This window comes from Phaeoacremonium minimum (genome assembly GCF_000392275.1).
Source record: "Phaeoacremonium minimum UCRPA7 unplaced genomic scaffold PA7_03_scaffold_20, whole genome shotgun sequence".
Lineage (NCBI taxonomy): Eukaryota > Fungi > Ascomycota > Sordariomycetes > Togniniales > Togniniaceae > Phaeoacremonium > Phaeoacremonium minimum.
In genome coordinates this window covers 152,906-292,657 of record NW_006920927.1, presented here as the reverse complement: position 1 = coordinate 292,657, position 139,752 = coordinate 152,906, and the positions used below count along the sequence as shown (strand labels likewise).

Below are 139,752 nucleotides of genomic sequence, written 5' to 3'. Positions count from 1 at the left end.
CTCTCCCAAAGACCTCTTCAAAATGCTATGGACGAAGAGCCGGCTACTGCTTCCAGCCAACACATTCTCGGGCGAGTCGATCCGGCAGAAGTGGGAAGAGCCCACTGACTAACAGAACCGACTTGCCGCAAGATCCCGCTAGAACTCCAAATTTGGCAGAGCTGCCCCTCTTTTGACAGCGTGCGGGCGTTATCGATAAACATGATAGTGAGCTACCTAGGGGATGGTAGAAAGTCGCGATAAGCGGCACTCCGTTTGCTATAAGATTCCCCAATCAAGTGGATGTGAGATGGTCAGAGAACTGATCCCATGATATGATATGACTGAACCCCCCCTCCCGTGATTTTGTCTTACATGAATCCGTTCCCTGCATCTGGTCCTGGGTTGCTGCTGCGGGGTCGGACGCTTTAGTGACATCTTTCTTATACCTGAGCCTGACACACGCAAACCTAAATGCCCCCCTCCTGTCCCGCGATCATCACTCATCACGCACCCAATACAAGCCTCTCTCTATTCCGATCTCTCCGAGGTAGAAGAAAAAAACCCTTCCTGGAATATTCGATGACCTGAAGCCCGCAAGGGCATGTTTACTTTGTGCTTCGGCATCTCCTCCGGAACTTGTCCTGTCGTATTAGACAATTTGATACTGCCCTCTCTGTGGTACCATTCCGACTCCAAAGCTCCATTGCTCCGATCAGGATCACCGATCACCATGTTTGGCGACTCGGGCTCAAGGGCCGTTTCCACCCCTCAGTTCCCGCTGTTCCTCCTCCCCAGTCTCAAGATTCCATTCAGACGACGCCAGCCTTCGACATCTGCGGTGTCTACGGCATCTACAACCTCCAGACACTCCTCGGTCGTCTCTGCGTCCAGTCCGCCGTCTCTGAGCAGCTCTCCAGGGTCGTCTATTAACGACAGTACGCTTGGATCCTCTCCGATTTCGTCAACTAGTCCAGCCTCGTTCACGTTCTCATCTGCTGCCACCTTCACTCCCTCCTCCTTTGAACGTGACCGCCTCGCCCGCACAGCCCCAGACACCCTCCGGTGCAACACCTGCTCCACCGACGTTGCCTTCGGCGCACAGATCGTCTCCAAGGGCTTCACGGGGCGCCACGGCCGCGCATACCTCGTCTCGGCGCCCCTGGCCACCGCCACGCCGTCGTGCCCGTCGTCGCCGACCGCCGCAGCGTCGCCCCTCGCCTCCAAGGAGAAGGAGAGGGAGAGGGAGAGGGACAGCGGCAACCTGATCAACGTCAGGGTCGGCCGGCCGGAGAACCGCCAGCTGGTGACGGGCGCGCACGTCGTCGCCGACATCCACTGCGTCGTGTGCGGCGCCAAGCTGGGCTGGAAGTACGTCGACGCCCGCGAGCAGGCGCAGAAGTACAAGGTCGGCAAGTTCATCCTCGAGACGCAGCGCGTCGTCGCCCACCGCAGCTGGGAGGACGTGCCGGCCGCCGCCGGGGACGGCGACGAGCTCACCTCTGCGCATTTCTATGACGCCGAGACGGGAGGTGCGGCGGCGCAGAGGAGGCGAGCTGCTGGTGAGCGGAGGGTGAGCGCTGGCAGCATCGAGGAGGTGCTGGAGGAGGACGAGGACGCGGACGAGCCGGTTGTGTTCGACTCGGAGGACGAGGATGAGTGCGAGGACATCTTTGCCGGCACTTGGGATGCCGAGGTGGTGGCCAAGAGGCGGAGCCGCAAGGTTGGATCGCGGAAGAAGGTGGCCGTCTAAGCATACATCACGGATGGGGTGTTCATTTGCATTTGTTTTGACGTTCAGGGGCGTTTTTGGCTTGCTTTCCTACAGACTCGGCCTCTCCTTTTGTCTAATACCCTACTGATTAGAATGGCGGGTGTGGATGCACACATATCGACATTGGACACACTGCATACATACATGATACCACGGGTGGAAGAATGGGAACTTACCGAGAATAATACCCCTATAGTCTCACTCAGGATGGATTACATGAGGCAAACTGCTATGCATGACTGGGACGGACTTGCTTTACACTATGGATAGATACCACAATGATACCACTCTCTTATAATGACTTAGCTTTCTTTAAGACGACTCTTCATTCGGCCGCGCGTACTTCATCTACCAAAGTTTCCTCGGAATACAAATATGAGGCTGCTGACGTCTTAACATGTGGATGGCTTGAGCCACGCAACCGGCATCACATTACCGGGCATGTCCCAGGTATTAAACAGGATGGCATGACAGTTTTACCATACTCCTAATTCCCAGATTAAAGGTTTGATGTGTGTTATCTATGAAGTTGGCTCAACAGCCACGTAGTGCAGATACGCACCGAGGAGCTTGATGCCCTCGATGTAATTCTTCTTGTCAAGCTTTTCATTAATGGAGTGTGCGCCGTCGGTCGAGCTTCCCATCGGTAGCAAGAGCACGTTCTTGCCAGTTGCCTGCTCGAAGGTGAGAGTGACGGGGATACTAGGAGTAGGATTAGTTACGTTCATGTCCACTAGGATTTCAACAAGTGGTAGATCAGCTTACCTTCCGCCCTCTCTTGTGAAGTCAGGCTGGACACCCCATACCCGCTCCACGGCTTTTGCGGCGGCCGTGAAGTTCCAGTGGTTGGGGCTGGCAACCCACCACTTACCGGCATGCTGGCAGTACACATTCAGGGTGTTCTTGCTGCCCAGCTTGGCGAACTGCTCCTTGATGTACTTATACACGGCCTCGTTGGTCTGCTCGATGTCCATATCCGGCACCGTCCGGATGCTGAACTTGCCAATGACCTTGGCGGGGATGACGGTCTTGGCACCTGGCGCGGAGAAGGCGCCCTCGACGCCGTGGACGGAGAGGGACGGGTACCGCCAGCGGGCCATCAGCGTCGGCTTCTTGTCCTCGAAGATGGTGGTCTTGCTGCCCAGAGACTCGTGCAGGGTCTCCATAGTGAAGGAGATGCCGTCGTACAGAGACTCCTCGTCCTTTGTGACGGCGGCCACCTGCTCGTTGATGCCGGGAATGAGGATCTTGCCGTGCGTGTCGACCAGCGTAGCCAGCACCCGCACCAGATCGGTCATGGGCTCCTGAGCGGTGCCGCCGAACACACCGCTGTGCAGATCCGCACCCGGTCCTGAAATCTCTACGGAGTAATAGTTGCACCCACGCAGGCCGTAGGTCAGGCACGGCTTCTCGGTGCCCAGCCAGTAGTTGTCAGAGATACAGACAGCCTCCGCATCCTTGAAGAACTTCTTGGCCTCCGCCTCGATCAGATCGTCGAGACCCTCACTGCCATATTCCTCCATACCCTCAAAGCACATCAGCAGGTTGACGGGAAAGTCAACACCAGCCTTCTGGTGAGCCTCGATAGCGTTCAACCAACCCAGCACGGGTCCCTTGTCATCTGTGCTACCACGACCCAGCATCCGGCCGTCCTCCGCGACTGTGAGAGTGAAGGGCTCCGTAGCCCAGCCGTCGGTCTTCTCCGCAGGCTGAACATCGTAGTGACCATACACCAGGATCGTCCTCTTGTTCTTGTCGTTGCCGTATCTGGCGAGGACCACGGGCGGCAGCTCCAGGTGCTCGTGGCCGGGCTGCTTGCCGAGGGGCCGCAGCTCGACCTCCGCGCCGAGACTCTTCAGCTCGGCCTCGAGGAAGTGCGCCATGCGTACGACGTCTGGGCGGCGGGCCTCATCGGCGGAGATGGAGGGGATGGCGACGGCCTTGGCGAGGCGGTCGATGAAGTGCGACGACAGGGTGTCGACCTGCGAGAAGAAGCCGTCGAGTTGCGGGGCCATTTTGCGGGCTTGGTGTGCTCGAATCGACTCGTTGAGGTACGTTCGGCGGTGTGCTGGAGGCAGTTGAGTGGGAGAAGCTCTAGGTCTTCCGTCTCTGACTCTAGGGCTAGCTCTGGTGCTGAAGGAGGCTTTATAGGAGATTGGCAGCAGATGATCGTGTGAGCGTGAGACGGATCGCACAATCAATCGGGCAGGTCGCAAGAGGAGCGAGGATGGTGAAGTGCGGGGCATTGGAGACTCTGGAGCTTGCTGCAGCTTGTGGCTTGTGGATGGTAGAAAGGCAGCCGCCCGCCAGTTGTGTGTCTTTCTTTTGGCAACCTGAAATTCTTGCACTCTCACCTGCCGCCCAGCTAATAAGCTAGGGACTGGCAGGCAACTCCCTAACACTTGTGTCTACAGAAGGCAGATACAACTCCAGTGGGTCCGTCAGCCACTAGGGGCTCGCCCGAAGCTGATGACGGACGCCTGGCCGTCGTCTTCAGAGACCATGCGAGAAACTACCTTAACATTGGCCTCTGCTATGCTATGGGAGCCGCTGCTAGCCGGCTGGCGAAATTCGTCTCCAATTGGTTGTAAACAGCCCATTGGCACTTACAAGTCCACCAGGGTAGTAAAATCAGTTCGACAAGGTCACCACAGGTTCTTCAACCAGAGATCATTATCTTACATGGTAAGAGATGTCGGTGGGGCCATAGTTATAAACAGATTCTTTGAGCCTCATTCCTAGGTACTCCCGTCGTCAAGTACTGTGGCTATTGGGGAAGTAACGTTTATTACCCTGGCGGAGGAGTTACCTTCGCAGCGTAGACTATCTAGGATAAACACATGCAAGTCTCAGGGGCTCCAAATCTCTGAAATCATTCAAATTCATAAGCCTCACTTATAGATGATGATTCGATTTCTTATCATCAACTACCTAACCATGATGGATCAATACACCCATATGTTACATTGTGATACAAAAGCGCGATCAGGTACCTCAGAACATGACAGAACATGTGATTTCTGCTATATATTTCAACTAAGATCAGATAATAGTTTCATTTCCATGATTCCTACAGGGCAGTGTAAAACTCATGTAGTGAATCGTTCTGGCTGCACATGGACAACACGATTAATAGCATGTAATATTCACGCCAAAAGGAAGCATTGACGCTGCAGCAAATCTATTGCGTGGAAAAGCAGTGCTGCGATGTAGCTCAAGAAGAAGGAAGGATAATACCTGCTGGGTTTAAATGCTCTTTGCAAAAGCGTGATTGCTATACGTATAGATATATCAGACAGGTTGGAAACTGAATGGAGAATGCGAGGATTACTTCTATCGATAGCACATTTAACCTGTGCACTTTGATTGCAACATCACGGATGATGATTGAGGCCATCGACTAGACCTTTTGTTACGTACTGTTAATCGCTCTCCTCAATCTGGGGCGGCAGATATGTAAGAGGCCATATCCTGGACGTTTCGTTTGCTTCTCGCTTGTCAACACACAACAAACGGCCGGTCTCAATTAACTGGCCACAACCAAAAAGGCCATGTGCTCATTTTCAGTATTCTCGAAAGTTTATCGTTGTTTGTTTTGTCATTTGGAAAAAGCGAAGAACTTGGCTGCCTAGGTTTTTCTCCTTCAAATTCGAGCAGCACCATACTTCTTTCTCACCGACGATCCTTCTACCAAACCTTCTCCGGACAGACATTGCAATATGTCTTCATCTACTGAAGATCCAGTTAGACGCCTCTTCGATGCCCTACCGGAGCCGGAGAACTACCATAAAGTTATACGGCCCGGCATCACAGGCGGATGCCGGCCTGAGACCTTCGAGTCTCAGTTGAGCGAGTTCGTTCAAGAATTTACCTCGCTCAGGTTATTCGCGGATCCTGGTGGCGAATCCATCTACGAGCTTGCAAAAGAGGCTTTGGACAAGTCGCTCATGGGCAGTTGCTCCGGCTGCGACAACATCTTCCTCCTCGGCCTTGGAGTCTTGGCTTACCAAGAGGGACGCCCACCCCCTAACTCCCTCAATCGTAGCAAGAAGAACCGATACTTGCGATACGCTGCGTGGATCCTTCACGGAAGACGCGATCACGAATATCCATTTGGTCCAACTCTACTGACGGTGCCGCTGCCGGATCAATATGCGATCCTTCCAAAACATGTTACCTCCTTACAATGAATCTGTCCCCACTGCGGACAGTGTGACGCAAAGCTGCGGTGTGAGGAGTGCTTCGTGGAAGAATGTGGCTTCCTGGCTGTCTATTACTGTGGCCTCACCTGCCAGAAGGTCCACAGAGAACAGCATACCATGGTATGTATCTCGAGAAGAGATATTGGTCGAGCGATGTCGGTCCTCAAGTCCTTGAGCGACTTGTTCTGGAAGACGCTGTACTACACCAGGGTGGAGAGGTTCCGTGCTAACAACGACATCATCACAATCAAGGAATATGATCTCGAAGGTGATAAAACCGATCTTGATCCGAGCATCTTTAGAAGCAATTTCCTCCTCTCTCGGCCTCCGTATGACCTCCTTCGAAGAGGAGCCGACGAGTCTGCTGCCGTCAAGGATCTATTCATGGCTATAGTCTATCATGAGCAATCTGTTGAGGTCTACGGCTTTGAGTGGCCGTTTATCCGGCTTTTTCTCAAGCGTAAGTTATATCTGATCTCCTCGATACAGTTAAGCAGAGAACCTCCTGTGGAACGATGCGATCCTGCCAAAGATGGAATTATGAAACGTGGTCTAATCTAATCGCATCTGTCTGCAAACTGATCGAGGAAATTACGATCACGCCCAAAAACGCCGCATTGACAATGGCCAGAACGTGGGGTGGTATGTATGATAGTAGTATCTTCTGCAACCTCGCAGTGCTTCGTGTCGGTGATGAATGCTGCAAATCATTTGCTCTTGAGGAGTGGATTGACATTCATGTGCATTAAAATGTTGGATGTCTCCTTGAGGTAAATTGGAGAATGAGAAACTCCTCACAGGTGTACGAGAAATTCCAGGTTGACACACAACCATACACCGAAACCATAACTGGACCGCTGGAGCGATAGGTATGCATCAGGAGGAGTCATGTACCTAATGTGTAGCCAAGAGTCTACATGATCTTAGCAATGCTGACTGCTCACTATTGCACATAGGTTGTGTCATGTCATAGCCTAGCCTAACCTCATGAGTGAAGTAAGGTGTTTGACGTCTGACTTCATTTCGCTACTAGCTTGCCGCCAAGTGCGAGAGTTGTTACAATGCCACCAGGTAGATAAGAATGATAATGACGATGACAGCCCGTCAAATTAGACACACATATTTTCAATCATTGCAATGAAAGGTGCAAGCAGGTTCGATTTACTGGCTCTTGAAGCCATTGATTGACTCTGTCGGTCGGTGTGAGAGTATTCTCCTCGACCAGGGTAAGCAGCATTGGTACATGTTCAGAACTTGGTAGGCATAGTAATAAACAGAATCTACTAGATCCCAATGAGTATAAAGACTCTGAACATCTATCACCTCTACCTTTAAGGAAATAATGTTTATCATCCTGACGGAGGAGTAGTTGAAAGAAACTCAAGCCTCGGGACGGATGTTAGTTGAAGGACGTGCAGATCCTACCTACCTAGGTAGGTAACCTAGTGGGTGCTCAGCGCCACAGCGATTGGCCCAGTGGTGCTGACGGATTCAAGCGGACGAGGGTCGTCAGCTGCAAGCGTCCACCCTTGGCAGGTAACATCTTCAGACTTAATTCGGAGGATTCGCTGAAGTGAGGTAGTCCGCGCTCGGCGTCGAGGCCCTATCGAGTCTCAAGTAATTCTCTCACTCGACATGATTACAGTCAGCGGGGCACCGTGATAAGCCTACATGCCTTCCTTCAAAGCATTAATTCCTTAGATAGCGCGGCACGGTCTCATCTGGCGTTCCTCTCAACTAATTTCTTCGACGGGGCAGAGTGCGGCTTGTCCGGAAGGTAGACTCGAGATCGCGACAACAGTCTCAAACCTCCGATAACTCTATAGAGATCTCTGCTTTGGGACCCATCGGATTCTTCATTAGATTTTCTACCAGCATGGCTTCAGCGGGTGCTGTTGGCGGGGCGGCGCTCATCCTCCCCGTCTTCGTCCCTCTCGGTGTCGTTGGCGTTGGATACGCGGGCCACTCGATGCTTCACATCAATTGGACGTCCGTGATGACGAATTTCTTCACCGGACCCGGGAGGCTCAGCCGGATCCTGCTGTTGTTCTTTGTGTTGATAAACTACAAGACGATGCCCTTAGCATGGACGGTAAGCCGCTTCGATGCTCGTGATATTCCACTGCAGTGCTGACCATATTATTCCTTTCTAGGCCCGTGTCTTCGGCGCTGTGATACGACACGTCGCCATCCGACCCAAGCGCCTGACGCCGCGCTCCTTGTTCCACTACTCGATCACCAAGTCGCACACCAACCTGCTCGAGACCGACTACAACTTCCACAAGTCCAACTCGACATATTTTGCCGACCTGGACGTGTCCCGTTCGCACCTGGTCATGCACCTCATGCGCCCCGGAATCAAGGCGATCAGCGAGAACGCCAAGACGAAGCTCGTGCATGACAAGCAGGGCAATCTGATCAAAGGTGGCTTCGGCATGGGGTTGGGCGCCGTGTTCTGCAGCTTCAAGAAAGAGCTCGGCTCATACCAGGGGTTCGAGATGTGGACACGCGTGCTGGCCTGGGATCGCAAGTGGCTGTATCTCGTCACGCACTTCGTGATCAAGGGCAAGGTCAAGCCGACGCAGTGGGACGACAAGAGCTATGGGAGGCTCCGCCCGAAGGACCAGGAGGCCGACTTCCAGAAGTACGTGATCGCCACCGCGGTCAGCAAGTACGTCTTCAAGCTCGGCCGCTTCACCGTCCATCCCGCCATCGTCCTCGATGCTAGCGGTCTTTTGCCCCCGCGACCCGGCGCCGGCTGGAGAGGCGGCGAGGCCGAGGTTGGCATGCCGGATGAGCTGGGCGAGATCACGGCGGAGAGTGAGTGGGATTGGAAGAAAGTAGAGTCGGAGCGCCGCAAGGGCATGGAGTTTGCGGAGCATTTCGCCGCGTTGGACAGCACCAACGGCCTCTTTGAGGGCGGCGAGGACGGAGCCTTGGGCCGATTTAGCCCTGGCTAATAAAGGAATTCCGACAATACATAGATCTAGAAGTAGAAGTGGGACATTCTACAAAGACAACTGTCTCACGGCGAGTGTTGGTATATGAACTTTTAGACGCATAGATAAGGCTTGGGTATCGCTCATATTGGCTTGCCACTTCTGGCAATCTGCTATCTGTTACAGTTTTAAAGCAATTGATACATTTACAGTCTGACGTCGCCAGAATCAAACTCGTCTGGGGCCATGCCCCCATGACACTGTGTATCGCGCTCTGCTCATAGTGCGAAAGCACCAAGCAGGGCCGCCGTACCCATCCAGGGGAGAGCGCCAATCTTTCCAGCAGCGTTGGGGCTCACGGTCGCGGCAGAAGCAGTGCCGGTGCTTGAGGTCGAGCTGCCTGAAGAGCCGGTGGTAGAGGTGGGAGCGGTGGTGAGGACGCCAGTCGAGCCCGTAGCGCTGGTAGAAGCCCCAAGAGCCTGGCAGATCTGGGCAGATATGCTCTGAACCTCTGTAGTTGATTCTTGATTAGCTTTCTGATTCGGTATCCATTCAATGTTGCCTGTCACTCACTTGTGACCTCATCGGCATCGCAGTTCGTCTTGAGGCAAGGGTCGACGGCAGAGGTTATCACAGCCGTGTTGGCACATTGGCACTCATAATCCGTGATCCCGCAAGAAGTCGCGGATACTGCAGTAAGGAGGCACTGCATACCGCAGCTGGGCAGCTGGGCTACCAAACCCGGGATCTCAGTCTCGTCCGCGGCGACGAGGCCGAAGCCGAGGAAAGCAGAGAGGATAATGGACTTGAATTGCATTGTGACGGAAGGTGTACAGTATCAGGAAACGACGTAGTAGTCAAAGAGTGTACCGAATTGGAGGTTTAAAGAGAAAACAGAGCTTGAAAGGAACAGTGCAAGAGAGAGTATATGGAAGAAACAAGATGATCACTATGAGGGAAGAGAGCGACTGATAACTAACTAGTCTATACCTTTCTGTATTGGGATCTCACGTCCCTGATTCCTGTCAGGATGGTTCTCGGCAGGGGAGCTTTCTAGGGTCCTGGCAGTTGCACAGTCCAATGCGGGTATCTCGAGCAAGCCATGTCACGCTGGCAACACGAGGCGGAACATCCAGCTTCCCAATCGGCCTGGAGCGTGCGGTTTTTGTCATCCTTACCAAGGTGTATGTCCTGTAAAACGACAGCTGAGCTCGAAACGTGAGGTTCTGTCAGGCCTCTTGATTCCTCACCTAAGTCTCGGAACACATTGGCTCTCATATCTCAGCTTTCAACTTGTGGAAACGGCTCGGCCACATCATGGGCGGTCTCAAATTCCGCCCTTATCTGCACGCTTGCTTAGATGAAGCCAGGTGCTGCTGTGGAAAGAATCAAGCTTATCATCGCCCGTACAAGGAAAAGAGAAATTAGGGTTCACGTTAGAGAATCCCGGCACGGTTGTTGATCGAAGTTGCGCCACCATTCCCGAAATGCACAGTTCCAGGGGCAAGTGAAGGGTCTGAGCAAATAGGAACAGGGAGCGATGATCCCCTGCACTGGTCCCTGGCCTCATGGCGGGAGACTAATTTTAACGTTAAAGGCGCAGGCCGCTTTAGTGGCTGGGCTGAAACACGCCGTAGTGGGATTTTCAAGGAGGAGATTCTCGAATCCAGAAGAGGATGATGATGGTCGCTAAATTGGTAGGGTTTTCAATCCATTGTGTGCAGCCATACAGGTGTGTTCCATTGGGAGTTTACTTCTCGTTCCGACACAGCGTGGCTTGAAGACTTGTTATAAGACGCCCGTATGAGGATTCAAATTCTCCAACTCGCCAGCCAGGTCGGCCACTTCCTCCAATCACAGTGTACCTTCCAGGACCCGAGTCGATTCCATGTTCTCCTCAGCCAAGGTAATAAACGATACTTCTTGAAGGGTGAAGATACCAAATGTTTGAGAGCCATAATGCTCATCAATATCTCAAAGGCTCTGTTTATTACTATAGGCCTATCAACCTCTATAAAAGGTAGTAATCCCTGGGTGAGGAGAGAATAATATTTCCGTCGAACTAACATTGATTATGCTGGTGGAGGAGTTGACAAAGCCTTAACTATGATACTACACTTTGATTCTTAGTGTTGACGTCAACTTCTTGGCAAATATCTCATGCCTAGATCGCTTGATGTATATATGTCCTCTCACTTCTGTTTTCCCATTCACTGCTCTTCAATGCCGCCATCTTTATTCCAACTAATAGTAGGACCTTGGAGTTACAACCGAAGGTACTCACAAACTCAAGATAGGATGCCCTTACCGACTTCCATACCCTCTAGGTAACTACTTTTTGAATAAGGAGTTGAGAATTTGCGTCTTGACCACGTAATTTCTTGAATTTAGTGAAGATTGTCCAAAAATGATCGGAATCTCCCCTTCACTGTTCGAACTCCTTTGGACAAGGGAGAGGGCAGAAGCCTTTGGAACGTCGCCATCACTAAATGGCTGCCTAGTTCAATGTCGTCAGCTTTTGTGATATGTGTCATAACGAGTATAGGCTTGGAATCATGTTGCAAAGGCTGTAGCTGGCCGTAATGCCTGATTATGCTGAACGCCGTGTCACCAAGCTAAGAAGTTCTGTACAACTGACAGAGCGAGCGTAGAACAACATTAAGGATTTGAGGAAATATTATGTTGGAAGGTAATAAGCCTAGGACCAGAGTCTATACTGTGATTGATGCAAATACTGCCAATGGCAGGCTTCAGGGCCTCGATTTCATAATGGTCTTTGTACTATATTTTGCCTCAGGGACCGTTCCAATCAAGCTTGAGTAACTCTACTCGGGCCCAACCTGTTTGCTGGCAGTGTCTTAATCTAACAGGCTCTTGAAGGAATATCTATGATCCATAAATCTCACATTCGCTCCTTCAACCTCGGATACAGCTGGTACACAAGCGAACTTGTGTATCGTTCAAGTGCTTGAGTGAGACAAGCAATAATAGTAAAAACCTTCATTCTATATCCAAGTCCGAGGTGAATCCGAAGAACTATCATAGAAAACTCTGTTTATTAGCTTCACACGTCTTCGAGTACGGTAGTTGAGAGCTGGCGTGAAGTTATATAAAGGGGCGCTCTCATCGCTTCATGGGCGAGTGCTTCTCCTTCAGACACAGAAATACCTTTTCTTAGACCATTTTGCAAATTCATCATCACCAAACATAACCCGTCTTCCTTTTTAAGAACCAAGTCAATTCGCAAAATGTACTTCACTTCGATCATTGCCGCTGCCACCCTCTCTCTTGCCGCCGTTTCTTATGCCTGGACGCGAGATGGCAACGGAGTTTGGGTTGCGAACAACAACTACTACGTCATCAGAGGAGGTGAGTATTCCTCTCTATACAAAACACACTGAGGGTTTGAACTCAATATCTTGTGCTTTCCAGTCACTGTGCATGAAGCCTGCACTGTAATGAACACGGAGACTATTCTTACTAGCGGCGACTGCGCTTATTGGATTGATGGAGCCGGTAACATTTACCACGGACGTATGTATCTACAAGAGCAAGACGTATGGCTTATTGATATACTTACAAGATATTCAGAATGCACCTCAGAACCGGGATCAGTTCTCTGCGTTTGAAGCCGGGATAGAGAACATGAAGATGACCTGATAGTTTTGGTTGTAGCCAGCGTTGGGGACTGTGCTGGCTTGTCACTCTTTAGACGATGGATTGTGCCTGCTCCTTCTTGTCACTCTTTTAGAAAATGCAATGGCTTCTACGTACTTCTCTGTATGTGTTTGTGATTTTTTCTTCTACTAGGCTGTTGTGAAGAGCTGCCTAGCCGTCGAGTGCCAAAGGAGTCACCAAATCAGATTGCTTCCGATTGTTGCTTCTGCTCAGTTACCTAAGATAGCGGTATTATCATTTGGTCTGCTAAAATGTATCTCGGTAACACTCCTAAAGATTGCTTTGCGTATTTGAATAAGACTCACATGGATACTAATGGTATAGGCTTCTTCTATTTTCAATAAAATTAAGTAATTTGTATCTGTATTTATAAAGGCCAAATTAATCAAAACAAGATAACTGAGTATCGTTATATACCAATATACAACTATACTCGCCCGCTAGTGTTAAGTGCTGGTTCAGCAACGGTATCATAACTTCCCCGACGATAGATTACTACCTTTACAGAAGTCGGTGATGCTACAGGAGTGAACATAGTCTTTGGTGATTAACGTTTACTATCCTGGAGGAGGATTACAGAGACAGTGTCCATCATTCGGGTTACACGTGATAGATCGGCGATAAGAAGGAGCGGTACCCCCACCACGATAGCAAGAACCATCGCGGGGCAGGCCAGGTCAAGCGCTCAAGTTGAGCTCTCGCAATACCACCAACGAACAGCAACCCGGAGCCTCAGACGCACCATTGCGGGAGAATTTGTCTCTGCCCGAGATTCAAGAATTCTCAGACCCTCAGAAACTACGTCCTGGAAGCTGGTTCAAGGAGCTCTTCACAAAAGGGCAATTCTAGCCAAAGAAATCGCTCCGCGCGGAATACTTGTCTCACAATGCCGGAATCGGTCTCTGTCCTGTTCGTCTGCTTGGGGAACGTCTGCCGCTCGACAATGGCGGAGGGCGTTTTCCAGTCCATGACAAAGAAAGCGCCATACAAGGGGTTGGTTTCCAAGATCGACTCTTGCGGAACAGGTACGGTTCCGGACTGCGCAAATACAAGCAGCACGTGTCCTGACAGTGAAAATTAGGAGCATATCATGTCGGCGAAGAACCAGATGATCGAACCATGGGCACACTAGAGGACCATGGGATAACAGATTATGTCCATCATGCTCGAAAGGTAAGCAGAGAAGGCGCGTTGTCAGTCGCAATGAGCAGCACGTGCTAACGTTATGGGTGTCGGTAGGTGCACCTGTCCGACTTTGACAACTTCGACTATATCTTCGCCATGGACCGATCAAACCTGTCTGATTTGCAAAGACTACAAAGAAATAAACCAAACGGAAAGGCGCAGGTGAAGCTGTTTGGAGAGTACTCCGGGACGGGCAAGACGGAGATCGTTCAAGACCCCTACTACGGCGCGTTGGACGGCTTCGAGAAAGCGTACCAGCAATGTACGCGCTTCTCCAAGAACTTTTTGAAGGAGATCTTTCCAGATGTCAAGTCAGAATAAAGGTTGCCATTTCCCGGGAGTTCAGGCGGCATGACCTCTAGCCCTCCGTTTCCTGCAGTAGAGATACCACAATTGCCTAAGCACATCGAAATGGAGCTGTCACATGCAATCAACCACCCGAACACTATGAGCACGAAGCTGGCGTGAGAAAAATTGTTCAACAAATGCTGGAACAACGGCGAGCTTCTGTCAGCTTCCAGTGTGCCGCTCGGGTTTCCATTCGGCCATGGCGATGCGGCGGGTGGATGCACGTCAGCCCTATGTCGACGCTATGCTGCTTGGCCCGTACTGGAGGAGCAAAGGCCTTTGACTGGCCGTGACGACGGCGGCCGATCTAGGCTATTACCTACATTGGGTAGCTAGTGTCTAGTTCGAGACACATACGGCAGCTTAGTCCTCACAGCCCTCGAACGCACAAAGAAGCAGGCGCCAAAACAAAGGACCAGAGCTTACTGCGCAGTGCTCGAGTAATCGGCCATCACCAACACCATCACACCCGGGCACTTTGCCGAGTGAGTGCTTCGCTTCGAGAAGGGGATCGCACTTCAGCTCAGCCACATTGTAAGCATTGTGAAGTGTTGGATATAGTGGACTACCGGTAGCAGCTAAGAGAGCGGAGGATCCAGAGAGACGGCGCATTGATCCAACGGCCCGCCTCGTGTTTGTCGGCAGGTCGGTCAGCGTCCAGAGTCCTGCATGGTAGAACTGCGTAGCAAAGTGGCTGAGGCTCGGTAGTGGGAGGAGAGCAGCTAAGGGGGGTTGCGGTGAAGTGGAGACAACAGCGGCGCTTTGCTGCCACTCGAGGCCCTGACCTGGCAGCCTGGGAGCGGGATGACTGCGGAATGGAATGGGCATCTCTTTCAGCTCGGGCTCCCCATGGTACCGGTATCCGTCTTTGTCTGCCATGCTCCTGTTTGTCTGGCTTTTGATGAGATGGGCCGCGAAGCTGCCCTGTCCGCGGCTGTTGGCTCCTCTCGAGCTCCTTCAGGTCCTCGTCGAGCTCCAGAGCTTGCCCGGAAGCAGACAAGAGAGATTGCAGCTGCAAGGTCCTGGCGGCTTGAGGATCCTGCTGGGAAGCATCAGAAGTTATCGCGCGGCTACAGAGGAGTTCCGCAAATCATATCACGACGCAATAGCACCATGCATGTATCTCCCGCCCTTGGATCGGGCCAACAGTGACTTGCACATGTAGTGGGCCGTTCCCAGCGGTCTTCAGCCAACTACAGGCGTCTGCGGGGTGGCATTCAGTGTCTTCGATCAGAGCTCTTGGCCCCCCCCTTGTCAGCGGGCTTCCCCCCCATAAGGCGATTCCCCCAGCCAGTCCCGCCGTCCGCCGTCGCACAATGCCCACGCCAATGCGCTGCTATGCTATGCTAGCAATGCCCATCCACCAGCCTGAGTGAGGTTAAGCTGTCCAATCCAATCCGATGGGCGCGCTGGCCGTCGCTGGGGCGGCACAGAAGATCCATGGAAGAGGGCAACGCACCATGCACCACCATGCACCACCATGCACCACCATTACCTCCAACGCCTCAGCCCCTCGCCCATTGTCATCTTGCCTCCTCTCCTTCTGTTTAAATACCTATCCACAGCCCGGCTCTTCTCCCCTCCCAGCGAGCTTGTCTTTCGATTGATCCTGAATCCTGACTGATTGATCATCTCCCTTCTCGCACTTCACACTTCAGAATCCGGAACCTCTCGCTTCTGATCTGGGCTGCCTGCATCTGTCCTTGTCTTGGGCTTCGCTGCGCTAGACAGACTACTAACGTTAAGCGCTTTGTCCAACTCTTCTCAGATTAGACCCGACCTCGACACCCACGACCCCTCACATCACATCGATCTCCCGAGCTCTTCACCCATCGGATCTCACCATGGCGGACCTGCAGGGCCGAAAGGTTTTCAAGGTCTTCAACCAAGACTTCATCGTCGATGAGAGGTACACCGTTACCAAGGAGCTCGGCCAAGGAGCTTACGGCATTGTCTGGTAAGACACCTCACCTCCAAAATATTGGCGGGGTCAATCTCTCGCTTCAGCCGCGTCCCTGCTGACAGCTTCTCCCTCCGCGCGCAGCGCTGCCGTCAACAACCAGACCAACGAAGGCGTCGCCATCAAGAAGGTTACCAATGTCTTCAGCAAGAAGATTCTCGCCAAGCGCGCCCTGCGCGAAATCAAGCTCCTGCAGCACTTCCGAGGCCATCGCAACGTGAGACGCTCCCCCCCACATACCCCGCCACCTCTCTACATCGACTATCGCACGCATGATACCACATTGAAAGAGCTTTGCTGACAACTCTGATGGATGTTAGATTACCTGCCTGTACGACATGGACATTCCTCGGCCCGATAACTTCAACGAGACATATTTGTACGAGGGTAGGTTACGGTCTTACGTCACGAGACAGCATGCAGAGCCCAGAACTAAACTATGTGTTTCTTTGTAGAGCTCATGGAGTGCGATCTCGCCGCCATCATCCGCTCTGGACAGCCCTTGACGGATGCCCACTTCCAGTCCTTCATATATCAGATACTTTGCGGTCTCAAGTACATCCACTCGGCGAACGTCCTGCATCGTGATCTGAAGCCCGGTAACTTGTTGGTGAACGCGGACTGTGAGCTGAAGATTTGCGATTTCGGCCTGGCTCGTGGTTTCTCTGTTGACCCAGAGGAGAATGCCGGCTACATGACTGAGTATGTTGCCACAAGATGGTATCGTGCTCCGGAGATTATGCTCAGTTTCCAGAGCTACACCAAAGCAAGTAAGTAATGCTACCCTTCAGCATGCGTGACAATGGCCACCGGACTCACACTATACTTTAACAGTCGATGTCTGGTCGGTAGGCTGTATCTTGGCTGAACTTCTCGGCGGCCGACCTTTCTTCAAGGGTCGTGACTATGTCGACCAACTGAACCAGATCCTGCACATCCTCGGCACTCCCAACGAGGAGACCTTGTCCCGCATTGGATCCCCACGTGCCCAAGAGTATGTCCGCAACCTGCCGTTCATGGCCAAGAAGCCCTTCCCCAGCTTGTTCCCCAACGCGAACCCCGACGCTCTTGACCTGCTCGACCGCATGCTGGCTTTCGACCCGTCGAGCCGCATCAGCGTCGACCAGGCACTTGAGCACCCATATTTGCACATTTGGCACGACGCGAGTGACGAGCCTGATTGCCCAACCACTTTCAACTTCGACTTCGAGGTTGTCGACGATGTTGGTGAGATGCGCAAGATGATCCTCGAGGAGGTCTACCGGTTCCGCCAGATTGTGCGAACCGTCCCGGGCTCCAACCAGCACGGCGGTGCTGGTCAACAGGGTGGCGCACAGGTGCCAATGCCTACCGGTGGCCAGCAGTGGGCAAAGGAAGACCCCAGACCAGAGGAGTATATGGGCCACATCCCACAAGGCCTGGAAGGTGAACTGGCTCTCGGTGCTGATCGTCCGAGGTAGAGTCTCGGCGGAAAGGCATGCGGTACTGGGGTAGAGGGGAAGTGTGAGATGGCTTCATCACGGAAAGCGTCTGGTTATGATGTTTGGCTTGCCATCGGAGAGGAGATAGAAAGGCTCAGACTCTGATATCGCTTGACTTTGAGCATCAATGTTGTTATTCTGGATGGATTTCTCTTGAAAGCAAAGCTGTCGCATCAAGTCAGCTCCCCCTTAATGAGCTGCAGCTGTAGAATGTGGTTCCAATACCGCTGTGGGAAGAGTTGGATGAGGAAAAAGCCTATGTTTCGTTACAGGAGGATGGTATACGCTGCCGATCGATGATAGCGATACGATATAATGATCTCGTTTCTTAGTTGAAAATTGCAGCCATTTCTCAGACGTGCTGCTCAAGTCATGCCACTGGTAACATTTTTGAGGAATAAAAATCCCCTTCTCATGGAGTCATGCTTCAAACCACAAGAACACACATTACACAACACCAAAGACAACAAGTAATTGAAGATCGTGATCTTTATATCTCCCATATAAATTACAGACTAAAGTCCCATGCCCAGAGTTATTTTTCGGTCATATGTCCCTTCCTTGAGTAGCCAACTCTATCTACCATGCATTTTGATTCACCCCCTTTTCCACCCCTCCCCTCTTCATTCAAACATAAACATCTGGCTCAGTCACCGGGTCCATGACCTCGAGTGAAAGGGGGTATATCCGAACACATTGCCAGCCTGGGTAAACTGTACAGAAAGCGAAGCGAATTTTTTTGGGGTTGTGTGATTTTCTTTCTCTTCAAGCCAATTCAGCCTCCCGTTGTAGACCAGATCCCGATCCCTCCCATCCCACCTAACACACCCCTTGTCGCGCCGTGATCCCAAGTTTTTACTCCAGAGAGAGAAAAGTCGCCAAAAGGGAATTTACTCCGAGGGACCAAAGAACCAGTACTGGGCAGTGTAGGGAACGCTGCCCGCGCCGGCTCCGCTGACGTCGCAGGTCTGGGCAACACCGCCGGCCGTGACGACGCGGTAGACGTAGCTGACGCCGGAGCTGAGGCCCTTGCCGCTGTCGCCGAGCTGCAGCCAGTCGACGGCGCCGGTGGACAGGATGCCCTTGTCGGCGTCGGCGGGGGCCTTGACGCCGCCGGCCTTGGCGCCGCTGAAGAAGAGGCCGGAGGCGGACAGGTCAAAGGTGGGCGTGCCGGCGGCGTCGAAGTAGTGGCGGCCCAGGAAGGCGATGGGGTCCATGCCGGAGATGACGAGGTCGGCGGGCGCAGGGAACGGGTCGGCCGTCGCGCCGTACGAGGCCTCGGGCAGCGCGGGCGTCGCCGGGTCTGCGGCGCTGGGGTCCGCCAGGTTCAGGGGGATGGTCTGCGAGAAGAGCACGGTCGACGAGAGGCCGGCGAAGCCCTCCTCGGTCAGGCCAGTGCCTGCGGTGCCGGGGTACAGAGACGTGATGTCGTACAGAACGGCTAGGGCGCCGGTGGCGGCGGCCGTGGACGAGGTGTTGGCGCACGTGTAGTTCTGCAGTCCGTGGCCGACAGCAATGTGCTTCAGCACAACCCCCTCAGGAGGGTTGGGCAGATCGGTGGCTATATTGCGTCTGTCAGTCTTTCTTCTGCTCGTATTTTGAGCCGAGATAGGCTTCATAACTCACCACCAGTGCTGGGAAGAGTAGGAGTGGCGACTGGGTCTGCAACGGTGGTAGGAGTAGCGACAGCAGATGTACCGGCCGAGGTGGCAGCGGAGGTGCTTGCCGGAGCCAGAGCAGAAGACGAGCTCTGCGATGGCTTGCACGGCTTAGAGGGTCTGGCACCGGCGAACGGAGGGGCAGCCAACGCCGCTCCCATGAGGGAGGCAACAAGGAGAAGAGTCTTGGGAACCATCTTGACGCCTAGCTGCGATGCTGTAGAAAAGAGGATTTCTGGAAAAGGTTGGGAGTGTCCCGTGTAGATATCTAAAAAATGCTGGAGAGAGGTGTAACTGCTGACGAAACCCAAAACGGGAATATTGGCGGGCGGCGCTTAAGTGAAATTGGTTGGTAAAGCTTCCTGAGCGGTTGGAGAAATGAAGGCCACGATGAAGGTCGATGGCACTGGAAAGTGAAAATAGAAAATGGGAAATCTAAGAAAAACACGAGTCTTGTGAATGACGAGCTTATTGATGAAGGAGATGAGGAGACGAGACGAGGCCAGAAGAGGAGGTTCTTCTGGAGTTTATATCCTGCCTTTGCGAGCACCCACGGGGAGGAGACGACAAGGCCAGTCAACGAAGAGGGGAACAGACGTTCTCAACCTGAGCATGAGAACCGTTGAAGTGGAGACACGAACAGACAGGACAAGCTCTTTGTCCAAGGGTCGTGACAGGGCTAGAGAGGAGTTTTGTAGTCCGAGAGCAAGGATGGCTTGGACACTTGGGAGAAGGGGGATCGAGAGTCGAGATGCCAGACTACTTGTACACACGAAATACGTATCCACTCACGGAGGAGGCACATGGGAGGAGAGGGTACTAATAAAGAAGAACTCGCAGTAGCTAGTCTAGTAGGCAGACTAGACTAGGGAAGAGTACCTTGTGCTGTCCGCAGGGTGCCTTGACCCTGGTTTAGACTGAAGAGACCGAAAGACCACGCCGCCTCCCCGATCCATCCATGGCGTGGGAGACGGAGACGCAGGATTGGGACTGTCGCAGTAGCATCAGCAGAAGCAGCAGCACGCAGGGACTGGAACTCGGACTGGAACATTGAGCATGGATGATGGGTGGCCGCGGCCGAGGAGGCCAGGCGAAATTGTCGACCGTAGGCCCAAAACGGGAGCTGGCTTTGCTCTCTGCCTTCGGCGCGCGAGAGAGGAGGAGGATGAAAGTAAGAGAGAAAGAGGCACGACGCGAGGCAGTGCAATACTGCGTACACACGCCGCAACTAACCTTAGGTACCCTAGCCATCCTGAACTGAACATGAACATGGATGGGAGCAAGGGCCCTGGCGCAGGGAGCGGTTGTCGGAAAGCAAGCAGGGCTAAGACATGGCTGCGTCTAAATGATAAGGGGGTCGGGGATGCAAAATGGATGGCGGGCAATCCGGGGGGTGGGAAAGTGAAGTGTCTCTCAGTGAGCGTACCGGCGGTCGCCTCTTCAGATCACCCACCGTAACCCGTCCGTTCCGTGCTTCTGCTCAGGTAGGTGTGCATGCGTCCTGCGTGTAAGTGACTGATTGATCGATCATTTACACGCATGCACCTGCAGATGGGATGTCGTCTCCATCCCACCAAACATTAACGGCGGACAGACATGTCCGTTGGCTGCATATGCCATACGTGGTACCCCAGATGCGGTGCACAGCAGCATATTCCATCTTGTCAGATCCCACTTTTATTAGACCGTTGACTGCTTGCTTAATCGATCGAGCGTACCGACTTGCGCGGCGAAGTGTTCTATAATCATCTCGGGTCTTTTCTTTCCTCTGCAAATATCCCGTTCGGGCAGTCTCGATCCCGAGTCATTGGGAGTTATCTTCGAAGAAGCGACAGCCTTGCTAGGTTCAACCACAAATGTTACCTGGTCCTGGCGAGGGTTGCATGGTGGAAACCGTCCCCATAGAATCCCCCTGATGAAGGTAGGTTTTAGAACGCTCAGGCCTCACGCTGGCCTTGAGTTTACACTACTCACGGATGGTCGGGCAGATCGCCATGACTTTTCGTGCTCCATATTCAAGGCTGGGGATGCTCACAAGGATTACGATGATGGCAACGAAATTGAACATTGGTGTCCAGCACAGGACTCCTGTTTCGTCTGCCTGCACTTGCATCTGCACCGTCAAAATGGTGGTGTTTCCTAGAATGTGGCAAGCTGAGCTACCTTCTCTTCCTGGTGGAAGGAGAAGAAGAAGCAAGAAGAGGTCTAAGCTTCCACACAACTTTTGACGGCAAAGTCTAGTTTCGTCGGGAATACTATCAATGTAAGGAGAGCCAGATTCACTTGCTTTCCCCTGTCTGCAACACACGAATGCATGGCACTAGAAACAGGAGGTTGAACGGTAGGGGGCGGCACGGGATCTCAGTTGCACTGCTCGAAATACAACACTACCAGAAGAACACACCACGCGTGCTCACTCCACGATGGTGCACCTGCGAGAGGCTGAGGAAAACGGAGGCTGGGGAACAAACGCACCGCCTGTGCTAATCGATGAAGAAATGCAACCCATGACTTGAATCATACTGGTTGCCGATAGATTGATGGGTTCTCTTCCTCAATGTCAGGACAGAACCTAAATCTATGTGGATTGCCCTGCTTTCCGTCCTTCACCAGATCGTTCCCAATGCCCGTGGAGTCGGACGGGACGGGCAGTTCGTTTCCGTTTTCTCTCCACAGGGACGCCAATTTTCTGGAAAAGTCGCGTCTAAGTCAGCAAGCTAATTGCGCCTCCTATTAGTCCACCGGCAGAGAATACTGGCCTCCTAAGCCCCTTCAGGGTAGAATAACTGTTGGGCCGCTTAGCACCCTGTCCTTAAAACGCACATTAAGACGGTCTGAGTACGGGCGGAGATGGACTGGACAGGGATCACGGGCGTCTTCCCTATGAATGGCTGGTTAGCCGGTCCCTCCCCCCCTCCTCTTTAATCTAAATTTGGCGGCACGGTGGGTGGTCTGTTTCCTTGCTTCTTTCCGGTCACTAGGTCTGAGAGGTTGCATTTTCCCTCTGCGAGTCCAACTAGTGATCAATGGTGTCTTTGCAATTCCTCCGTATTGAAGCAAAGACAGAAACTCATTTCACGATGCATCCTTTCGGTGCAGCACTCCATAGGGGTTTGGGGGGTTTTGGTAAGAGTACCCGGCTAAGCTTGCATACGGAGTTGTTGGCTTCGTCTGAAGTCTGTTTCGTTTGCTCGCTTCACCCTGCCTGTCGCACTGACTTTCGAGACGTTGCCTGATCTGGTACAGCTTGAGCCCCTGGATAAAGCCAAGTCTGGGGCGCTTTCCAATGCGCCCTCAATTTAACCCCGACGCCTGTAGGGTCTCACCATGACGCACCTCATGGCTCTGAGAATTGTCGTATACTCTCACAGACTAATACCTTGCCTGTTGGTCTGTGTCGCAGTAGACATCGTGGGGATGATGGATGAGACTTTGTGTCAGCGTCTCAGATATTTGATTCTCGCCAGGATTGTAGTGTACGGAGTCTGATCCGCCAGTCTTTACAGAAGTCCTCCCCCACCAGCGCAATCGAAGCACGGATACCATCTTGTGCACGATCATAGCTTATTGCCGCACTGCCTCTCGGCCCACGAGTTGCAATGAATAAGGCTATCACGGATTCCCGGCACATCAAACTCCTAATCGGGCTACTTGTGCTCCATGTGCACAATATTCCGAAATCTGGTGTGCTCCCGCCACGCCCCTGGCTTCCCATCAGGCGGACGAGCCGCAACAATGCCCAGAACCGGAGGGTGCAATAATAGCCAACCATTTAGTAATGATGGCCGGCATCCGTTTTATACATAGATCTGAGGTGGCTGAATAAATGGACGGCGGCTATCCATTCTCGGACAGCCGTTTGATGCTTTCATAAGCCATGCCACCGTTAGGTGACTGGCTTTTCTATTGAGTCGCTGTATACACTACAAACACAACCCCCAATGCTTCGTATGGGTTTACACGTGTGCATAGAAGTCGTGGTAGTCAGGCGTAGGCTCTTCATCTTGCTGGGACCCATAGCCATGGGTGGGAGAGGCAGCAACCTCTCGCTAAAATAGATTGTAGGCTTATCAACAAAGATCTGACTGCGTTGGATGCGTCTATAATAACAATCAGTCGCAGGGATCTGACCCAAACTCCTAGGACACTTCCCAACTTACCTAATGTTACTGGACATTGTAAAATGTGGCCCATTAGGAGGGCGGGTTCAATGTGATTAGACGCATGTTGTCTGTATTTCTACCAGTTTCGCCAACGGACACCATGATATTTGATCGAGTTGACTTAATCGTGCCATGTGGCAAAGAGGCAAACACCTTGCCAAAAAGGTCTTCCGAACCCCATGTCTCTGGACACGGTCAAGCAAATCCTCCCAGTTTGTGCAATTTAGTCTTGTCCGGGTTGGCCTGAGACGATCTTCTCCGTGTCCCAGGTCTGCATGGCAGGTAACGGTATGTTCCGTGGCCGACCGAAATGACGCTATCGTGTAATTATGAACTCTCCAGGTCGCATTCCACTCCGAGCTCGCCTCTCGCAGGACTCGTATATTCTGCGATGAGCGAAGCGAAGGCAAGGAAGAGGGAATCCCCGTGCGCTGAACAGAGTGAAAATGTCACCTCAATAGGAGATCAGGTCCACAAAATGTTTGGTTTCAAGTCTGTTCGTCTGTTTGATGTGCCTGGAGCCCTGGAGAGCACTAACCACGCGAGCCCCTGGCCAGCTGGGCTCGGTGTTATTGCAGAAAATGGGTTTGAACTTTTGCTGCGCGCACGGCCATTAGAGATCAACATAACCAACATCCTAAGGTCTTTGACTATGGGCAAGGTAGCCCGGTCATGCATCCCGACCCTGTGGTGAAGTTCTCCGCCTGGGTTCACTGCTTTGGGAATTGACGAAGTCCCGTGATCATTAGGAGCCGGCGACGAATTCAGGTCGAAGAAAGGAGGATTCGGCTAAGTGTCCAAGCCCCCTACGCCGCCCTCACCACCTTGTCTGCTAGGGAGAGGTTCTAAGGTAACAGAGTCGTTTTGGTCGATCCAGGTTTACGATCCCAATGCCATGGATAGAGGCACCATTGAAGATAGCTGTAGGCATGAATCAGGAAGCAGCAGGGCGATCATTGATTCAATGCAGCAACTGTCGCATCCTCCTCCAATTTCTCGGGTGTTGCTAACTAACTACAGGTATCCTGCGCCGTGGACCAGAATCTCACGCTCTTGCAAGCATTGAGAAACGCGGGCTGGCATTGTGATGGACACTACCTTCCCAATACAAAAGACTAGACTATGCGATACCTTGTGTATCCTGCATGGTTCAAAAGGCATCCAAGGAGATCTGAGTCAATGGCCTGTTCACTCCAACACCTCAAGGCAAGTTCGGCTTCTATTCCGATTCCAAATTCCCCGCGCCATTAGTCTAGAACATTTGTGAGAGAGTCTCCATTCTTCTAGGCCTTGCACTTTAAGTCCGAAAAGAGATATGAATCGACGCAGGATGTTAGGACTGCTAAGAAGCCATGTCCAGGTCCAAGGTATCGGATGGGTTTCTATGAGTGCACCAACTAACCAACAGTTCGTTCACAGCAATACAGAAGCCCACTCGCCTGTCCGATACCGTAACGCGTTATAGCTCAATTAAGGATGAGCGGAGAGTATTCTGAGATCCTGTCATCAGACCGTTCCTACGCTCTCCAAACGGAAACGCATCTTGAAGCGGTAATGCTTGCCGTGCTACCCTACCTACACAAGCCACTTCCTGCAGAAAGGTAACTCATCTCATGTCCACCAACCGATAGTCTCATGCTGTCAGAACCTTGGAGTCAGTCCATTACTGCACCTCAATCAATAATTCATTTAGGCCGCGTCTCTCAGTGGCCGCGCAAATCGGCCAAACGTGCCGGCGTGCGCAAGCCCGTCCAAACGCCCTTCGATGCTGTCTCCATGTTGGCGCTTACAGCGCATCTCCATGCTTCCGAAGACACTAACAAGCTCCACCATGTGGAAGTGGTGGCAGCCTCTCATCAAAACGGTTCGACAACAGCACCGAGTGTCTGACAACCTTCTTCTTCCTGCAAGGCGCATTCCTTCTGCTCTCCTCGCCTTCCTCATCTATCCCATTAGCCGCGATCGGCAGCGTCAGCTTGCGCATCCGACGCTTAGATTGCGTTAATCTCTCTGCGTCTGATCCATCGCGCAGAAGTCGCGCCTGGGCGGCACGGCTGTGTCGGCTTGTGGAAGTCCTCAACGACGCCGTCTCGTCAAATCGTTCCCCTCTGCTGCGTGTCTACGTCGGGGCTTTTCTTCCTGATTGCTCTCTGTTGCGCTAGCAAGCGATAGCCGACCTTTGGCCGTGGCCTGCAGCGGAAGATGAAGGATTGCCACGCATGGCGGAGAAGTTGTCTTTTACCGGGTTCAAGTTGGTTCGGATGCGGTGTGATAGGTCGCTCACATGATGGATTCGTTCTGCAAATGTCTTGTGGCTCGTGATGCTCTGTTGGTTTGTTCGGAATCGGCTGAGAGATTTGAAGAACCAACTCCTCAGTCATTCAGCCAAACTGACCACCAGATGTAATGTCTTGATGCCTAAGAAAGGATCAACGCGGCCTCACGGGAGACCTGGTATGATTCACACGAGGCATTCTAGTTATTGCTGTCGTACGTGGCGACATGCCACCCTTCCTTGCCTGCGAGGACAGCCATTCATGCCAAGAGGGCAATGTGCAAAGATTGACAATCTTTATGCTACAAGGTTGCATGCTTTTGTGGCATCGAATCAGCCATATCCGGATGTATCTAGTTCTCACTGTCGATGTAATACGAAGCGCCTGGCCACGCCCCCTGAGCCGACCGTTTGTTGACCCCGGAGTGCTGGCTCCCGCGTTGCCATTCCGCTTGGTACATCTTCACGCGGGCTGCTAATACCCCAAAATCTAAACCAGATCGTTGAATACTGGCACATGCCTCAAGTTTGTATTACGCCAATAGGTCACTGGATGAGCATTCGCTTCGAGTCGCTGGAGCCTCTTTTCAAAGAGGATTCAGCAGGGCTCCCGACCTCCCCCTTCTGGCGCATGCTATTGCAAGTATGTGACTTGCTCCCAAATCTCAGTTGGTGTCTCGCCAACGCTTCGACTCTAGCTAGTAGTACAGGTCTACTGATTACACAATTTATTGCACTATTATGGATGTTTAGGTAGAAGTATGACATTAAATTCGAGCTTAACACCACCTCTCCTGCATGACCGTCGCAGACTGATCTCCCAGTCTTTCAATTTGCACTCTCAACCATTGATATCATTCATTCTTCACCTCTCCTTTGCCTGAAGGCCGCTTACAGCCTGTGAACAAATGAATCCTTTGTGATGCCCCTGAATCTCTTTCCGTAGAACCAAAAAATGATCCCGCAAAGACAGAAGATGGTGGTCAAGGCCATATTGACGAGGATGGGTGGTATGAACCCATTCTTTTCAGCCCATGGCGTGATGAATTTGCTATGATCAAGGTCAGTTCCTATCCTAGAATGCCAAATCAACGCATATTGGTACTAACCTGACACCATATCCCCAGACATTCTTGTTACTACGAGCCATTATATTAGCAACAAACGACAAAGCCTTCCCAATCGCGACTTACATCGTAATGGTAACAAACATCGACCCGGTTATAGGCTTATAACTGTCGATGGCATATGTTGAAGCAATGGATGGCAACGCAGACACCTGCATTCCGAGGGAGGCATATCCAAGGACCACAATGGCCTGCCAGGGCCAGTGATGGTCATATCCAACAGCGGTGATGATGCTTCCGAAGATCATGATTATCACATAAGGAATCATAGCGAGGAGACGCATCTCAGGCTCGCGCACCCCGTTGTTACGAGCGGTCAGGTGAGCTGCTACCCAATCTGACAACGGTCCACAGGTGAATAGACCGATCAGACCACCGATAAGCACCGCAATATTGAATAAACCGATCGTCTGCGACTTGTAGTCGTATGGTGGTGCTGCAAAAGCCTGTGTCTGCGACAAGTTGACGACAAGGAATCCACTGGCTGACCACGACACGACAAAGGCCGCAAATTCTACAATCGGGTAGAGATGAAGATAGAATGGTAGCCATAGCTCGCGGAAGAGATTGCCCTCGTAACCCTGGACAGGGAGAAACTGCTTCTTTCCAGGTTTCCCCTTGCCCAGGGCTGGGTCAACGTGTGTCTCGGTTGGGGCTAGCTTGTCGCTATTGCCAGCTTCCGCGTCCACCCCAGTTTGCTGTGTAGTTGTACGGTCGACTGGCTCACCTTCATTGTGAGAAACGTGATCACGGGGATCGATGTTCTTTTCGGATGACTCGTCACCTCCATTCAGTACACCCCCATTAGTGTTGGCAACCGGAGGTGGTCGTAAAGCTTCATTCGTTTCCCACGCTCGACGATATCGTGTTTCCGGGAAGAAAAATAGGTTGACTACTAGGGTGAATAGTAGTAGTCCAGTGTTGAACCACCAGAAGCTACGCCAGCCTGTATGCTGTGCCATCGCTCCTGAAATGATTGGACCAACCTATAGAGATTAGCCATAGTTCTATCTTCGGGAAAGGCAGGGCATTTACCATCAGGGAGATAAAGTACATAGAGAAATACAACGTCTGGTATTTTCCTCGATCGTGCAGAAAAATAACATCGGCAATAACTTGAGGCATGAGAGTCTCACAAGGACCAGCAGCCAGGCCATTAAGGATTGAGGCTCCCATAAACGAATTGTAGCTCGTGGCTCTTGCTCTCCAAATAGATGAGCATGCACAAATGAGTATACTCAAGATAGCGACCGGACGGCGACCGAAGCATACCGACATAGGAACCCATATGAAATTACTGAATCCAAGCACCAGAATGGCTACACCGGTAAATTGGACGACGTCTGCGAGACTTCGACCCCACTCCTCGATGTACGCCTCGAACATAGGTGCAAGAGCCAGAGGTCCTAGGTTCAAGCTGAATGAAAGAGCCGTAGAACTGAAGATGGTGGCAATTTTCCAAAAAGGAGACCAATTTAGAGGATCTTGGGGGTCGTCAGATGGTTGTGGGATGAGCACAGACTTGTGATGGCTCTTCACAAAGTGATGTGTGCCGACATCTTTCATGATCTCTGTTCCAGGATATATTTTTGTTCCCAGTACCTCCTCGATCTCGTGGATCGCCTTCTCGTCTAAATTCTCATCCATGATGATGAGTTCTGTGAAGCGTGGACCAAGTTGATATGGTAATTGTAGTTGAAAGTTGCGTAGGGCTGCGTTACCCCCGTTGAATGAGACGGCTCCTTGAAGTGGACCAAGTAATGGAAATCAAGGGCAAGAAGGGAGTAGTCAAATTTAAATGCAGGTGCGATTCCAAGACCCTGGTTCCTACAAGAACGGATCTCAGCTTAATTAAGCCTTACACGTTCAATGTCTGCCCTAGCCAGTGACAGGCCAAGAAGAGGAGTTGTCTTGGAAGGCTTTTCAAGCGGGCGGCAGTTCAAACATGCGACAGATATTCAGGCATGGCGATGATCTTCCAAGTGAGCAAGTGCACCGATCATAGATACCTGGGAGGTAAAGAGAACCATGTCGTCACTGGCTAGTCCTCCTGCCACATGAAATAAGGCATGTCTGGCCAGGGGTTATTGTCAAATCAGCGATTTGGACCTAAACCGGAGGCTTGGGGTTCTGTGTCTACTGAAAGCCTATTTGCTTGATCCAAGGTTCTCCGCAGAAGAATTGGTGGTGTCTTCGGGGCAGTTATCTTGAAAGAGGCAAGCCCCTTCCCCACATCCCGATGCTCAGTGCCGTTATATCCCCGCATCCCAGGATCGCCACTCTTCGGGTAAGGATTGACTCCTGTCAGTGATGTAATGACAGTTCTTTCGCAATGCTCAAAAAAATGGAGCTAGAGTAGGACGATTGACAAAGAGGTGCCTCCGGAGGTGTGAGATTTTGCAGACACGTGTCTAGCCTTCTAGGCAATCTAGATAACCTTGTGAGTTCGAAAGATTAGGGTCATCATGCCCTTAGTTCATATTGTCTAAACATCTTGGTAGGGCACACATTGTGAGTGATTAGAGTGGCAAGCATGAAGCGATCAACGAGTTGGAGCCACGAGTACCCCCTTGCCCAATGTAGCTTTTCAGGTGTTGACAATGGGAACAGAATCTTATAATGATCATTTGCGGCCTTTTCAAGAAATAAGAAGTAAGCGACTAACTTGAGACGTTACTCGTTCTAGTATTTCTTCTGTCACCAGTCTAAGTCCTCGACTCTTCTTGATTAACTAATTGAAGATGTAGAAAGGTACTGAACTCGAAATCTTCAATTGAAGTATGCATATATTGAGGTAATCTTGAAGTCAGCTACACTTGCTCTCATTCTAATCTAGGCTACTAGAATCTAGATTGTTGCCGGCATAGGCATGTAATTGCTCTTATGATTTGCGCTCATGTTTAGGATAAGATGAGTTGGTTAGAGCTGGGTTATTCGGCACGGATAGATTATTAGATTCGAAATGTGACACATACGGTTTGTAAAGACATTATGATGTTCTCACTGGGAGACTTGGAAATTTATTAATATATCTATGTTGGTGACAGTAAAGAATTCGTGAAAAGTCTAGATAGCACTATGCGTACTGGAAGCAACGCTGATGAGGCGACTACGAAGTTCTATCTGAGATCTCAATCATCCAGTCCTGAGCAACTCTCGGATGTCACACTTGTGATCTCAGTATAACTGTAGGGGTCAGTCCAGATCAGATCATAGCTGTCATCTGGATAGTTATTAACATCATCGGCTCCCAAAGCTTCGGCAAGATTGTTGAGTCTCTTGTGCTCCCAGCTAGAGACAACTTAGCGTGTGTAAACAGCGAAAAGCGGAATGTGACACTTACCATATGAGTATGTTGCCAGAGCCAGTGTAGCTCACCACTGCATCTGCAACACAATCGGAGTCATCCCTTTCACACGAGGTGTCTACTGTAAGGCCAAGGTCCCCGGCAAGGGGTAGGACAGTATCATAAGGTCGCTGCTGAGACCCGTCTGTTTCAATGGACTATCAGCCTCGGCCACGAAGCATGTTAATGTTTATGGTCGATGAAATTCTATCATACCGGATTGAGGAGTTTGGGCCATAATATGACCGATGTTATAGCTCGAGCTCGCACCAAAAACAGTCCTCAAGCACTGTGCACGCTGCTCTCCCTGGGCGCTTAGCCCATCACCATCATCGGGCTTCTCTCCGTGTCTAATGAAATACACCGTGGCCTTTGCTGATGCCACGGTGATGAATAGGAAAAGACTAAAATGCTTCATTGGATACGAATTTGAATCGAAAGTCACAATGGAATCGATTTGTGTAATTTGGCATTCGTGAGTCTCTTAGCACGAGAGACATCCAACACAATAGAGCAACTACTTGATGAACGGCTGATCAAGCGCACGTATATTAAATACTTCCTCTGTATCTTGTAGCGTCACACGTGCGCTCGTCAAGGTCTTAGATCTTGTTGGCATCTAAGATCGGCACTGCATGGTAGCGGACCCACACGTGCTATAGGGAGGAGATGATTTCTAATTTACACACGTGTTTCTATACTTTAATTTTGATTTGACGAATTATTATACGAGTACATACACACCACATAGTGCCATTTGTCTACCCGTTTTGGGACACCGATGACATCTTCCTAATTCTGTTTTGTTAATTAATGAGACTCTACTGTAGAATAATGACATTCAATGTAAATACATAATCGACATAAGAAACAAGTACTTCTAATCTCAGGAACATGCGTAATCCTATGCTCATATATGCCCTCAAACAACTACTCCCAGCCTTGGTATTCGCAAGTCGTATGCTTGTGAGTCCGCGCTCACGGCTCTCGCTCTTCTTTCTTCAATGTAGCACTTGGGTTGGCTCGACGTCAGGCTCTCATAGCTTTTCCATATCGCAGCGTAAAGCCTGTAATATTGCTGGCCATCGTGGGGCTTGGTAGGCGATGCCCCTCCTGATAGAAATACTAGTGAAAGAGCATGGTCGCTAGAAGTGACTCTGTTGATGGCTATGCAAGGTATTCGTATTTTCGGAGGAGCGTTGCGGATCGTCTTTGTATATAGATGGCGGCGAAAAGGTTCCAATTCGTTATATTTGTGAGACTGATACGGAGAACCAATCTCGAGAACACCTGAATGTATAGTGATTTAAAGTTAATAATGATTAAGTCCATATACATCAGCACTACATATCCTGATGTTTGGTCCAGATCATCTAACTAGGGAATACTCTCCCCCGCACCAACTCTTCCTACTGTCCTCGCAGCAGCCTTGTTCGCCCACCGCACCGCCTGCTCGACATCAAAACCAGGCTTTACCACTTGCAAAGCGTACGCGCCAAAAAATGTATCACCAGCAGCCGTCGTATCAACAACCTCGACTTTCTCCGCAGGTACCAGCCCTGACTTTCCATGTGCGTCCAGATAATAGACACCTCGACCACCTAGCGTGATAATTGTCGTGTTCGCACCACGCGCCAGCAAAATGTTTGCAATTCTGCTCAAGCCTTCGAGATTGTCGACTTCAGACTCATCACAACCCGAGAGCAGTGACGCTTCCGGCTCATTCAGGACTAAGTGTGAAATCGCGGGGTAGTAATCATGTGGGATTCCCTGCGCTGGAAACGGAGCTGGGTTTAGAAGGACCTCGACTCCCTGCCTCCTTGCAGTCTCTAAGATTTGAAGCACCGTTGGCAGTGGAATCTCTAGCTGTAAGATGAGCAGCGAGGATACTGGAAGCGCCAATTCTTTGAAATGTTCAGGCAATAGTGTGCGATTCGCCTCCGGTGACAGCAAGATTCTGTTTTAGCTCGAAACTTCTTCCACCAATATGGTCGCTATCCCAGTCTTACTATCTCGCCGGATCTCAATGCCCGAGGTGTCGAGCCCGAACTCTTCAAGACTAGACTTGAGCGCCTGGCCGTAGACATCGCCACCCACAGCACTGATCATCTTGACTACAGTCGTGCTGGAGCCAGAGCTTCCAATGGAAGACCTCGCTTTCTTGCGACGCGACATCCTGGCGCATGCAATGGCTTGATTTGGGCCTTTGCCGCCAAAGCCTGCTCTCAAGGAGCAGACTGTCAACGTCTCACCGCCAACAGGCATACGCAGAGTGTAGGTCACCAAGTCCATGTTGAGGGACCCGATGACCGTAATGAGTGGGACTGGTGACATTGTCCGCAATTGAGGTTTCTTCAGTGGTGACAAAAATATGGTACCTTCACAATAACGCTAGTTCTAAGGAATCGATTTCCTTCTGGGGATACATAGAATGAGGGATTAGAGAAGATCGTCACAGTATCAATGTTTATTTCACATATTCGAGAAGCCTGTCACGCGAGGCACGACTGATAAATTGACACACCTCATGTATGTTTGATAGTCATCGGTTACGCCCAGCAGTTCGAGAGCTTCCCGAACATCCAATCATATTTGGAATAGGCCCTTGTCGCTTACCATTTCCGGGTATGTGGGTCCACCGCCCAGCCTCGAGTATCTTCACACAAGCCGCGGTCATATCATCTAGACTACCCATAAACAGAACCACCGCTAATCTTGACCTTTCACTGGGCCTTCTGGATCGCTCTCGCCGTTCCTGAGGATCGAGTGACGTTTCAAGACACGAAAGCCCCGGACCGGTGCCATGGGTTATCACCAACCTCGGTCTGGGGAATCTGTTCCCGCATCACTTCCCCAGGCCTAATCATGACCTCATGATCAGGCTGAGAGTCGTACCCCGTCCGATTCACCGCGGAGAAGACCCAAGTTTCCAACCAGCTTACATGTCTTAGCAGTGGGTTGCGTCTCATCCGCGGCAAATCAATAATGGAATCTTTACCGAGCCTCATACCATCATACCACTTTCATTGTCTTATCTTTTCTTAGCCTCGCTTAGTTTAGCTGACCAGCAATAATCTAAAGCTAGCATTTATGGAGGCTTAAGAGGAAATGATGGAACTCCATACGTTTCGAGCAATTTCTACAACTAGAACTTGCTTTATCTCTACTAATGCACGAGAACAACGCAAATTGTTGGAGAAGCGCGGATGTGTGAAAGTGATATCTTTATAATACAATTTTAAGTATGATACATGTCACCAGCCATATCGTCGTAATTACCCGGCAGGCTCTGTTCGTATTCTACTGGTAGGTTACTTAGCCAATCAAGACTACTCGCGGGCCACCAGGTATCCAGCATGAAATCGTTTCCAGGCTGTTGGTTCATTCCGGTGCCAAATGTATCCTGATCGGCAATCCAGAGTGTCGATACGTCGTCGTTGGTCTTTTGCAGTATGGGCGGTTGCTCACATTCGCCACGCCGTGGACTTCCATGGGAGGGCGCTGTTCCATCTAATAGAAAGCATTAGCGATATTGCCATCGCACGCACAGGGAAGGAAGACTTACTAGCTTGGGGCTGATCAGCCATTATGCTTGGCATCCTGGCTCTTTGACTATAAACCACGGTCAGGGTGCCAAGACAACGCTTCGCGAGTGTCGTCTCGCTATAATGTGCCAGGCTCTCGGCACACTGTGACCAGGACTCCTCTAGAGAATCAACATCATCCGAACAGACTACTCGGAGACTCGGTGTGAGGAGAACTGCGAGCATCACAGTTCCCGCGGTGTAGATATCTAGCAATGAAGTTTATCAGCAGGCTGGTCTCCTAGATTCCTAGTAGAATAGTCCCTGTTTAGTCGAATCGGCTTGCAGTGCTTAGACTGACAGAGAAGCATGATGCAACTGCGTGACTAGAAAGATAGATTGAGGTCACAAGGTACTTACAGAAAACGCTATACCACCATGGCATGTTCAGTTCAGGATACTTTTCGGAGTGGATCAATGTAATTAGTTCTTGTTTTGCAGATACGCATGTGCGGACACATCCCGTCAGGACGCTATGTTGGAAAGCTGTGAAGCCCCCAACTTGTACATGAGATAAACGCCCCTTTGACAGGAGGAGCGTGTTGGGCCTAAATACTAATATTCTCAAGTGTAGATAGCTCCCCTCAATTTGGTGTAAGAATGTACTATTAGAATTGAAAATCTGGTAAGAGCATTTGGGTGTTTGATCGTACCGGCACTGAAGTGTAGTAACTTGACGCATATATGTGATATCCTCGTTGGATAATGTTGAGCGTTCCTCGCAGTAGACAAGACGCTGAAAAGACAATAAAAATGAAGCCATACTATTCTTGCTATGGTCGCTATCAAGGATCTTTCAGCTCCTAAACCATTAAATAAACAAGCTCACACTCTTCAGGAGGACTTGCCCTAAACCAAGATTGCATCATTCAGAAATTCTAAATAACGCCGCAAGACCATCAGCATTTGAATTCATTGTCAAATGCGCTGTATATTTGTGTGACTTATGTTGTACATTGATTATGAGACATGGCTTTGTTGCGGGTTTCCGACAGCAAGGAACTAGCTCTAGTGGCTGTCTCGAAAGAGAAGAGCACAAAATGTCAGGAAAGCAAAAGATCCTGTTGGTACATGGCTCTGAGAGTTCGATATATTGAAAATTGCTGGGTTGCATTGTGAGCGAGTGACCTCTATCTATCAATCTATGGAACGAGAGCTGGAAGATTCAAAGTAGAAAAAGGCATTCAGAGCCAAGAGAAGTATTGTACAAGAAGTGAAGCATTACAAAAATGACGAAGAAAAGAACCTCGAAGCGCAAGTTTCCGATAGACATCTTGACAAAAAGCGGAGAAAAAGAAGACAGAGGAAAGCCCCCAAGCCTAATCCAACCTAGAACTCTTGAATCCCATCCCCAAGCACCTAACACCTCGCTGAAAAGAAAAAGCCAATGACGATCCGGGTTTCCATGAACGGATCATGAGTCAAATATGGCTCCGTAAGCTCGGACACCACGGCTTTCGAGGCCGTAGACGACTTTCCTTGTAACCCTGGCGTTCGAAATGATGACCGCCGCTTCACATTGGCCGAGAGGCTTCCTTCTATCCCCGCTCTCTCGGAAGCTGCTAGATCTGCCGAGTGTAAATTCACGTGGACCTTCCCATTTGCTGCTCTCCCATACGCGATAGGCAATGCGCACGAGATCTGGACGACCAGTCTTCTTCGTATCAATTATCAACGCGTGCGGATCAGCTTTGTAGATTGTGTCAATGACAGCTTGGCCATACGTCTTCTCGGGATCAGGAGTTGACCAAATGATCCGGACTGGATGGTCGGGCTTCTGGACGAACAGAGACATGCAAGGTGCGATGCCAGAACCGGTGGCGATGATGAGCACTGGTTCAAACATGCCGGCTACGCGGAGGACGCCGAACTGAGGAATGCCGCGCGTATATAGCTTGCTTGGTGGATGGTCGATGATCTTTTGCGTCCAGTCACCTGCCTTGGAGACGATAACGGAGAAGCCTTTCTTTCCAGTGTTTGATAGACCTTGAGATTGAGACCCAATCCCTGATGTGAAGTTTTTTCCAGAAGTGATAGTTTCTCCTGAGTCCGAGGGGCTCTCGGAGCAGGATCGACAACGAGAGCAAACGAACTCTGGCTTTGGAGCTACTGGATTAGGGATCACAGCAAACCCGTGGGTTTCGCGAAGAGGTGCATCAGTCAGGCGGATTGCTTGGCCATATTGGACGTTGGCATAGTTGAAATTCAGCTTCACGCAGTGTGGAGACAGTTTCTCAACTTCGACATCGCGAACGTGAAGCCGGATCCAGGGGTAGATGACCAATAAAGTGATGCAAACCAGTATCCAAAAGACGGGAGACACAACCAGCGCCTTGCCATAAGTAGTATGTGTTTCTGTCGAAGTCTCGCCTACCATAAGCAGTACTTGCGCCCAAAAGAGAATGACAACAGACCAGCCCATGTACCGGTGGATACCCTCAAACCAATTATGCATTCGTACGCGTAGGGCCGGATGCGCGAAAATAATGATGAAAACGAGTAAAGCAATGATGGAATAGCTGACAAGAAGGATGTAGCCCTGAAGCATGGAAAGTTCGGAGCTCAGGTAGTCTTTGCTGAGAAGGACAAGAAAAGCAATGTACCAGAAAGTCGCTGCGACGCTGCAGCCACTGTGAATGCCTCCATATGAATAAACCTTAGCGAAAAGATGCCGCCAAAAAAGAGGAAGCCTTTTAGGCCAAGTTCCGAAGACAACAAACATAGTGTTTACCACGTGTTCGTTGCGAACAAGCATGGCTAGTAAGAGATTGGAAGCAACGGCAATAGACGCGCCATTGTAAGTGAGACGAGGGCCGCCGAAGCTGGACTGGGCAATAAGAACGGCAAGAGCACTCATGTTGCCAATGAATGCCAACGTGAAAATGCGTTTATACACAGAACCAAAGTTCCAGCGGAGATACCGGTAGAGTCGAAATCCCTTCTTCTGTGGGATAGGTCCCAGTTCGATATCACGAAGTGGGTTCCTCTCGGGGACAGCGGGAAGAGGTTTCTCGTGAAAGGTCGACTTCTCCACAAGAGTTTCCGATGAGGCTTGTGCTGTCGGACATCGTCCTTCTTCCAATGTGCGAGGAGAATAAAATTGGCTTTGTCTGAAGCTCTGTCTTAACGAAGAAAAGAATGCACGAGAAGGCCGCGCGAGGCTTAGGTCAGGCGTTTTAGACCAAACTGATGAACCATCGGAATCAGAGAGACTCTCGATGTCAGGAACTGGTAAAGTGATTTGACTGCCGCTTTCGAAGACATTGTTATGATTCATTGCTGCCATGGTATCTTGAAATTGCAAGATCGCTATCAGAGATGGTGAAGTAGAAAATTTGGAGTAATTCTGGCATGGCATCAGTGCTGATACTGGTACTCATCAAAGCCTCATGGATAACGTACCTAAAGAATAAAGGCTCGAGTTGCACCGCCGTGAGCGACAGGAAAGTACAAGCGGAGTGCAGAGTAGGAGAAAGGAGTGAGGATCCAGGTCAAGACATGCCAGACTGATCGATAGGAACGGAACGAGATCTATGTCTATGAAAATTCACAGAACGAAGGAAAGAGATAGGAAAGAGAAGAAAAAAGGAAGGAATGAATTTGATGATTTTGCTAAGCGACAGATGAAACAATCAGTAGCAAATATCAAGGAAGACATTCTGGTCTTATATTTCACGAGTCAACAGGAGAACGTTGTAAGGGTACCACTATTTGATCCACTTGAGGCTGATACCTTATTTGGAGATGGAGAAAATAGAGTCAAATAAATTGAACGAAGCCACCATCCAGGGAATCTCGAACGACACCATACGATCAAGCTGTAGGTTACATATTGTCTGGACAATACCGAGCATCAGCAACAAAGCTATAGCTAAAGCTCCGAGAACTAAACCACTTTATCATGCATGCCGCGCCATCGGTAGGGATGAAATCTGTAAATAGACACATGCGAGCGAAGAACCGAACGATGTCTACCAGGTTCTAACAAAGCTATCCAGGATGCAGTAGATGGCAATGCGGAGAATGGGAGGCGGGAGAGGCAGCCGAGTGGAGGCTAACTTATCGACATGAATTCATGCAGGGGTGTTGATATCCATGGAAATGCTTCATTGCGAAAGAAGAGGCTGATGCCAAGCAATCAACTACAAGAATCCAAAGAGCCAAAGGAAGCAGGGACGCCCAGGGTAGATATTTGCAGACACGGCACACTCAAGTGCATAAGCGGCCATGCCCTAGAAAATCATAGTCGACTTTAATATATGTCAAGCGGGCCAGTAGATTGCCTTGCGAAGCGGCTCGATAGAATCTTCGGCATTCCTTCCAGTATCCTGCTTTAAAATACGTCCCAGATAATTCGCTTTTCTTTGACGCACCAAGACTTGCAAAGTCATAAGTAGATGCAAGATGATACCATACTGTGAGTATCTGTGATACCTGACCGGTGGCAGCATCTTTCTTAACTTCTTGAAGGAAGGCTTTTGTATTGCATGCTATGAATAATTCTACAAGGACAGCCAGGGGAGTTCCCAAGACAGGTGTATGTACCTACGGTGAGAAGACGCCGCGGTGGGGTAATTTGGGGTAGAAGAAGTGCCATACTTAGTTCTATACTGAACATGTACATGTACCAGGGGCTGAGCATCATATCTCAACACCCCTCCAGGGAACAAGGTTGCTGAAGTTCTATACCATGTCGAAGACCTCCGTCGGAAATGGTGTTCGTGGGGGTGGATTGGGTTAGCATGACGTTATTTTTGGTCCTTTACGTCTGGCTGCGATCTAGAAGGTTTTGTTCGTAGAGCGCACTGCAACGCCGCGAGCTAGCCCATTACAGGCGATGCAGCCTATCACATCCATGCGAACGATCCGATCAAGCGAATGCTTGTCTGCTAGAACTCGCGGGGCGGCCTGATAGTTTTAATATGCTTGAAAAAGAACAGAAGGATTCTCAGCGCGTTTCAAGGAGACTGGAGAGGGGAGCAAAATCTGGTTAGATGGACCAGACCCAGGTGAACGGAGATCTTGATCGGCAAGATCCAGGTGTGCACCTATCCGGGACATAGGTCCCCCTCTGCCGCTCTGGATACAAGAAGAGACAATTAGCAAGACCGACGAATGCCCTTCAATGTTCAGATCAACCCGCAAAAGGTTCATCTTGGGAAGTCGCTAGTTGTATTTTGCCTCGAAGCGACCGAACGTGCAGCATGCAAATCTGCCGGAGCCGATGTGGGCAAAAATAGCATCAGCGGCTAATTTTGCGAAGAACATTGGTTGGAACTTTCCATCCCGCGTCGCCCACCTCAAGAGGCACTGGCAGGCCTGACCTGACACGTTTGTGAGCCGAACACCTTTAGGACGGACTTGATTGATATGATTTCAACAATACGAAGCTATGTTCATGGCAGCCTTGGGCTCTAGGGAAGCCTGCGAGTAAAACATATTCTCTGAGCTCTAAAATGATAATTAGCTTACATAGCACGGCCGGTGCACGAATCAACTTGAGCCGGATCTCGCGGGCTTCAATTCAGAGACCTTGTTGACCGATATATTCCCATTTTGCTCCATAGAGCGATTGTTGGTGGAACGATTCAACTCGAGCCACTGCACTTAGAAGTCAACGCCAACCTGGCCGCGGCGATCTGAAAATGCAGCTGCAGGGTCCGGATATAGAAGTCTGTTCCCTATATAGAAATGATAATAAAATCTCCGATGCATGCACTGGCTCGCTTCCAGTCTTCCCCTCTGCCTGGTTCGATAGATACATCATCTTGAACGTTGCATTGGCTAAGGACATTAGCTTTCACAGGGATTTATATTGACATCGTCAGCCTGCCCTGTCCTAGTCGATCTGCTCCTATTGCTTGCTCACTTTAGACAAGAAGTACTGGCGTTTATCAACACAGATGCGCCGCAATCCTGGCCGTGGCCGAGCGGAAGCCAATGGTTTCGCATTCATGATGACCGAGCTGATCTCACAAGCGCTTTAGACGAAGTTTACCCCAAGAGGTTCAGAATGACAGTAAAGAGAGGTATAAAGCTCCAGATTATAAGTGGTATACACGATAACGTCGGATATGTCATCCCTGCTCGACCGGATTGCAAGCTGAGTAATTAGTCGCTCCTGACATCTTCACGACAATCCTCCTGATCAAGTTGCTGTCAACTGTTTGGGGATTTCGTTCCATCAGAAAACCCTATATCCCGACGAGCGGCAGCTCTCCTAATATCATAGAATTCATCGACCCAGGCCCTTATTTGCGCCACTACTGCGTTCTGCACAAATCTCACGTCCTCGTTCACTGCACCGAAGTCAGCTAGCAGATCCTGACAGTGGGTGACGTTCTTTATGAGGAAGACAGGTGCTTGCTGACAAGACTCCAGCGGCCCACCTGGCCGAAACACGCTAGAGACCGAGGCTGCCCGCCATGGGTCAAACTCACTTTGTTTCTTTAGCTCTATGACTTGCTAGATATCGAGGGAAGAGCTTACCCATTGACCCATAACAGGCGTTTCGTGTCGGTCAGAAACCAGCCCTTTGTTTGAGCATTTACATCTTCAACAGTCTTGCCTCTTGCTGACCCGAAGGTATATTTGCCCTTCTGTGGGAAGAAAAGGCTGCATTGTCGTTGAAAATAGTCTGCGGTTATGAGCCGGGACAGGATCGTAGGGCGCCCCCTGGGATTCGAGCTCTGCCAATAACACAAGGGTTCATTGCAGAGAAACCACATCCATGGACGAAATGGATTGTCGGCAGACCAGTCTGTCATTATCGGGCTGGTCTTATTGTAGGAATCGAAGCATGCCACAGACAGTGTGTCGTTCCAATCGCTGTACCAATACTTTTGGCAATCTACAGGAGTGATTAATGATGACGGACGCAATGATGGAGGTCGCGACATACAACGAGGAAGGAATTCGTTTTTGAACCAGTTGGCAAATGCTGTTACAGCGATGTCGTCCGCCTTTATACCGCCAGAGTAGGGATACGGAGCATTGCGGGTAAAGTTCACTCCTTGAATGACGTCGCACATGTCATAGAACTTACTATGCTCGGTATTCACACCTATCATCTGCCAAAGACCGAGGGGTGAAGATATAGCTCTACTAAGCGATCAACATCGAGCACCGTATTGGAGATGGGGGTACTCACGAAGCGAAGTCATCATGATGCTTCAACTCCTTCAAGCCAAACTGATCCTTCAGTCTCGTGATTTCTTCATCACTACCATATTGCAAGGTCTTGTCGACATAATGAACAATTCGACTCAATCCAACGCTACATTTCTTGGGCATTCCTTCAACTATCGGTTGATAGTAATTGTGGTAATCAAAGATGGCCTCAACCGGAGCACTGCTAGCGTGATAGGCCCAGAATGTGCCTGGAGACAAATGCTCAACCCATGCCGACAATGCTCCTGCGTAGCTACCTCCTACTAGTACCCATGGCTATGACTCTTGGTTAATTATGGCGACAGGTCTGCCTGTTGAGGAGCTTACCACATCGGGAGCGTTCGTGGAATTACCAGCGTCGAATGGAAGTTTCACAGTGCGCGCAAAGTGCACAAGGTCGGCAATAGAGTTCTGCAGCGTCAGGTATTGGAGAGCCTCAGTGTCCTGCACTTTGAACGGCGACGACTCTCCGAAGTATCGGTCTATGATGAAGGTAAGTTTCGCCTACCAGGCTATATAGCAATGCGTTCTGTCTCACGCTCAATGACAATGGCAGCACCATTGACGGCTTGTGCCTCCATGCCGCTGATCGCTTCCTCAGTCACATATCCCTCATATCCATCCAATGATGTTTCACCTGGTGTATACAATACGATCTAACAGGTGTCAATTATTCATATCACATGATTTCCGATATAGACTGCGCTCACCGGCGATTCCGGTCCTCCCCAGAACGTGCTGTTCCATATGTAATGCTGTGAAAAAGTTCCGGCACTGTGATTAGAGTGGTCGATATACTGCTCGAAAGTTGCCCTGCCAGCTTTCGCAGAATATGCCAGCTGTCGACGCAAAGGTGGTGGCAAGGCAGAGAGACGCCAGTTGGTCGCGCCATTGACAGCATGCAGAGAATAACACAAGCAGACAAGGTGCCTTAAGAGTGAAGTATTCATCTTGAGAGGCCCGAGGAGGGATTACATGCCTGGACTATGATAGATGTAATGCAGGAAAGAACAAAGGAGAAACCTTGGGCAATATTTACTGCCGGTGAGGGAAATAGTTGCATAGTAGTTGTCAATGGAGACCACCGTCGACGGCCCTCTATAAGAAAAGGGCGTTGAGGCGGGAGGTGCTTCGGCTTGTGCAGTGGTTGCTAAGTCAAAGAGTACTACTAGGTACACTACCTCGAATGTCCAGCAACGCAAGTAGTTGGCAGTGGAAAACATGGCGCGGAGAACATCACGGCCAAGGATGGAGCTCGACGAAGGAAACGAGTGGCACCAATTGGAGAATGGAGCGGCGGACTAGAGACGATATTGCACATCCAGGGAGGGCAGGAGCGCTTGGAGCACGTCACCTAGGTACGCCTTATCGGCGGATCTCAATTGAGTATCTAGCATTAAGCCGGACAGCCCTTGCTACAGGTCGGCAAAATTGATGTCAATATAACCAAGGTAGGCAGACAGGCAAGCACACTCCTCTTTGCAAATCCGGGCAGTAGGACGATAGGCAGAGGTGGAAAGATTCAGATAGACGCTTTATCCCTTTCAGCCAATGCCTTTTCCGATCGCAGACAGCCCAGGAGAAAACAGATTGAAAAGGTGGCGAGATGGAATGCGATGGATCCTGAATAGCTGATCACTCTTAGAGCATTTGAATGCCACTTAGCTTACCTATACGAATGTCATCAATGGGCTGGTTTAAAGATGCCCAGCTGGAGGTACTCTCTTCATCTTGAGCCGTGGCACCTGATAAGCTTTGAAAAACATCACGTGCACAGGCACGTGCGTTGGAGCAATCGCGGCTACCGGAAAGTCGGTTGCTTTGGAGCATCACTCCCGACAGTACTGCAATCCGCACCTTCAAAGACACATTAATCACCTGCCAGCTGCCCAATTACCCCCAGAATGGCGCTCGGAAGCTCAGTTGAGACACCGCGGCGTTAGTTCTCACCAATTAACCCCAGATCTCGAGACTTTCAACTGACAATTCTTACAGCCGCGACCCGCGAGGAGATGAGTGCCGCGAAGCTACCGCTGGCCTACCGAGACAACTGCGCACACCTCCTGATCCCTCTGAACCGGTGTCGTTTCGAGACCTACTACCTTCCGTGGAAATGCGAGGTAGGTTCAACTAATAACTGCGCTGTGACTGGGGTGGATGTTCACGAATTGATGTCAAGGATGACCGGTGGTTTCCCTATGAGTGAAGAGACCTTCGTGCTGACACCCTTCTTTGAACAGAACGAAAGACACACATACGAGAAATGCCAATACGACGAATTTAAGAAGCGAGTAGCAAAAATGAACGAGCTTAGAGAGGCGAAGGGTGGCGCAAGGAGCAATTAAGGCGTTCAAGCCTGGGGAGCAGCTCTTGGTGCTACTCGTGTATATATGCTCTGTAGGACTTTGGACGATAGGGGCGATACAATCAGTCAAATAGACCAATTTCGACGCGATCTACGCTCTAGGTCTCCCCTAGGAGGGTACATCTGTGCCAAAGGCAACTGCACGCGATCGACATGCTTGACGATAGAGGGTAACGGGATAAACAGCATCTGGGTGGCATGTCTTTGGTCTTTAAGAGCCTTTGGATCATTCGCAAATTACATTGATGCGTGCCCTGCACGACATTCCACTCCCGAATGGGGGCCTCATAGGGCCCTTAGCCCATCCAAGTAGTTCACTAACCGTTTCTTGATAACGACACCCAGAACCTCAGCAGTCTCCTCTTCAGTTATGATAAGATACCGAAGACCGAGCTTTCCAAACATCTCGACCGCATATTCTATAGGAGCTTTCGCAGAGAGCGTGAGGGGACTTCGGTCTATGAAGTCGGCAAATACACCCTCAAAGAGATCAACCTCAGCTTCGTTGCCGTCAGTCGTCTCGATTTGGTCCACCGTTTCCAGAGCGAACTCCAACTCCGCCTCCGGAAGATAGCCATGGCAAATGCCATGATCATTAACAAGCACAAGTCCTGCATCCATGAGCCCGCGAGCTTTCAACTGGATCAACTTCTGCTGCAGTGTTTCCCGCTTCACGCGGAAGTTCGGCCCCGTATGGAGGGTAATTTCAGACATGGTATTTGAGGGGGGTATAAGCTCTTCTACGGTCCCGGTGCTACCGCCTGTTCGTGATGCTCGGACACAAGACAATGCATGTTCGGCATCGAGGAATGGGTGCCCCAACAAGTGCTGGGACAAATCGTAAACAGACTCGGAACTGATGGCATCAGCAACCCACTTCGACGTCAGAATGGCTATCATAAACGGAGGGATAAAGTTGACTTCGCCGGTCAGCTCGAACATGATCACTGCCAGGCTCACGGTCATGCGAGACACGCCGGCGAGAAACGCTGCCGAGCCTACCATCGCAAATATGCCTGGCGAGATATTGGGCACAAGCTGACCGATCATTCGTCCGAACAAAGCGCCTGCATCGAGAGCTGGTATGATGATTCCTGACGGGACTTTGCACCCAAAGGTGATGATCGTGAGTAGAAGTTTGGTCAGTGTCCCGGTGATCAACCACGCATAATATCTCCTCTTGTCCTCCATATTCTCTTGCTGGCACACGTATGAGTCATCACCAGGATCGTTACAATCCACTAATAACTCGGACATGACGATGTCTCCTGTAGGTCGTATCAACCGATTCGGATATTGCAGGAGCGCTGTTACAAGCACGACAAGGAAGACCTCCAGGACCGGATTGGTTTTGATGACGGAAAATTTACGAAAGAACTTGGACCATCGAAAATTTGCCTGGCAGAACACGCCGCCAAAGACTCCGCCACATACACCAAGAAGTATGAAAACAATATAGTGGACAAAGTCGTAGTCGATCCCATAGTTGGTTTCGAAGAGGACTAGCTTGCCTGTTCCGGTGGGATTGAGCTCTTTGAGAGTAGCAGCGGCTACCAAGGAGCACAGGAATGACTTCCACATGACGCGACGAGGAAAGTATGTGCTTATCTCCTAGGCTATCGTTAAGGAGATACCCAGAGCAAAGTGAGCTGGTAAACTTACTTCATAACTGAAGAGCACTCCGCCAATGGGAGCTCCAAAGGCGACTGATAAGCCTGAAGAGCACGCCACGCTCAGCATCTCTCTCATCTTTCGCTCGTTGTTCTTGTACTTGGGGAACCAGACTGCCACAAGATGCCCCACACATGTCGAAATGTGCACGAAGGGGCCCTCTTTCCCGAGACACATGCCAGTAGCAACCGCGAAGGTTGCACCAACGGCCTTGACAACAAGGACCTTCAGATCGAGGAAGTGCGGTATCACGAAACCGGACAAGATCGTTTTGATCTCCGGTATGCCACTACCAGCAGCCATGTACATCATCTTGCCAGTCGAGGTCTCAGTGTATTGTTCTTGTTCTGGCTCACCGTTGCTCTTCAAGTCGAGGTTGTCAACAGCGGGTAGATTCGAGCGAGTGAGTAGCGTCACGCTTCCCGCAAGAATGCCATATGCCAATGCAAAAGCTACATAGATGCCATAAGATCCACCGTATGATGTTTCCCATGGCTTCCATGCGTGGCAAGTATCGATGCCATTGGGTTCGAACATGTGCTCTGTCGAGTGGCCGGTGAACGATTCACAGCATCGATTCCTGTCAAGCCACCAGCCGCGACTGCACCATCCTTCTTTCCAATCTGCCACTGTTGCAACGCTTACATCCACCACAAACGCAACGAGAGCAGTGATCAGACCGATGAGAGTTGCAGCAACCCATCCTTGGGCCAGATCCCACCATGACGCAATTCGACCCCGCCAGTCATGGCGTGAATGAAGTCTTCGGTATCGCACTGAATCTTTGACTAAATCATGTAGCCAGTCAATGGTCGTGTAGTCATTGTAAGGTAGACGCTCGCCAACGGAAGTGCCATGCAGAGCACGCTCGTCCTTCGATATGATTGATGAATATAGCGACTCGACGTCACCGTCATACTGCGAGTTGTGCACTTCGTCATGGCGAGAGGGAGCTGACGGTCGCCGGCCTGAATTGAGAAGGCGGGACGATTCATTCGGAGACTCATGAGCAGCCATTGGGGGAGAGTACACGCTTGTGCCGGCCTTGACAAAGGCGTCACCACGGGGCTATGGCAGAGCAACAAGTTTGCGCATGCTCCTTCGAACGGATCATTGTGAAGCTTTCCCCGCGCGGCCTTTGCAACTCTTCTCCTTTTGGTCCTGGGTTGTCACTGGCTTATCTCCCCCAGCCACAAGCCTGACATCACTGATGCAAGATCTCAAAGATAAGGCATTGAAGATAACGCTAAGGCACCTTGGTCTTCGGGGCGTCACCTAGGTAGGTGGGCGCGGGTCCACGGAGCCAATAGCATGGCGCTCATGCGCTTGAAGCGGTAGCCCAGGGATTTCCGTTATTTGTTAAGTGTCCAGGTGTCGATATCTTACATCTACCCGATCGTGGGACCGGCAGAGGTAAATCAACTATCTTGGCCAGACATAACTCGCCTTCACGAATTCGATACCCATGAATAGTCTCATCGAAGACGGTTGACAGTATTGGTTCATTTGAAGAGCGTTTTGACATGCGGGCAAAAGTTGAAGACATCAAATGTCCCCGCGTCTAAAAGGCCACAAATATTATCTACGAAAAATCACGGACGGCCATCTGGCGAGTTCTGAGTGATTGCAGAATAACTACTCTCTTATTAATTTTAAGGTAACTGGATATCTTCATAGGCGGGTATGAAACACCTTCGCTTGTGTACTCCAGGACAATTGAACAGGACGCGCCGCGTCGTAATGATATTTTGTTCAAGGAGGAATTTACCTAGCTATTGTCCACAATTGAGGTGACCTGAAACAGGTGCGTGCTGAGAAATTGTGGGCTGCCGTTGAGGAGTTTCGCATCCGGCAGTGGATAGAAATAACTACTTGCAATCAAGCATTGCCTCTGGTAGGCTCTCCTGCTTCCAAGGTGGAGGTATGAACAGCCGCTGAGCACCGAGCTTCTCGTATCGACGCCTGCTGCATAGCAGACAGTGGTAATTTAGGGGTACTTCAACAGCCGGCTGTTTCGTTGCGAGGACTCGGATAATCCCACAGGATCTCAATGGCATTGTCTCCCTTTGCCAGCGAGATTGCGATCTCCAGGTCGTATTCCTGAGACCCGCCCGCCAAGGCTCCGGGAAAGGGATGCAACGGTCGCGCAAAAGACATTCTATGATGTGCCACCGGTACTTATTGATTGCTTTTCGCAATTGATGCGGTGCATGTTACTTCTTTGCATCGTCGAGCACCGAAGCCGTCCAGCCTCCGCTTTCTTGGATTCCCTGTCTTACGCCCTCCCGCCGCCGTCCCTAAGTGCCAAGCCCGAAAATGCGCGCTGCCGCCCTACCGGCCATCTCGGCCGCCGCCCTTGCAACGGCCGCTTCCGCCATGAAGTTTAATGTGGCGCATTTCAACGCAGCTGAGCTAAATTACACATGGCAAGGTCTCAATTGGAGTGGTGGATGCGCGAGATCAGGGTGCTATTATGGTGCGTTGTGCATTGCCTACTATCCCATGATGGAGTCCCCTAACATTCTAGGCAGATTTCAACATTACAGGTCCAGCGAGAGGTGCAGGAGTTCCCGCCTTCCTGGCATATTGCAGTGGCGGCGTTGAAGGGGCTCCTTTTGACCAATGCGAAGTTCTTGACGAAGGCGATACAAGTCGTCGAGTAGCGGCCAAATTACAACCCGTGAATACCACAGGCACTGGAGCACACCTCGCTGTCAGCTACGAATTTGCAGACCCTGTTCAAGTGTAAGCCCTCTGAAATGAATCAACTAGCTGCAGAATGAAACCAACTGATCTTTGTAGGGGAACATGGTGGAACTACACGGGTTATACCACATTGCCTTATAATCAGTTCGTTTCCCCATTAATAAACTTCACTGTAACTCCTTCCGAGCTGTTTGGAGTAGCATAATTAAATGAGAGAATAATCTACACGTTTCATGGCTCTTTCTTCTTGCTATCTGCTTGTAATCTAGTGAAACTCTGCTGGTTGATGTATATTGTGGACACATCTCTGGCGATATTTTTGGAACTGAGAAGTTTTCCCCAGGCACCTTGATGTGTCAGGATCTATACTATGCATACTTCGCATTCTTGAGACCCCTGTATGTGTCGAGTTGCTGGTGCTTCATCAATGCAAAACCTGAAGCTTAGTGCATTCCGATGGCATTCCTGGTCAAGCGCCTGCACATCGGAACTGGCGGCCGCCGCAATACGCAGCCCGGTAAAGAGCCTCATGTTGTCGGCACTACACAGGATACTACATGAGGCTCGACGTTGAAGTCTATTTGAACGTCATTAGACTCTACTCTGCAAGCACGAGCTGCTCATTGTTCACAAGAAGGTCCCGCGGGCCTTCCTTGGAATTGTTCGCATCCCATCAACGAATGCAATCACTCGGCCATTGGACAATGTTGCTTAGTGAACTCCTGAAATACACAATGCTTTATCTGTGTCTTCTTATCTCTTTGTAATCCCCCTTCGTTCAGACGATCGTCAACTTTTACTACCCGCATCCACCTGGCTTGACCCAACCATATAGAAAATTTTGAAGCCACTCTTGTCGTTGTCATGAAAGAATTGACCTTGTTTGAATGAACTCGCAGAGACCTAGTCATCTACACTACCTGGATGCGCACTGAATGGGCACTGGTGCCATTGCCTGACGAGCACATGATTCCAAAGAAAGTTGTGGCTCATTCATCAACTGTCCTTTGTGGCTAGGCAGCGTGGCAAGCCAAGACCTCAGACCTAGATGAGCTTCCAGGTAAAATACAAACTATTGAGAAGCCTCGACTGAGTTTCAACTGAAAGGGAAGGTATAAGAAAGCCGAGAACTGATGCTTGACAAGCAGCTTCCCGTCCGGTCGGGGGCTGGGAATATGATGACAAGCAAGAAGGCGTGGTCTGCCAGTGACTACGACTCACTGCATCGCGATCGATGGCGAATCGTGCAAATATCGCGAGGGGTTGATTGTGCATTCCTTGGCACCTGCCAATTAAAGCTACTTTCGAGGATCCAGCGCCCGTTGGTTGAGGCCAAGACCGGTTTAAATGACCGGTTGTATCTAGAATAGCCCTCTTGGCCAGCTAAGCTCCAGGGGTGCCATGATATTGTTGCACTGCGCCGTGCTAGCCACGGTACAATCATTAATCTTATCTGCAAATTCCTCCGGAGTTCGAAAACACACCGAGGCTCTCGCGCGTCATTGCAGATGGTGCGATTATGTATAAATGTGGGAGGGGGCCGCTACAGGAATTGAGGCTCCCTTGGTTCTAAACCTCTGGTGTCTTCCATCCTTCACTGTGGACAGAGGAAATCCGGCAACATGAAGGCGACAATTGCCATTGGCGCCTGTTTAGCAGCCAGAGCTCTTGCCACCGACCCGATCACGCCCGACAAGGTCGAGGCGGACATTAAGACCAATGAGTGAGTTATCTTATAGAATGTCCCCGGTGCAGTACTGAGAAGAAGAAAAAAGGCTGCAGCGAAACCTATGGAACCTAAACAAAATTGCCCGTGACAATGGAGGAAATCGCGCGTTCGGTCTTCCTGGTTACAAGGCTTCGCTTGACTACGTTTTGGAACGTGCCCAAACACGATTTGCCAAGGAGATGGACACCTGGATCCAACCATTCAACCACACCTTCGAGCAAACTCGTAAGATTAGCGTGACCGGTCCCGAAGGCGAAAGTGTTTATGTGATCACTCTACTCTATAACCATGCGACCCCCGTTCCAGATGGCATTACAGCATCGCTCATCGACACACCGGTGGATGATGAGCGGGGATCCGGCTGCTTTGAAGATCAGTGGACCGGCATTGACGCAACCGGAAAACTGGCTCTTGTCAAACGCGGAATATGCGCAATTTCCGATAAGCTCAAGCTGGCAAAGGCACATGGTGCTTTGGGTGTCATACTATATAATCAGACACCTGGTACTAGCATTGGATCTGCAACTCTCAGTGCTGAGAATATAGGACTCCTAATCCCCGTTGGAGTAGTCCCTCTGGAAGTAGGCACTGCTTGGAAAGCGCGCCTTGCAGCAGGCGAAGATTTGGTGGTCAACCTACTTGTTGACTCAATCTTTGAGGAACGTGAGACTTGGAACGTCATTTCTGAGACGAAAGAGGGCGACCCCAACAGCGTGATCATGCTGGGCGCTCATCTGGACAGTGTTCAAGCCGGCCCTGGTGTAAATGATGATGGAAGTGGAACTACAGCACTGCTTGAGATCATGGGATCCGTGAAAAAATACAAAGGGTTTCCTAATAAGATCCGCTTTGCATGGTGGGGAGCCGAAGAGAGTGGTCTCATCGGATCCCTTTATTACACCTCGAAGTTGACCGAATCAGAAGCAGATGCTATAAAGTATTACTTTAATTACGACATGATCGGATCTCCTTATCCTGTTTATGCTATATACCAGGCGGACAACAGCGGGCCAGGTGCAACTGGCTTATACGATTACCTCATCTCTCAGGGGAAGCCTGCATATTATGGGTAAGTTTCTCATCATACACCATCAACACACTTAAGCTAACTACTTATAGCGGTTTTGGTTCTTCTTCAGACTATGTTGGGTTCCTTGAACTAGGCATTCCTTCATCTGGTCTTTTTACTGGTGCTGGTGCCCCCGAAGACCCATGCTATCATTTGGCTTGCGATACCCTCGACAACATTGATTGGGATGCGCTTACAGTTAATGCCAAAGCAGCCGGGAGGTTGGCGGCTGAGTTTGCACTTTCTGTGGAAGGAATTCCAGCAAGAAGCACAACTACACCCAACTTGCGCGGCCGGGCTAAAATCACCGAACAATTTCGCAAGTGGGCTCGTGCTTCGGAGAAGGCCGTGATTGAAAAGACTTGCTCGCATAATGGGAATCAAGTCATTTAAAGGTAATGATACATGGAGGCTGCAAAATAGAACTAAAAATACTTCAAGATATGTTATGATGCTTGAAGACCAGAACCACCCATTTGGCACCGCGCCCCTGTCGAATAGCCCTTCTCGAACGCCTATCATAATAATAAAAGCAAAGACTCAACATTGGAATGCTCAGCAACAACAATATAAGTCTTCAGTTCTCTCGAAGTTCAATCTAGATACACGATAAGAGTACTAGTCCCATCGCGAGATAAGTGAGAGCTCGAGTTTCCGAACGCAAGGCCGACACTCCGTTCACATTTTGGTCATCCGAGTTCTGGGTGGAATTATCCGCTGCGCTCGTGCCAATGGTCTTCATACAAGTCAACTGAGCTTCAGACTCTGAGATTATACTACTGTTTGTAGGATAGAAAAGAGTTAGAATCGGAGTAATGGCGAAAAAGTTCCTTTCGAGAGCGGTGACAGATGTGTTGCCCTAAGCAAAATTAACATTAATGGTCTCACCTAGTTTGAAAGACATAGCCTTACCATCGACTTCGAAGATAATACCAACACTAGATTGTCATTTTTGGGAAAAATTGGCCAGCAGTTGGAACTCTCATTTTGCTGAGCAGAGATAGACTCAGCAGCTTGCGAGCCGGTTAGTGCTATGTAAGCCGTTGTCAGTATTGATGTTGTAGCGTCAACTTCTTGCAATACATACGCCTTGACACAACACCACTCCAGTTGCCACCGTTCGTAAAAGAGGAACAAGATCCATCGAGATGGCTTTGAAACTCCTTTTGAAGCTTCGCGCATGCATCTTCGGAAGAAAGCCCTTCAACGTTGACGTCCGAGGCGCGCTTAATAAGATCAGAGACGCAGCTTTTAGACAAAGCTTGTTGACAAGTTCCCTGTGCCTCTGAGGTATCATCGTCATCGAAAGCAACGTTGTCGCTGACTTCGGTAAAAAAACAGCGAGCAACCCCCTATCTTATCGAGATCTAAATTCGGCGGTGTGCCAAGATAGAAGCTTTTGTCAAACTGACGTCCCTCGCTGGTGTCGTCTACAGCAACACCCTCGACCCAAGAGAGCCCATCAAGAAATGAGGATGTGTCAGGTATTCTTGCAAGCCCGATGGTAGTGAATGTTTTGTCAACAAGTATGCATTGCGCTGATGTGACGCCTGGCTTGGTTGGGCACTGAACCTCAGCGCAGCCAACAATAGTACTCGGCAAGTCCTGCGCTCGTGTTTTCCATGACAATCGCGAGAGAAGGGCGACCATCACGAGAATGGAATGCATTATGAGGATAGCCTTTGCAAGAACGAGGACAGGTAACTGAGTAGCAATAGCACTATAATGCGTAAGGGGTTGTTTTGAAATAGCAGCAGCTATTGGGCAATAGGTAAGTTGCAAAGTGAAGAGCGCACGGGAGAAAAGCACCAAGCACTATTCTGCGGCAAGGTTCAGATAAAAGTGATTAAACACTATCATACCCTCACGCGCGCGTATGCTACACTTGTGGATTGAAAGATTCTAGGCCAATCGAAATATGTTGTTGACCTTCGTTTCATTAGCCACTGTGTAACTAATAGCGCCCTTGGCAGGCTTATTCGGGGATGCCACCGCCTAAAGTCGGGTCGCCAAAACTGTGACCCGTGGATTGACAAGTTGGTGTTCCATGCGCTATTGCTTCTCATTTGAAGATAAGCATATACTGGTTACCCTACACTCGGGACAGCATGGCTTTAGGTTGAACCCCTCCTGACCATCCTGCGCCGCCATTGAGACTGTATGCCTAGCCGCGTGGTGTCAAGCCATACTCCAGTATAAAGTCCAAGCCTCGCCATGATAAGCAATCTTCACCGACCTGGTGCCTGGGGCATCTCCGGCTAGTTTAAGCTTGATAGGCTGCACGGATGCTTGCTTTCTATTTGGACAAGATCGTGGCCCGGAATAAGCGGCTCTACACCGCCCGGTGACAATCTGATGAAACCAACAGGTAGAATGATCTCACTCCCCACTGGATTACTCTATCGGTCAAGTCTCGTTGACCCGTTGCAGATTCTTTTGTTGTTGGAAGATGCGAACATTGTTCACAGCTTTTGTGTGGCAGAGACCTTAGAAGTGCCCAGAAGACGCAGAATTTGGGTGCATTTTGGTCTCCGTTATGCAGCCATCTCAGGTCCTGAAATTAGTGAGAATACGGTCCTACTATGTGGATAGCACTTCTCTGTAATTACCACTTGAATAGTTGTTGGTTTCAAAGGAACCTCCTGGAGAAGCCGTGGCTTGAACCTGAAGGCTATAAAGCGTTGCCCAAGTCGGATGTTACGCTGTCGGCTGAGTAAATTGCCAACATAACTGGGTCAAACAGGTATCTGTCTTTTTATTTGCGTGTCAAATCTCTACAAAGCCAGTACTTTCAAAGTGAAATGGCTGGACTTGCCGTTATTGAAGTCATGGGCTCGTTTCGGGGGCACTAGGCATTATTCAATTCGGCATCGACAATTTTGCTGCTCCGGAGCCTACAGGCTCAAAACTCAAGATAGCGGTTGGTCTCGACGTCACCGGTGGCCTCAGTAATGCTGGCGGTGATCTTTCTGACGTTCGTCTCTACAACGGAGCTGGAGAGTTTCTAGGAATGAAAGCCGATCCTGGTAAGGTCGGTGATGGCAGTGTTGGCGAGATCAAAGTCGACCATAATGATGACAGCGCTCAACAAGCCGCATATGCACTCTTCTCAGCCAACAACGATGCAATATGTGTTGCTTATGTCTCAATTACTTGGCCGAGTGGAGATGAATACGCCTGGGTCGGGGATTGGGGCCAGACATGTGGTGGTTCTTGGTACTTTTCCAACGTATTCATTAAGGGGAGCAACTACAAGCCCAATTGTTTATGGATCGATGCAAATGGGGACCAACCTCAAACCGGCTTTCAAGTTCACTTTCCTGAGTTCGTAGCGCAAGAAGCAGGAGTTGTGCCGAGCGACAAAGATGAAAACTACTACTGCAATAAAGGGCCACCTTTCAAATTGTACACCAATGATGACCCTAATGTGGTGACGTATTGGGTCCTGAACAATAAATCTTGTCGTTCAATTGCTCTCACATCGCCTCAAAGAGGACCAAAAACTTCCCACCGAAGGAGATTTCAACAAAGAGCCTATCTCAATGGCACACAAAATACTTTGAATAGCACACAGCTTGTTCCTGCCGATAGACACACCGGCCATTTAATTGTCGACAATAGCACTGATCATTCAACCTACGACTTGTGTAAGAGTGAGACATCTGTTGGGCCAGATTACGCCAACATTGCGGATGGGAATTTCTGTAGAATGGCCGATAAGTCACTCTGGCCAATATGTACAAACAGGCTCACTGATGAATGTTTCAATCTGGACATGGAGTGAGCTCATTGTTGGAAGCAAGGCGACGAGGGATACTTCCTATCATTACGTTACGACTTGGGGATCATCAAATGATCATGCAGCAAGGTAGTACTTTTGATTTCTTACAAATTGATGTTAGCGTGTTGCTCTTATTGTGGTGGTGTTGGCGTTTTAGTGGTGCCCGTTTTTTTTTTTTTTTGTTTGTAGATTGAGCTTAGGAGTATCGTATTGAAGCTGAATAATATAATTGCAATGGGTGGGTTCATTTTGCCTCCTCTTGGAGCTAGCATCTATAATAAGGTATTGTGTGGTATTAAGATTATCATCAATCATGTATAGTATAGGAGCGCTTCAATCCTTTCTAGCTAATATAGTTTGATGACCTTTGGCCTACAGAAATTACTAAACGATGAGATTTGATGAAGTGTAAGCTTGTTCAATATTACTCATCTATGAATCTTCACAATTCAACAAATCCTTTTGTTAGGTAATGCAAGTGTGTCAATGCATTTTCAAGTAACCTCGTAGATAATGTCCCAGACAGGGGTATGTTCTACAAAGGGAGTTCTCAAAAATCTAAAGATGCCATATTATTCATGGGTTCGCTCTAGCTACATAACCGAGGAGGGGCACAACCGAAATGCTTAAGGAAATAGCAAATCGTCCTCTCAATGAAAGTGGATGGCGAGCTACCTGAAGGATGCCGTCTCCTCTTACAACATCAATACGCTCGATAACAACCAGAGACACACCACGGCTAGCCCACAAAGAGCCTTACTGTCTATTGAAAACCAATAAATTTTAGCGAGTAGACTATTAATAAGTATGTGTAATAAACTTTGTTAGTAGATGTTATTACTCAAAATCAAGGGAGTCAGGCAACAAACTATTAATGTGTACTAGCTCGCACTGTAGACTTTTTTGGGGTTTTTTAATTGGAAAGGAATTAAGCCGTTGTAACTTTATCTTAGCAATAAAGATGTGTTTTGAGGACTGAGATAACTAACAAAACTGTTTATTGAACGAGTGCACCGCCGCTGGACCTGACACAAATTCCGGTAGCGTTGCTGTCTTTCATCAAATACATATATGCTTCTGCAACCTCTTCTGGCAGCCCAACCTTTTTCAATAGAGCAGTGTTCGTGACATATTCCCGTCTCCCGGCCCGATTCCCATCCTGGTCCCATAATTCTGTGTCCGTGGCCCCTGGGCTTACAAGGTTTACTCGGAGCTGAGGCGCTCTGTCAAAAGCCAGTCCCCGGACAAGGCCGTGCAACCCTGCGGCAAAGAAGGACCCTGCCACGTAATCCGGTACCGGTTTCTCGTCCACACGACCTCCCGTGAATATGAGAGAAGATTTTGGTGATTGATTCATAAAGCGAGGCGCTAACTTGGCTATTAATAAAAGTGGCGCAATCCCTTTGAGCGCCATATCGCTGATGTACTCTGTATCAACCTCGGCAAGTGGCTTGTTTGTCATGGTCCCTGCGGTAAAGATTATGTGGTCGAGTAACTGCGACTCGTTCGTAGCCTGATCGTTGGATGTGCCAGTTATGTCAGACAGGAGCTTCTCGAGACCAGCTTCGAGATCCGGCCTGCGAAGGTCGAACGTGTAGCCTTTCACGAATCCTTCCGGGTTCGCAGCCTCGAGCGACTTGACAGCATTAGATACACGAGTCGAATTTGACGACGCAATAGTAATGTGGACACCCTCTGCGAGAGCCAACTTAGCCACTGCCGCGCCTATCCCGGATGAACCACCAATGACAAGTATGGATTGACCACTAATTGAAGGCATTGTAAAATAGAAGATGCCGTCAGACTATATGCAATGGGTTTTCTGTGGTGAGTTTGAAAACATACAAAATGCATTGGAGCCCTTTTCAACCCCATTCTAATATATTCAGAAACTGCCTGAGCCCGGGAAGTAAAAGAGCCCGCAATCTCCGTGCACATGCTGGTGAGAGTTCTATTTGCTTATTGTTCGCACTAAAGTGTTGCATTTGACGTTTTCAAGCGGGTGGGTGATGTGTGGTCTGAAAACACGTCATCCAATTACATCGCGATCAATACGGTGAGAGGCTAGCGTTGGCGGGAAGGTGGGTTAGTTTGTTGGACGAATTTGACTCGGACGCATCCTACGGCGTTTCTCGTGTAACGAGAACATAGACGAGCATGGAGTTTGATTATCTCCGTTCTCCTTTCATAATTCTGTCTTTTTTGTGGCTCGAACACGCACCTTTTGTGCCACATGACTTGTTGAGTTACTGGTGCACCAACCTTGATTCTCTTGATGATACAAGTAGGTATATATAGTATTTCTTGTTGCTACTAAGTCAGCGAACTAAAGCGATCTCCCCCTACAGTCCTATGGAGGTGCTTCATTAGCTGCACTGAGAAAGGAAATGAACATTCGCTATCGTGGGCATTTAGACTCCGTCTATTAAGGAGGTGATGGATAGGTCTTCTCAACTGCTTCTTTCTCACGACGCAAGAAATCCTCCCATGTTGTCACTGGGATGCCCCAGGACTTCACTTCATCAAAGTCCACAAACTGCGCCATGTCGCGCAAGACTAGTGTACTGGAAACGAGCGGATTGCTTTTTTGCGCGTCTATCTCACCGTCAGTGAGAAAATGGATCTTTATATGCCTGTGCGAAGCATCTCCAAGCGACTTTATAACGTCTCCTAGATACCGTATATCACTTGCAATCTCGAATGCCCTGCCGTTAAACCTGACTGGATCTTTGAATGCGGCGATCGTGAATTTCGCGATATCTTCGTGGTCGATAAGAGGCATTCTCGAATCTGGCAGGATTCCAGTGGTCCAAGTGTTCGTCTCAGTGAGACCAGCATACATCTTGACTTTCGGTTCAAGGAAGTTGGCCATGAACCAGCCTGGACGAATGATGGTCCAATATTCGAAATTGGCGTTGCGTATCTCGTCTTCTATGGCCTTTTTGGCAGCGAGAGTGGCGGTAACAAGAGAGTTGGGGTTGTAGTGCTTGCTACGCTCCGGAGTTTGCACTCCATAAGCACTGGTGTATAGAACTTGTTTGACCCCAGCGGCCTTCGCAATTGAAATGATGTGCTTAGCCTGCTCGACCTCACGTCTAAGATCTGTGAGAGTTGGAAACATGACCAGGAAGAGCTTTGAGCAACCTTCGATTTGCTCTCTAAGTGTTTCCTCGTTATCCCAGTCACCAACACTGAATTGCACCCCAATGGCTTGCAATGACTTGGCTGCAGCGCTGTCAAGGTGTCTTGTTGTCGCATGGACATCCCAACCCATGCCTCTCAATTGACGAGCAACAGCAGAACCCTGCGTGCCAGTTGCACTGGCTATGAACACAGTTGGAGATGACATTCTTGATTTCAAGATGAAGAAATATTAAAAGTACTGTATTGCTGTGAATGAAAAAATGGCAAATTGGAAATTTGATGTGTGAAATCAAGGAGAACTGTCGTCTCACCCAGTGGAGAGAGGCTGAGCTTGATCTTTGAGTTTGTGATAGCGAGATATTTGTAACACCGTGGGTTGACAATCCAACTGGGATGCTAGATGATTAATGCTTTGTGGAGCTCTGTCGCTAGAGGGCGGACTTCCGCCAGCAGGGGTCTCATACACCAATCACGTTTCAACCCCTCGCAAGAGTCTGTACAGCACCTCCCTAGGTAACGTGCGACATGATGAACATCTAGGAACTTTTATGATAGTGTATTGTTGTCTTATCTGGTGCTGGCACCACCAGTCATATTATCACTGTTTATTTTCTTTGCCTTCTTCTTGCGCCGGGAGGTCGTCATGTCAAAGTTATGTGGCTTGCCCTTGGTCGACAAGGCTCTGTTGAAAGAAAAGACCCAAATCTTCGGTCCGATTTCCTTCTCAGAAGCCCGTTTTGTTTCTATAAGTCTTACCATCCTCTTTGCAAGGTTGTTATTTGAGGTGACCACTGTATTACCAGAGAGCCATCCATACATGAAAGTTGCTCGGTTAGAAGTCAGGTCCAACAATTCTTCTTCAACAGCGCGTGCGATATTTGGTAATTTTCCAGCTGAGATAGCTACATCGGTTTCCGACTCGGCATCTTGGCCCAAGATTTCGATGGGTAAACGTAGATCAACGGGGATTTGGTGAATCGAGAGTTTCTGAAAGTCCGCAACTAGGTCTTGATAAGGCCTATTCTTATCACGGGCATCCGATGATAGGAGCATATTGGCTCTCTGCTTCTCCGTTTCTGTTCCGATTGTTGAGACGATTTCCCAATAATGCTTGGCAGCAAGCTCAGTGCATACCAACCTTTTGGATCGAAGAACGGGAAATGCATTAGCTAACAGGAAGCTTCGTCCTTCTGCTTCTTCTTGGATATGGGCCTGCAAATCACCGCGATGCCATGGTTGTATTTCAACTCGTGAGTGTGATACATCGGAGGCAAGCGCAATCAAGATCGACGTATCAATGACGAGAGTCGATGTCAACTCCCCGAGGTCTTCTTTGACGAGATTCAACAAAGCCATCTCCAAAGAAGGCACTGGTTTTTTGTTATAAACAGAATTGGCGCAGTCGACAGTTACGACGACATCTTTTCCACCCATAGCTCTCAGCATGCAAAATAGGCGACCAGTCTCGCGATTTGAGCCTTCATCGAGTCTGGTAAGAAGGAGGTGAACTCGCGGGTGCTGATAATTATGCCAGCTCGCCCTGGCAGCGTGGACGAGGCTTTTGACAATGCGGATGAGAGATATGCCATCCTCGTCGTCATCGTCAGATTGGTCGCCAGTGCTCTCGTTACCGGAAACATCATCATCAGTACCCCAATCCCAGCCATTATCAGCCATTTCATAGAGAAGACGTTTCTCGTCAATGTTGACTATCCTCAGCCACTCAGCTCCTCCATCGACAGAGGCATCGACAAAAACCGAATGCTCTTTGTTTTTGCCATTTCGCTTGTGTGCATGGCACCTTGACTTCGAGATAGTTGAGAAGCCTGGCGCCTCAAACGACTGGCTAACGCAACGGAGCCAACGACAACGTTTTATGGCATCCCAATCACGCTCATGGGCGGGCAAATTCGAATACTTCAGTCGCCCAAGCTTCTGCACCTCTTCCGGGCCGATGCCCGGTGAGTTCAGCTTCCGTAAGGCAAGAGCGGCGACGTTGTGTTCCTGTTGAGTGACCTGCACTAGACTGCTCATTCCCGGAATCGTGTCCTTTTGCAAAGATTTGCGCAGATCATCGAACTGCTGGAACTCAGCCAGAAGTTTCGCGCTTCTGGTCACGATATCTTCTGCAAGAGTAGACAGGCTCAATCGAATGGACTCAATATCCTCTGGGTCATCTTGAATTTCGGCTCCTGCTGATATTTCATCTCCCCCATCCCCTGTACCGGGCAAAGCCATGGCGGTGTTGGACCGTTTTGCTTTGCGAATCAGAGGTGCCAATCTTGAACAGAGGATTTGCGCCTAAAATCCTTTCACCATGAAATTCTTGGGAAGTCTCCGGGCTGTCGGTACCCCACAATTACCACTAATTGGTACAACTGGGCTGTATTACGCACGGGTCCGGCGCTTAACAATCCAACAGCAGCCACAGGCAGCATTCATGGGGCATTCGACCTCAGCAGCCAAAACTGGCTGCTTACGAAACTTGCGATCAGACTTTCGACCAGAAATTGCGAAGTCGTGGACTGTGACCGAGACGCCGGATGGTGTCATGGGCAAATAATCATTTCTGCTCTCTCGCATGTCGCTGAACATGTCTCAATACACGTCTTTGTCTAGCGTTGAGCGAAACAATCCGCCGCCACGGCGCAAGGCCTGCGCAGCTTGTATCAAGGCCAAAAGACGATGTGATCTTGGACTTCCTGCGTGCACTCGATGCGCACAACGCCGTATCACATGCCAATACACGCCTGCATCTAGTGGCTCTATCCGTCCTCGTTCTGCGTTGCCTGCTGCACCAACCTATATTCAGTCCCAAGGCGTGTCGCTTGACGGGAACCCGTTACTTTCATGGGCAGAGGCTCAGTCCTTTACCCCAGTGGACCAATCTATCTCGGTGGCGTCGCAAGATTTCTCATTCAATGACCTGGGCGTGATCGAGCACATACATGTCGGCACATCAAACACGACTTTGGATGATTATTTGGAGCCTGGTTCTTTATCCGGCGACACTGCCGTTGAGCTTGTTACCAAGACGCTCGAAAGGCCAAACGTAGGGATTTCTAGTGATTATGATGTTGTCGCCGTCGCAGTTGAGATGCGGCTAGCCTATGGCATTGAGCAGATCAAAGCTGCTCCAAAGATGATGGTCCTCGAGAGCCAAACATCATGGTGTCATCCCCTTCTTTACCGAAAGGGAATGCCCCGTTCGATGCAAGGTAAGAATAACATATTTGGTTAAAAGATAATACGTCCGTTGACAGCAGGCTTAGACGCACATGCCGCTTGTGCGCTATACATCGCGAAGAATCCCGTGAATTCAGATCTCATAAATAGGTCTGTGAATTTGCGAGGGGATGAACTACTGATGAGTCCTTTACCGATTGATCCGCTCGAAACTCTGGCCCGGACACAGGCCCTCATACTGTACTTGATTATGAGACTCTTCGACAGTGACAGCCGAACACGCGCGGCTGCTGATAACATAGTTCCAGTATTGGAAACTGCTGGATTTGCCCTGTTGAATCATATCGACTGGGACATGACTGCTGCTTCGGCACAGGCGACAGAACTCGTTCTTTACCCCCTAGCATCAACGCGCAATTTCTGGGATACTTGGATCTTTCAAGAGTCTGCCCGCAGAACATTCCTCATAACATTCTTCTTCATCCAAGTGTATAGACTCCTCTCGAGGCAGTGGCCGCTTCACTGCGATGGCAAATTGGAATTGTGTCATGCGTGGACGTTCTCAGCACATCTCTGGCAAGCTCAAGATGCTTTCGACTTCGCGGTGGCTTGGAGAGATCAGAACCATTTCGTGGTGACAAACGCAGACTTCACCGAGGTACTTGGCAATGCAAAGGCAGACGACGTTGATGAATTCGGCAAAATCTTCATCGCCGCAATCCTAGGCATCGATGAAGCCAAGGGCTGGCTATACACGCGGGGAACTTCACTCTGACAGTCGATGTCTGTGGCTTCCAGACCTACGCCACGAAATAACATGTTACTCTGCTGTCTCAAAGATTGGCAAGCAATAAGATGAACTTGTGTACCACTAAGTGATTACTTCGGACTGTGTCTCCAGTATCTCGCACAGCACGATAAGAGGATGGACTGGTGCCTGGCTTCCGGTGAGACTTGAGGCCGGAGCCCGAGGCGCTGTGGGGCGCATAGGCCCGGGACGGAATGGTATTGCGCCGCCCGAATAATCAAGTTGCGGTTATCATTCACGGCCGGCCCCATGCAAACTCCACCGATCGAGGTGTCTCAGGCATCACAGACTCGGCACTGACTCATGCTGCAATTCAGTCCACTATCAATCACGCTCGGACTCCAGCAAATATTTTCACCGCTGTTAACGCCGAAAACTTTTAGCTTGACAAGCTTGCCGTGCCAATGTTTCTTGAACGGGTTATCGATGACCCTCTGAGCCGAGGCTTGTGAGGTCGTCTCCATGCATTTCAGCGTCATAGTGCCCACTACAACCTGCTGAAACGCAATCACCATACCATTTGTCATCAGAACGGCCTTGCAGATGGGTTACCCCGGATCCATGTATGAAGAAATTGCTCTGATTTTGTCAGAATCGGACCAATGCGAATGGAGTACATCGAAAGGTTGACAAGCTCTGAAGGCAAGAGTCATGCCTACATAAGAAGCGCAGGCCTTGCAGGTCGGCAAGCGTCTTCTCCTGGATCATTCAACGATATCTTATCAAGCGCCTAGAGCCTGCAATAGCCATTCGACATGTCGCCTCCTCGATTTCCCTCAAACCGTACCGATGCGACCCCCCTTTTCCGGCCGTTGGCATTCGGGCCCTCAGGGATAACGGCTCCAAATCGAATGCTCAAAGCCGCTATGTCAGAATCTCTCGCGACGTGGCATCCCACCGATGTTGCTGCTCGCGGAACACCAACCCAGAGGCTAATCGACTTGTACCGTCACTGGGGGGCTGGAGGCTGGGGTCAGATCTTGACAAGCAATATTATGATTGATGGCGCACACCTCGAAGCCCCGGGCAACATGGTGATTCCAGTAGACGCACCCTTCTCTGGACCGCGATTCGAAGCCTTTGCAAATCTTGCGAAGGGAGCTAACGCGCACGGGTCCCTGATTGTTGGGCAAGTTTCGCATGCCGGTCGCCAGGTGGAAGAGTCGATTCAACCACATCCCATCAGTGCCAGCGACGATCAATTACACATGCCGTCATTGCGGCGCAAATTTGGGAAGCCTCGGGCAGCCACAAGAGAGGACATCAATGGCGTGATTGAGGGATTCGCACACGCTGCAGAATTTCTGGAGAACGCTGGCTTTGATGGCATCCAGCTTCATGCTGCACACGGATATCTATTGGCGCAATTTCTCAGCCGCAGCACGAATCACCGAGACGACGAGTACGGCGGCAGCCTAGAGAATCGGATGCGTCTGATTTTTGAAATTGCAGCGGCAGTGCGAAAGAGAGTTAGTGAAACTTTCGTAATTGGCATCAAGATCAACGCAATCGAACTGCAGGAGGATGGATTCAATCCAGAAGAAGCCACAGTATTTTGTCAGAGGCTGGAAGAAGCCAAGTTTGATTATGTTGAGTTGAGCGGCGGCAACTACGAGAAGCTTGCTTGGATGCACGTCAAGGAATCGACGAAGAAAAGAGAAAACTTTTACATCGAGGCCGCCGAGGAGATAGTCAAGCCCCTTAAGTCTATCAAAGTATACACAACAGGTGGCTTCAAGACTCTCGATGGCATGCTTGACGCTTTGAATGTTGTGGACGGCGTTGGGATCGGGAAGGCTGCATGCCAGGAGCCTCGTCTCCCTAGGGCTCTCCAATCCGGAAAAGCTAGCGGGATTTTGAAGTACGCGTACTCCGAAGAGGATTATCTCAAACGATTGTTTGCATCAGGATCTCAAATCAGGCAAATCGCGAAGAATGAGGAGCCGGTGGATCTGACCGTTCCCGAGAATGCAGAAGCAGTCTGGGAAGCTATCATGGGGCAATGGCAGCGTATTGCCGAGGATCAAGAACGGTGGACATATGGAAGTCCTGACCTGACGCTGCCCGCACAGCCTTATGCTGAGCCATCCATTTGAAGAGAACGACGAACCGATAATAAGGTCTGCAATGAGCTAAACTGTGAAGTTTTGTCAGAACACCATGTCAGCTTGAAACACATGAATCACTAGAGTTAGATAGATAATAACGACGTTACGCATTGTTTGAATAGACATTCGCGAAGGGATCTTGACAATAAATCGTGAATGGCAAGGCTACAGCGTCATTCATACTGAATAGATGTGGTGATAAAGCAAAGGAGATAAGAATGCGATCGTGGAGTGAGGCATGTTTGACCACATCTAGACAGTTACATTTAGCGCGCCCGGCTTATAATGCGACGGGGAACCCCGCACCCAATGGCGCGATTAGGTATTTTTCTTGTGGAAGACTTCGATCGTGAACCCAGCTCTTTTATCTTTAAAAGCTTTGGCAAGTTCCTCCATACCTCTCTACTTTATCCATCGACTCCCAGACCAAACGTTCACAATGATATCTGGCCTTGCCCATGTTAATCTTGTCGTCCCATCGGGCTCTCTCAGCTCGGCGCATGCTTTCTACGGAGACACGCTAGGCTTGATTTCTTCGCCGGTGCCGGCGCTTCAGCATGGCAGATTGGCATGGTTCAATATTGCCGACTCTGGGCAGCAGATTCATATTGCTTTCGGGCGAGATATCGACTTTGAGGGAGCAGCCACGAAGAGCTCGCGGCATCCTTGCTTTCGAATCGCCCGCCCGGAGTCACTACTTGAACTACAACGGCGCATCTGGCAGCATTTCAAGGCTGGTGGAGATGGTGCACCACTGGAAGCTGACGAGCCAGGGGCTGAGAACTCGGGTAAGATTTTATCCGCGCCTTGAATATATTGCCTTTTAGTGAATAAGTTCGACTATGCTAACATTTGATTATAGGTGCAAAGGGAGTTGAATACCCTACCCGATTCTTCGCAAGAGATTATGCAGGCAACAGGCTAGAGTTCAGCTTGTAAAGTAGTATACAGCTCATCAAAGTGGCAAAAAGAATTGCAAATGTTCAAGATATCGAGTACCAAAATCCCATTGCTTGCTACCAAGCGGATTGTTTATTGCAATCTCAAAATGAAGAAGTGACTTCAAAAGGTATCGTAATCAAGGACCGGTACCACGGTTTCCCTCCAAGCTGCTGGACTTATCTCCTAGAGTAAGACTGTTTTCTTCAGCTTGATGTCGCCTGCGGAAAAGCCCAACATGAAAGTATATGCCCCACTGACAAAGCGCCAATCATCAACTTCCTCATTCCAAATGTTAAGATCCTCCATCTTCACAGCTAATACCACAGACTGTACTCCATCAGGAGCAACTAAGAACTTTTCGAACGCCCTGAGCAGCTTTGGTGGCTCATCCGCAACGTCGGGATAAGACACATAGAGTTGGACAACCTGGTAGGCGCTCATGGTCCCGGTATTGATCAGCGAAGCGCTGGCCGTGATATTGTAAGCGCAATGCTGCACTCGAAGTGGGCCATCCAGTCGGAAGCTCGTATATGTAAGACCATGACCGAAGGGAAATAAAGGCTCAAGGTTAAGGGAATCGAAGCGACGATACCCGACATTCAAACCCTCTTCGTAAGGCGTGAGGATGTCACCATATATTTGGATAGCATTTTCGATCGTCTTCGGGAAAGTTACCGGTAATTTGCCGCTGGGGCTAATATCACCGTACATCAGCCTTTCTAGAGCCAATCCGATTTGTTGTCCACCATACCAAGCCTCTAACACGGCATCAACATCGTCAATCCATGGCATGAGAACGGCCGAATTGGTGTTGAGAACAACAATTGTTCTTTGACTTTTCTTGGCCAATCGCGAGATGATGGAATTCTGGTCACCAGGCAGCTCAAGATTGAGATTATTATCATTACCTTCGGACCATCGATCTGAAGCAAAAATAATGCTGAGGTCGGCCTCACTGGCAAGTGCATCGGCCTCCAAATCGCGTGTCTTGTCTGCCTGGTTAAGTCCCAGTGTAATACCATAGGCCCCTGTCGAGAGAGAATATCCCATGGAGTAGTTGAGCTGCAGGGAGTACTCAGTACCAGCCAACAAGGAAGCCGTGCCCTGAATAGTATTTCCAAAATTCGCCTTGGACATGTTGGCAACGAGAGTATTGTCGAGATAGAACAACGCATCACCTTGGCCCGTCATCGAGAAGTAATGCACTCCACTAGTCCGTGGAATGAATTTACCGGTGTATGTAGCTGACCAGACCTGAGGGTACGAGACCCAGAGTTCGGAGGGATACGAAGCGGATGTTATGTTGTGAACCGTGGTGGATTGGTTGACCGGCCCAGACCAGTCGGAAGTGGTGTAATATTGAACCTGAAGACTACCGTTCTGAAAGTACGTAGAGTCGACAGTATCGAACTCACCTGTGCCAGGGTACGCTTCCGAATAGTTAACAATAATGCCTTCCTTTTCTCCACGTGCCTTGAGTGCGTCGAAAGGAGCCTGTACAGCCATGGTGGAATCAATTACAAATCCACCATGATTTTCTGTCACTTGGCTCTCATTAGTAGCATCCACACCAAAGACAGCAATCTTCCCGTATTTCTTTTTCGAGATCGGCAAGGTTGCCTTTTCATTCTTGAGAAGAACTGTCCCATCCTCGGCCATCTTCTGTGCAAGATCGAGATGTTCTCGAGTCCTGACATTGGCAAGTGAGTGTCCAGACACTGGCTCATCGATAGCACCGACAGCAAACATCGGGCGCCAAAGCCTCATAACCATATCATCTATGCGTGAGGCTGGTACCGAACCATTGGCAACGGCCTCTGCAAGAAGCTCTCCGTAATAGGCAGGAAACCCATAGCTGCTCTCGAAACTACCGCCGGGCATGGAAATGTCGAGCCCATTATTTGCAGCAGCTACAGTGCTTCTTGTAGAGAAATACCAGTCAGCTACCACAAACCCGTCAAATCCCCACTCCGACTTTAGTGTCTTGTTCAGAAGCCACTCGTTTTCACATGCGAAGAAGCCGTTCAACTTGTTATATGAACACATTACGGAGCCAGCCTTTGCCTCCTGCACTGAAGCCTTGAAGGCGGGGAAGTACAATTCGTGCAGAGCACGCTTGTCGGCGATAATATCCACTGTATCCCAACCGGGATCGAGTCCAAACCGGTTAGTGTCCTGGTTGTACGCAGCAAAATGCTTTGGGCAGGCGACGGCTCCCGTACTCTGTATCCCCTTGACTCCAGCAACTGCCATCCGCGCTGTTAAATATGGATCCTCAGAGAAAGATTCGGCGGCGCGAGCCCACGAAGGCGAGCGGACGATGTTAATTGTTGGCGCAAGCACGACATTCCGGCCTTTACCTAGATGCTCCTCGGCAAGAGCCTGCCCGAACGTATACTGCAATGTGGTGTTCCACGAAGCAGCCGCAGCCACAGGTGCCGGAAAAGTAGTAACATTGTTCATACTATTTCCCACTCCTTCTGGGCCATCACCCATACAAATATCAGGAATGCCCAATGTCGCGTTGCCTGCAATATGCCCAATGCAGGCATTAACTCCAGTACCATTGTCGGTAAGCTACATCTTTATCAGCGATTGCTGTCATTGCTGGGGGAGGGGCTTTATGTCTCAACCTCAGTATCTCCTTGGACCATGTTCAATTTTTGCGTGCTGTTGAGCTGGTCAATAAATGCCCGTACTCGCTCCTCAACCGAGAGCGTCGTGTCAAGCCATGGGCGAGACTCGTGAGCTCCCCAGACGGTTACAAGCCAACCTAGGAGTACTGAGATGCGAAAGAAATACATCTTGACGCGCAGGAAAAGTCTAGAGAACAAAAGGAACTGGATCTGAATTGAGGTGATTGGAAGCCTTTTATGACTAGTCGTCTCATATTATATTCCCTGGGCCACTCAGAGAAGAGCTTCCGAGAACGAATTGGGCTCCTCTCTTGCTGTACCTGGATGTGGATTTCATTCGTAGCACTAAGCATAGTGCAAGATCTAGAGAGCTAGGGCTATCTTCATTGAAAGATAGTGTGGAATGGTCCAAGAATGTGAAGGATCGGAAGATCGTTCCTCGGGCCGGGCCCGGTTCCTTGATAAGCAAACATCGCCGAGTATCTATGAACAAGCTTTGATGTTTCAGCCATGCTGGAAATTAAGGCCCCTAGCGTAAATGGACCTTTTTGTCGGTATAAACACCGATATGATAACAGTGCACCCCGAAATGGCCGCCGATCAGTGGGTCTTGTAAGCGGTGAGCCAATATACGGAAGGCTCAAGCAGTTTCCGACATCCGTCTTCCGTATGGATTTATTATCGTTCACGTCACATTTTTAGATAGAAAAGAAGAGAATGGTCTGAAGTACATGTAGCTGAAAGTAGTATTTATGAGCTGACCTTCACTCTCTCTGAGTGGATCAGAAGAACCGTTCCTAGGATCACTTATAAGCTTCGGAACTTTGCCTTTCAACCCACAACCAACATCCGCCGAATGCCCCGCACGCACAGTATCGGAGGATGAACAGTTAGCTAGAGTGCTAGGTCTGTTAACGGCCATGGGGCGGCAATGGACAGTCTCCAGTCACTTTGCTTCCTATCGCCCCATACAAGTTCCGACATCCATAATCCCCAGCCCCGGTCAGCAGAGTCCACTATGATGGGCAAGCTATTATGTGGTATGATTGCGGTCAATGAGACTAAACAACGCAGAGAGCGAAAACCATAAAGACCTGCCCTAGTGGCCCACCAAAATACTCCTAGTCTTCCCCGATGTTCAAAGCTGCGATAGCGGAACGAAGTGCATTTCTACACAAAAGTACTACCAATAAGGGCTAAAACCAGCAGTCTAGGTTCACCGATTTTCTGAGTATCAAGAAGTACCAGAAGCGTGCGTGCCATCATTAAAGGATGGTGACCATGGAAATTGGGGCGAAAGGGTTAGCCCCAAGTGACGGGTCAAGCGCAGACAGTCCAAAACATGCAGTATATGACGCCGATATCTAGGTTGGTTTTTAGAGAGCAGCTCCGGGCTCTCGAGGGAGAAGATGGCTAGTCTGAAAGCACAGTCTCTTTAATAGTTTGGGATTGGCTTGGAAGGACATACAGGTTCATACCGCGATGATGCATGTACATACAAACCCGTGCGGCTATCTTAATTGACAACTGAAAGATGAATGCATTGGTGATATTTATTGGATCTTTTTGCATGAAAAGTTGAGAAACGTGACAAGAGACTTCATAACAACATTCTTGAAAGAAAAACTAGGTACTACGCGCATACGCCCGGGTGGGTATCTCTTCCGCAGAATTCAACCCGAGCAAAACTGTCAACCCCACACAGTCAGGAACAACTGCTCAAGGGTTTTGTATGTGTTGACACGCTTTATTTGTGGTGAGTCATTCGACACATGCTCAGGATTGCTTAGCCTTCTGATCTTTTTGCTCCCAGGGAAGCACCTCAGACATTTTTTCTCCATCAATCACAACAGGCGGACATCCTTGCACCACAAAGATAACCCGTGTATGTTCAGTATCGCTAGGGTTTCGCCACGAGTGTGTAGTTCCCCGCTGCACAATGCTGTCTCCGACTTTGAGGAGACGAATTTCTCCCGAATCCAGTGTTAACTCTATTGATCCGTGTATGACAGTGCCAAAGTCGATAGATTCGGTGCGGTGCATAGGGATGGAACAGCCAGGTGCCCAGTCACAATAGCGCAGTACCATGCCCTCGCGGGGAAAGTGTAGCCGCTCGGCAGCCGAGGTTGTATGCTTATGAAATGCCCTGAGGTCTGTCTCATCTGTCATATTGAGTGGAAATTCGAGGATTTCATATCCTTCGAAGTATTGCATTCCAGGTATGCCTCGAGGAGTGAGGGTCTCTGGTAACAAGGATGAGAAAACGGATCGACCTGAGGCATCATGCGTGGTGATGTATCGATTCGGAATGCCGAGAGCAGGAGCGTTGTCACTGTCCGATGCCATCTGACCGACGTTGAATTTGTAGTTGCTGTGATCGAGACCGTCAAGTTAATATGTCTAGCAAAAAGTTATCACTCTGTACTAATTCTTGTTAGTGTCTCATATTTCCGAAAGATGACTACTTTGTCTTGTGTTTTTTCTCTATACCTTCATCATGAACCTCAATGGCAGTAAGTCGCACCATATAAGTATGTCCTATCGATTTCCCCACCCCCGCATTATGAGGGGAAAGCGTGCTGTGGGGTACATCCATGGGTAAAGAAACAACATTTGTACTGGAAAACAGGGTTTTATCATTCAGACAGGGCTAAATCTGTTGTACTAAGGCAGATGTCGGCAATTATTCTAGGGCTCGGATAATGGATACATGCTGCTATTGGACAATGATCTGAGGAACATGCCTTGAAAATTAACAAGCGGACACTAACACGCGGTTCGGCTGGCTTGGGATCATTGACACTATTTGTCCACGGCAATGTCTCAAATTGATCGTAACATTAGATTTTCCTATCTTGTAAATCTTGGGCCTCTAATTATGATGTCTATCATCCCTCAAGCAAGACAGTGACGCCCGGTCTTGATTTGACTTACTAAGAATAACAAGCAAGCAAGCTGGCCATCTAAACAAAACGCCCCTCCACAATTTCTAAATGCCATGAACGGTGCTCTCCTGTACGAGGTTATTAGTCTTCCTTCGCCACGCGAATCACCATGGCTCCAATCCCCGATGACTTTGACCAGCTCTGATGCGCATCTTTGATATTTTCCATATCCCAAACACCCTTGATCGACGGCGAGATGGTGCCTGCTGCAAGCAAGTCCAGCAGAGCACGCAGGTCTGGTTCGAACTGCTTGCTCTTAGGCTTGATGTAGTAGAACACTGTCTTCTTGTAAGGACAGAAGGTCAAGTTGCGCAACAACAGTTTGAAAATAGGTGTCATGGGTGATCTCTCAGCCTCTCCATTGAAAGTTGCCAGGTTCTGCCCAAAGCCAACCAGGGTGCTATGCTCTTTATCGCAGAGGACGCTGTAAGACTCGTCCCAGCTCTCGTAGCCAAGTGGATCGAACACAACATGAGCACCTCCCAGTTCACGCATCGCGGTCATCCAATCTTTGTTGGTGTAGACGAAAGGAGTTGCACCAAGTTTTCGTAGTGCAGCATGATTTCGCTCCGATGCAGTGCCATAGACCACCGCGCCCTGCAACTGACATAGGACAAGGGTTGCGTACCCGACTGAGCCACTCATGCCATGAATGAAGACTCGTTGTCCCTTGGAGACCTTGGCAGCATGTGTTACCATGCCATATGCCGTGTTCCAATCCAGTGTCAATGCAGTGACCTGCTGGAGATTGAGACCCTCAGGTACAGCAACAAGAGACTTCTCTGGCACGTTGACCAGTTCTGCCTCAGAGTCGTACATTGTGATAGCTGTAACAAGATCGCCAACCTTGAATTTACTGCATCGGGGGCCGTTGGCGTGGACACGGCCGGTGAAGCAGTAGCCAGGTGTCAACGGTGCTGCCTTCTGCATGGGATAACGGCCAAGTCGCATGTTGATGTCTGCGCCAGAGAAGCCAGAGTAGACGACTTTGACCTGCACCTCATTCGCAACCGGGGCTGGGATTTCGGCACTAACAACGCTGACCTTGTCGACATCGCCAAACGCAGAGATGAGAACTTTGCGAACTGTAGTAGACATGTCTTCTTGATATGATGGGATCTAAATGACTAGATAGGATCTTTCAAGTGGAATATGTGATGTTTGCAGCCGAAGCGCGCTTCTATATTGGAGTTGGAGTCGGTTGATGAAGTTGCTCGTTTGACTCCCTTCTTCTCCCACTCCCATCAGGAGAATCGACGTTCATCTTTATATTTTGATCCATTGCGTAGCCGAAGTCCATGATAACTACCACTGTGCGAGCCATCAGCCAGTTTGAAACTGCTCGGAACAACCTTTGGCGTGGAGAGTTGGCCCGACACGGTTTCTGTATGCCCCATAGCAGGTGCGAATCCAAGGGGTGAACGCTTCAGCCACAAAGGGGCATTAATTGTTAGGGCGAGCCAGGGCGGCGCGTGGTTCGTCCGCCCACAGCGTCATGGGTAGTCGGACGAATATCCCCCCGCTCGCTTCGCACCGCTTTCGCGTTTGGTGTTCTGGCCCTGGGGTCAACAGCGACGCGAGTCCGAAGCGAGGTCGAGGTGGCTTTGACTTACTAACTAATGCGTATGCAGCCATACTTAGGACTGTACCTCTCCTACAATTCGCCCGATACGCGCAATGACCGGCTTATCCGAAAAACATGCATTTCTACCTCATACCTAAGCGAAGGGAAGGTACGCCACATCTTCACGGTTACGGGAAATGCATGCGTTATGTTCAAGTCGAAAGGAAATCTTGCAAAAGAAATATAAAAATTGTTTGTTTTGCTATTTGATCTGTTGCTGTGGTGGCCTTGCAACTCAATCATGCTCAATCCTCTACGCAGAGAGACTAGGCGGGCAGACACTCCAAAAGTTGGGCCTTGTCTCTCCGTAAAGCGTCCTCAAGTGATGTCAAGGGCATACCAAACTTGGCTCTTGCTTTCGCTGCCGCCTTGACCACATCGGTGAAGTCCTTGGAATTTGCCCATACCTGAAATCGCTGACCCGAGACAGTAGCTGCCGCTGCCTCGATTTCCGCGGGCGTCTTCTTTCTCACTCTAACAGCTCTCCCACTGACCCTGGCAAGTATGTCGCGCACCTCTTCGATGGTAAGATTTTCATTGCCAAGATCGATCTCTTGCCCACCGAATTTAGCTGGATTCAATAAGGCCGCGGCGGCGTATCTCCCGACATCGTTTCCATCGGTTTGGGCCATTCGCGATCCCTCGTCAAACGCGTGATCTAGTTCTCCAGTGACCGGAAGCGCAGGGAAGTTATGAAGAACGCTCGGCAGGAAGTGGTCCCAATGGATGACTGCTGGTCGGACAATGGTGTAGGTCAAGCCTGCGTTGCGGACGGCTTCCTCGACCGCGGCCTTGGAGGTGTAGTATCCTACCAACCCAACCTTCTCTGTTGCAGCATCGCTCCAGATCTCCTTGTTGCCGGTACAGAAGGTCGTGCTTGCAACGATGGCTTCGACTCCTGCCTTCTTGCATGCCTCGACAACGGTCTTTGCCTGCTGAGCCTCCACCCCTGGGATAGGGAACGTGTTCAAGAAGGCTCCTTTGCAGCCCTGCGCTGCTTTATAGATCGCATCAAAGTTTGTGCTTTCGCCTTCGAATAGTGTGATACCTGGTTTGTTTAGGGCTGCTGGAACCTTTTGAAGGTTGCGTACAACCGCATGGACACTGGCACCGGCTGCAAGAAGGTGGGTGATGACCCATCGGCTTTGCTGGCCAGTTGCTTGCGTGATGAGGTAAGTAGCCATAATTGAACACGCTTAATATAGGCAAATAAAAGAAATAACTTAGATACGAGATCACAGATGGTTCTTGAACGATGTTGATGAGGTTGAATCTCCAGACATGGTATATCGAAAGGGCAACGGTATCACTTATATAGACATTTCGGGGCGGACGACGGTTTCCTACGGTCCCAGCGCATCAAAGACCAGCTTGCTCTTCCCCATCATCAAGCCATTTCGTCTTCAGGACTCTTCCCTATTCAAGTTGATCTAGATGCATCTCATTACTCAGTGGCTGTGATCTAACAAAAGCGGATGGAGGCACTATGCCGGTTTGGTCGGTGCCGGGATTACAAATGGCATTAAGTTGCGTCGGAGAAAGTTGCACTTGGTGGGTCCCACCCCGTGAAAGACGGCAAGCCATAAAGGACCGGCCCCATCCCAAGCAACTTTGTCCGACGTATTCATGGGAATTGGGACATACACATTCATCACGGATACCTAATTCCTCGCCGCAATTCAAAATTTACAACGATTGTTAGTCATATGAACGGCAGGTAGCAACGACTCGGACTTAATGTAAGTGATGCAATGTCCGTTGACATTACGAAACCAAAGAGAGGCTGTTGGACTTGTAAAGGTAAGCTACTTTCGTGTGCTGGAAGAATTGAAAAATCCTCGGACAAGATTAGCCTGACCTCACTTTCTCAGAACGAAAAGTCCAATGCGATCGGAGTCTTCCCACGTGTCGGAAATGTGCTAGAGCTCAGCGAGAGTGCCAAGGCTACGGATTGCGCTTGTCTTGGCCGAGAGACAATGATAAGAAGCGCGCCATCAGAACGAGTTCGCGGGTTGCAAGGACACATGAGCACTCGATGACAAAGCACCAATTTGTCAACACAAGCCGGTGGGATATTGAACTGTACCGGTCTCTATGTTCGCGAAGTGCAATTCCACCCGTTCACTTAGTTGCACCAGCTCCAAATCTATGGAGGCAACCCGAGCCACGGGTGAAACATATGGACTTGGTACACTTTTGTAAGCCTTACAGCATATCATTCAAAACTAATACAGCCTACTCATCATACACGCGAACATACTAGTCCATGATGCAGCCCATCTCTCTCTGGTCACATTTGATGCCAATTCATCCAATATTCGAGATGTCTTAATTCGCATGGCACTTGCGAATGACTCTCTGCCAGGCCAGGCTCTCTTCTATGCGCTGCTTGCCATCTCCTCGCTACGTCGCAATGGACTTCGCCAGGAGGCGGTCCACTTCAAGGTCTCTTCGCTTCAAGCCCTCTCCAAGTCGGCTAGGGCAGGATCCTTAGGCCCGGCTGAAGCTGCTCAGCATGTTGCCACGTGTATGCTCTTGTGCGCTTTTGAAGTAAGTTCCGGGGGACCAACGGTATGTGTTATCTGCGCTGACAATTCTTGTAAAGATACAGTCACCGTCAGATAGCTCGGGAGAGTGGCTGTGGTATGTCCAGGGGGCAATGGACATCATCCAAGGAACTCATCTTGACCAGCAAATAGACTTAAGCGACATCAGTAGTCTCGTTGACTGGGCCCATTATCATGATGCGCTTTCCCGTTTCGTCATGCATCATTGGCGCCATAGGTCGGTGGCCTCGTCAAGCAAAGATGGGTTTGACTCCGAGCAGAGAACCATGCAATACCCACCATTGGTCAAAGACCGTCCGGTATTTTCATTTAAGCGATCTATCGATGCTCTCTTGTTGCCTTATTAACTCTCAATCGCAGGCTTCACGTTCTCCAAACCCGGCACATGCGATACTCAATCTGCTTTCTGAGACATGCGACACGTTGCTCGATCCATGGGACCCTAGAAGCCAGGATATCGAATACAAGAACCGACTTGCATCACTTGAGTCAAGGATTAGGAGCCTTCCAGGCAATTCTGCAACGAACAAGCTCCCAGTCGAGCCGATAGACTCTCTTGAATTTATAGTGGAGCTTTATCAAATCGCCACACTGATCTATCTTCTTCGCGCTTCACAAAGCGTATGGGAAGCACCAGCGAACATGGATTCAATGCTAGAGCGTGTCTTCGCCGTGGCCCATCCAGGCCCCGGCTGCGGCCATTTCTTCCCCTTGTTCATTGTAGCTTGCGAAGCGCGGAGAGATGACCAAAGGACTGCGATTCTTGATTTGATTGAGAAGAACCAGAAACGATCTCATAAGCGGAGCATGACAGGGTTGAGAGCTGAAATTCAGTCGATTTGGGTGCAACAGGACCTTCACGAAGATGGCGATCAGGTGATGAATTATCTACGCGTCATGAATTTTGTCATCAGCTCGAATCTGACGCTTCCGTCTTACGTATGACATTGGTGTTTTAAGCTGCTTAGATGTATTTAACTACACAAAGTCTACCTGTTAAAAGACATCACATCCAGCCATTGAAATACGCCTATGTTGAGTTGGGGGAGCATAGTCTTACCCCTGCCAGCAGTCAGATGACTTATTTGCTATTACTTACTTCATTTTTACTCGCTTTACTTAGCTATCATTACACAGAATACAAGAATGGCTATCCTTTCATTCTCAATACTTTTTTTTTGCCCTGGAGGCTTCTTTTTGTATGTATGCCCTATGATATCTTGAGTGGGTGTTGGTCAGCAGTAGACACTGATGCCCTGTTTCAGTGTGTGTGTGTGTGTGCTATGCTGTTTACAATGCCAACATTGATTTGCTGGTAGCTTTCATACGGATAGACTATAGGCGTTGATATGATCGCCCGAGGCTTTCAGCTTTCGAACTTTTGGGAGACTCTGTCCATTAAAGTCTGTGATCTCATCATCTATCAGATCACATCAATTTCTCACCGACACAAGTGACCTACAGATTTGACTTCATATCAAGCGACATAACTGAAGTATTTTTCTTTTATTTGGTTGTGGTGTATAATTGAATATGGTATATTTGCTATGAAAATAGATTTCAGAATTGGTCTAGCTTTGCTGGTTCTTGAGCGACCCTTGAACTGATTTCACGGCATGTCATCCATTAATACCTCTTATTGTGCGGCATCGTCAGCGGATGATACCTCACAATTCGAGCCAGAAACCTCAAGAGAACTCCTCGTTGCGGGATATCTTCAACACAGTTTCCCTTGCTCTTGGCACAATATCCCTAGTTGCCCACACGACTCTATGAAAATGTAATTCCGGCGCATCGGCGTTAAGGTCTGGAGACTTTCTCCTTGGAGTCAGTACCGATGTGTGTGCATCTGCAACGCTCTTGGCGCGCAGATTAATAATAACTGCCCGCTAGCACGTAGAACGTGCCTCGTATACGCGAGTAAGTAAGATCCAGTCCGTTTCGGAGGGCAATCTAGGAAAGCCTGTGAGTGGTCATGATAATATTGGTTCAAGCCATTGCCAACCGGAGCCTCTCGTAACCGTTTCTACGCTACGCCGGCCGGACCGAAAAATGATTGAAGCGCGGAGTTCGCTGAGATTTGCATGTCGAGAAGGCGATGTCTAGTCTCAGTTGTAAGAGTAATGACATGCAGGATCCTCCGAGTCTGACAACTTGAAATGCCTGTCCGCGAATATAGTCTGCGAGCCTTGCAACACATCACCGCTATGCATTATGGCCGACTGCATTTCGGTGACAAGCAATGGGGCCGATCTCGCGCTGGGTTTGACAAACGTATCGAGTTGTGCCAACGACATTTCAGACTTCGCAAGGTGCACATCCAAGGCGGTTGGTTTGCTCACCACAGCCTCTTTGACACAATCATCAAGCAGGCAGTGGCTGTGGATTATTACCCACAGACTTGTATAGCTCTCGCAGCTCGAATGCTTCATGGCCACCTTCTGGTACCTCGCCTATCAATCTTGCTGGCTGTCCTGCCACGACGCTGAAGCTTGGAATTACCATATTGGCAGGCACTACAGTTCCGTCCAAGATTCTCACGTAGTCCTTGATGATGGCAAACTCCCCGACGACAACCGCTTGTCCGATGTGTACGTGGTTTCCGATCGTCGCAGCTTGAACAACACTGCCTTGACCGACGAAGACGTGATCGCCCATTCGTAGAGGCATGTAGGTGAATGCACTACAGAAAAGCGTCGTTAGCCAACAAAGATGGTAAGCGCCGCATGATCTTGGGTCTACGACGTACCCCTTGTACATTCGACCGGGTGGTCGTAAGCAGCAGCCTCTGCTCAAGAAGCAATAGCGGCCAATTGCCACGGCGGTATTGTTGGCGGGCGCGCCTCCAGAGGATGAGGACTGTATTGATCGAGCCAAATCACCACGGATCATGACCTCCTGCTGGATGACGGTCTTGCCACCCAGCATGATATTCTGGGTGCCGACTAGGGTCGCTTTCCGAGCAACTTTGTTGCCCGTGTCCTGGTGTGTGCGAGACCGCGTCAGCAAAAATTGAAGGCGACAGCAAGCGGAGCCCTTATGCCATACCGTCTCTATATACTCTCCTCTCGGTGCCCTCCGCGACATGATTGCTGTATTGTATTTGTGTGATCAGAGGTTCCTGACCCGGGTGCTGTCGTTGTGTCAAGAAGAGGAGATGGGAGCTCGGAGCTTGTCGATGGAAACTGTCGCGGCGCGTGGTGAAGCCCCAGCTAGCGCGTTAGTTCAAGGTTAGGCCTGTCCTAACCTCAACAGCCATTGACAGTGCACTGCAACAGAAAAGGTCTGAGCAGTCCTCGTTTCTGCAAGGAAGGAGAATCGGCATGTTTATTGCAGCTGTACAAGACCGAAGAAAGAAAGAACAAGGCAAACACAGTATATAAATTCATCTTAGACTTTATCGACCGCTGTTTCAAAACTAGACAGATGCGCATTTTGCGCTGTCTGTCGCTTTTGCTCAACTGGGAAAGAAGGAATTGGCCTTGCCGAACGGGAGCAATAGAGCGGACGCGTGTGTCAAATGTCTCTGGAGCAGATTCAAGTTATTGTCAATTTGGCGCTATGTCAGACAGGAATGAGAGCTCTTTACCAAATGCAAAGTTGACTCGCATCGCTCTTGACATAGCTACATCATTAGGATGTGAGTTGAGTTGCTGTGCTCTACCTAATTAGAATACCGGTAGGACAATACTCCATCCATCACAATGTTGGACATGACTAGGTACTTTCCAGGCTGCTTGGAACTCTTATTAGTGACGTCAGTGGCTCGGCCCAGCCCGGCCCTGGCTGGTCCCGTTACGCCCCTCGGGCCCCCCCTTTGGGAGAGAATTTGACACGAAAGCGGCATGTCATCTCATTCTGCCCTGGCTTGTCTGGCTTGTCTTTTGCCTATGAGCCTTGTCCTGTCTATGCCAATCCTCCACTAACTCGTACGGACGGCCATGCTTGCCCGTCACCATCAGGCCACAACCCACTTTGTCCCATCCATCCATCCATCCCACGAACGAACGATCGACATCCCGTACACGCGCGCTGTAGCTCTCACTTAGACGCAATTGCGGAGAGCCAGCGAGCCAGCGAGCGAGCGCATGCATCTATCCAGGTCAGAAGCGGAGACACACGCGGTTCCCAGACTGCGATAACCCCGTCCAGGCGACCGGCATGTCCACACAACACCCACAACAACACCAGCAGCCGCCTCTCCACGTGGCCGAAGCGCCCCTAGACGAGACCGTACTGGTCGTACCTGTTGCCGATGCCGTTGCCGTTGCCAGTGCAGATCCCTCGGCTGCTGCTCCATCCAAGCAACATGGCAATATACACGCCTCAGCCAAACCCCCGGCTTTGCCTTTGGGTTCGGCTGTAGACATGAACCACATATTCGACTTTTGGCCTGTTCCTAGTGTCGTGCTCTCGCCCGCCTGTCGAATCACACAAGCCTCAGCACGCTTCCTCGAGGCTTGGCATACTACTGTGCAAGATTGTGTTGGTGTGGACTTGGTCTCGCTGCTCACCACCAAATCGGGCGAGGGCAGTGCAAATGTTATTGTAGCCGCCATCGACCAGGCCATCGTCTCCCGTGCCGAGCGCACGAGTACCGCCATTATAGTTGGAGCAACCTCTTCGTGGGCTGCTCGAATTATACCCGTTTTCAAGGGTGACGAGTTGCTGTCTGTGGTGCTTGAGTGGCAGGAGACTCCTTATGATCCTTCACTGACCGTTGTCGGGGAGCAAACCAAGATTGCCCTTTCCACCAATGAGGCTTTCCGAATCCTTGTTCAGGCTGTTAAGGACTACGCGATCTTCCTCCTTGATACTAAGGGTAATGTTGCCACCTGGAACACCGGCGCCGAGGTGAACAAGGGCTACACCCGGGATGAAATCGTCGGCAAGCACTTTTCTATCTTCTACGGCAAGGAGGATCTCGAGATTAGGAAGCCCGAGATGGAACTGGAGATTTGTTTGCGCGAGGGGAGGGTCGAGGACGAGGGCTGGCGCTACCGCAAGGACGGCACTAGGTTCTGGGCAAATGTCATCATCACTGCTATCTACAAAGACGGTGTCCACGTTGGCTTCGGCAAGGTGACACGCGACCTGACGGAAAGGAAAGCTGCCGAGTCTCGTCTCATCGCCGCTTATGAGGAGAGTGAGAAACTCAAGTCAGACTTTCTCGCCAACATGAGTCACGAAATAAGAACGCCCATGCACGGTATGCTCTCGGCGTGTACACTGCTTCTGGATACACCCTTGACCGAAAAGCAACGAGATATCGCCAACATCATGGACGAATCAGGGCAGGTTCTCTTACAGGTCATCAACGATATTCTCGACTATTCTAAACTTGCGTCCGGCAGTTTCTCCATCAACTCAGACATCGTTGGCGTTGCTAGTATCATCGCATCAGTTGTACGCAGTGTCCAGCCATTCCTGCAACCCGATGTACACTTGGAACTCTTCCTAGCTTCAGATCTGCCCAAGTCGGCCCAAGGGGATCCTCTTCGCTTTCGACAAATTGTTCAAAATATCGTCGGCAACGCCGCAAAGTTTACTGAAAAGGGAACTATTCGTGTACACGCCACACTGCTTGATGAGACTGCAGAGAGCTACACCATTAAGACCGAGGTGTCCGACACCGGAATTGGGATTCCAGCAACAGCTGCCAAAGGGCTCTTTACGCCCTTCACTCAGTTCGATACTACGACGACGAAGCGGTACAAGGGCACCGGTCTTGGCCTTTCGATTGCGAAATCGCTCACAGAGCTCATGGGCGGTCAAGTCGGGTACTGCCCAAACCCGGAACGGCACGGAAGTATCTTCTGGTTCACAGTTACCTTCAAAAAGATCAAGAGCCTTGATCAGTTCCATGGCTGGAAACGCCAGGTCGGCTACAGACTCTCTGCAAGCTCGTCACCAGATATAGCAGACCCGCAAGTCAGGCTAGCCGAGGCGGCTCCGACGACGAGCCTCCTGATAGTCGAGGACAATGTGATAAATCAAAAGGTAATGCTCGGCATGTTGCGCTCTGTTGGGTTTAAACAGATCGAGGTTGCGTCAAATGGCGCCGAGGCCGTGTCTATGGTGAGGGCTAAACCTGCAGCATATGACCTTGTCTTAATGGACATCAACATGCCAATCGTTGACGGGTACGAAGCTACGGCACAAATCCGAGAGTGCGGCATTCGCGTGCCCATTATAGCCATGACTGCATATGCCCTAAAGGGCGATCGAGAACGTTGCCTTGAAAGTGGTATGGACGACTACGTCCCGAAGCCGATCGACAGGAAACATCTTTTAAGGACATTGGTTAAATGGCTCCTCGATACCAGGGATTACAGAAATCCCAACGGCGATGATTTGCTGGCAAGATCGACACAAGAGCCAGGTTTACAGTCACCTACTTCCAGTGCGGATCGTGAGCCAGCAGGTACCAGAAGATCTGCAACAAGCAACTGAAGAACAATGTCACATGGCGGGCAGAGCAACTCACCAACCCGTCCCAACGGCATCGCAACCAACCCATAAGTCGCTGGAGTGCCGCGTAGGGTTAATTAGTGGGGTTGGATCTGTCTAGCCCCAGGTCCTTTGCCTGAGAGGCCTGACAGCTGAAAACCAATTCAAGCCAAGTGCGTTTGGATTAGCACGACACCCCACTTCACTATTGATACGCTTAGTGATTTATGGCAATCAAACGGCATCTTGGCTCTCACGTCTCTCAATAGAGGTTGGTTTTAGGCCATTTCGAAGAAATTCTGGATTTTGCTAGCAAGCAGTACGCGCGTCTAATGGCGCCGGTGATCTTGCGAGAATGAAGCAATTTCTCTGGGTGCTGGTCTTTAAAGAGCGTCCTGATTCCGCCTCTTGAATCCTTTGGCACCGATATCAGATTCATCGAGAGGCCCGTGTTGAAGCCATGTTTTCCAAGAAAGCCATTGGAGCACTACTTCTTGGCGCCGGTCTGGCACAAGCCAGCTGCAATGCTGACAACTGCCTGCGCGGTTTGCGGAACACCAAAGTCTTGACTTCAGCTCAGTCCTTTTGTGCCGAGTATACGCAAGGGCTTTTCGATTCGGCTCTCCCGACATATGCATCAGCTTGCAGCAGCTCTGCTAGCCGCATCTCAAGCGCCTGCTCTTGCCTTGCAACATCTACAGCATCAAGTCAAACTACAACCACAGCTCCAGCATCCACAACAACAACTTCGTCAACGCTTCTAGAGATAACAAGCAGCACCACCTCAACCATACAAAGCGTGGCGGCTTCATCAACTTCTACTGCGGCATGCGCCCGCATCTCCAACGGTAACTTCGAAACAGGCGACACAAGTTCCTGGGAGATAACTCGTGGCTCGGCTCCACAAGGCCGGTACGCGGCAGCAGTCACCGTGTCAGACAACGAGGAATTCACGCCTGTGTCAGGGAACTACATGCTTCGTATGCCCGACACATGGCAGGCCAACCAGCAGATCACGAACCTCTGCGCTGCCGACACTGACTGGGTTCTCAATGGGTTTCTCCGATTAATACCTGGTACCAACTGCAATATCTATTTCTGTGCCTTGAGCACAGACACATATGTGTCATCTCCCGATTGCACTTATATAACTCCGCCAGAGGATGAATGGCAAGCTGTGCAGATCAGTATGCCTGGGTCGGCAGCAGGTGGAAACTGGTTGATACAAGCTGGCGTCAGCTGCTTTTCAGGGAACACCGGAGCGATCTTCGTTGACTTTGTGGTTCTATCATAGATAGTCAATGATACAAATCAGAAAGTTCTGTCGGTTGACGGAGGGCAAATATGTTTCATTGCTTCTTCTACCTATCTGCGTATGTGGTGAAAAGACTATGGTGTAATTTCCTCCCCAGCAACGGTAGCAAAGAAAGCATCAGCGAGGTATGAACCAGCATAGCTAGCCTTATGAAATCCGTCAACGATAGGCGGAACCTTCGAAGGCTTAGAGATTGTTTCGATATATCCAGCAATGCCGTCTCTCTGCCATTCCTTTGCAAACTTTTCTGCTGTAATGTTGAGGCCACCTACAGCCCAGATTGGTTGCACTTGCCACACAATACCTAGCTTGGCCATGTCATCACTGAAAGATCGGATCTGATCCTGACTGAACCCAGCGGCTTCATAGTTATACATGCCGGTGAATCCGAATGCGAATAGTCGATCTGGATATACCTTGCGAACTTCAGTGTGAAATTCAACAATATCTTTCCATACTACTTCAAGTCAGCATTTCTATATCTGGGTTCATGCCCTGCGACACTTACCCGGCGCATCCATCCTTGCCCAGGTCATATCACCTAGAGGCGCAGCCAGGATAGCTCGCTCGACAATGGTCTTGACGCTTGGCTTCCACATATATTGACCTTCCTTAGACCGAGATAGCTCCCAATCGAATTGAACATCCTCGCCCAAAATGCTCTTCGCAATACGGCGCTTCTCCTTGAGTGGAGTTCCATATTTTGTTGCTTGTGAAACATACTCTTGGTACTGTTGGTCACTTGCTTTCGCCTTGACAGCTTCGTCAAAGGTCATCAAGCCACTCTTGGCCTTCCATTCATCCCTAGCAGCGACATAGCTCTTACCAGCAGCTAGGCCAGCCTGGATCGCTTCAACCAAAGGCTCCACATCCTTTGTAGCGCCGATGATGTATTCATGGTCTCGAGGATCTATAGTGCTTGTGATGAACTGCGAGCGATCTGTGTCGCATCGACACATGAGAAGAGTGTTGGTCCTGATGTTCAATGAGCAACTGAGACACGGGATCTATTCGCTGCTACTCACCCCATGATGTCAAATTGCATCCGCACCGCAGTCAGTCTTGACAGGTATTCACTTGTTGGGACTACGGTTCGGCCCTCTCCAATTGTGAACTTCTTCAGTCCAATGGCCAAGTCATCTAGATGAATCATAGCCACACCAGCTTCGACGAATAGCTTGGCTAACTTCACAGTCGTAGTCAGGCCACCGAACCCCATATCAGCATCTGCAATGATGGGTGCCATGAAGTCATAGATCTCCAGCTTTTCTCTCTCGGCTTTGGTGTGATGCATCCTGAACTGTTTTTGACGTTGGTCATGCCATAGCTGAGACTTGAAGATCTTCTCAACGACCTTGGGAACCGTGTCCCACGGGTAATCGGCATGGTCGCAACCGGGATGCTGAACTTCAGACAGGCCACACAGAGCTCCAGAGACGTAAATTGTCTTTCGAAAACGCAGTCACTGTCAGCCCATTGTTACTTGATCCTAAATTACGGTTGATTTCAATACCTGTTGATGCTTCACCATCTGAGATACGACAGTCGGCTCGGTTGTACCAAACGTCTTCTCACACGTGCCATTCTTGAGATGAGTGTTAAGAATATCCCACAGCTTGTCTCCCTGTACACTTGATGGATATGTAATGGGGATCGTGTTCCGGAGTGCAGCAATTGACTTGGCAGAGTACGGTCTAACACACATTAGCATGGGAAGATGAACAACACAGGACGGGCGTCGTTGACCTCTTCAAGTGGGACTGTCTGAGGCTTTGCCATTCCTTTTCGATGGCGGCGACTTGCTCTTGAAAAGCCGCCTCCTCAGCGTCCAGGTCTATCTTGATATTCGGCATTTTGATATACTTCAAGGCAATGGTACTAGGATACGAGCACGGGCGGAATTTTTCCTACAGTGAGGAAGGAGGTTAGAGTACGAAAGAATACCAGAGCTAACTCATCTATGTGACATTTACGTGCATTCTATTACGTGGATCTATCTCTCTGATTGTTGTTCACTTCCCCTAATCGACTTGTGTAGGATTCGCTGGCACTCCGGTGCGGACACAGAGCCCGATATCGTCGCCGCGGGGATCCCGAAGGGTGTCACACTATGCGGACAGTAGTCCGACCATGCCGACGTAAGACCCACCTACCCAGCGATATCTGGAATTGAATCCTCCAACCTCACCTTGACGAAGATTATATTACTTCGATACTGTGTGGTGATCAAACGTAAACTTTGGAAGAACGGAATGTGGCGATTACACGAAAGAACGAGGACTTTGGCCTGAAAGGAGCAATCAGCAGTGGCTGTCGGCTGCCATAGGCCAACGGGACATTCAAGTACGATAGAACAAACACATGTTTCTTATTGAAAATAAAAAGATGATAGTGAGAAATAAAAGTAAAGTTTAACAAACTGTTGAAAGCAGATATCCCGAGAACTTTCATATGTGTATATACTCTCATCACGACCGAGCCTCATCAGTTGTTCTTCCCTGAGTTCGCTAGGCCATGAGACCCTGAATCTGACCCGTACGAAATGGCGCTGAGGTGACTTTAGTGCCTTATCTTTGATTTTCGACCGCTTTACAGGTGCCAGTCCAACATGGAAGCCTACCCGCCTAGAACTTTAGAGTACACTAATAACTCTTAGCAATCCACATTGGTCAAGGCCCTACCTACAGCGAAAAAGTCCGATTAGAGGGGCGTTTCGGGAGCCATTCGCCATGACACTGGGACTACAGTGCCTTATTCGTTGACCAATTGTCACACCAACTAGAGCGGGAAACCATCTCCAAGATATAAATTCCTCACAAGGGTTCAATCTTGACCAATTTCAGGTGGTTCTGGCAGGTGCCCACGATTCCTCACTACTTTACTACACCGTCAGGTCTTGTGGAGCGTATACTGCTCTCTACAGCTCACGATGCATCCTCTTGACCCCCTAACACCGTCTGAGGTGGCCGTCGCAGCCAATCTCATCAAACGCCACAACTCCGGCGAGAGTGTGCACTTCAAAAATATCACACTAATAGAGCCTCCCAAGAAGGAGTTGAGAAAGTTCCTAGTAGCGGAGCGAAATGGCTCTCCTCGGCCCCCTATTCCTGCTCGGCGAGCATCTTCATTATATTATATCCGAGGAACTGCAGACTTGTATCTCGCAACAGTCGACCTTGGCAATGCAAAGCTAGAGCAGGCAGAGAAGCTCGACTCTCGTTACCACGGTCAAGCTGATATGGATGAGGTGATTGAGGTCAGAGACAGATGCCTGAGTCACCCAGAGGTCATGCAGAGGATTCGAGATTATCAGCTTCCTGATAACTTCGTTGTTGTATGCGATACATGGCCTTATGGAAGAGACTCAGAAGAATCGAGTAAAAGACTTGCTCAGGTCAGAATCAATCTATCCAATCTCCCTCGCCGGCAGCAAGTCCTCAAAATTGCTGACACGGTATTCTAGTGCTATCTATACGCCAAAGACAAGTCACATCCTGGGTCAAACTCTTATGACAATCCTCTTCCATTCTCGCCAATCATTGACTACATCACCAAAGAGCTTGTCGCTATTATTGATCTGCCCCTTGGAGCGGACCATGCTGTGACACCAGACGTCAAGTATATCCCTCGTCCTCCCAGGGAATGGCATCACGATCTCCAATCTGAGCCAAAGAGAACTGATCTTAAACCGCTCACTGTTCATCAACCCCTTGGCGCCTCGTTCAATGTTGATGGACATCTGGTGACTTGGCAGAAGTGGCGTTTCAGAATTGGCTTCAACTGGCGAGAAGGCATGGTCTTGCATGACGTAACCTATGACGGCCGGGAGCTATTCCATCGCCTAAGCTTGAGCGAGATGTTCGTACCTTATGGTGACCCTAGGACGCCGTACTCAAGGAAAAGCGTTTTCGATGTCGGTGACATTGGAGCTGGCGTTGCTGCCAATAACTTGGCACTGGGATGTGATTGTCTGGGACTCATCAAGGTAAGTCCTGTCGATATGTGTTTGGTGCCTAAGCGTAGACTAACCCGAGAGCTCTAAACAGTATTTCTCTTTCACCCTGAGCGATTCAAACGGTAAACCTGTTGAAAAGCCCAATGCCATTTGCATGCATGAGATCGACGACGGCATCGGATGGAAGCACACTGATGGCGCCACTAAGCAAGTCTCTATTGTGCGATCGCGTGTGCTCGTTTTGCAGACTATTATCACTGTCGGTAATTACGAGTACATTTTTATGTGGCACCTAGACCAGGCAGCTGCAATCCACTACCGCATCCAGGCCACGGGTATTCTGTCTACCGTACCCATTGCCCCTGATGTGAAGGTTCCGTGGGGTACCAACGTCAACCATGCCGTGATGGCCCCCTATCACCAGCACGTCTTCTCTTTGAGAATTGATCCGACCCTCGATGGCGACAACAACAGTTTCATTGAGGAAGACTCGGTCCCCATGACATTCGACGACAACAACCCCGTTGGTGTGGGATACATCACCGAAAAGAGAGTCCTTTCAACCTCCGGAAGTTCGAAGGCTCAGCCGAACCGTGTGCACAAGATCATCAACCCCTCGATCATCAACAAGATTTCGGGAAATCCTGTGGCGTATTCTATTCACAGCCCGCAGAAACAGATGCTGCTGGCCCATCCTCAGTCATGGCATGGGAAGCGTGCAAAGTTTGCATTCCAGCCATATTGGGTAACTACCTACCGCGATGGCGAACTGTTTGCTGCTGGCGACTATACCTATCAGTCACTTCCAGATGATATCCCAAGAGGTGCAAATATTCCGAGAAAGGGAGATCTAGCAGCATGGGCTGGGCGGAACGACAAAGTCAATGATGAGGACATCGTCTTGTGGCATTCAATCAGCTTGACGCACAACCCTCGCCCCGAAGATTATCCAGTGATGCCTTGCGAGACGATGATGGTGAGCTTGAAACCCAGTGGGTTCTTCGAGTACAACCCTGCTCTGGACGTACCGCAGAGTACTCAAAGAACGAACCAGAGTTTTCTGTATGAAGAGCGGCAAGGTCAGATTAAAGACTCTTGCTGTGGGCCGAAGCTTTGAAGCGATCGGCTTGAACTGAGAGAGAGTCAGGCGTTTGATTAGAGAACAATTCCTTCTCATAGGCTAGGTCTTGATATGAATGTCATCTTTTTTGCCATGTTCTCGTCTCTTCTGAAGCTCGTGAACTTTGATACAGAAAACAGTGTTCTGTTTCACCGTTGCTTGGTGGTCTTGGTGCTTTCGCCTTGGTATGCATTCAAACTGTGTGTTTCCTCTCCCAGCATGATGGTTTCAACCAAGAAATAGCAATGCTGAGATGTTCCCATTCCAGCGAACACGTTCCCGGTAGAGCATGAGGCTCACCAAGGAGAGATCAATAGTCAATATGATGGTCATACTTTCCTTCACAGATGGAAGTACGCCTGGCCCGAAAACAGCTCCAGTCCATTTACTGAGTGAAGGCCTGATTCCATCTCGAGTGCGGAAGTATGCTCTGTATCGACCCATTGGAGATCGATCCCATCTATGAGAGAGTTCGCCGCCTCTAGGTCAGTCTCAATAGCGGTATTCATGAGTGTGTCCGAGCTTGTCTCAGCTTCGTCGACAAACGACTCAGTAGCCATTTCGTGGATCATCCGTAATGTCGGACGATGAATAACGATTTTACTTATACCCTCCCAATTCTTTTCTATGCTTCTTCTCCCGTCTCCACTCATCATTATCTGTCTTTCCCATGTCTCGCCAACTGGTACTTCCCTTGCTAGAGTTTCGAAGACATCCCGTATTGATTCTGCTTCAGACCAGAGCTCAGCGAGTATAGCCAACGTACTAGAACAGGCGCGAATAGCATCGGAAACATCGGCAGATTTGTAAGAGGGCTTCCAGCGGGAGACTGGAGTGGCATAGAAGCAGTAGAGAAGTGTCACTCCAATTTGAAATTGTGTCAGAAGCTAGAAATGATGAGTAAGCTTTGGGTCAGAAAAAAAAAGGGAAAGCAGTTGACGTGGACTGGAGTGGTGTCAACGAGTGCCGAGAAGGAATAAGCGTACCCCAAGCCATGGCTGAGCGATCTCTTTTGCCATCTGAAATCTGCGGAATAAGATAAGTGCTTGGCAGCATGCCTGCACAGATAAGTCACCAGCTACACCTTGTGCTATTGTCCTTGTTGGTCGGTAGAGCATTACGAGGTTGTAATAATGTATCATCTTGAGCCACCCCAGACTTACATAGCCCTTTTGAGAGGGCTCTGATGATGTACCCGATTGTCGATTCCATTCTTTTAACTTCTCCAATGTGTTCGCCCGCCAAGCGAATGCCTCATCAGAATGAGTGACGAAACCTTTACTAAGGACTGTCTCTTGAATTTCTGATTCAAGTTGCCGGCTGGCTAGAACATGAAGGGCTGTCGAAAGGTTGGTAGGCGAATGGCACCCCAAAAGTTGAGACCCTGGCCGCACAGATGCCGCTGCGCTCAAAAGTTGATCATCGTCGATATTTTCAAAAATCTATGGATTGTCAAGCTCTCGTATCTTGGAAGGGGTAAATTGTCACATACAGGAACGGTAATATGGTCATCTCGAACTGAGCATGGAAAGTCATATGAGCTGCAAACTGCTCGATCGATTCCATATGCACACCAAAATATCCTGCGGCGATGCTGGATATGAATCACCATGTCACTGTTGGTAACTTGAGGCTCCGCTTCGCTCAGGTGCAACTGCGACATAATGCAAAATCGGATCGTCCAGGATGACAAAGCAATGATATTCTCCTGCGATGGCATATGTAGGGCGTAAATGGTGAGGAGAAGGAAACCTTGTGCGCGTATCAGGGGTTCGGGGCAAGCAACAAGATACCTAAGGTACTTTGTAGTTGCCAGAGTATAGAGAGCCTATATGAGAAGAATCGTCAGTTTTAAACCACGTTTCATTAAGGAACTCTTTTTTAAATACCTGAGATCTCGAAGGTCCATTAATGCGGACCTTCGTCATTAGAAATGCAATGGAATACACCTAGTTGATACTTAGCGACGAATTGTATTACTGTACCCAATGATGCATACCATGTAAACGAAAAACCCCTTCCATCGTGTGGATTCGGGGACAACATGTCCTCGATCTTTCCAAGACTGAGCCCATTCCAGAAATTGGTGCTTGAGTAGAAATGGATACTGGGAATGAGCCATGTCGAAGTAGGTCTGGAATAGGAATCGCTCTGTATCCGAATCCACATCCAATGCTTCGGCAGAAAAGTCATCCTGCATTGCAGGAGGTGTTTGATTAGAGATACCGGCTAAGACGCCAAAGAAATTAGGGCCGAAGTGGTTTGGAGGCGTATAAGCCAAAGGCATATGTGCTGTGTAATTTACTGCCTCATGCTGATGCTGGAGCGGAGAGTCAAGTTGGGCCGGATAGTCTTGATAGTCATTGACAACCGGTGGATGAGACTAAAGAGTTGATCAGACGCATTGTATCATTGGGAGCAAGTGAGGTCATGTTGAGTGTCCATAATTAAAGCCTTGCGATTGTGCAACATACCTGAATGTCTGCTCCGGGTGTGGAAGCTGTCCTATCCTCTGAACATGTCCCATTGATATGGTCAAGACTCTCTTGAGGAATGAGTGATTCCAGTTGCGCTATCCGCTCTTCCAAACGTTGCACATATCTTAGAAGGAGTTAAAGACCTGTACGAGAGTAGGCTTGGCCTTGTGAGGTAGTCAACTTACTGGGCTTCTAGAGGCGGCTTCGTGGCTGCCGATTTGAATGGAATACACTCTATATACGGTCAGATGAGGCTCGATCGGTCCAGGGAGTACATAGCCCTTACCAGAGCCGGATTGAATACAATTTTCACAGGGCCGGACCTCGGTACACTTGAACAACACTGTTAGAACGAGATGGCGTAACGGGATGTCGATTGGTACTCAAGTGACCTTTTGCTTTCGATGTCGACAACGAGCGCATGCCAAAAGCTTCGCCCTCTTGGGTTTCTCCTGCTCCGCTTGCGCGGCCATGCTCTCAATCTTCGCTAGACTTTCGTCCCCGCGGTAATATCAGCACTCTCCGCCCTCCGATTAAAGGTGGGTGGTTCATGCTGCCAATCCGTTGCCATAAGCGTAGTGGGTCTTCCTCCCATGAACCTGTGGAAAAAGTGTTGGTCCGGCACATTACGAGTCAAACGGCATCATGTACCCAGCAGGTCCATCCCGTCCAGCCATCGGACCAGCAGTCCGATGTGCTCCTATCTCTCGAGGCGCTTACCACATCAGGCTAGCCACTTCTTTCATAGCCGCTTCGCAGAAAGTGCCGAATGGACGCATTAGCTTCAACCATTGTGGACCTGAGCATATGCGAAAGGACCCTCAAGCAGTAAGTAGTACTATAATTAAAGATTTAGGAAGCTCTGAAATGCAGAGTAAATATTGTTTTTTCAGATTTTCGACTTTGCAGGCCTACAAGACGTTCATGGTCAAGTAGCTAATCATGATTGTACTACAGCAAACTATTAACATTGCTGTTTTCAATTGTGGTTATACATGTCCCAGCATTCAAGAGGCTCGGGGACAATATCACGATATTTTCGCCTCATTATTGAAACCAGCTGCAGAGCGAGTCTGTAGTAAGGTCTCTAAGTCAACAAAGGTTGATTTGAACGTCACAGGGTGGGATACTGTTAATCAAGTATATCCTGCAACATTAGACGACATAGCAGCTATCATCATTAGCGGATCGCCCAACGGAGCATACCAGGACCTGGACTGGATTCATGCGTTAAACAAATATCTTTCACGTATGTGAAGTGAGCCAACTCTCACAATAGTGTCATGACTGACCTCCGCTAGGGATTTATCTATCTCACCCTTCGATAAAGCTCTATGGGTCATGTTTCGGCCACCAAATCATCTGTCAAGCCATCTTTAGTGAACAAGGTGCTATTGCAAGAAAGAATCCTGCTGGCTGGGGCCTAGGGGTGCATAGCATAGAAATAACGAACGAATTCGCGAAGACATTTTCCAGATTTATCCCTTCAAAATCATTACGGCTCCAATTTCTACACGGTGATTACGTTGTCCTGCCTCCTTCAGAGCTTCCCGACGATGTTCAATTCGTTGGTTTTACATCACACTGCCAAGTCCAGGGCATTTATCAGACAAAGAGGATTCTCACGTTCCAGGGTCATCCGGAATTTGATCAGTTCATCGAAACAGAATGTCTGAAGCTTGTTAGTAAGCGCGTGGGATGGGAATCCGAATTCACCTTTGCTGCTATTGCGTCGGCACAGCAAAATGATGATGCCACAGTTGCGGCAGATATAATAATGGCATTTATCCTCGGTCTTGAAAACGCCTTATAGTAGAAAGAAGCATTGGGATGCTACGCTTGAGCATAGTTTTTGGGCCATCTTAAATATGATGTTCTCAACTCGATGAAGAGACTTTGTGTGCCTCCATGATGTCCTTCATCCGCTTGATACCCTCCGTTATTCGATCTTCCTTATGGAAAGCCCAGCAGAGCCTAATGGTATTTCCATATCCATTCTCGGATCTCTCTTTGCTTCCCTCGTCACCTTTAACCTCGAACATCTTTCCGTATGCAAATTTCAACTGATGCTGCTCTATCGCAATTTTGGCAAGAACCGAGGCCGGAGGGTAGCCTCTAGGCAAGGTAATCAATAAGAAGAAGCCACCTGCAATCAACGTCTCACCATCATTGCGCGGTGATTGCCCCGTGCCACCCAAGACAGCTGTTGAGTACGGTGCTCCGGTTGTGATCTGAACTCCGAGGGGTTCGAGGTGCTCTTTGATGGCAGCGATCATCGCGTGATACCGTGCTGAATAGCATGGAATTAAGTTGTCCTGAATGTGACGCTCTAAAGCGCCAGATGAGAGCATCTTCTCAACGAAAGTTGAAGCAAGATGACTAGGGTTTCCACCTGAAATCGAGGCTCCACTAAGATATAAGTTCAGCAAGATTACGTCAACTCAATGTCATGACATTGTGTGTACTTACGTGGTTGCCAGGAAAGTTGCGAATGCCGACGTACTCTGTGCCCAAGAGACCCGAATTCCAGGAGCGATAATCTTTGAAAAAGAACCATTGCTGACTGTATTTCCCCATTTACTCTCAGGATCGATTTCTCGGTTGACGTCAACAAGTCGTGGAGGCAGGCTCAATCTTGTGCTGCCTAAGGGTTCGTCCTTTTCATGTGGCCAATAAAGGAAGTCGTAGACATCATCAGAGATAATCAGTGCTTCATATTCGATTGCTAACTTGACAAGATCGTAACGGTGCCGCAGGGACATAGTCTTGCCACTGGGATTAGAGAATGTGGGCACCAAGTAAATGATATGCTTGTAGATCTTTTCGTATCCTTTTGAAGGCATTTTCAGCTTAGGTCTATCCGGTGCAGCGCATTTGGCAATGTCCGCCTCAGCCTCCGCAAGACCTTTTCGCAGAAACTCCAAATCAACGCCTTCGTCATCTTCTGGAACACCTCGAAGTTTGCCAGTAAAACCACAATCTTCAAATATGGGACAAGCCAGGAAATATGTTGGCTCAACCATCCATATGCGTCTAGTGTAAGTCGGATCTGTGAATCTGAGGAGGATGTTGGATAAATTCTGTGATGCGCCTCCCGCAACGCACAGCGAACTTTCTTCGACGGCTTGAGGATTGTTATGATACACAGATCCAAGCCATCGTGCCATTTCCTTCCGCAGAGGAGCATTGCCCCTGCTTGGGCCGTATATCAAGGCCGCACTAGCAGCGTCAAACTCCGTCAGAACGGCATTTGCACCTTGGTTTAACTCTGCTGAGGGGAACAGTTCGGGGGATGGCCAGCCCAATTGCAAATTGATTTGCTTTCCTGTCGGAAGAGAAGAAGTCATGGCAGCAAGGGGAAAGACACCAGTGTAAGTTCCAATATTCGTATGCGATTGTAAAAAGAAATCCGCCTCCAAATGAACATACCCGATTAGATTCGCATGCGTTCTTCGTCCATCATAGTAAATGCCGAAACAATACTTATTTTCGGCTACATAAGACCGCTGATCGCTTGCATTGCTAGAGCATAGTAATGTGTAGGAAAATCTCAATGGCTTTTCGGGCGTCCTGTCCGATGGGGTGGATGATAGAATCGGAGACTATGGTACTAACTCAACCTCCATCAGCACAGCGGCGGCCCACCTTCCTAGGGGTGTTCTGCCCCCACATCCCATGGCCACTTTCTCTGCGCAGCGTTTTTTTCTCTACATTAGAACCCTAGTCAATCCAAAGCATGTAGGATCTTAGTGCCTAGTCAAGACATCTTTCATTGCATTTTGCCGCGACTCGACTATGGCGCAACAGTTGCCATTCCAGGTGCGTGGCAACAGTCAATACCCTCGCGGGCGTAATAGCTCATGATTAACGAGACCGCTGTTTAGCTGCTTCGTCCCTCCTTATTTAAAGCACATTCTTTAGTAGACGGCAACTGGGTGAACGCGGCATCGGGGAAGCGATTTAACGTCATAGGTTAGGCGGCGGTATTGACGAACTTGACCCATGACTAACCATCTTAGATCCTGGAACTGGGGAACATTGGGCCACCGCACCAGACAATGACGCCAGCGATGTGAATGCTGCTGTCGAAGCTGCTCAAAGAGCTTTTGTCACATACAGCAAAATCAGCCCTCGAGTTCGTTCTCGTTACCTTCACACATGGGCCGCACTCATCCAAGAGAATAAAAATGATCTGGCAAAGATCATTACCTATGAGAATGGAAAGCCCTTGGCAGAGTCTTTAGCAGAACTTGACTATGCTTACAATGCCGCCTGGTGGTTTGCCGGCGAGGCAGACAGAATCCAGGGAACAGTCTTCGATTCCTCGACACCGAGCAAGAAAGTCATGACGATCAAACAACCCATTGGAGTGGTCGCAGCACTAGTTCCCTGGAATTTCCCTGTAGCGTGAGTGACCTCAATCTTGCCTAATGGGATCCTGCTTACATCTGAAAGCATGATTGCACGTAAAGCAGGAGCGGCCCTAGCAGCCGGTTGCACCATGGTAATCAAACCATCTCCAGAGACGCCATTATCAGTGCTTGCATTAGCAGCATTGGCCGAGGAAGCCGGATTTTCCAAGGGGGTTTTCAACATTCTGACAACAAGCTTGAGCAACACTCCGAGCCTCAGCGAAGCCCTCTGTCGCCACCCTCTTGTCAAGAAAGTCACATTCACAGGCTCTGTGAGTTGTATTACTGCCCATGCTTGACTTATCTGCTAACAATGAACTTTAGACAAGGATAGGCAAGCTCGTGGCTAGAATATGCTCCGATGGTTTGAAGAAAGTCACTCTAGAACTTGGCGGCAATTGCCCCTTTATCGTGTTCGACGATGCCAACCTGGATCAAGCAATAGATGGTAAGAAACTTTCTTGTATAAGTTTTTTACCTAAAACAAAAAGCTAACGGTGTGTAATAGCGCTGATGAGCTTAAAATGGAGGAATGCTGGACAGGCGTGCATCAGTGCCAACCGGGTGTACGTTCAGTCTGGTATCTACGAAAAGTTCGCCGCGATGGTGAAAGATCGAACCTCAAAGCTTGTCGTGGGCCACGGTAGCTCTCCAAACTCTACATTGGGTCCCGTCACAACACCTCAGTCTCTAGATCGAGCAATAGCACAGGTCGAAGACGCCAAAACACATGGCGCGCGGATCCTATTGGGAGGAGAGAAGGTGAATGGCGCGTCTGGATACTTCTTCCAACCAACTATTATAGCGGATGCAACAAAGACCATGCGTGTGGCTGACGAAGAGACGTTTGCACCTATTCTGTCTTTATTCAAGTTCAAATCGGAGATCGAGGCTGTTCAAGCTGCGAATGATACATCTGTAAGTGAATAATGCTTTGCTGTACATAATGACGGTCACTGACCATTTGGCCAAAGATGGGCTTAGCCTCCTACGTTTTCACCAAGAACCTAGACAGGGCATGGAGGCTCATGGAGGACCTCGAGGCTGGCATGATTGGACTGAATACAAGTAAGTCAAGCTTAGCTCGCCTCGCATATTTGCTAACAGTCTAAGGTGCAATTTCAGGTGCTGAATCGCCGTTTGGTGGAATGAAGGAATCTGGATATGGGAAAGAGGTGGGCAAGGACGTTGCAGTAGATGAATACCTAATCACGAAAGCTGTTTCCGTGGGATTGGAAAGCCGGCTTTGATAGTTTCTCCAGTATAATCATAGCATGTCTGGAGCTACTTAAATGATTTACATCAGTCCTTTCCCTCGTACTGATATGATAATCAATCAGGCGGTATTTATCTCCCAAACGGACGTCTAGGCGGCATGCACAGCAATTTCGGTGGATACTCAACACAGGCCACCGAAATCACCGTGGAAACGGAAAGTCATTGATTTGTGAGCCGTATATAAGCAATACGATAGTTTTAACAAATTTCAAGAACACTGAAAATTCCGTGATAGAAACTTGCAATAGGGCGACATGACCAGGTTATCCTATGGCTGCTAGACATCCTCACATCCTTGGAATTGTTTTCTGAAGTCCAACAGACTAATTAGTCCCAGCTATTTGAAACCCGGCAGGTTGGTCAGAGTTAAACATGTTTTACCTTTTACGGTCTAGCCATTGCCACTCCTAACACTAGCGTATTTTTTCGGGCTCATCGGACGACATAGAAATGAGAGATATCACACATGATTGGTCATCGGACTTTTTCGGACAGCACCTTAGTGTAGAGATTGATAACAACCAAAAGAGCGCTGGATCTGGGGTTTAATTTCTAGCTGTGTTAGTGAAGATTTACCGACGCGTCCAGATGCCCAAGAGAGAGGAGAGTTTTGTTTCTCCATATGTGAAGAGCACATGCCGCCACTTCACCTCACTTTATCTAACATGAGGTTCTCACCAACGAGATCTATATAACACCAACTGATCCTCCGTCCCCTCCCGCTCCCCTCAACAGAGTCAAGAAGCAGAGTCTTCAAGATGCCGGAGATGGAAAGCAAAGAGATCGTTGCGGTCACAAATGACAACACCACCGAAGTTGACATCGGCAAAGTTGACCCCGCCAACGATGTCGTGATCGATGATGGCGTACGACGTGCTCTCAAGTCCCGGCATCTTCAAATGATTGCGCTGGGAGGAGTAATCGGTCCTGGGACGTTCTACGCCACGGGGTTCGCTTTACAGTATTCTGGACCTGTTGGGTCGCTAATTGGTTACATTATCATTGGTCTTGATGTACTCCTTGTTACTCAGTCCCTAGGAGAGATGGCTACGTTGTTCCCTACTACCGGCTCTTTCAACGAGTTTGCTGGCCGTTTCGTGGACCCTGCTCTCTCGTTTGCTCTTGGATGGAACTATTGGTATATGTGGGTATGTGATCGCAGCTAAGACCATGATCTCTTCATAAGAAAGCTGAATTGTGCTTTATGACAGGGAACGATATTGGCAAACGAATACAACGGAGCTGCGTTGATCCTCAGTTTCTGGACAGATAAAATCCCCAATTATGGGTGGATTCTAATCTGCTGGGCTTTCTTCATGGGCACTTCTCTTCTTGGAGTCCTGGTATATGGAGAGATGGAATTCTGGCTGGCTTCCTTCAAGTTTGCCGTCACCCTCATATTATACATTGTTGCAATGTAAGCTTTTCGAAAGCCGTTTACAAGTATTCCCATAAACTGACTCGATATAGTCTTATCGACACTGGAGCCATTGGAAGCGGTGATTATATTGGCTTCCGTTATTGGAAAGATCCCGGTCCCTTCGCAAATGGTATCAATGGATTCGGCAAAGTCCTGGTTCTGGCCGCCGTCATGTACTCCGGTACTGAAGCTGTCGCGATCACTGGTGGAGAGTCTCGAAATCCCAAGAAGGATATCCCCAAAGCATTGAAACAAACCTTCTGGCGTATTCTTATCGTATATGTGGGCATGGTCTTCTTCACCGGATTGATTGTTCCTTCCAACTCTGAGGGCTTGCTCAATGCCACATCAAAGTCAGCGTCATCTCCCTTTACCGTTGCATTGAACCAGGCCGGTTGGGGAGGCGCTGGAAACCTCATCAACGCTATTATTGTTGTCACGCTTCTGTCTTCGATCAACTCAGCAATCTATATTGCAAGTCGATGCATTTACGCTCAAGCAAAGGTTGGACGAGCGCCATCAATCTTCGCGAAAACGACACAGAACGGGGTTCCGGTTAACGCCATCGTTTTCACTAATCTATTTGGATTGATCTCATTACTCAATATTTCGGAAAATGCCGGAAATGTCTTCAACTATCTGCTTTCCATTTCAGGCTCGGCAGCATTCATTGCCTGGGCTTTCATTGGACTGACACATTTACGTTTCCGCCAGGCGATGAAGGCGCAAGAAATGCCTGTTTCAGGGCTTCCCTTCAAGTCGTTTGGCTACCCATACGTGCCCTGGACTCTGTTCGTCGCCAACATCTTCCTTGTCCTTATCTCTGGCTACACGACGCTTTTGCATCCTTTTGATCTAAAAGGATTCATCTTTTCTTACCTAGTTATTCCCATCTTCATCATACTATACATCGGATGGAAGCTATATCATAGTGAGTGGACGGACCTTCCTCTTTGATCGACTAAAATCATTGCTGACTCTAACCAGAAACTAAATGGGTCAATCCTGCTGAGGCAGATATCACCAATGGTAGAAGAGAATGGCTGGGTGGCATGGATGAAGAAGAGTCTCACGGAGGGTTCTTCAGGAAAGTAAAGAATGTCGTAGTAGGCTAGACTTCTGCGGTTTCAGTCATAGAAATAGCCATGCGATCAAATGTGCATATCACGTTAAGAATCAGATGGAATGCATTTCATCTGTAGTATCTGAAGTTGGCATATATAAATATAGGAGCTTATCGAAGTAGTTTGAGCGCTGCACCCCTTTCCATGACCAGTATACTCCTATTGAGATAAAATGATGAATCAGTTGATAAACAATTAAATACCATGTTAACTTAACTGTTCATGCCATAGAATTACTGCTCAATCAAAAATTTCCAACGCATATCGTCACGTACGGAAGTGCGAATTCACCCAAGATTCTTGCGACTAGGGTTCCATCGGAATGAGGACCGATGCGCTATTCAGGTCTCCACCCAACCTAGACTTCCGCTAGCTGCTTCTTGTCGCGACGAATGGCCGTCGGACACATGAGGCCGAAGTACTTGATTATCTTACTGATCAATAATTGATTGAGGAGATATGTATTGGATTTCACGATTGGAACAATTGACGTCCGATGGGAGTGGATCAGGGAACAGCGGCAAATGGGGCGTATGTCGATTGTGTTTGTTAGATTTAGTAAGACGTAATTTAATTTCCTTCTATTTATGATTGTATCATTTTCATATTTCGAGCCTGGTGTACAATACAGCTCCATTTTCAATCCTCCTGCAAATCCGATTCCTCTTTTTGCATCATCCAAGTTGGTCCCACGAGACACAGCAGCACAAAATGGCAGCAAGCACTAAGACATTCGCATGCGATGATAGGGTTCTTGACCCAGCTATCAAGTCTCATATTGCAAGTCTTTATGCTGCAGTGGATAGTAAAGACCTTGAGGTTTGGGGGGCACATTTCACCGAGGATGCTGAGTTGAAGAAAGGCACCTCTAATGTGAAGGGAAGAGCTAGTAAGATCTATGGACTTCTTTGAATATGACGCAAGATCCAAACGAATATTTATTGACTGCTGCCCCCTCGTAGAGCTAGTTGATCTTGTGACAAAGTCTTGGGGAACTCTGGAGAGTCGCGATCATACAGTGTATGCGGTCTTTCCCTTCGGCCCAGTAGCGGAGGAGGTCATGTTACATGGAAGAAGCAACAATGTTTACAAAAGCGGCGAGACTGGCACATTCACATGGGCGGCAAGAATGCATTTTACGAGAAGTGATGATGGCAAGGTTTTGATCGACAAATACACGATCATCGTCGTAAGCACGGATGAACCCCTAGCTATCTTACCATATCAGCCACGCTTACTATCATAGGATCCTCATCCCTCGATCTACTAACACTTCTGTGGCGAACGCACATGAATTATTTGTGAGAGCCGAAAAATCGCGATCATAAAAGGTCTACTACGGAATTTGGATGCCTCCAGATAGCCTTGAAGCAATGGGGGGCCAAAGAAACCAATGCATAGATGGAGCATGTTTAGAAGCGAATAGTCACAAGTTGCTGAGATTGGGGGGGTCATACTCACATGTCTCAGTCTATTACTGGCAGCTTCTACAATCAACTATCGATTTTGCCTCATATTGATTATTTTGCCTAACATAGAAATAGACCAAACCTTTAGGTGCCGTGGTCAGCCATCCTCATCAGCACAGATCTCCCACAACATCCTAGATGTCGTGCGGTGAATACCACTTTGTTCTAACTGACGGACAAGAACCGCCAGACTCTGTTTTGTGTCTTTAGGGAGATGGCCTAATGGCTGACTTCGGGGGATGGATACCGCCAACAATTCGAAACAGTCCCGATAGTATTCCGCCTTGGGCCATCTATCTGCAAAAATTGCTAGAACAGCGCTACAGTCACGGAATGCGTTGTTTGCCTCTCTCGGGACCGGAATTGCCCTCGCCCATACAATGTACCAGAGAGTCACAGCAGCTCGAAATTGTGACAAAACCTGGACAAGTCAGCGGCATAGATCGGTCACAGGGGGGCTGAACGTGCTTACCACGAGCCATGGTTGCGCTATCTGCTTCTTCTTTTGAAGCGATCGGAAACTAGTGCACGCCGCACAGCTTGCTTCAAGAGCATTATCCGCTATAGAAGAAAAAATGTTCGTTTTGTTGACAAAACAGATCGAAAGTCGGGTGAGATGACCGATATGTTGAAGCCAAAGCGCGTTTTGATAGCCCTGATTACTCTCCACACTGCAAATATGACTTAGCTATCAACATACAAAATCATGCCTTGCCCATGAGTCCGACCAACCCATGGCTAGCCCGAGGGTGAAGCGACGTACCTGTGTCCCGAGATAGCCTCGGGATCCTCCCATTCCCTCAAGCTCTTCAGCATGTGCATTTCCAGTTCAAGCGGTACCGTGTCCTCCAAATCATCTTTCTCTATCATGTGTAAGAGAAAGGATTGCATCGATCTGGCTTTGCAGATATGGGCAAAAGTTCTTAGATCAAAGCATGTCGTGTCCTCTCCGGAACCACAGTCCGAGAGCCAAGGAATATGAAATCTAGCTATAGATGTACCGTCGAAGAGGGGGCTCGAGATGTACATATCAGGTAGACTGACCGGGGTGCCGAGCGCTGAGCTCACTGCTCTGTCAAGACTGAATGGCTCGGGTTAAATTTGAACCTTCCACAAATTGTTATTTAATTACTTACACATAAGCACACGACCATACTCGGATTGACATCGAGTTGGAGGGGTCATCGACGTCTTTCTTCAGACGATGAAATCGATGTAATGCTGCAAATTTCATGATAGCGCCGCTGATGTGTGCTATTCGCCAAGTACTTTCCGCATGAAGGGCGAACATGGCAGACAACAGCATTGCTTGCAGACGAATGAGGGGCGTTGAAGTAGAATCCACCATAATAGATTGCTCTGCTTGTGCTCTTGACTTCAGAGTTTGGTACATCGAATAAGGTGAAGTGTCTGATTTGGATTCAATAAGAGATCCAATGGCAAATATCTAATTCTTTGTTAGTCGAGATTAGGTTACGATTGTTCGGGACATGATTACCATGTTGACGAAAAAGACTGGCCATCCAATCAACGTAGCATTTGCCAAAGACCGTTTCCATTCATCGTAATACTCGGCACATGTTTTGACATCGAGAAAGGGGTATTGTGGATGAATGACAGTAAAGTATGACCGAAAGAAGGATGCGGCGGCCGAGAGAGGTATATCATCCGGACACACACCCTGGTTACTTTGCGTCTCGGCTCCACCATTAGTCAAGCGTGACATAATAGTTGAGATGGTGCTGGCCTCCCCGTTGCCTCTATCAGAGCCACCTGGGTTGAAAGGAACTGAGCCAAGCAGCCCACCACTCCCAGGAGACGTTTGCTGAGATGATCGGCCTGCATTATGAGATGTTGGCGAGGCCTGCCATTGAGAGTGACTTCCACCAGTGGCACCCCGAGATGTGGAAGGCAGATTTGCAGATCGTGGCGTATCAGCTTGAAATAAATGAAAGGTGGAATCAAGAGATTCATTGAGATAATGCTGGTCCCAGCTTCCGGGGGATGGACGCGGCAACAAGATCTGCTGAGAAATGCCTGACGACATCGTCGTGTTACATGCTATGAAGACTGTTAGCACAAAGACATGCCAAGTCGGAACATGTTTGGCCGGCATACTGGTGCGCGCCGCAATGCAATTTTGACATGATGAGTCTTCCTCGAAGTCACATTGGTAGTTGTTCTGGGCACAGCGCTCGCAGGCGCGCTTCCTCTTTCCGAGTAGCGCTATCCCATTTGAAGGAGGAGACATCGTGTCTGGCTGACGGAATCCAGAAGCTTATGAATGTATGGAGATCTCATCCCCGAAGCTTGCCTGGTCATCTGTTTCGTTTGGCCATCGATGGACGTGTGGAAGCACTGCAATTGAGCAGCAACTGCTTCACTAAGACGATGATCACCCAGACCTCGATGCTTCCTCGTGACCGGTTTCACGGCTCCTTATCTGCAACAATGTCAACCAATAACAACGAGTCTTTGCTCGAAGTCACACAGCGGCCGGAGTCTGCGTTATTTTCACTGCGAAGCTTTCCAGCGCGATATGTAGCGGGGTTTGGGCTGACGTCTGAACCACTAAAGCGGTAGCACCGCCTGTCCTCCCGGCGGAATAACTAATGCACGAGTGGGCCAATCAAAACATCTTGACCATAGTGGTCTTTGCAAGCAGATCGAGGACGTCAACTTCATGGTCTGTCAAGGGACCAAGAAAACATTACTCCAATATTTCAATATAGGATATCTTGATTGACTTCCTCTCAGTAAGTCGCGCTATTACACTTGTCCGTGGTTGCTAAAGGGAGGTGATGCCACATGGTGCTAATCGTTACAACCAGGGAGCTCAGCTTTCAGTCTTCCAGTCCTTGGACAGAACGGATGGTGTCTATTCTATTTGTTCTCGATGAATTGAGCGCTTAAACTCCAATAACTCGCCTATCTATCTAGCACGCATCAATTGTCAACCTGAAAATAAATTGTCGAATATGTCACTCCTTGCTGTTTTTACTCGCCTGTGAAGTCTTATATTGTAGGGCCTATGGGACAGCGGGTTACCTGGGTGTGTTATTGACATCACTACCTCGGAACCTTTTCTGTCTTTGAAGCCCTGTCGCTAGAGTGACATGCTCTTGCAGCTCGTCAACTTTTGCCTCTTTTTATGCATATCTGTAATTATCTTTCGATATTGCGTGTCTGTGAGAAAGGAGTCTCAATATATCTGTGATCCTAAATGGCTTCGTACCCGCCACAGGCCCTTGTGTCTCTCGTAACGAAACCCCTTTAGCGATCCTTCAGATCCTACAGCAGAATATATATATGCCCTTACGCTTACCAGACACCTGACAGAGAGCCAAGTTCCTGCACCTACGTCGGGACTACAATACTTTGCCGTCAGGATGGAAGCCTTTCAGAAAATAATCCGGAAAATAGCCCTTGGTCGGCCAGCTCAAGGCTCCAACGTAGCCCCAAAAGTCCCAACTGATGAAGTTCTCAGCCCGTTCTTCTTCGACGATACACCACTATACCGCAATGCTGTAAGTTGCTGGAAACTTCGATTCAATGATGTTCTGGATGCGGATAAGCTGCATGCTGCTCTGACACAGTTGATTGAGGTTGGTGGTTGGACAAAATTGGGAGGGCGATTTCGGTTGAATGTAAGACGGGCGTGTAGCACCCGCCCGGGAATGCAGGCGCTGATACTAGACGAAGGGAGACAAACTTGAGATTCACATACCGCAAGCTTTTACTAGTGAAAGGCCAGCGGTCAACTATTCACACAAGTCATTCGACATCAGCATCGACGAGCATCCACAGGCCGCATCCTATCCTGACGTGAGGCACAGGGAGGGATCCTTCGAGGTGCCACATGGCCGCATTGCCGACCTTGGCCTGCCCGATAGCACACCGCGTTGCTTGGAAGATTATGTGAACTCCGACAGCTCGCAGCTCTCTCTACACATTGTGAACTTTACAAACGCCACCCTTGTGATGCTCTGCTGGCCGCACATTGCCGCAGATGCAATTGGCCTGCGAGAAATCGCCGCTGCTTGGAGTCTCGTTCTCGCAGGGCGCGAGGCTGAGGTGCCGCCGATGTTATCATTTCAAAATGACCCGATGTCGACGGCTGGTCGTGACCCGGGGTTTCAGGAGAGGCATTTTCAGCAAGATATCCTTCTCGAGCGACTATGGCTTATCTTCTGGGGCCTACGTTATCTCTTGGACACATGGTTCTGGCCGAAGATGGAGCCGCGCGGCATAGTCCTCTCACGAGAGGCAGTACAGAGGCTCAAAGATGCAGCGATTGCGTCCTTACCAGAAGAAGAGGGAGGAGGTAAGCCATTCATATCAAACGGCAATGTCATCTCTGCGTGGATTGCATCCATGACCGCGAGCGTCTTGCCATCCACATCGCGGCGAACTGTAATCATTTCTAACGCAATGGATCTGCGCGACCGAGCACCGTCGCTGTTTCGTGCAAGTGCAGAGCAAGGCTCGTACGTGCAGAATGCCTTGCTTCCTGTCTCCACAGTCCTTCCAGCGCAACAGTTATTTCCAAACGATGGAGGGTTGGGTCCAGCTGCCTTGGCAGTGCGACGCTCTATCGACATTCAAGGTCAAGAGGGGCAGGTGCATGCTCTCGCGAGGCTGGATCGGCGCTCATTGGCTGACGTGGGCATCCCGCCTGTCTTTGGAGATACAAGCTCTTTTTTTTGTCATTCTATCAAATTGGACCAAAGCTCGGATGTTCGACAAAGTGGACTTCGGGCCTGCTGTCGTCAGTCGACAATCTGGCAATCTCCTTAGTAAGTAGCAATGAGGAGACCTCGACGTTATTGAACAAAAGCAGACACTGATCAGAGACAGGTAAAGTTGAGAGTAGACCAGTGTATTACCAAGCTGAATGGGTGAGCAGAGACAACGTCTTTGCCCGGAACTCCTTGCTGTTTAGCGAGACGCCTTCGGGGGGTTACTGCATCGATGGCCATCTGCCTCCGGAGATCTGGCGCAAGATCGGAGATGCTATGCGTTGCATGTAAGCCCTCTAGACAAGGGCCCTGGCCGACTTGATTATCCAGGACCTTGATGCCCATGTCACGTAAGGGTCTCCCCTCGTTGCCTATTATTCGGGTCCTTGCCATAGCCGACTTCCAACTTGTGCTGTAGCGCTCCCCACCAGGTCGTGAAGTATGTGATCTGTCAGAGTTGAAGGGCCGAAGTTTCGAGGGATGGTTTCGAAATGGCTGGTGTCAATTTTGACATTCTTGACAGTCTTGACAGTGTTGAACTCTGTAAAGGAAGGGAGCAATGACAGCCAACTTGATTGCCATGCAGCACACTAAGCGCACACACTGCGTACTCTACCTAATACTTTACTCCATAGTAAATGTGCAACTGCTGTAGTACAGTATACAAGTAGAGGGTGAGCCCTCCGTATTGATGGATGGAGATATGGGATGGGGCCGACGGGTCACGGCAGCGGCAGCGGCAGGGAGCAATCAACGACGCCGAGGGAACGGCTCGCCCGAAATTGATGCGATGCTGGGCGTGGATCATTTCGTTCATTCATCCATTCAGTGCAGTTGAATGCTCTCAGATCCACGGATGGGTCCCCGCGACTCCCTGTCACAAGCGGTGTCATCATCCCCGGGCTTTTGGCACTTTGCAGCCGTGCAGATCTGTCACGCCAGCGGCCGCAGTCTAGAATGCGCCCATTCGCGCGGTCTCAGTGGCCGAATCCACTTCTGTCACTACCGTGATGATCGCTGGGTCCCCAGGCTCCAGGGCCTCCCCCAAAGGGCCCCTTATCCGCCGGCCGGTGGCATGCCATCGTAGCTGAAGCTCTCCAGGGTCCCTCGGGTTTCTTTACGCCATCAATCCACCCAGCTCCACAGCGTCATTGAAGAGCGTGGCCAGTGAGGGCGCCCGCAAGGCCCAAGAGTGCGCCAGAGCAGCCAGACGAGCGAGGCTACTATGCAGTAGTTGGAGCGATCGCCATCAATATTCTGGTGGCTTGCAGGGGAGCTATGCCCGATTGGGTTCTAAGGCCCTCTTTGGAGGCCACCGAAAAATCGTTGCTGCCCCTCTTTTGGCCTCTTAGTCTCCTTTGGGCTGGGCGCGGACTCTCCCGCCAGAAGCAGACGCTCGGTGCCGCCGTCGTCAGACCTGAGAGAATGAGAATGAAAATGACAATGCGGCTACCTTTGCCGAAGTGCCTCACTCATTGACAGACAGACACACTTCCAACTGACTATACACTATACACACACTACACTACTGCTGCAAGACATCTTCGTCTCGACCTGAACGAACCCAACCGTCCAACCATCTCGACTCCAGGCTCCAGAGAGCTGCTGAAACTCACTCGCCCGTCTGTCGGTCTGTCTCTCTGTCGGTCTACCTGCCTTGCCTTGCCTTGCCTTGCCTTGTCTTGTCTCTCTCTTCAGCCGGCGATGCAAGTCGCCGCCTCCGCCACAGGCACCAGCATCTGAAGCCCCCAATGAAGTGAGCGATCGAGACCGCTAGCTATCCATGGCCTGGAGTGAAGAGCTGCTGCCCGCAGCACTGGCCAGCAGAGGCATTTCGGTCGAACTGGTAAGCGATAAGGGAATCTGTGGCCTTGTCTCATCGAGCCTGTGTATGCTAATGAGAGATATCAGAATCAATCTGATCCAAGAGTCGGTTCTGGACGTGACAACTCCACTGGAGGGACCCTCAGCCATTTGGGAACAAACTCGTCGTCTCTGTCATCGCTGGGGAGCACTTTCGTGCCCGTCTTGATCTACTCGGCCGTATGCTTACTCGCCTTTGTCACCCTTCGCCGCCGTTGTTCCCGAGTCTACTCGGCCAGGACATTGTCGAGCATCAGACCACCCACGTAAGGAAGCATTCACTCATCACACGCCCTCGATGTCCCGCCGTTCGCATGCACTGACCATAGGAAACTCTAGACATCTGAGCCAATCGCTACCCCGGGGGTGGGTCGACTGGCTTAAGCCTTTCTTCTTCGTTCCCGAGAGATTTATCTTGAACCACTCCTCACTCGATGCCTTTCTCTTCTTGCGCTACCTCAAGGTACTCGGCATCATCTGCTTCGCTGGCGTTGTTTGTGTCTGGCCCATCCTACTCCCCCTCCATGGCACTGGTGGCCGTAAGCTCTCCGAGCTTGACCTCCTGACCATTGGCAATGTCGCCCAAGCAACGAAGTTCTATGCCCATGTGGTGGTAGCATGGGCGTTCTTTGGTTAGTCCGAATGCTACTCAACTTGTCTCCTAGATGCTAAGACGAGACTAGGCTTCATCCTCTACATGATATCGAGGGAGTGTATGTATTATATTAACCTGCGTCAGGCCTACCTCCTTTCTCCTCAGCAGGCAAATCACGTCTCCTCTAGGACAGTGCTCTTCACCTCTGTCCCGGAAAGGTATCTCAGCGAGAAAAGAATCCAGAAGCTATTTGGAGAGTCTGTTCAGCATGTGTGGATACCACGAAACACGAAGGCTCTCAGATCAATGGTCAAGGAACGATACGAGACTGCCGTGAGATTGGAGAAGGCCGAAATAGAACTCATTAAGCTCGTAAATGCGACACGAAACAAACAATTGCAGGCGAAACCACGAAAGCTGTTGGACTTTTCTGGCGCTATAGGCTTGCCGATCTACGGCAAAAAGGCAAAGAGCCCAAGTCAAGACGAATTACATGAGGTCGAGGAGACGTCGTCGAAGGATCCGGAAGGGCTTGAAATTGCTGAGAAACAACAACATTCTCCACTATCGAGTCCAGGCTCATCGACTGGAGGATCGACCGGAGAAAAATGTTCAGACCCCGAATACACTCACCCTTACGGCCTCGATAAGTCACTTCCCGACGTCAACGGATCTGTAGCGGCTCGCTTTATCCCGCACGAATCACGACCCACCCACCGACCTCTCGCAAATTTTGGACGAAAGGTCGACACGATTAAATGGACGCGGTCACGAATCAAGACGCTGAACAGACAGATTGCCAAGCTCCGTCGACAGCATCGAAGTGGCCGTGGCGCACCCATAAACGCTGTCTTCGTCGAATTCGATTCACAGGTCAATGCTCAAGCTGCCTACCAGATTGTTGCTCACCATCAACCACTACATATGTCGCCGCGATATATAGGAATTCGACCGGAAGAGATTGTGTGGAATTCGCTGAGAATGAAATGGTGGGAGCGTCCGATACGCAGGTTCTTGATGATGGGAGCGATCGCAGCTGGCGTCATCTTTTGGTCCATTCCGTCTGCCCTTGTCGGTACGATCTCAAATGTGGAATTTCTAAGCACCAAGATTTTCTTCCTCAAATGGATTGCCAGCCTCCCCGGTGTTATCACAGGCGTCATACAGGGTTTGCTTCCTGCCCTCGCCCTTTCCTTGTTGATGGCCATGGTGCCAGTCATGCTCAGGGGTGGGTTACCATTCTTTTCTGTTTTGCATCCTTTCCCATTGAGGAAAAGCATTCTAACATGACTACATTTAGCTTGTGCAAGGTTTGCAGGAACACCATCCCTGTCTATGGTCGAACTTTTCGTGCAACATGCATACTTCATCTTCCAGGTGGTGCAGGTGTTTCTGATTACCACCCTTACTTCTGCCGCCTCCGCAGCATTCACCAAGATTCTGGAGGATCCTCTGTCAGCGAAGGACCTTCTGTCGGAGAACCTTCCAAAGGCATCAAACTTCTACTTATCGTACATTTTGGTGCAATGTCTAGCAGCTGGCGCCAATGGGCTCGTGCATTTGCTAGAACTATTCCGACACGAGGTGATTGCGAGGTTTAGCGACGATCTACGATTACGGCACAGGCGGTACCATAAGCTCCGTGTAGTACATTGGGGAGCCATTTACCCTGTTTTCACCAACATGGCTGTGATCGGTAAGCAATTGAATGCCAGCCTCATACTGATACCGCGATTTTCAAGTTGAACAGTTGCTGATTACCTCCAATCTAGCTATTAGCTATTCCTGTATAGCTCCGCTAATTCTCGTCTTCGCGGGCCTTGGGATGTGCTTTTCGTACATGGTGTACAAGTATAACCTGCTTTACGTCTTTGATACCGAACTACTAGACAGCAGAGGCCTGTACTATCCGCGCGCTTTGATGCATCTCATGGTTGGATTATACCTGGCGGAGATATGTATGATCGGTCTCTTCGCCTTGCAATCTGCATTCGTCCCCCTCATTCTCATGGTCATGTTCTTGGTCTTCACTGGCCTTGTCCACATATCGCTCAACGAGGCGGTCAGCCCACTGCTGTACAACCTACCACGAACACTTGCGCTAGAGAGTGAAGAGCTGGAGCAGAATGATCATCCTGGAGGCACCGGAGGACCACTTTTACCTGAAGAGCACGCCGGAGGCGCAGCAGCCTCATATTACGACGTTGAAGAGGCATTTGAAGATGAGGAGGACACCCCGGATAACAACACACTCGACAGGAGTGTAGAAGGCTCCCGAGGCCTAATGTCGTTCTTCACGAAATTCACAAGAACTGCAATTGAGGAGGATCTCAATGCGCAAGCTCAGGAGTCCGGACTTACAGCAGTACTTGCCAAAATCAACAGATGGATTACACCTGATCCAAATAAGGTGCCCAATTTCTTCATGAGATGGCTCCACCCCGAGATCTATGAGGATTTTAAGACTCTTCGACAACTCGTCGATCAGATGCCACCCGAAGAGGACGCAACCGACAAATTAGGCCAGCGAGCATACTGGCCGCCAGAGATGTGGCTGCCAGCACCGAAGCTGTGGATCCCGCGGGATGAAGGCCGTGTGAGTAGGCAAGAAGTGGCCCACACGCGGGAGGTGATTCAAATCACGGACCGCGGTGCGTGGCTAAACGAGAAAAACAGGGTCGTGGCTGACTTCAGCGCGACGCCGTATGAGGAGGAAAGAGTAATGAATCGGTTCTGGTAAACTTGGATTTTTTGTATCGGCGCACACAATACCCGGGCGGAGGACTCAATGGGAATTTCCTGGTCAGAGCAATCATTGTACAAGTGAGATGTATTGTATAGTAGCGCACTCTTGTATCAACAATCAGCGTTCTTGTTGGACTGATAGCATATTACACAGCGAAACAACACAAGAATTATCGTAAACATCCGAGAAGACTACATCCTATTGCTTGTGCACGCATACTGTCTCTATAACAAAATGCTTGAACTTTGCCCTACACCTTTGGTCTCACAAAACTTCGGAGAGATTTGAACTCTCATGATGAGTCGTTGTTTAGATAGCTTGAGCCTCAATTTCAGCAATTTAAAGACTAGTAGTGATGCCAACTACCATGTCAACCTTTGCATGCGGCACGTATGTCGAACTACCGCACAGGTGATCTTCTACACCGATGGTTCCGATTCGATATCAAACTATGGTTGGAAGCGGGGTGTGCAATTCAGCCTGCATATGTCACGGATCCTATTTCTATTGCCGGGTTGCGGCGTGATTCTTGCGAGTCTGAGCACAGACTGTCAATTTTAGAAACTATCACGAAGTTGTAGAGAATACCTCACGTCACGAAAACTTCACATCTTCCTTAGCCACGTCTCCCCTATATCAGCCAAGTCTAGCAAGCCGTCGCCATGGCAGACTTTCCTCGCCTCCCGCCTTCCGGTATCAAGGTGATCATAGTTGGTGCTGGTTTTGCAGGTATCTCTGCAGCAATCGAATGTGATCGCAAGGGACACTCCGTCACACTACTTGAGAAGTCTGCCGATATCGAGGAGATCATGCGCATAGGCGACATCATCAGCTTCGATCCCAATGGGGCGCGGAACTTCGAACGGTGGCCGGGCGTCATCGAGGCTATGCAACGCATTGCCCGCCAGACAACCTGGCTAGACCTGTACGACTGGAAAGGTAATTTTATTACTCGGCAATCGTTCGCCAAGGAGAAGGCCTGGGGTCCGAGAATCAACGGACACAGAGGCGAGTTGCACAATATCATCTACCAGCATGCCAAAGACCGTGGTATCGACATTCGTCTTGGGCAAAGGGTGACTGATTATTTTGAGACCGACGATCACGCTGGAGTCGTATTGAATGGCGAAACTAGGATGACTGCTGACATCGTTATTGCTGCGGAAGGTGTGCGGTCTCGTGGACGAAAGATTGTGCTTGGGTTCGAGGATCGACCAAAGTCGTCGGGGTATGCCGTGTATAGAGCTTGGTTCCCGGGAGATGTGATTGCCAAAAATGACATGTTGAAGCATTTCGTCGTGAATGGTGATACTCATCAAGGCTTCATTGGGCCAGACCTTCACTTTTTAGCATCGTCGCTCAAGGGCGGTAAGGAGTTCAACTGGGTATTTACACATATTGATGACGGCAACATCGAAGAGAGCTGGCAGTTTCCGGGGAAGGTGGATGAAGCACTTACATATCTGGACGGCTGGGCGCCAATAGTGAAAGAAATGGTGAAATCAACGCCCAAGACGGGAAGGTTGATCGACCACAAGTTGGTATTTCGAGACCCTCTGCCAACATTCATCTCCCCAAAGGCGAGAATCGCGTTGATTGGGGATGCCGCGCATCCATTCCTCCCCACATCAATTCAAGGCGCAAGCCAATCCATTGAGGACGGTGTCGCGCTGGCCATTTGTCTCGAGCTAAGCGGAAAGAAGAAAGTCCCGCTTGCTGTTAGGGCGTATGAGAAACTCAGATATGAAAGAGTACATAAGGCCCAAGCCACTGGCGTCAAGACGCGAGAGAAGTGGCACCGAGCTAATTGGGATACAATTCGGGAGAACCCAGAATCGTTGCATCTGACTAGGGAGGCATGGCTTCTCAATTTTGATGCTGAGGCGGATGCCTATAAGAGGTACAATGAGGTTGCGGCTACGCTACAAACTACGAAGTCACGACTATAACCCACTATATAGCATGTACTGCTACCATCAATCAGTCAGAATAATGTCGCCTTTGTCGCGCCATAATCCCATAGAAATAGATTCAGATGGTCACCATCGGATTAACTCTCCAAAAGGCGGGTGTAGAGTTTGATGTATGGCGAGAGATAAGTCTAAGGCTTGTTTTGAATGCCTTATGTAGCTAATATTAGCTTTCTTCTGGCATTAAAAATGCTTGGTCTCTTTCTACCTAAGTAGTTAAATGCTTTTCTGAACTCTTAAGCAACAAAGGTCATCGAGGAGGAGGTCATATCAAAGAGCAACTTACGTAATCAGCCCATATCAATCTTTGTGGCCAGTGAAAAACGTTCAAGCTAACGCCTTCCGCTTCACTCTGAGACTGAGAGTCACAACACTCTTTACTTGCGGAGGTCACCTCGGTAAATGCGACTTGCTCTCTAGACAGTGCTACTGTTTGATCTTTGGGCACCGAATGAGAACTGGGCCTGGGCGGGAAAGTCGCTGCTGGCCTGATCTCATTCCGTCTCCAATGGTCCGAGCCTCCAAGCGAGTATGACAATCACAACTACCACCACTTTTATCGTATCAGCCCTCATTCTGCTTCCTCTAACGGTGGCGATTTATTCGCTGTTCCTCCACCCACTCTCACGAATACCTGGACCTGCGCCTGCCTCCATCTCCAATGCATGGTATGCATATCATGTCCGAAATGGGTCTATGTTAGCGCTGGGTAAGACCATTCATCGCAAGTATGGGCCTGTCGTTCGTATAGGTCCAAAAGAGGTTTGGCTCGACAGCAAAGCAGCCTATCGAATGATTTATAGCAAGTCATATGCTTTTCTATTCTGTGTCGAGGCACATCATACTGACCAGAACAACTCACAGGTGCTTCTAATGGGCTTGAAAAATCCGACTTCTACCGTGAGTGTTGTTCTATCGCTGCTCTTTTCGAAAAGGTGCATAGCGCTGAAACTCGCGATCACAAGTGGCAGCTGCGCTGCTCAAACCTCGGGTTGACTGGCAGTTCTGTATCAAGTCACCCGATACTCTAGATCTGCTAGCTGAGCGGGACATGAAGCGATATCGTATCCAAAGACGACTCATCGGGCCAATTTATCACATCAGCAACATCAAAAGGCACGAAAAAGCCCTCGATGAAGTGTTGCAAAACGTGATCATTCAGATCAAGGCTTTGCAAGGAGCTGAAGTTGACTTGAAGCAATGGATGCACATCATCATTGTAGAGTGTCTTGGTGCTGTGAGCTTATCATGGTCACCGGGATTTCTTCGAAACCAATCTGATGGTGGCTCAGGTGATCACAGTTATTTGGGCTGGAGAAGAAAGAGTGTTTTTGGATTGTTCCCAGTGGTGGTTGTTGCTGAATCATACTTTAAGTGGTTCGGACGGAAATTCGCCTACCTCTGGGGACTGACCTACAAAACACCGGCACGCTTCAGGCCATTCTTTGTCGTGAGTCACATTACCTACTCCGTTTTCATAGCCTATCTGGGAGACACTAACTGCCTTCACCAGCCGGTCTCCCGACAAATTTCTAAGAGGGTAGCTGCTATTTTTCGCCCCAACCCCCCAAAGGACACTCGGACCGACCTCTTAGCAGATCTTATACGATTACACAAGGATAAACCTGAGTTCAACGATACTTACCTTCGGCGGATGGCCACAACAAATTTTGGAGCTGGACATGAGACCACCACATCCGCCGCCACGGCCGTGCTGGCGATGCTTGGTACACATTCCGATCAGCAGAAGAGGGTTGCCGAAGAAGTCAGGTCAATGTCCCATCCATCGAAGTATGACAATGCTATTCGTTTGCGTTACACTCAAGCAAGTATCAAAGAAGCTCAGAGACTTTATCCCGTAATTGGGATGTCTCTGCCACGCAAGGTTGGAAAACAGGGGCTACATTTGCATGGGTACTTCTTTCCTCCAGGAACAACAGTTGGTTGCAATCCTGTGTCACTGCATCGTAATGAGGATATATTTGGACCACAAGTTGACGACTTTCAACCAGAACGTTGGCTCAGATCAACCGATACTAAGGAGATGGATCGATACAACTTGACGTTCGGAGGTGGAGCACGAACCTGCCCTGGGAGACATTTGGCCGAATTCATTCTCTATAAACTTGTATCTGCCCTAGTCCAAGAGTTCGACCTCGTAGCTTCCATGCCATCTGAGCAAGAGATCCGCTACTATTTTATGGCTATGCTGACGGGCGTCAGGATACGGTTCCTGCCAAAGACAGCGTAGGGCTGTTAATAGACAGTCCATTAAAGTTTTAAGTAGAACGAAGACCATAGGATGTGGTTTGAGACCTATCCTCGGCGTCCCTATGACCATGACATATGTGAGGGCAAAATCACGGCAATTTCGGAGAACTTCCCGCTAGGGTTTGATACAGAACCCTCTCGACCATATGAGATATCATTTCGACTAGAACTCGCTTGAGTGATTAGTGTGGTGGCAAAAGTTTATGAGACTATTCTAATCAAATGCTCAAAGTCCTACTTATTGCGCTCTAGTACCTTAAGCAGGTACGATGCCCTTGTTAATCAGGCATTACTTCTGGCTTAGATGTCCTGACAAATGCATTGTTGATTTGCCGACGCGCCAAGTGCTGAGCGGCTTGACGTACAATGGTGAAAGCGAGAAGTCGGAAGTCTCAAGCGCCGTAATGCTTACCCCATGCCAAGAGAATTTGCTGCTATCCCGTAGTCTGGGAAGATGCTGACTAGATATTCCAATCTGCGATGATGTTAGAATACCAATCGAGTAGATATTTGGTTTTACCTCGGCTCTTTTCTGATCTGACCTTGCATTCAGGTCAGCAATGGCGTTTTCCACGTCGAACCAGCTCTCCTCTCAAGAAACAAAGGCTACCTTTCTTGGAACGGGGTCTCGGACATGTATAGCATCCACCACAAGAGTTTTCCGACAACCTTATTTAGAAGCTTCGTTCGTAAGGATTGCCTGGTGTACGTCTGTGTTGTCTGGGTGGCTCCTTGCATTGCTAGTCGTGACGGGAGCCAATGAAAAAGAAAGTTGCGTTTACAGAACAGGCAACTTCTAATGGCCATCAGTCAAGTTAGCTTGTAGCCTACGAAAGCTGAAGACTATCGTAAGGCTTCAGCCAGTCTCGGCACCAATTCATGGATACTAAAACAAAAGACCCTACTATTTTGATGTTAGTGATTCCAGGTTGTCGCAGGGCTTAGGCCGGCGAACTGGATCCACGTAGCCCCTGCTAGACCCCATGTGGCAAAGTGCTGACATGCTGAAATTACTTCGCCTCGAGTTGTCATTAAATCGCAAGATTTTGTCCCCAAATCAATGGAATTTCAACTCGAACAAGCCAATGACCTTTCTTAGTGCGCATGCAGCTTACCTTCGCGCTGCCTGGGGGAGTTGCTGATCCACGAGCGGCCGCTCCATACCTCCGCCAACCGAAGCCCTTTTGTCGGCCGATATGCCTCCTGCTCAGAGGATTCTTTCCTTGGTAGTCATAGTGCATCGCCTTGCATTGCCCAAGATGGAAATAGTGCTTCTGTGCAAGGGCACTCATCTCCTACATAGCAAGGATTATGTCATACCAACATCCGAAAAGGATAGGACGAAGGACTTTCAGCGAGTCACTGATGTCCCGACTCACGCGAATCGATTCGACGAACGCCGAAAGCTGAAGCTATGACCTCCATGAATAGATATATACTGCACTCAGCACTCCACGCACAGAGCCTTGCCAGCATGACTTTCGCGATCTCGCGGTTTCCCACTTGACATCATTGCCATTGTGAAGATGTCATTTTCAGAGAGTTCAAATTTGCTTCGAGGCTCCATGGCCTTGCTCTTCGCTTTGGCGAGTTTCATTGGTCTAGCCTCCGCGTCCATACTGCCAGATTGTGATGACAAGCCTCGGCTTTTCGAGCTAATTCTCACATGGGGGAAGGGGGCACCGGATGGCTTTGAAAGGGACATGATATTCATTAACGGCCAATTTCCGGGACCGACACTGGAGATGAATCAAGGAGATGATGTTGAAATACTTGTCCACAACCAACTGCCGTTCAACACAACCATTCATTATCACGGTATAATAGGGTGACCTCAGAAATGCATAATCAATTATACTGATCATGTGAGATAGGTATCGAACAGTACCGTACGGCGTGGTCTGATGGGGTCCCTGGCTTGAGCCAGCTACAAATACGACCAGGTGGGAAATTCACCTACAAATGGACAGCTACACAGCACGGGAGTTATTTCTATCACAGCCACGATAGAGGCCAGCTAGATGACGGGTTATACGGCCCAATTGTCATTCACCCGAAAGGAGACAGTACTGAGAAGCCGTTCAAGTTGATATCTGAGGATCCCAAAACGCTACATGCGATCGAGAAGGCAGCCGAAAATCCTATTCCTGTGGTTTTATCTGACTGGCAGCATATCCCATCAGGCGACAGATGGGACATCGGTGTGGCTGGTGGAGTAGAGTTGCCATGTTATGATTCATTCCTCGTGAATGGCCGTGGTCGTGTCAACTGCTTCGGTCAAGACAAAATCCAATCCTTACTCGATCCAGCGCAAAAGCAACTCCTGGCTTTGGTCAATCTAACCACGCTCACCGATAAGGGGTATGTAGTCTTCGTGTATTACCCAAGAATCACAATCTGACGTTCATATAGCTGCCTGCCTGCCGAAGCTCTAGTTGCTACATTGGGACCTGGTTTCTCTACGAATCTATCCGCTATTCCCGATTCGGTTTTCAATACTTGCGAGTCTACAGAGGGCTCATACGCGACTATTGAAGTCACAAAGAAGTCATGCGAAAAGGAGAAATGGGTAGCTCTTGACATCATTGGTACCTATGGTCTCCAGACAGCAGCTTTCTCAATTGATGAGCAAGTCATGTATGTCTACGCAGTTGACGGAGAATATATTGAGCCTACACTAGTCAATGCTATCGCCATTACGAACGGAGATAGATATTCGGTTCTTCTCAAGCTGGAAACTCCGGGCGACTACCTCATCCGTCAAGCATCACTAACAACGGCTCAAATGATGGCAAATGAGGCCATCCTGTCCTTCCGTGAGAAAGGCAGCGTGCCACAGAACAGAACCTCCACTCCCTGGCTCGACGATAAAGGCAACAATGTCACGGAAAATGTGGTGTTCTTTGACCAGGCCTTAATGAAAGCATTTTCACCAGTTCCAGTATCGCAAACCGCAGATCAGACCTATCTCATCTATATGAGAGTTGCCGGTAGAGCTTATAACTGGGCTTTGAATGAGTCTATCTATCCCATGCAGATCGACACCGAAAAGCCTCTATTATTCGAGCCTGAACCCTACATCAGCAACAACATCACAATAACAACGAAGAACAACACTTGGATTGATCTGGTATTTATTACAGCAACCTTCCCAATGCCTCCGCATCCGATTCATAAACATGGAAACAAAATGTTCGAAATTGGATCTGGTACGGGTACATGGAACTGGACATCGGTTGATGAAGCTATAAAAGCAGTTCCGGATAACTTTAACCTTATTGATCCGCCAAGAAGGGACGGCCTAGCCACTCCAAATGCAATTATGGCTCCGGCATGGATGGTCGTTCGTTATCATGTCGAAAATCCAGGCGCATGGCTTCTTCATTGTCATATCCAGTCTCATCTGCTAGGCGGTATGTCTATGATAATACAAGATGGTATAGATGCCTGGCCGGTCGTTCCAGACGAGTATCTGAATTACCAATATTGAGAGAGGTTCTACATGGGTCATTGGACGACGGAGTGCTCAATTAATAATGTGTCCATGAAAGCATATGCATAGATAGCTCATAATTTGAATTGCTCGATATCTCTATTATCGATCTTTACCATCTGCCGCAGATACTTTTTACACTTACCATATAGGTTCCCTCTCAGCGCGAAACCGCGTGTTATATTGCACAGTGTCTGTGCTGACAATATCCATGGTAGGAGGCAACGATTGAATATAAATAGTAAACACATTCATTCCGGTGTTTACTTAAATATACTTTGTGACTACCAAGGCTACAGCGTTTATTCCGCATGTTCCCCCATCTAATAGTAGTGTCAATACGCCTTGCTCATTACGGTAGTACCGTCGGCGGTGGATGAGGATTCTGAACTCTCCGCGATTGCGACCTCAGGAGGCATTAGCGCAACCACTAAGCCGTATGTGATGTGACATGATTCCATCATCTATTTGTAATCGACGATTTCCCAATTTCTTCGCGGTATAAAATGATCTATTCCATGCCCACAGACTCGCTTCATGTAATGCAAGTGCTATCAAGATCATCAGTATCGCAATTTTGAAAATCCTACGCAGACTTGAACTGCAAACGGAAATGTCTGGGGCCATTGAAATGAGCGTCTTTATTTACCCGGATCCCTCAAAAATAACAAGGGCGAGTATGACGATCTAATCATAAAGTGAAGACTGACTTTAAGCTCTAGGTTAGGGAGCTTCTTGTTGATCTTTGCGATAAGGTCAAGGCACACAGTGACGTGATCATCAGGTATGCCTGTTATGAGTCAGTCGAGGATAATGAGCCCGTCTTCATTTTCTTTGAGAAGTGAGTCCTTTGTCTTCAACCGTGAACCATAACTTGCGATTCTAAATGATCTAGATATGAGAATACACAGACTTTAGAGGAACATAGGAAAGACCCACACATGGCTGAGTTGTTCAAGATCGCAGAGCAGGAAGCACTTGTTGTGAAACCTCGAAAAATATTCATCATGAACAGGGTTGCTGGTTGGATGGACAATAAATGATCAACTGGCTAGAATACATGTGTCTACTGACATCGTCAATTGAAATAAGTTTGTCCGAGATTGACTTTACATTCATTTGACGTATATGGGATCGTGAAACCATGCTGGGGTAAGCTTTCTCTGTTCCAGCGCGTTAAGGAGTCTGTCAGTGTTGCTTATTTTATGATGCAAGGCCCGGCAGCGCGGAGATACTTGAAACGGTTGCAAGTGACTGACTCATCCAGCTACCCAAGCAAAATTCGGTCTCATGCTTGTTCGTGGTTGAGCTAATCCCGTGTCACTAGTGTGTCGCTGTTTGGCCTGATCGCCACCAACGCAAGGGACCAAGGCATCCGTTCTAGGACTTCTACATGATCGATAACGTTACCGGACAAAGATAGTTTTCTATCACTTTTGACATAGGTGTGTTATACAAGAATGACATGTCTCTACCAGCATTCGCCCATGGTGGGTGCACTAACATTTGTTACCCCTGGCTGGCGAGTAAAATGACGTTCTTTCAAGCATTTGGGCAGCAAGTACCAAGATTCACCCCATAGAGTTTACTGGTCAGCATTTGAAGCATGACCGATCAATAGATATCATTCCCTCATTTATTAGTTTTGGCAGAAGGAAAATAGCACCATAAGTCTCGAATGTTTCTATCATCATGGTTCAGCAATTAGGCTAATGCTAGCCTGATTTCGCTAAAGATCCCCGTCGTAGGGTTCATTCGCTGACGCGAGGATACGCGCAGGACCCGCTGGGTTTTAAGGGGTGAAAACAATATGGCACATGTGGCACAGCACACCATGCTTCTTCTCAAAGCTTTATAGGACACATGCGAAGTAGCTCGTCTCACTCTAACATAAATGCGAGGACTGATTGCGAGCATGGAAATGTCTGAAAGACCTAGGATATGCGTGATTGGAGCTGGTATGTCGCCTCATCCCAATGAACCCATTGGCAATCACCTTTAGGGCGTTGCAGTGCCGGCCTCAGCTGCAATGTCTAGTACCCTCGGTGCGCTAGCAATACTAACATCTAGTCGCAGGACTCGCCGGGCTGGCAACGATCAAGGAATGTTTGTCGGAAGGTTTCGATGTTCACTGCTTTGAGGCTCGACCTGAGATAGGCGGTCAATGGGCCTACCAGGAAGATGCCTCGGACCCGAAAGTGCAGTCTTCCATGTATGCCGGGGTCATTCTCAATTCATGCCGTGATTCCTCCAGTTTTCCAGACTTCCCGTTGGATCCTGCTCGCTACGGAGACTACTTCTCGCACCGGCTGCAGCTACAGTACATTCATGAGTATGCCGACCACTTCAAGCTGAAAAAGCACATTCGATTGCGAACAAAGGTGCTTGAGTGCAAACCTAAACCGGATGCAACCTGGAGCGTACGGATCCAAGAAGATGGGAAAGATGCTGAGGACCTCGAGTTCGGCGTTGTCTTCACATGCATTGGTCATTTATCCACACCATACACCCCAGATTTCAAGGGCCTTGAGAAATTCAAAGGACATTTTCTTCACAGTCATTACTATCGCCGACCTAGTCCGTTCGAAGGGAAAAGAGTGGCATTGATTGGCTTCGGTAGCTCAGCTGTCGACATCGCCTGCGAAATCGCTCCTCAGGCAACAGAGCTCCATCTTGTCACGAAGCGTGGGGGTTGGGTTCTACCGCGTTATGCATTAGGGAAGCCTGTCGAAGCTTGGGATAGTGAGTCTTTGCTTTTGGGAGTGAAATAACTAGTTTCTGACTGCTTTAGATCGCGCAAGCCAAGTATGGTTGCCTGAGAGCATTTCTATGTGGCTTCAGACTCAACTTCTGTTCTTCATTGACGGAAAACCTCCGAAGGACATGAGGCCGGACCACAAGGTCCTTGAACAAAATCCAACGTTGAGAAGTGATTTCTTGGAGAAGATACGCACTGGTCTCATCACAATCCAACGAGCGGGGATAGAGTCATTCGCTGAGAGCGGATTACATCTGAGCAACGGCAAATATCTCGATGTAGATGTCGTCATCTCGTGCACTGGTTACAACCAATTCGAATTCCCGTTCCTTCCAACTGACGTCGCCCGCGGGCCCAACACGCCACCGAACAAGATAGATCTTTACAAGTTGATCGTACCGCCGAAGTACCCGAACTTGTACATGATGGGTTTATGTGAACTTGTTGGCCCCGCTGCGCCTGCATTCGACGCTCAAGCACGATGGGTCGTTGCACACCTCAGTGGACAGCTGCAACTACCACCGCCTGATCAAATGTATGAGGGCATCAGGGCTTTTCAGGATTGGCAAAACAAACACTTTGTCAATTCTGAACGACACGCAACGGCAATGTATCTTATTCCCTACGTCGATGATCTTTTGAAACCCTTAGGTGCAGTTCCTGGCTTTGCAAAACTCTTCGGAAAGGTGTTTACGAGTGGCCACCCTTGGCGGGCATTGCAGGTCCTCAATGCTGTGTGGTTTGGTATACCATCTTCAGCACAGTGGCGGCTGTGTGGATATGGCTCAAAGGAGGAACTCGCAACTGCAACGCTCTTGAGGACTGCAGCGGGTGAGGCTGGTCTGAGTGGGTCCGAGAAAGGTTTGTTAGAACACGATGTATAACACTACGTCATGGACATGGCTATCCCCTATGTTGCAAAACTTGTACAGTACAGTATGACTAGAAACCCTTATACCTAATGTATACGAATAATATTTTTTTAAGTCAAGAAATATCAGAAATTACTCCAAATCGCCGAAGGAGAAAGAAGAGGCTTTGTTTCGTTGGGCATGCTATTAGGTGTATACAAACATTTGATTCGGCCTTGCTCAGTTCCACAAGTGCTTTATATGTAGCTGTACCTTGAACGCGGCCAACAAAGTCTTACTGACATTTCTTTATGGTTAGAATGTCGAGGGTCATAATGACTTGTTAGTTCCTGCTAGATGACTACTGTTGAGGCATACTGGGTATACAACGCCTGTGATTACGGTAGTAAACGCCAAAAGAATTGTCGGTGAAAAGAAGAGTATCTGGGAATCATAAGAGGCTTGAGGCAGGCTACCGCGTTACCCAGCCTCCCGAAGCCTAACGATTCATCCTATCATTTCCAAGTATTCATCTGCATCCGAAGATGGCGCTGAGTCACTTGAATACACCCTGCAACTGTTATAGGCTACATAACTAAGAGGGGCCATTTTGGAGCCTCCTCTAGATTCTAGTGTTGCCCGGTTTATAAGCTCCTTGGTCGAATGGGTGTAGGTAGAGAGTCTCATTGCATTTGATGCCAAAGGAATATCGTATCTTACGTTCCACTATATATTGACATCATTTAGTCATAGTGCAATTCTCAGTGTTCTTGACAATTCAGCAGCCCTCCGTTACGTTGCCCATGGCTCATCATAATAACAAATTTCCTGGTCGGTCTGGTGACCGAGTTCAGGCACGACCTTACAATGATCATAACCGCGATCACGATCAGCCTTATCGTTCAAGCAGCTCGCGTGCTATGAACGAGCTAGGAGAATTTGTCGCACGCCGACTTGTCCCCGAAATACAGCGGAACTCAGCCTGCCCCGTTCACCTGATCATGAACTTTGGGACTCTTTTCGTACATGAACACCATGATCACAGCGACCTGAACAACACGATTGTCTATAACGCGCCGGGATCTACTATGGTCCTTGATTCGAGCCTCTCTTCTTCATCTTCACGGATGAGGACTATAGCACAATCGTCAGATCTTCATTCAGGGGCCTGTCCTGGATGCTTATTACGGAAGTCTGCATGGTCTGGCAAATACTGTCAAGATTGCGAGAATGATATGAGACGTCTGAGAGAACCTACGTGGTTGAGGCAGACTGAGCCATTTAACAGCAGGATCCCAGGCCGAGTACCATTTCATAACAGAGTCAGTGAAAGAAGGATTCACACCTTCAGATAAAGCCGATTCATGTTGCCTGCCAAGACCAACCTTTGTTGAGGCAAAGGTTGATAACCACTTTTACAGAGATTCACCCTTGAGACGCATTAAAATGGTAACCATTATTCTAGAATTTCAGTTGAAGCAGTGAGCCTCGACGTCCCATAGGAAGAATAGCTGTTACACAAGAGTAACAATTGAAGGATGAGAAACTCGCCCCTCTGAAGCCTTCAGATCTAGCAATAGCCACTTGATCAGTGAATTGCAGAGTCCCCGGCAGCAACGAAGAGCAAGTCTGGCAGCGTTCAGCATGGCCCTGGACTTCTGGACACCCTCGATGTTTAGCTTAGCTCGACCAATTAGCCGTATCGCTATGGTGTGTGTAGCAGTCGCCTGAAATAGAATGTTCTCATCTGCTCATTTCGCGCCCGCCCCAAAGAGAGCATCCCTGGTGTCGTATTGATACTCCAGATTAAGATGCCAGTAGTTGACTGTGTCTGTCTTGGAAATCTGCCATGCCTCATCCAATGCTTTGACAACACTTTCGGGAAGTGGTCCTTTCTCAAGATGGTTCAGGTTATCGTCCAGCTGCTCAATGCTAGACACACCGATAATGATACCATCATTCCCATCCTTCACCTTGAGGGCCGAGTGATGTACCGCCCACCTGAGAGCAGTTTCGATCATGCTCAGGCCTTCCTTCTCGACCGCGGTCTCAATCACCTGCAGCGCCTTGAAAGTGCTGTCTCTAAAGTATCTTCCACGATACATTTTCCCACTCTTGGCTGTGTCACTAAATCGTCCTTCGGCTGGTGTCATATCCTTAGACTTGATCTTCCCTGAGAATATCCCGCCAGCAATGGGGTTATAGATCACGACGTCCAAGCCATAGCGACGGCAGGCGGGAATCAGCTCAGCCTCGATAGAGCGCGTGATACAGTTGTACATTCCCTGATAGATGCTTGGACGGACCCAGCCATTGTATTTGCAGGTGAGTACGATTTCGGCAACTTCGAATGCGGTGAAATTAGAGAGACCGAGGCGGACAAACTTGCCAGCCTTGTGGAGCTTGTCGAGGGCTTCGAGGGTGTTGGCAAACGGTGTAGCACGGTCCTGCGATGGACGTCAGCGATATCGCCAATGTAGAGATAAGCGGTATTAGAAGGGGCAGCATACAGCAGCGTGGAGATATAGAATCTACGGATTCAGCGTCAGCCATCGACCGTTCTTGAGTAATAAATCAAGCGCATTGAGAACTCACATCCACAGAGTCAGATCCCAGCTCCTTGAGACTCGTCTCGACAGACGCAATGACCTTGTCGCCTGTGTTCTCGCCAGGAGCATTTGGATACTTGACCTTTGTTGCGAGGGTCAAACCCCGCTCTTTCCAGCCGACCTCACGAGTGAAAGCCTCTTGTTTCCCGTCGATATAGACTGAAACATTCAGAGTCAGCAATTGCATTCTTGCCAAAGCCATAGTCAGAGCTAAGATCCTTCATCGAGCATCATCTTGTAGGAAATAAGAACTCGCCTCGTGCAGTGTCCACTTCACTGTATCCTCGTGACTGGAAGAGATCTAGGATCTTGCCATACTCTGCGACGTCTGTAATGCGAGCTCCAGCTTCCGTGTCCGTTCCAAAAGTCATTAGACCCAGAATGACACGATTGGTAGGAGCAGCAGCAACGAGCGGCGACATGGCTAGTGGTGTGTGTAAGGATTGCCTGGTGGTTGGTAGGAGATATGGGTAGGTAGATATTCGAGCAGACCGGTATGAACTTGAGGGCGGGGCGGGCAAGACAGGAGAGGGTCGATTATATCAGTAGTTTCGCCGTGCCGTGTGAGTTACTTATAATCGCTCCCGGCCCATCATGAAACCCAGAGAGCTCCCCATCGGCCTTAGGAGACAACAGTCAAACATCGCCGATAGCGCATCGCGTCACTGGCGCTACGGTAGACTTTTTCTCGTGGGCGGTGGGGTTCACGTTATTGGCGATGCGGGCGGAGGGCGGGGTCGTTATCTCCAGTGAGGTCATGGTGGCTTGCTGCCAATTGCCATGAGACTCGCCGTGCTTACTTTCGGGCTTCTCAATGGTGTGCACCAATCTTTCTCTCCATTTGTAAGGCGATTCACAGAATCAGCTCGGGCAAACTCACGCGTGAATAAAACAGGGCACATCAAGATATAGAGGCGGCTGAGCATGCACCTGCATGAGTGACGGCGGGCGGCGGAGGAGGCTCGACATCGGCACTCTACCTACTAAAGATGGAATCAGATCCACTAATTAGCTATCTCCCGCTGCCGAAGCGCTCCGGCACCCGGCCGATACCTATCACTATGTATGTACTAGGTTCCAAGTTTGAGTGGCTCTTGCTTTCTAGGTTACCGCCTTTGTAAATCCACCCCAGAAAGTACCTAAGGACTGCTTCGGAGGTAGGTAGCCCTATATGTCAATCAACAATAGTTGATATGTTGTGAAGTAGAAGGCATTAACGTGGTGAAGGCCATACCGAAATCCTCTTCTGCATAAGAACCTCAGGTAATAACCAGTAAGCAACGTTCACTACAACTGTTGCTTACCCAAGAAATGATGGCTGTTATGACAGCAACAGAGCTAGCTTAGGGGCCTAGGAGGTAAGAGCCATCCATGGAGGAAAAGCAAGACTCATGGCTTGGGAGTGCCCTAGAATCTAGCGTGTGGCTTACATGTGCCGCCTGGGACGTGCCAGAATTTCTTAGCTCCCGCTATCCTTTCCCAATATGGTTCTAGAAGACACCCCTTTTACTGAAAGTCAACATAAATGTGTCTAAACTAAGCCTACCGTTTCTTTATCTGGCATACCTATGTTGAGAGAAAAGATGAAGTTATGCCTGAGATTACCTGGGCTTTATTGCTTCTCTAGGTCAATCGGGCACAAGCTGTATCAACCGACGGGTCAAGTGCCCCGCAGCCTGATACCTTTATTTTCTTTTTGAGGCACTTCACTACAGTGGTATACTTACTTCCTCACCACATGCGTCGGCGTAATGCGCGTGCCACATCAACAAACTGGACGATATCCAGCACATGCTCACGGTTAGTCTTAGTTTTGATGATTCAAATGAAGTCAAAAGCGAGTTTCTTCGAAAGTCGCCCCATGGCACCGTCAAAATCCAACTCAAGTCTCCTTGATCGAAGGAATCGTGTGTCCAGATGCTATCTGGACTACCGTCCGCCAAGAACGGAAGGTCACTCTCGGTCCATTCTTCCCCGTCAACAGTGCGTCTTGTCGATCAATGTGGTCCGCTGCGAGAGGAGCGGCAGTGCGGTTGACTGAGATCCGTCGCATATCTTGTTATCCGAGGTTGCCGTGAGAGTTCAGGGATGTTGGTATCTTTCAATTTCGGCATCGCGGGAGGCATAGTTGACTGCCAGATAAGCCAGCCCCGCAGACTGTTCATGTGCTACATATAAGTTCAGGCTCAATTGCCAAGAGGCTCTTATAGAGGGGACCCCGAGAAGATGGGTTATTCGTGCTCGATTGGACGAGCTCGTGGGTATTAGTCCATCAACATGAAGAGTCACTTCCTCCGGGCTTCTTGCGCCTTGATCGCAAGTAGATCTATGGTCATCGCCGATGTTCAGCCACGTAGGTTCCCAGATATTTGTGAAGCAAACTGGATTGTTTGCTAAGTGGTGGATTGGTAGTCGTGCCTCTTGTGTTTGATCCCCTGGATCTTGGTGAGGTTAAGCCTCAGGGATGGCTACACGACCAGCTCGTCTTGCAGGCGAATGGTCTTGGAGGGCACTTGATGGACTTCTGGAAATACGTTTCGGACAGTGCTTGGATCGGTGGAAGCACAGAATAGAGTATTCTCCATGAAGCTTTTCCGTACTGGCTGAATGCCATAGTACCGCTCGCATACGGTGTCAATGATGCCCGCCTCATAGCGCAAGTTCGCAATGCCACCGACCAGGTCCTCGAGCGTATCCAGGAGGATGGCTGGATTGGATATGAGACGGGCACAAATCGAAACATGTGGCCGCGAAACTTGGTGTGCTTGGCCTTCATGCAGCTAGCCCAAGCAGATCCAGACTACACAGACAAGATTGTCACCGTTATGCAGAAGTTTGCTGTTCTGATAAATAGTATGCTTGCTAATAACTACACGGGCTTCATCTATCATGACGGAGACGAATACTCGGAAGGTGCGACAGAATGGGGACTTTCGAGAGCCCAAGATCTGATGATCCCTCTCATGTGGCTATTCGATTATTATCCCGGTAATTACTCCCAGATCCTTCTTGACAACATGAGATACCTGTATGAAGCCGGAGTGAACTGGGACTACTGGTTCCGTCCGGACGTTTTCCCTCGCGGCGAACTCGACCAGCTGAACAGGACATTCTGCGATTATCAACCTTGGGAATATCAGCATGGCGTCAACGAAGGAGAAGGGCTCAAGGCAACTGCTGTCTACCGCCGGTTTCTCCGCAATGAGTCTCTGGTTGAGCTCACACACCAGGGCGTGAACTGGACTTTCTTTTATCACGGCTCAGCATCCGGATCGATTCTTGCTGATGAGTACATCAACGGACAGGCGGGGTACATAGGGTGAGTTAAGATGAACAGATGTGAAGTCTTTGCTGACGTGAGGTCTGTAGGTCCGAGACATGCACAGCCGTAGAAGTCATGTACTCACTTAGCTACCTTTATCAGGCACTGGGAGAGAACTGGTACGCAGACCGAGCTGAATTGGCTGCGTACAACGCTCTTCCTGGTGCAATGACTCCTGACTGGTGGGCACGACAGTATATGGCAGAACCTTCCCAACCCTGGAGCAGGAACTTGACGGAGACTCCGTTCTCAGATGTGAACACCGTTGGTCAGATGTACACACTTGAAGGCAACTATCCGTGTTGCACTGTGAATCATCCTCAAGGCTATCCCAAGTTCCTCGCTGCCTCATACGTAGCAGTGGGGACCACTGGTCTTGCCCATGCTCTCCTGGCACCAGCAAACGTAACAACAACATTGGGGAGTGGCACCAATGTCACCATTGTGACGAATACAAATTACCCTTTCGATCTCACCATCGAATATAACATCACAACCGACGCACCCTTTGACTTCTACGTGCGAGTGCCCGATTGGGCTGATGTATCAGGCTCTACGAGTTCAGTTGCCGATGGCCCGGCGGTCGTGGTAGATCCGGACACCGTCACGGGAATGCACAAGATCCCAATCGCCACTGCGGGGACGACCCAAATAGTGTACAAGCTGAGCACGTCGATTCGACTTGAGCCACGTGTGAACGCTACAGTGGCAGTGCACTATGGTGCGCTGTTGTATGGGCTCTCCATTGCGAGCATCAACTCTAGCACGGTTCCCTGGGATTACCGGACGAACGCCCCGATGCTGACCGGATATGCGCCGCCGGAGGCCCGCGACTGGACGATGCAAAACGCCAGCGCATGGAATTACGCCATCGACCCGAGCACCCTAGAATACCACTACAGTGGGGAAGCGGCGCCGGGCAGGACCTTGGCGAACCCGATCTGGGCACCCCTCGCACCGCCGAACGTGATCACGGCTCAGGCGTGTCTGATCGATTGGCCTCTGTATCTGGGCAGTATCCCTGCGAAGGCACCGCTGCCGGAAGCTAGGAAGTGCATCGGGCCGGTGGAGGAAGTCGAGTTGAGGCCGTACGGTGCTACTAAATTGCACATGGTGGACTTGCCGACTATTGACCTAGCCGACGAGATGATGATCCAATGGCAAGATTGAGTGTTTTTCTGTTACAGAAGATGCTCCCGCATAGATTGGCAATTATAGCCCCAGAAGCCAGAAGTGTAGTGCAGATCGATGACTAAACTTAGGATGTCTGTTTGGGAATCTACATTCTACTATAACAATCTTCCTCAAACCTGATATTGACATTTCCAAGTAGCTCGGTACCTCAGGGGCTATGAATGTGGCTCCCAGGGGTTGCCCTTCAAATGGTCTGTGCACGGCATCAAGCAAGGGCCTTTCCTAGGTAGTGGGGGCCTCAGGCAGCCAATAATTTTTTAATTGATTTCGCGTCTGCAGGCAACGACAGACCTGGCAGAGAAGGAGGGACTCGAGTGGCACGAGCCACTTTACGGGAAGGCGCGTCTTGAACTCCTCCGCACGCGTCCGTTTCGTGCCTCCTTGCCTTGGCCATCTCGCTCCTACCCATCGACCTCATCGCACCCACTCCTCCAATTGCAGCCTCCCGTCTGCTGACCGTCTCGACAACCTCGTCTCTCTCCTCCAGATTATCCTCGGAGTCTTCTCCTCTCTGTGCTCGAGATACCCTCAATGCACCCTTCTCGTCACTGTTTCTTGGACTTCGCATTAGTCTACTTTTTCCATTGCGGCAACTGGTGACTGCTGAAATTTTGTCAATTGAGGCATTGTCTAAGCGCCCCCTCTTCTTTCCGAGCGCTGTTCATCAGCCGCGCACCATACGGCGCACCGTCTATCACAGACCGATCCAAGATTCGAATCAAGCCCGAGGCATCGTCGTTCCAAAATGGCAAAGGGAGGTGCCGGTGAAGGCATTTACAGTGCTACATATAGTGGCGTAAGTATCATTTACTCTCCACTCTCATCAATTCTACCACCACCTCCCGCCGGCTACCTGGTCCAGAGCACCTCAAGGTTGCAATGCACATGACACTACTGCTGTCCGCTCTGATTCCATGTTTCCCCTTTCTCCGTCCGCCTCAACGCAGTCAACGAAGTTGCTGACCACAAGCTTTGCGCAGATCCCCGTGTGGGAATTCCAGTTCGGTGCCGATCTCAAAGAACATGTAATGCGACGGCGCCATGATGACTGGATCAATGCGACACACATCCTCAAGGCTGCTGGCTTTGACAAGCCTGCCAGAACCCGAATTCTTGAGCGAGAGGTACAGAAGGATACGCACGAGAAAATCCAAGGTGGATATGGAAAATATCAAGGTGAGCCAACCCTGCTAACTTTAATTTCACCCCTCTTTGATATTGACATGACCGGGTTTCTTCAGGAACATGGATACCACTCGAGCGCGGCCAGGAACTTGCACATCGAAATAACATCTATGAGCGGTTGCGCGCTATCTTTGAGTTTGTCCCTGGCAACGAGAGCCCACCGCCTGCACCACGACATGCCAGTAAACCCAAGGCACCTAAAAAGCCAGCTGTGCCCAAGTGGACTAGTGAGTCGCCCGTCGGCCGGTTACATCTTCGTGAACTGTTCTAATTCTATCTGTAGATCCAGCCCCTGTACAAGAAGAGTACGACAACGGAGATGTTATCATGAATGAGGACGACACTCCCGACAACTTGACTGTTGCATCAGCTTCATATATGGCAGAAGACGACCATCATGACGTATCACATTACTCTACTGGCCATCGAAAGCGGAAGCGGGAGGAGTTGATTCAGGACATGACTGAGCAACAACACTCAATGTACGGAGACGAACTACTGGATTATTTCCTGCTCTCTAGGAACGAGCAACCGGCCATCCGGCCTGATCCTCCCACCAACTTCCAACCAAATTGGGTCATTGATACCGAACAGCATAGTGCTTTACATTGGGCCGCCGCCATGGGCGATGTCGAGGTTATCAAACAACTCAAGCGATTCGGTGCCGCACTGTCAGTGAAGAACGTCCGCGGTGAAACGCCCCTCATGCGTTCCGTGAACTTCACCAATTGCTTTGATAAGCAGACTTTCCCGCAGGTCATGAAGGAGCTCTTTGAGACGGTTGATGCGCGTGACCATGGCGGTTGCACCGTCATTCATCATGCTGCGGTCATGAAGAGCGGTCGAGTCGCTAGCCAGAGCTGCTCGCGGTACTATCTTGACAATATCTTGAACAAGTTACAGGAAACGCACGATCCCAACTTTGTCCAGGCTCTCATTGACGCCCAAGACCACGAAGGCAACACAGCAGTGCATCTTGCAGCTCAAAGAAATGCAAGCAAGTGTATACGAGCTCTCCTCGGCCGTGGCGCTTCAACAGATATCCCCAATAAGGATGGTGTCTGTGCAGAAGAGCTCATCAGACAATTAAATGCGACCAAGAAGGCCCGCACTGTTCCACAGCGATCAAGCAGTCCATTTGCGCCTGATAGTCAACGTCACACCTCGTTCCGGGATGCCATGGGCGAACCCCTCACCAAGATGGCGACTACTTATCAATCAGATGCTGCCAACACTGTCCAAAGCCGCATCACTCCTTTGGTCCTCGAAAAATTTCAGGATCTTGCTCACAGTTACGAAGAGGAGTGGAAGGAGAAGGATGAGGCAGAAAAGGAAGCTCGCCGAATCCTCTTGAACACCCAAGCCGAGCTAGCAGGAATACGTCAGCAAGTCGCTGAGTTAGAGTCGCACCTGGAGCCAGACGACGTTGCTGCTAAGGTCAATGCCGACGCCGCTTTGGCACGCAAACAGGTCCTGTCACTATTCACACACCACAGTCGCATGGAGGTCGAAGGTTCTGTGCAGACAGAATTAAGCATGCTCGTAAATGGCGATAGTGCCAGCCAAGAGGACAGCTACGAGGAACGACTCAAATTAGCCACCGAATTACGCCAACTTGTACAGGAGGCTCGGCAAGTCGAGGCAGACTACGTGGAGGCTTTGGGGGTCGTGGGTACTGGTGAGAACATTGAGAAATACCGGCGTCTGTTGAAAATTTGTCTCGGTCCCGAGGCTGACAGTCTTGACGACAATCTCGATGGCATGATACAAATGTTTGAGGAAGAGGTTGCCGATGGAGCGCGCACGATCAACGAGGTTGCCGGTGCCGGTCTAGGCATAGGGGTCGCAAGCGGTGATGCTTTGGAGATCAGTGCAAGCATGTAACGTGCTGGAGCCTGCGTTCTCGTTACGCTCGCGTTGATCATTCTTGTTACGGTTGTAATCGCGCTGTTCATTATTGGCATGAGCATTGGAGTATCTGAAGAAGCAAGGGCCTGTACGGTTAGGAGGGGCAGTTGGCTCCTTTGGCGTTCGGCGAGCCCGGCTGGCTCATGGATTTTGCCCTGTATTACCTGGACTGATGAAGGGTATATTACTACGCGAAGTAGTGCGATCAGCATTAAACAGCACAATTGTCATAATCATGACTACGGTCAGGACCTTCATTTTTCCCGACGTGTGTAGATACGCCGAGATGAATCAAATGTATCCTACTGCATGCTAGAGCCAGCATTTCTAGTTTGTCTCGCTTGGTCGTCAATTTGCCCACGCCACTCAGCCATCCTCCAAGTAGGTAAGACCAGGAAGCCGTCAGGGTACTTCATTCAGGCATTAGAGGCTTCGGTCAATGCCACGTCGCGCAGGATGAAGAATGCTATTTGACCTTTCGACAGCATGACTGACACAAGTCTCGTCAATTTCGATAATCATACGCAGGGGTTCGCGGTCGAGACCTACCTTCAGATCGAGCAGGACGATGCACGAGTTGGTCTGGGCTCAAGATCCGGCAGATGAATGTCCGCATATGATCGATCGACTGAGCGAGAATGACCGAGAAGTCCGGCTTTCTTGCCACGTTACCAGTTCGGGCGGAATGACAGGCCGGATCCTGGGCATTTGCTTCTGTTCTTGGGCATAAGTTTCAATAAGGTGCTTAGGGAACGATGCGCAATGCAGCAATATCTGCGAGCAAGGCAGTCCCACATACACACGCGCGCCCACACAAACTTACATACGTCCATGCAAGCAGTCACGGCTCGGCCAGTCTGACACCTACTCGGCTCGCAAGAATCCTCCCTGAGCCGCACACCATTCTCATTTTCCACGGCGTAGTGTGCGTATAGCTTCTGCTTCAGCGCGTGTGAGCAGTTAGCAAGATCGCTGACCGGATAGTAAGGCATTTGCACACTGGAGATGACTTTCGGGTGTCCAGCCAGCCTCGCGTCGATCATGGCTGGCTTAGTGCGGCTCGTATTCTGCCTCCGGTAACTGAGGCTGTCTCCCTGGTCATGCACTGTCGTCTCTAGTGCGACAGCCCTCGTTCACTATCGTTAGAAGATGCCTAGCAAGCTCTTATTGAAGCCACGGCAGACAAGAGAGGCCATGTCGACCAACAATCGTGCGTGAAGAGGGACCAGACAGCCCTCGATTCCTCATCTGCGGGGACGAACGGGAGGATCTCGATGTGAATGAGGCATCGCAGAGCTCCACTAAGACCTCGCAGCCCCGGCATCACTTTGCGATTGGACGCTCGCCAAGTGACACATCCTCCCATGTAGTCAGCTGAGATCGTCTGAACAACTTCAAGGGACCTCATCGGATACGCAGGAGGGCATGCCAAGACCAAAAGTGATCACATGATTAGCACGTGGTCAGACAGCCTTCGGATCCCCGCCTGTGGTGTCACCTGGCGCTCCCTAAATTTAGGAGGACCGGGATGCAAGGAGATCTCATTGATGATGAGCGGGATGAGATGATCGCGTCAGAGTTCATCGCATCCTTGAAGAGCTCACTTGAGCCGTCACGGCAAGATTTGGATTCAATGCGGAAATTGAGAAGGGATCCTGTCAGCAATAGGGCTGCTGACGAGATCGAATCAAACCGCCCCGCATCGTAGAGAGTGTTGATGCTGGAGCAACTGAAGGATAGACGCAAATCTCAAAGCAATTCGTCCGCACAACAAAATGAGGCCCTGTCGCAGGCAGTTGCCGGAAGCGCGGCTGTCACGCAACGGTGCAAACAACGTATTTCTACCACTCACAAGGGAAGGCTGGCGGGGTCGCATCAAACAGTGGCCAGCCGCGTTTGCGACAGCTAACCCGGTTCTTGATGCCGGTTGGGTACCGGCAGTCCGGGCTCAGCACAACAGGTAATACCTGCTAGGCAGAGCACAACCACTCGAAGCACAGTAATGACAAGCCCATGGAATTCCGCGTTCGGACAGATGCTCGTATATTGGCCTGTAAGAACAAGAGAAAGAGCGGACACTGGCTACAGTGGTAATGACCTTCGTAATGAAAGGGGTTCGTCGTCGTCTGAATCGCCATCCCGAGGTGTGGCAGGTTGGAAAGTCTTGGCCTGTGGCAATTCAGCATCGTGGATTGCAAGGCTACAGCTGGAGCGGATCATGCGCAACCAATGGCATCGCTAGAAATGTGAACCGTGATGGAATAAATGGGAATTTTTAGTTCACAATAGCTGGCGTCTGTTATATCTCAAAAAGCGGTCTGGAAAGGTATAGTCGAGCCATGTCAGGAGCCTGGCGGGATGAACGGATGAAATGGAACAGGAAGCTGGAAACTCGAACGTGACAAGGGGGGAAAAAAAATGTCTCTGTCGCCCCCGCGAATTCGGCATTATGCTAATTAAAGCCAAATGAGAGGCACATCCTGCAAGGTTAGATGTCATGACGAAGGGGCTTGCTGCAAAGAGCCTCGAGCTAAGTGAGACACGGGGGATAGGGCAGGCGTGGTATGTTCGTTCTCACTACTGTGAAGATGTTGCACCGGCGATGCTTGTCGAGCATCCTTACTGCAAATGCAAAACAAACAGGAGGCAGGCTACTTGCAAGTCCGTGTAGCATACATGGTTTACGAGCTGCATCTCACCTCTTTGCGCCGTCAAACTCCGATGAACACGAAGAGCAAGTAGCCGAAAGGCGGCGGGCTGGCGGTTGAATCCCGGCCTGAAGGGAACGAGCCTTTTTTTCGTCTAATTTGCTAGATCTCGTAGGGCTGAAGGGGGACCCACCACCTAGATCGCTTTCAGGAACTTTGAACGAGGAACCCGACCAGGGGCGGCTGCGAATCAGTCGGTCTGACGGCTCCAGAGAGCGGAGAGCCTACGAGCCTGCCAAGCCTACCCTTCCTACTGCATTGCTCACCCCAGGCGCTATCCGAAACGGACCAGACGGATTACCTATGATAGTGAACATGAGGTCTGGCCGTCGTCATCCTGTGCCACGGCACATCATAATCACAGGCGCCATGTTACAACAGGGGGGCATGTCGGACAGACAGGACATGGATGAGCACAGACGAGTCAGTAAGCGCTTGCGAGGGTCTAATCATACAGACAATGATATCGATTGCCGTGGCTGCCCCTCTCATTCTTGCGGCCGACTAGTGGTAGGAGGTGGAATGACCATTTTGATGTCTCACAAAGGGGCTCAAGTCAGACAAGGCAGCGTTTTGATGAAAGAATAAGGTAAGCAGACTCCGCACATGAAGGTGCGAGCGGGGGATTTGGATCAGACCGAGGAGCGAACACTGTTCTCCATTTGGATGTATAGTCACCACTTACACGCAGGCTTGAGGAGGGGAGAGGGTGCTACAACAGCCGGTATATCTGCAAGGCCCCCTTACTGCTAGATGTTTACCCGTCCAAAGATAGACTCAGCATCTCTCACACATAAAATGTAAAATAAGCAGAGCTCTATACGCGCAATAGCCCCCCTCCCACGATCAAAAGTACCACGGCTCGGGCATTAGGCAGTTGCCGGATATGATGCCTTCCGACAGGGAGAAACACGCCGTCGCAGACAAGGGAACAACGCCGCAAAAGGCCCGGAAGCCGAAGAAGGCAGGTTTCGCGGGCTTTTCACAAAGTATAATCAAGCTCGACATATGCAGAAGGGCGGGTCGGAAGGATTGATGGCCCCCATGATGCGGAGGCGACATATCCAAAGTTGTCGAGGGCGTGAAGACCTTGCAGGTAGACTACTGCAATGTAATAAACATGCACGCATAAATTAGCTTAAGCTGATACACAAAGATTTCCACTTTGACAGCCCGTTGTGCGATGCCATCAGCTCTGCCGTTATAGACTTAGGTAAGCATCAAGACTTATCAAGGTGCAGACGAACCGGATCCAAGGGAGCATGTTGAGAAAAAGGGGGTGGGGATCTCGCCGCAGTAACGCACTTGGTACGAGATTCTTCCCGGCCCATCGCTCTTCAAGTGGCAATAGCGCGTCGTCACGTAACAAAAAATTCAGCCGAATAAAACAAATAGGCACAGGATGGCGAGGCGGTGAACCAGAGTCGCGTGAACGCGGATGCAGACTATACAGGGATGATGACTAGAATCATGACTTGCGGCAACTTGACGATACAGCCAGGGACAAGCGGGCACATGGAGGTTCACGAACTTACGGTTTGTCTCTGAATAGGATGTCACTTTCACAACGAGAGGATGTGCCGGTGTCCTTCCTTCTAGAAGACGCAGAAGGATTCGGATAGGCGAGCTTCCAGGCCGCCCTTGCTACCTTCCGGTTCGCCGAGTTTTGCTGGTGCCTGGTCTTGTTGGCTTTCCTGGCGCTCTTATCAGGTTTCGCAACCGTCGGGCATCCTTTCGTGCCGTTGGTGGGCACGGTGGGGTCATGTTGGGCATGGGAGATCGTCGTCGATCATGGCCAGGGACGACGATTTTTGGATTCGAGGGATTGGACCCCAAGGACAGGAAAAGGACTACACAGTAGCACATGCAGTATTGTACATACATGCGTAAGGTGCATGTCAGCAGCGACCTACAGCCAGTCCCAAGACCGGTAGGGGCGGTGATTTGTCGTCCAGGCGCCGGAAATATGGCGTTCCGGCTTGCTAGTAAAAGTGGGCAATACTAACTCCGACTTGACATCTCGAGCGACTAAGCGCAAGTAAAAGAGCAGGTACATGTATGTTGCGAGAAAGGCTTGTGATAGTAACAAGGGCGGTGATGGGGGCGAGAGATATAGTCAAGAATTAGAAGTCACGGTTTGGCTGGACGAAGTACGAGACATTATGCAACCTTAGAATGGAAGCTCAACTTCTATAGAGGCCTGGCAGCAGCACTTGAGGTGTCCGAATGCCTCTCTGAACAAACGGAAGGGGTGAGACTATTCCAAGGTACTGTTCTGTACATCGCTTTGTTGGTTGTAGATCAAGCGAGCGCAAGTCAGTTAAAGAGTTCGCTTGCTTCGGCGTTTCGAGAGCGCTAAAAAGACCACTGCGCCGCGAATAGGGATAGTGTTGGCGCGTTTTGAAGAGCCCCTCAACCGCCTCTCGGCGATGCTGCGACGCCTTCTGCCTTGGTCTGTCTTCAGCTGACACGGTTCCGACTTATTGACTATCTATTTCCAACAATGGCGGTCTAGATGGCTACAATCTGCGCAACGACTGGGGAGTTTGTCAAATTCCAATATATGTGATTTTATTAAGACGGCAGCTCAAGTGGCGCAAATAGACTTGTCACCTGGGCCTTTTATAGTTAGAAGGTAAATTCTCATTGACGGGCTTGAAGCATGATACGAGCGGCTCGATCTGCCAGCCAATATTGAATCTCCAAGTCAAGCAACAACCAGTCGAACCAGTACTTCAGCGGAATAAGGCGGTTTCGTGATCATGCTGATTTCGGATGACGCCATAAGCTGAATTGAGACAAAGCCAACTTGGCTCTCACGATTCACAGCGCAAAGCATAAGGTCTAGGATGAACTCGCTCTTCACATCGCTCTTTCTACTTGCCAATTGGAGAGCACAACCCGATGAGGCAAGATTCCGAGCCCCATTGATTAATTCTTGAAGCAGCCAGGGTCCAGTTGGTTCTTGAACAGGAACCTGCCGGCAGCGCATAACCGACGTGGGTGGCTGTAGGGCTCAGCTCACATCAGCTGAACTCGACCAACTAGATAGTGGCTCCCCACTGCCACTAACTAGATCCATGCGACTTGACCAGGTTTCTTTCTCTGCCGCGTTGTGAGAGCTCTGCTTCGCAGTGCATACAGCTGCCTGGAAAGGTTGGTAACTCTACCACACCTGGCCTGCTGGTCCGAAACACAGATGGTAAGCTAGCGGCCTATCGTCTCTTCTTCTCCAGGAACCCGAAATCCAGAGAGACTGGCATACTGGGAACATCAGGATGATCGCTTTCCTCATCTGGCAAAGGTTGGTTCTCATCCACCTCCTCAAGGGGGTGACAAAAAAACGAGCACCGCAAAACAGCAGCCCAAATTCGAGCGTCAACCACCTTTTTCAAAGTGCCCCAAAAAATTCTTCAAAAGACGTTTTCCTTTCTATCAAAGTTTGGGAGATTATCAACTAAAGATGGTTGTGTAGAAGGTAGGTGAAGTAAGAGGGTTTGTTGTAGAATACCTAGATCTAGCGGGTTTCCGGTCTCTGGTTTTTTGTCACCCCCTTGCTCCTCTAAAGAACCTTTTTTTTTTTTTCTTTTTTTTTTTTTGCGATTCGGCATACCGCAAAAGTCAACCTTGACTATCACTAGTCTCTTCCCTCCAGGCATTTTCGATTTCCCCTGCGGCTTGCTGGCGGGATGTGCTGCGCATGTACAATACCTGTCAACAGTGATAAGAGGAATTTGGCCTTGCTCCGCGTTCCAGGTTGAGCACGCATGAGGATGTGCAATACATATTAGAATACGCGCTACTTCGTGCAGGAGTTCCGCGCTATTTCCCCTTCCCAGGGTAGGCATATCGATCGTGTAGTTAAAGCAGGTATGATATGCCTAAACTATCGAGCCCATAGGACCCCAGGTAAGGCGGGGCGAGGCGAGGCGAGGCGAGGCACAGGGTTTTGGATCTTTTAATCGTGCTCTGAATCTATGCTCACAGCTTCTAAGCAAATGACCACGAGTTGAATACTGACTGAGCATTCCAGTCAGCTAGATCACAAACATTACCCCTTCACTCTCTTTGACAACCGACTGTGAGCGAGAGCTGAGCCTGTCCGAGTTGTCCTTTGTAACTTGCTCGACTCAAGCTACAGTAGCTAGTTGGCCAATGTCACCTGAAAGGGGGTTGGAATAGGGATCTATCAAGGAACTGGGTGGGCTGAAAACAGGGATCTCTGGTGTCTGTCGAGTCTCCCTTCTAACTTGTGGCCCCACCCCTCTTTGCCCCTCGTGGTCCCTCGTGGCCCCCTCATTGCCCCTCCTCTAGACACCATCACCGCCAGAATGCCACGAGCTGCGAGACTAAACTAAGTAACCAACTAACTAACTACCTACCCAGACCGCCGTCTGTTGAGTACCGACGACGACGACGACGACGACGAGGTTGTATTGTCTCGTCTTGCCTCGTCTTGCCTCATCTTGTTGTCCTGTACTGTACTGTCTTGTCTCTATTTGTCTCGACTGCGACTCGACTATCCCCATTGTCTGCTTCTCAGGTACTCTGAGGTACAACTCCGTCTCGCCTCTTCCTTTGCTTGCCCGACCCTTTCTCTCTCCCTCTCTCTATTACGGAAAAGTCCATCATGGACCTTTAGCAGCGATCTCCAGACACAGCCACATCAGTCGGCCGGCTGCGATTGTCCTGGCCAAACAGAAGAGCCGAGTCTACACACATCCTCGGAGCCTGCTGATCGCAGCAAACGCGCCGAAGCCTTTCCATTGTCTGGCTTACTCAAGTCGAGTCGTCGAGTTGAGTTGAATCCAGTCTTCAGTTGATCGATCCCTACCCCAGTCCTGTCCATGCCTTGCTCTTCCTTCTCCTCCTTCATTTTCTCTGCCCCGCCGCCTCATGTGCTGTTGCTGGGCCGCAACGAGACATCATATCCCATTCGCTGCTGACCGCGTCGCTTGCTCTCTGACCGCATCTCCATCCATCTCTTAGACTTGACCTGACTTGCTGTCTTGACTCGACTGATGATTAACTTAAGTTGAGTTACCGACTGACTTGGACAGGCATGGATGGACATGGACAGGGACAGGCCCCCTTCACCCCCCCTGACTCAGGGTTGGCCGTTGGTGTTGCTGCCCGCGTATGTACAGTACTGTATGCATGGCAATCATTGTCCGCCCGTGTTACTTACCTTACCTACCTACCATGCGTCGCAAAGCATGACTGCATCGTCACCGTCTCATGGCGCCTGTCGCCATTCCTCCCCAATGACAGCTGTGAGTGGCTCTTGCCGCCGCACCGTTCAGATTCATCTCTCCTGCGAGATTCAAGGGTGGCGCTCTGGTCAGTCTGCTTGTCCTCTCCTTGGCTAGTTGTTGGTCTCCACGCTCTCTCCTGGGTACATGTATCACTTTGTCTCTCTCCTCCCCATCTTTCCAAGCCTTCTTCGCGCGGCGCTTTTTCTCTCCTCTCTCCGTCTACCCACACGCTTGTACTCGTCTGGATTGGGCCGTCTCTAGGGACACACCTCTAGCAGTCCTAAGGTGTCGTCTGTTACCCATGGCCGCCGCCTCTTCTTTCCAGAGACAGCCCGATTGGTGTCAGACAGACCAGGGTCATTGGCTCCGTCTCAAGTGAACTTTGCCAGAGGCTGACTGAAGCTGCGTTCCGGACACGCCTCATCATAAAAGAGTAAGCTGCCCATCATAATATTGACAGGCGCAAGACAGCTCCTCTTTCTGCTCATGCGCAGATGCTAGATTAAACGCCGCACACCCTCTTCCGGCTCGGACTGTTTCCTATTGTACAGATCCCATCCTTGTCTTTCTCCTTCCCGAGTCGATCTGGTGATGCAGGCTTGCTGCTCCCAGAGACTCCTTCACATATAAGTGCCTTGCGCTCCCCTCTCATGCACGACACCCATCCGTTGTCATCGACTCTCTCTTCAACTACTTACAGCAGAGGCTACGCGGGTCTTCAGTCTGTCTTGCAGCTGCCCAGACTGTCAGCACCCGTTCACCCTGTTGGAGGAAATCACTAGTCTGACCCATCAACTCATTGAAATACGGGCTCAGCAACCCCTCTTGGCCTGACGTTGTGCCTTCTGGGACAACTCCTCCTCTCACAGCGGTCGTTCCCGCCCTATTCCCATATGTGTCTTAGCACGACCGCGTGCACACTCTCTCTATCACTCGCCCTCTCAAAGGTGTAAGTCGGCCTGTCTGGCAGCTCCGGATTGGACAGGCCGGGGACTGACTCGCTTGCGTTGCCTGTTCATAGCCGCTCTGGGCCAGCTCCGCGTATCTTCCGTGCAAGGTTTGCCGCTCCGTGCCGCGCGTATTAGTCCGGACTGTTTGGAAAACACGGGAGCACA

The 139,752-nt window shown here is 49.7% G+C and overlaps 27 protein-coding genes across 27 annotated transcripts; 15 read left to right on the top strand and 12 right to left on the bottom strand.

The window, feature by feature from the left end:
- Positions 1-583: 583 nt before the first annotated feature.
- Positions 584-1,732, top strand: UCRPA7_302 (putative yippee family protein; the record flags this gene model as incomplete). The annotated part of the gene is made up of 3 exons (XM_007912899.1): positions 584-594; positions 699-872; positions 952-1,732. The coding sequence occupies 3 exons, from the start codon at positions 584-586 to the stop codon at positions 1,730-1,732; spliced, it is 966 nt and encodes a 321-aa protein (XP_007911090.1).
- Positions 1,733-2,274: 542 nt separating this feature from the next.
- Positions 2,275-3,768, bottom strand: UCRPA7_301 (putative cytosolic non-specific dipeptidase protein; the record flags this gene model as incomplete). Its single annotated transcript, XM_007912898.1, has 2 exons — positions 2,275-2,455; positions 2,519-3,768. The coding sequence occupies 2 exons, from the start codon at positions 3,766-3,768 to the stop codon at positions 2,275-2,277; spliced, it is 1,431 nt and encodes a 476-aa protein (XP_007911089.1).
- Positions 3,769-8,029: 4,261 nt separating this feature from the next.
- UCRPA7_300 (putative capsule polysaccharide biosynthesis protein) lies at positions 8,030-8,915 on the top strand (the record flags this gene model as incomplete). Its single annotated transcript, XM_007912897.1, has 2 exons — positions 8,030-8,047; positions 8,109-8,915. The coding sequence occupies 2 exons, from the start codon at positions 8,030-8,032 to the stop codon at positions 8,913-8,915; spliced, it is 825 nt and encodes a 274-aa protein (XP_007911088.1).
- A 257-nt stretch (positions 8,916-9,172) lies between these two features.
- On the bottom strand, positions 9,173-9,711 carry UCRPA7_299 (putative gpi anchored cfem domain protein; the record flags this gene model as incomplete). Its single annotated transcript, XM_007912896.1, has 2 exons — positions 9,173-9,405; positions 9,468-9,711. The coding sequence occupies 2 exons, from the start codon at positions 9,709-9,711 to the stop codon at positions 9,173-9,175; spliced, it is 477 nt and encodes a 158-aa protein (XP_007911087.1).
- Positions 9,712-13,458: 3,747 nt separating this feature from the next.
- UCRPA7_298 (putative low molecular weight phosphotyrosine protein phosphatase protein) lies at positions 13,459-14,078 on the top strand (the record flags this gene model as incomplete). The annotated part of the gene is made up of 3 exons (XM_007912895.1): positions 13,459-13,597; positions 13,654-13,745; positions 13,812-14,078. 3 exons carry the CDS (start codon positions 13,459-13,461, stop codon positions 14,076-14,078), a joined length of 498 nt encoding a protein of 165 aa, XP_007911086.1.
- A 1,871-nt stretch (positions 14,079-15,949) lies between these two features.
- On the top strand, positions 15,950-17,525 carry UCRPA7_297 (putative map kinase protein; the record flags this gene model as incomplete). The annotated part of the gene is made up of 5 exons (XM_007912894.1): positions 15,950-16,062; positions 16,150-16,282; positions 16,386-16,452; positions 16,521-16,835; positions 16,900-17,525. 5 exons carry the CDS (start codon positions 15,950-15,952, stop codon positions 17,523-17,525), a joined length of 1,254 nt encoding a protein of 417 aa, XP_007911085.1.
- Positions 17,526-18,436: 911 nt separating this feature from the next.
- On the bottom strand, positions 18,437-19,401 carry UCRPA7_296 (putative malate dehydrogenase protein; the record flags this gene model as incomplete). The annotated part of the gene is made up of 2 exons (XM_007912893.1): positions 18,437-19,107; positions 19,173-19,401. The coding sequence occupies 2 exons, from the start codon at positions 19,399-19,401 to the stop codon at positions 18,437-18,439; spliced, it is 900 nt and encodes a 299-aa protein (XP_007911084.1).
- Positions 19,402-26,533: 7,132 nt separating this feature from the next.
- On the bottom strand, positions 26,534-28,416 carry UCRPA7_295 (putative mfs transporter protein; the record flags this gene model as incomplete). The annotated part of the gene is made up of 4 exons (XM_007912892.1): positions 26,534-26,693; positions 26,752-26,781; positions 26,836-27,467; positions 28,042-28,416. 4 exons carry the CDS (start codon positions 28,414-28,416, stop codon positions 26,534-26,536), a joined length of 1,197 nt encoding a protein of 398 aa, XP_007911083.1.
- Positions 28,417-42,773: 14,357 nt separating this feature from the next.
- Positions 42,774-43,214, top strand: UCRPA7_294 (putative nadh-ubiquinone oxidoreductase b18 subunit protein; the record flags this gene model as incomplete). The annotated part of the gene is made up of 3 exons (XM_007912891.1): positions 42,774-42,807; positions 42,865-42,989; positions 43,110-43,214. The coding sequence occupies 3 exons, from the start codon at positions 42,774-42,776 to the stop codon at positions 43,212-43,214; spliced, it is 264 nt and encodes an 87-aa protein (XP_007911082.1).
- A 305-nt stretch (positions 43,215-43,519) lies between these two features.
- UCRPA7_293 (putative chloride channel protein) lies at positions 43,520-45,442 on the bottom strand (the record flags this gene model as incomplete). The annotated part of the gene is made up of 2 exons (XM_007912890.1): positions 43,520-44,845; positions 44,897-45,442. The coding sequence occupies 2 exons, from the start codon at positions 45,440-45,442 to the stop codon at positions 43,520-43,522; spliced, it is 1,872 nt and encodes a 623-aa protein (XP_007911081.1).
- Positions 45,443-49,233: 3,791 nt separating this feature from the next.
- UCRPA7_292 (putative aminopeptidase y protein) lies at positions 49,234-50,802 on the top strand (the record flags this gene model as incomplete). Its single annotated transcript, XM_007912889.1, has 3 exons — positions 49,234-49,334; positions 49,387-50,409; positions 50,460-50,802. The coding sequence occupies 3 exons, from the start codon at positions 49,234-49,236 to the stop codon at positions 50,800-50,802; spliced, it is 1,467 nt and encodes a 488-aa protein (XP_007911080.1).
- Positions 50,803-56,615: 5,813 nt separating this feature from the next.
- UCRPA7_291 (putative nad dependent epimerase dehydratase protein) lies at positions 56,616-57,464 on the bottom strand (the record flags this gene model as incomplete). Its single annotated transcript, XM_007912888.1, has 1 exon — positions 56,616-57,464. The coding sequence occupies one exon, from the start codon at positions 57,462-57,464 to the stop codon at positions 56,616-56,618; it is 849 nt and encodes a 282-aa protein (XP_007911079.1).
- Positions 57,465-62,359: 4,895 nt separating this feature from the next.
- UCRPA7_290 (putative nadh oxidase protein) lies at positions 62,360-63,424 on the top strand (the record flags this gene model as incomplete). Its single annotated transcript, XM_007912887.1, has 1 exon — positions 62,360-63,424. The coding sequence occupies one exon, from the start codon at positions 62,360-62,362 to the stop codon at positions 63,422-63,424; it is 1,065 nt and encodes a 354-aa protein (XP_007911078.1).
- A 1,137-nt stretch (positions 63,425-64,561) lies between these two features.
- On the bottom strand, positions 64,562-66,841 carry UCRPA7_289 (putative glycoside hydrolase family 3 domain protein; the record flags this gene model as incomplete). Its single annotated transcript, XM_007912886.1, has 1 exon — positions 64,562-66,841. One exon carries the CDS (start codon positions 66,839-66,841, stop codon positions 64,562-64,564), a length of 2,280 nt encoding a protein of 759 aa, XP_007911077.1.
- Positions 66,842-70,040: 3,199 nt separating this feature from the next.
- On the bottom strand, positions 70,041-71,057 carry UCRPA7_288 (putative zinc-binding dehydrogenase protein; the record flags this gene model as incomplete). The annotated part of the gene is made up of 1 exon (XM_007912885.1): positions 70,041-71,057. The coding sequence occupies one exon, from the start codon at positions 71,055-71,057 to the stop codon at positions 70,041-70,043; it is 1,017 nt and encodes a 338-aa protein (XP_007911076.1).
- Positions 71,058-71,849: 792 nt separating this feature from the next.
- Positions 71,850-72,767, bottom strand: UCRPA7_287 (putative family protein; the record flags this gene model as incomplete). The annotated part of the gene is made up of 1 exon (XM_007912884.1): positions 71,850-72,767. The coding sequence occupies one exon, from the start codon at positions 72,765-72,767 to the stop codon at positions 71,850-71,852; it is 918 nt and encodes a 305-aa protein (XP_007911075.1).
- Positions 72,768-76,514: 3,747 nt separating this feature from the next.
- On the bottom strand, positions 76,515-77,237 carry UCRPA7_286 (putative dynactin subunit 5 protein; the record flags this gene model as incomplete). Its single annotated transcript, XM_007912883.1, has 3 exons — positions 76,515-76,833; positions 76,900-77,132; positions 77,199-77,237. The coding sequence occupies 3 exons, from the start codon at positions 77,235-77,237 to the stop codon at positions 76,515-76,517; spliced, it is 591 nt and encodes a 196-aa protein (XP_007911074.1).
- A 1,074-nt stretch (positions 77,238-78,311) lies between these two features.
- Positions 78,312-80,603, top strand: UCRPA7_285 (putative histidine kinase protein; the record flags this gene model as incomplete). Its single annotated transcript, XM_007912882.1, has 1 exon — positions 78,312-80,603. The coding sequence occupies one exon, from the start codon at positions 78,312-78,314 to the stop codon at positions 80,601-80,603; it is 2,292 nt and encodes a 763-aa protein (XP_007911073.1).
- A 1,386-nt stretch (positions 80,604-81,989) lies between these two features.
- Positions 81,990-83,626, bottom strand: UCRPA7_284 (putative isocitrate lyase protein; the record flags this gene model as incomplete). The annotated part of the gene is made up of 4 exons (XM_007912881.1): positions 81,990-82,372; positions 82,424-82,890; positions 82,941-83,362; positions 83,429-83,626. The coding sequence occupies 4 exons, from the start codon at positions 83,624-83,626 to the stop codon at positions 81,990-81,992; spliced, it is 1,470 nt and encodes a 489-aa protein (XP_007911072.1).
- A 1,218-nt stretch (positions 83,627-84,844) lies between these two features.
- UCRPA7_283 (putative copper amine oxidase protein) lies at positions 84,845-87,006 on the top strand (the record flags this gene model as incomplete). Its single annotated transcript, XM_007912880.1, has 4 exons — positions 84,845-85,171; positions 85,379-85,900; positions 86,010-86,846; positions 86,941-87,006. The coding sequence occupies 4 exons, from the start codon at positions 84,845-84,847 to the stop codon at positions 87,004-87,006; spliced, it is 1,752 nt and encodes a 583-aa protein (XP_007911071.1).
- Positions 87,007-93,923: 6,917 nt separating this feature from the next.
- Positions 93,924-95,129, top strand: UCRPA7_282 (putative succinate-semialdehyde dehydrogenase protein; the record flags this gene model as incomplete). The annotated part of the gene is made up of 5 exons (XM_007912879.1): positions 93,924-94,151; positions 94,204-94,327; positions 94,388-94,797; positions 94,854-94,947; positions 95,005-95,129. 5 exons carry the CDS (start codon positions 93,924-93,926, stop codon positions 95,127-95,129), a joined length of 981 nt encoding a protein of 326 aa, XP_007911070.1.
- Positions 95,130-95,915: 786 nt separating this feature from the next.
- On the top strand, positions 95,916-97,692 carry UCRPA7_281 (putative amino acid permease protein; the record flags this gene model as incomplete). Its single annotated transcript, XM_007912878.1, has 4 exons — positions 95,916-96,305; positions 96,369-96,574; positions 96,628-97,508; positions 97,565-97,692. The coding sequence occupies 4 exons, from the start codon at positions 95,916-95,918 to the stop codon at positions 97,690-97,692; spliced, it is 1,605 nt and encodes a 534-aa protein (XP_007911069.1).
- Positions 97,693-107,653: 9,961 nt separating this feature from the next.
- Positions 107,654-109,107, top strand: UCRPA7_280 (putative duf221 domain-containing protein; the record flags this gene model as incomplete). Its single annotated transcript, XM_007912877.1, has 3 exons — positions 107,654-107,677; positions 107,745-108,063; positions 108,161-109,107. The coding sequence occupies 3 exons, from the start codon at positions 107,654-107,656 to the stop codon at positions 109,105-109,107; spliced, it is 1,290 nt and encodes a 429-aa protein (XP_007911068.1).
- A 668-nt stretch (positions 109,108-109,775) lies between these two features.
- Positions 109,776-111,062, top strand: UCRPA7_279 (putative fad binding domain protein; the record flags this gene model as incomplete). Its single annotated transcript, XM_007912876.1, has 1 exon — positions 109,776-111,062. One exon carries the CDS (start codon positions 109,776-109,778, stop codon positions 111,060-111,062), a length of 1,287 nt encoding a protein of 428 aa, XP_007911067.1.
- Positions 111,063-122,207: 11,145 nt separating this feature from the next.
- UCRPA7_278 (putative aflatoxin b1 aldehyde reductase member 2 protein) lies at positions 122,208-123,487 on the bottom strand (the record flags this gene model as incomplete). The annotated part of the gene is made up of 3 exons (XM_007912875.1): positions 122,208-122,903; positions 123,052-123,224; positions 123,343-123,487. The coding sequence occupies 3 exons, from the start codon at positions 123,485-123,487 to the stop codon at positions 122,208-122,210; spliced, it is 1,014 nt and encodes a 337-aa protein (XP_007911066.1).
- A 1,906-nt stretch (positions 123,488-125,393) lies between these two features.
- UCRPA7_277 (putative six-hairpin glycosidase-like protein) lies at positions 125,394-127,557 on the top strand (the record flags this gene model as incomplete). The annotated part of the gene is made up of 4 exons (XM_007912874.1): positions 125,394-125,418; positions 125,478-125,609; positions 125,682-126,384; positions 126,435-127,557. 4 exons carry the CDS (start codon positions 125,394-125,396, stop codon positions 127,555-127,557), a joined length of 1,983 nt encoding a protein of 660 aa, XP_007911065.1.
- A 769-nt stretch (positions 127,558-128,326) lies between these two features.
- UCRPA7_276 (putative transcription factor mbp1 protein) lies at positions 128,327-130,650 on the top strand (the record flags this gene model as incomplete). Its single annotated transcript, XM_007912873.1, has 4 exons — positions 128,327-128,377; positions 128,562-128,757; positions 128,823-128,993; positions 129,050-130,650. The coding sequence occupies 4 exons, from the start codon at positions 128,327-128,329 to the stop codon at positions 130,648-130,650; spliced, it is 2,019 nt and encodes a 672-aa protein (XP_007911064.1).
- Positions 130,651-139,752: the final 9,102 nt, after the last annotated feature.